Source organism: Stegodyphus dumicola, chromosome 1, assembly GCF_044657685.1.
Source record: "Stegodyphus dumicola isolate Sdum_Otavi_A_Nest chromosome 1, ASM4465768v1".
Classification (NCBI taxonomy): domain Eukaryota; kingdom Metazoa; phylum Arthropoda; class Arachnida; order Araneae; family Eresidae; genus Stegodyphus; species Stegodyphus dumicola.
Window position 1 is genome coordinate 92,489,934 of NC_140768.1, and position 135,620 is coordinate 92,625,553.

Genomic DNA, 135,620 nt, shown 5'->3' on the forward strand with positions numbered 1-135,620 from the left:
TGCATTATTTCAGACTTCCATATTTAGATATTTGGATAAAAAAGGCCAAGCATTTTTAGATGTCACATCTGTAAATAGTATAAAGCAAAACTCTTACAGGAAAAAAAAAAAAAAAAAAAAAGGGGAAAAGAAAAGGACATTTGAAGTACAGTTCTTATACTAGAAATTCGGTGCTTTAAACCTATAAGTTCTTTTGATAAAGTTAATGATAAGACATAGTGCTGCCATTTATTTTTAAATAGAATATATAAATATGTCATCTATTACTTGAATATAATATATATATATTAATATATAAATATCCTTGAATATGATGTATAATTATCTTCAGGAAAATATTCATAACATAATAATTTTTCTAACAAAAATAATCATCTGTTATCATACTTCAATACCATAAAATATATTTTGAGGTAAAATGACTTTCCTGTATAAAGTTTTATTTTTGAGCTTATGAGGACAGGATATGATAATAAAACAAATACTGCATAAGTCATTTGTAAGCGATTATTTTCTATATTCAGAAGTCACATATATTTATAAAAAATACCTTAGAATTATCTTTATTATAATTTTGTACATATCACCCTCCTTCTTTTCAATATTAAATATAAGAGAGTCAATTGTGTTTTTAATAAATCATCAAGTACACTATCAAAAGGTAAAAAATTTTCACGTCTTTATATTAAAATTTGAGTTCTTCTAAGAGTTTAAAACAAACTCACACACAAAAGTTTGCTGTAGAAACCAAAATTATGATAAAAAATTTCTAAACTTTTCTTTTAAGGAGCTGGGTGGTTTGTTTACATTCTTTTTCAGCAAGACATTTTTCGAGACCAGACTCAAAAATGTATGTATGCATGTATATCTGTGCACACACACACAAACGTATGTACACACATATACATATGCTACATGAACACCTACATCGGTACATACAAGCATATGCACATACATTTCTAATTCATCTCCTGAACACACTCTTTATGTATATAAATGCTTCTGTATGCAATTTTATAGAAATATTTAGCTACGCATGACAGAAAAATTACACAAGGTTTTAAGACGATTTTTCAATTTCCTTTCGTAAGAATGTGATTTTACTGTTTGCATGCGTGATTTATTTAAATCTGTTGATAAGAATTTCAAGAAATTTTGATTATTTGTGTAAACTCCGCATCAGTATAAAATGATCAAACATTAGCAATTTAAAACAAGAATAATATTCAGATATATTCAAAGTTCTTTATTTTATATAATGTTTTAGATATCTATCAAGAATGATAGTAATTAGTCATCAAACGAAATAAAAAATAACTTTTTCTTGATATTCTAGCACTACACGGAAAAGCAATTCACCGATAATCAACAGAAATGTAAACAAACATCTCTTTACGACTGGTCGGAATGCGCAGAAATCACGAAAGTGTCTCTGCGCAACTAGTCGTACGTTTAGCATTTTTACCATGTTTCAGCTAAACGTCCGACGTCGTACGGGTAGACACAGCCCCATTTTCTTCAATGAACATTTCGATTTCAGTTTACCGATACGCAAGTATTGATAGCATTACGATAAATTTGAAATATATTGATATACAAAAATTTTGATACGATGGCTTCTGAAACAGAAGTCGTATGGAAATGTGGAGCGTGTAATGAATGTTTCTATGACATTCATATATTAGCTAGTCATAAATGCATAGGAAATGGTAATACAGTAGCATTAAGTGAAAGCTGTATAAAGGAACTTGAAGTACAGTCATATGATGTCGCTGATCTGAACGCCTCAAGCGATCAAGTTCAGGTTAGAAATTTACATATTATATAAACAAAAGCACGTGTTTGTTGTCTTTTACAATAGACGTTACCAGATCAACTTATGCAGTATATTTGTAATATGAACGAGAAGTTTGTTCTCTATTTATGCATATAAAATTAAGCTGCATTCTTTCGAGAATGTGATATTTTGAAAATAATTTTGTAACAAGCAGTCACTGTCAATCCAAATACGTTTAAATCAAAAGATAAAAAGTATTCCCTCTCCTCCCCCCCCCCGTGAATAGAATTAATGTGTAAGGTGCTGCTTTAAGCACCTGTAACTGAGAATTATTGCTTAAGTATTTATTCAAGGAAAGAAATACGAGATTATACCCTGCGCAGAGTATCTGATTAATTAACATAATTTTATTATCTGCTTTTTTTAAAGTATCGCTGAGTTTATTTGATTATTTGAAGGTGATAAAATAAATAAGTGTGAATATGTAATTTAAAATTATTGATTATAACCTGTTGTATAATATGCTGAAAATAATGCAGTATAAACTGTACAAGATTTTATTATTAAATTTTTATGAAATTGAATTTTTTTTGCTGTGAACTATAGTTATGAAGCTTACTAGTTGCTTGTGTGTAGTAGAATATTTAATTTTAAACACTTTTCTTGTCTACCTGGTTAGAAACAAACTGATATATGACGACTTGAAAATCAATCCTATAGTGGACCACATTGCTAAGCTTAAGAAGTGTTTCTTCAAAACTGGACTTAGCTGTGATATGGTTTCAGAAGTTCTTAGTTACCAAATCATTCCAGAACATAATTTGGTCAGACCACTTGCGCTACTCGCATGCTTAGAAATTATAACTTCATAACCTAACTTTGACTGCCAGTCTGTACTTGTTATTATCCATTTTTATTTTTGTCTCTCATAGCTTTTCATTACATTGGCACACATACAGTATAGGAGACAATGGCTTCCCCACTTTTACCTCACTTGACCATTCCTGGAATTCATTACTAGCTCATCAAAGTTATGTACCCTCAGTAGCTTAACCTTCTAAAACCTGCCTTAAATTCTGATAGTATAACCTTTAGGATGGCAGGATCCAAAACACTTTTGCCCCCTCCTTTACTGTCCCCTAATGAGCAAAGTCATTAGAGTGGTCATTTGACCCCTCCATAGAAGTCATTTGTCCCCTCCACAATAAATTTACATGTTTGTCGGACGCTGGACAATACAATAGTCTAGAATAGGTTACTATATTTGCGACTTTTTCGAGGTTATTTTGATTTAATTTAAGCTAAACTGTATTTATGTATTAAGAACAAAATGTATACAATGTTTATATAACATTTACTATTTCTTATCAATCTCGGTAATTATTTGTGAATTTTGAGTCTTTGTTTCTACTAGAAATTAGTAAACGAGAACAGAACTTGACAAAATGTAACAAATATGAACTAGGTTTATAGGCCTGCAGGTCAGAATGCACTATTTGATAATCTATTTTCATTAATAAAATAATAGTAATGAATAATTTAATGAAATAATAATAATAAATTCATAATAATCATTACTATTAGATGGTTATTATATTAGATAATAGAATATGATTCATTGCTATAGATTTTGAGAGAAACTTATAGCAATAATAAAGCTTTAAATCTTTTTTTTTCCCATAGTTTTTAGCAATAATAAAGCTTTAAATCTTTTTTTTCCCCATAGTTTTATTATTGTAATATAAAAAAGAAATCAGAGATATATTAGTTGTGTTTCATTATTTAACTTTTAACAAATATTACTTTGGACTGCCGGGCAAAGGAGGTATATCTGTAGAGAGAATTTTCTTTATAAAATTGGATTTTGTTTACGTTAGCAGAGAAAAAAATTTTCCGAATACCTATATATTCAATCCATTTTATACCTGCAGTGTGAAGTGAAATCTGATAAGATATTAACTTAAATCTTTGCATTTTCGTGGTTTCCGTAGAGAGACAGAACTTTTAGGCTTATTTTTAATATTTACTGAAGTGAATTTTGATGTATATTTTAATACTTTTAACTGATCCTCCGAAAGATTCTGGATCAGTTAAAAGTATTAAAATATAATTTCGGGTTTGGAGGATCAGTTAAAAGTATTAAAATATAATTTCAACTTTTCAAAGACATCTAAACCTTCAATTCCTCAAGTCATTGCCCCTATAGAGAAAGCCTTTAAATTCTCCAAAATTTCGGAAACGCAGAAGGATACAATCCGCCACCTAATTACTCATAACATTAATTTTAACAACAAATCTTTGGGTTCAAATCTTAGCAAAAAGGAAAATGAGATCTTACGTGAAATTCATTCTGATACTAATATCATTATCTCTAAAGCTGATGAGGGCGAACAGATCGTTGTCATGGACAAACACACATATATTACTGGAGTCTCTAAACTGATAAATGAAGGCCCATACTGCTCGATCCCTAAAGATCCTTCAACTTTGGACCTCACAAAAGTTAAAAGTGCTATCAAATCTTCTCATATTCTGCCAACGCAGTTGAAGAAATCACTTATTCCACCTATTACTAATTGCACTAGGCTTTATGCTCTTCCAAAAGTCCACAAAACCGGTATTCCTTTTCGACCAATTGTTTCCAACATAGGTACTGCTTTATATCCTTTGGCCAAATATTTAGTTTCCAGATTTTCTCCTTTACTTGCTAACAATATTGACACTGTAAAAAATTCTGTTGAAGTCATTGATAAACTTGTTATTAAAATATTTCTCCACTCCGTTCCATTATAGTTTCATTTGATAACAAATCACTGTTTACTAATGTTCCGGTCGAAGGAGCACTAAATTGTTTTGAAACTAGGCTTCGGGAATTTCACTTCACACATACTGAAATTAATGAGTTGGTTTCGCTTACTAAACTCTCTCTGAGTCAAACCTACTTTGTTTTCCAAAATGCATATTTTCGTCAAGTTGAAGGATTGGCTATGGGTAATCCTCTCAGTCCGGTACTTGCTGACATTTATATGCACTATTTTGAGATGAAATTATTTGATAAACTATCTTTTCGTCTTTGGATTCGGTATGTAGATGACACTTTCATGCTTTTTGACGGTTATAAAGAGGATTTATCCGAGATTCTATCTATTATGAATTCAACTGATCCAGCCATCCAATTCACTCTTGAAATTGAATCCAACAATTCCCTCCCCTTCCTTGATATTCTTATAATCCGCAATGAAACTGATTTTAGCACTACTGTGTACCGTAAACCCTTTGCAGTTTGTTTACCACCCCATGCCAAGTCATGCCACTCTGTTAAGCAAAAAATTTCTTCTTTTTACTATTATGTATTCCGCACTCTTAAAGTTTGTTCCTCTGAATCTTTGCTTACCAATGAACTTAATTATTTGAGAGCAGTTGCGATTGACCGTGGATTTTCTCCCGTCATTATTGATAAAGCCGTTAAAAAATTTTCAGATTCCCATCAAAAAAGACATTCCACTGTTAGAAATAATATTAATGACCTTGTCGTGCTTCCATTTTATCCTTCTGTTAACTATAAAATTGCATGGATTCTCCAGAAATTCAATTTTTAAGTTGGTTTCTCCCCTATTAATAAAATTCACCCTTCGATTCTAAAAGATTGCGTTTCTGTCTTGAATTGTTGGGGAATTTATAGTATATCGTGTCAGTGTGGTTTAAGATATATTGGCCAAACAAAAAGAGTGTTGAAGTTTCGTATCAAGGAACATGAATCCTATGTCAGAAAAGGCGAAATTAACAAGTCTTCAATAGCGTATCATAGTTGGACATTTAACCATAATTTTGACTTTGGGTCTGCAAAAATTATCCAAAAGGCTTCTTCCATAGGTGAATTGGATTTTCTTGAGGCTTTTCATATTCACAAAGATTTAGCATGTTTAGTTAATGATTTGAACTCCAATCCAGTCCTTCCTAATGCCTTTAAAATTCTGCTATCTTAATTCAGGTACTATTTTTGCTGATAGATGGCGTTACCTCCTCGCGTTTGGTACTACCAGAGGGTATAAAATTCTGTTCAGTGGTTGCTTTCCATTATTCGAAGTTCAGATTTTGAGCGTGAAGGTGCAGTTGCCCCTCGCTCCCTATTTTTAACTTCGTTAATTTTCTTGTCCTTTGTGTTATATGTTTGATCAGATAGCCTGGCTCAGTAAAAGTAGGGGGCCAGTGTAACTGTGATTAAAAATCTGGTTATAACCACGTGCAGTGCTGATAAGGACCACGTGTTTCTGAGACTCCTTCCCCTTTATTTTTCTTCTTTCTAGGTATTTCTTTCTTCTGATGAGGAGGGACCTTTAGCTGCCCTTGAAATCGATTGAGTGTTTCAATATACTTACGCTAAATACAAGGTTGTTTTTACGATTTTGATTAAGGAGTAAGTTATTTCAAAGCCTGTTGCAAAATAGATTTTCTGTAATTATTGTATTATTCTCTTTTAACAGGACATTGGCAGCTTGAATATCATAGATGGACAAGAAATAACTGAACTTCCATATGCCAGTGCATCTTATCATAAACCAACCATCATTTCCATTAAAAAGAATTCTGAATTTAAAAAGCATCAGAAAGGCAAGCGAAGTATAGTGTGGACGTATTTTACTGCTCTTGATGAAAAGAAAGCCATGTGTTGTGTATGTAATTTCATTTGTATTTTATGCATTTTAGTGAGATTATTTAATTATTTTAAAACCTCATATGATTATATATTTAAAAATATGATTATTGAATTATTCTGTAGTTGCTAATTCTGCAACTAATGAATTATAAAACCTTGAGTAACAATAATTTTGTCTTCAGGCACATTACTTTCCTTCTCTTATACAAACTGTCTTACTTTTCCTATTCTTGTATCTTCTCAACCTCCAAAGGTTACAGTTTAAAATTAATAATATTATATACATAGAAAATACATTTGCTTTTCTCAAATTATGATGATGAAACATTTAAAAGTAGACTAAGTAGAATGTATTATTCCAAGAACAAAGTGTCTATTTCCTATGAAGAAAAGTTATGCTTGTATGCTAAATAAAAATTGTATTTCAAAGTTTTGTAATATGTTATAATAATTGTTGAAATTTAAATATATAGTTGTTTAGATTGTCACTGAAATGTCTGACAATTTAATTAGCATTATGGAAAGAAAATACAAAGCCAATTAAAAAAAAATCCTTTCACAAACTTTAATTCCATAGGCAGATATACAGATACAAGTACAATGCGGCACATGTGAACATTACTTTTCAACATAATATTTTGTTTGCCAAAACATTTGTTCCTATAGTATATGAAAATATTGATGCCTGCATACAATATATCGGGTTTTAATGAAAGTTTCTCGCCACTGCAAATATCATCTGCTAAAACAGTTCGCAATAAGGCGTGCTTAATCATACTTTGTCCAACAAATTTATCATTTGAAAAAAAAAAAAAAAAAAAAAAAAAAGTGACTTGCTGTGAAATTTGTAAAAAAATATTATGATTTATTACAAGGCATCTGAAATGGCACTATCACTCTACTAGATTAGAACCATCATTTACTTACCGCTCTGTTGCAAAAAGTCAGCTACAGAAGGCCACTAAATCATGTGTACAGCTTTAGGTACTAATGTTGTATCATATGGCACTGTGAAGGTTTGGTACTGAAATTTCAAAAACAAGGACTATCACATTCAAGAAGCAGAGTGCTGTAGCTGGCCTACTGATGTTGATGAGGCTTGCCTGCAAGAACTTAGAAGAAGATCAGTGTACAACCACTTGAGAGCATGCTAAGGAGTTAGACATGTCACGCTATGCATTGCATAAAGTTGATGTGCAAGTTCAATTGCAGGGTGCCACATGAGCTGACTGAAGGAGATAAGGTAGATGTGTTTCGGCTTGCACTAATCTGCTTGAATATCAATGCAAGGACAAAATTTTGGATAGGATTGTTACTTGTTATGAATAAAGGATTTATTTCAACTACATAGGCCATAAAGGGGGTTGGTCTGTGCTCAGTGTGCCCATCGGCAGATTGCAATTATTGCAAGTACAATTTTTGACTAACAAGAAGATCATGCCTTGTATCTGGTGGGATTGCTGTTGTATTATCCACAAGAGTATATGGAAAAAGGTAAACTTCTCAACAGTAAGGTGTACAATGAGATGCTAGTCCATGTTGACACTGCTACCATGAAAAAACGTTGAACTGAGTTCCAGCACAAAATGATAGTGTTTCATCAAGATAATGCAAGACCACATGTGTCTGCATTCAGTGGATGGAGTCTATATGTACTCAAATGGGATCTTTTGCCACATTTATCATAAAGCCTCGACATTGCTCCTATGGACTTCTACCCTTTTTCACACCTGCAGCTACATCATGCTGTGTGCTATCTTCCATTCTGCACAGTCTGTCCAAAATGAGGTTTAAGGTTGATCTGTTTTTAGACTCTCAGCCATCAAGTTTTTGGGCTGAAGACGTTGAAAAACTACCAAACATTGGCAGAAAATAATAAATTTGAGTGGTTATTACTACCCATACTTTAAGGTACTGCTTTCATTTTTTTCCCTAACTTATTAAGAACGTTTTCTGGCAGAAAACTTTCATTACAACCAGATAAATAAGTGTTGAATTGCTGAAGCCACATCATTAATACTTAATGAACAGTTATTAATCAGCTGCTATCCAAGTGCTTATTCAAGGGTCCAAAGAGAAAAATTGCTGGGTATGCTGGATCCAGGTCATAGGGAAAATAGCCCAGAACCTCCCAGTGAAAGTGCTAGAACAAGTTACATGTTATAGTGGCTGTGTGTGGTCAGGAATTATCATGCAGCTATGATAAAAACTTAAGTACATCTCTGGTTATTTTCTGCAAATTGCTTCACACAGTGTTTTTCCAACTTTCCTCATTTTTATAAATTAGAATTTTCAGCGAACCACCTTGAACATGGCCCATTTGTAAGCAAAGTTTTTAGCATATGCTTTTACCAGTTAATTTTCATTTTAAAAATACATTTAGTTAAAATTTCTTTGGTTTATATTGGTATCAAGCAATTAAATTACCTGAACAAAGTTTATGTTTGTTTTTAATAATTCAAGGCTATTCAAGTTTGTATAATCTTAATCTTATTAACTAAAAATAAATAAATGGTGGTAAGCCTGCCAGTTCTTGCACAGCTGTTCCGTATTTGGATGTATGCTAATAAGAAGCACCACAATCATAATACAGTACAAAGTCCCAAATTCTGGACTCGTCAGAATTTTCGTGATTCCAGATTTGGGATGTTTCCGGATATTAGATCATCCGTTTAAATTTAGTAAGATGGCATATAGAAATTATAAAATTAAAAATATGGAATTGTGATTTATGAAATAATGAAGCATTTATAATCAAAATGATAAATGCTTCAAAATTATAAAAAAAGATGTCAAAATTTCCAAAAAAAAGCTTAATATTTATTTCCTTACTTTATTAAACATTTCTTTCAGTGTAAGTTGTTTAAGTTGCTTCGTTTTCGTAACCGATGAGAGTTGAGACTACTGAGACCTTTTAAGAATCTTATGTACTCTGGCAGTCTCATGGTAGAACAGAATATCTGTGCAGAAGGATCTCCATGAGTTGTATTTAGTTTTCCTGATTTCACTTCTAAATTTCCTTTGTAGAATTTTAAAGTTAAACCAGTTAACTTCAGATTTATTTCTGACTGCTTTCCTGTGAGCTCTCTGAACCTCTAGGCAGAGGCTTTCAAGCTCCTTGGTCCACCAGACTCTCTTGCTAGATGAGTAGTTCCTTTGTTTGAGAGGGCATGATGCATGATAAGATTCAATAATGATATTTGTCAGGTTGTTTGCTTGAGTATCAAGCTCCTAAACTGAACAATTATTGTCTAAAACCTGAAGGTTAATTATATTAGAAACCAAGGAGTCCTTATAAAGGTCCCAATTTGTGTTTTTAATATTTCTGAAATATTCAGCTGGAATTTCATCTCTAATACAAAATTGTATGAGGCGATGGTCTGAAAGTGAGGGATTATCTCTTACATGCCAATTCTCAATAAGGTTATAAATATCAGAAGAAGTTAATGTGAGATCAATGACCTCTTCTCTTCTTTGTTGAGAAAGGTGGGGCGATTTCCCCTTGTTTACCCAAGTTAGGTTGGTATTCATTGTAAGTTCCATGAGTTTTTCTCCTCTAGGATTGGTATCAGAACTGCCCCATGATAGGTGGTGAGCGTTAACATCACCACCAATAACCATAGGAATATTGTTTATTTTACAGAAGCTCACAAGATCTATAAATTCTTGCAGAATTTGTGGTCATAAGCCATGTAAACCGAGCAAAAACACATGTTTCCTCTCAGTGAACTGTTTATGTCCTTGGTTAAAATAGCAGTCAAGTCCTCTGATGTAAATTGAGATAATTTCATAGCCTTTATATTTTTAGAAATGTAAATGCTAGTTCTAGGTCTTTTATTAGGTCCTTCTGACGAAAAGAAGTGTGCATTCATGGGCCTACCAAGAATTTTACCCTTGTAGACCCAAGGTTCTTAATTAAGGCAACAAAAAGTGCCTTGCTTACCTAATTGAGCAGCTAAGTTGTATGAAGCTGCTCTGCTATGTTGCAGGTTTAGCTGACTAACCTTAACCATTAAAACAGGTTAAATGACAGATAAGAACTTACCCTGAAGGATTTTAGGAGAGACTTAGTTAAAAGCTGCCTCCTTAACCCACGACTTCATGGAGAGTCATGACAGGGAAACCTATTCAGAGGTCTTCCCCAGAGCCACCAAAGAAGGCTCTGGTTCCAACTCCTTTTCGGTCTCCCCTTCTTCCATCAACTGTTTCCTCGGAAGATCCTTGGGTGGAGGACTTAATTTCTCCTGTTGTCTTGGTTCCTTCAGCTGTACAGAGCCACGGGCACCACAAAAAAGTTTGAAATTCTGGGCCTTCAGGTAATCCATGAGCTTAGGTTCCACTCCCAGCACCAGAGTGTTACCTCCGTTTCCAGGGATGACTGCCTTGATGGTGATCTTCTTAACATACAGGCATCAAGGAGCTTGATCTTATCTTTTGGTGACCTGCTACCAGGAAACCAAGCGAAAAACCTCTTCATGGGGGTCTGTCCCCGGGAGCCATGGTGTGATAACCGGGATGGTTTTTTTCAGGGCCAGGTAGATGATTGATTAAAGTCTAGGACAGCCACAGTCTCCTGGTCCTCACATGCAACGTTGAGGCCATTCGACTGCAGGACTGTCTTGTGCACCCTACAGATAGTGATGAAGCCGTCAATAATTCGGTCATCAATCATAGAAGTGATGAAGTCCGAATCCACCGACATTATGTCTCTGGATTCATCCTTGCAGATGACCTGCAGAGTAATTGCCTTCCTCACAGCTTGACTATAAAGCCGTCGTTTCCAGGGTGTCACCAGCAATGCATTCTCTCTTAGAGAATCTTTTTGCGCATCTGGCACAGCACTTCTGACAGAGGAGTCAGTATTCATCCGCACTGGGTTAAAGTCGTCCATGTCCAAAAGCACATTGACCCCTTCACCAGCGGTTCTGTTTTCTGTAGTCCTAAAGAGAAGAGCGTCCGCACCCAAGGGCGCATTCACTCCCTCAGAAGGAGCTACAGTGGGGGTTTCAGAGGATGCATTTTTATCTGATTCTGTATTGATAACATCCATTTTGGTATTTGATTGAGAAAAGGGAAAGAAAAATTCCTTCCAATTTTCTAAGAGCCAGTTTGGATGGGGTAGCCCCGGATTCAGCAGCCAGCAGTGACCTTGGAATAGCCCCCCACTCTGCCATGTAGGACTCAAACCAGGCACCACCTGGAACTACAAGGTAGGCGAGATTATACACCAGCTGATAGAGCAGCTAGGACGTGCTGGTTAGGCTGCCCGAGCTCCTGTACTACCTGGCGGCCTGAGACGCAAAACTCAGTTTTTCTCCTATATCCTCTACATGGCTCCAATAATCCTGCTATTTAGTTCACTTTTGAACTTGAGACCCTCAATTCTCTTCCGTTTCTCGACATTCTGGTCACACGTAACACATCCAACTTCAGTACTTCATCAGTTTACCTTCCACCACAAATCATGTCATCCGACTAAACAAAAGTTAGCTTCATTTTATTCCTATGTTTTCCGTGCTCTTCACGTTTGCTCCTCCAAACTAGCACTTGATGAAGAACTAAATTATTTAAAAGCAATAGCTATTGACAGGGGCTTTTCACCCAACATTATTAATTAAGCAGTTAAAAATTTCTCATCTCAACACACCGAAAGGAACACTCTTTTTTTAAGAGATTATAAAAATTCTGTTTTCATTCCCTTCTTTCCATCAATTAGCTATAAAGTTGCACGTATTTTGCAGAAATTTAACTTTTGGGTCGTTTATTCTCCCATCAATAAAATTCTGAGTTCCATACTCAAGGACCCCAGTCCAGATATGAATTCTTGGGGTATTTACAGGATTCCTTGCCAGTGTGGCTTAATTTACATTGGCCAAACTAAGAGAGCCTTAAAATTTTTTGTTAAGGAACATGAGGCATATATTAGGAAAAAGGAAACACAGAAGTCTTCTGTTGGCCAACATTGTTGGTCCGAAAATCACACTTTCAATTTTTCTGCTGCTAAAATTATTCAAAAAACATCTTCCATTGGTGAACTGGATTTTCTAGAGGCGTTTCACATTCAAAAAAATCTTTCTGTTCTAGTTAATGACCCTAATTCTGATCCATTTTTGCCTTCAGCCTTTAAAGAAATTATGTTTTAGTTCTGCTTTCATCAACAGATGGTGCCAGTAGCTTGTCTCGTGTCCAGGCTTTCTTACCTTATTTAATCATTATATCTTATCTCGTTCATGTGCGCTTTTGCAGCTGAGAATGATGGTTCGGTAAAATCATCAAAACTAGTCCTGTGAAAATTTGAAAATATAATGCTGATTTTTGTTGTTTGACTTTTAACTTAATATTTGTTCGGCGTGTTATTAAATCTTAATTAAAGATAAGTTGTTCCACTAAATTTTATCTTTCTTCTATCACACTCTGAGACAGTTAAGCCTGGATTGTATTAGTTTAGTTATTCATTATACTTATGTCTGTTTCTTGCACGTGCTTAAGGCTTATCTCCGAGTCCTGAATAAATAAATTCCTACATATACTTGAGGCTTATTCAGGGCAGGCGCTAGATGTTTTGCTGCCTGATGCAGTCTCTGTGGGTCCGAAATTCTGCTACGAAGCGCCTCCCTTTGTCTTTTCTGAATGCTGCTGTCCGGTGAGGCCATACGAGCCCTGGCACTGGTTCTGGGTTTATGTGAATAACAAATCATTTATTCTTAATTCAAATAGCCCTAAATGTAATCTTTTGGCCTATGAGTGTCATTAAGGAAATCTATTTTTAGCATATGGAAAGAAAATTTTGTTAAATTTTTCATTATCAACATTTTTTAGTGCATTTAACTTAAATCTCTAATCATTGCCAAGCATAATGTCAGGTATCGCTATATGAATCATTACTCAAGTTGTCATGTGTTGCTAAACATGCAGTGATGAAAGCAAAATATAATAAATAATAATTTGCCACGTTGGTATCAGGGATATAAAATATTAGTAGACATAAATCAATAATGTATCTATGTAGAATGTTTAGGTTTGAGATGTGTACCAAGCAGATACGGATTGGAGTCATATTTTTTATCATACAAATTTATACTAAAATTATTGTTTCTTCAATAATGAGGTATTTTATTTAGTGCTGAAGTGAAATTACAAATCAGGATTCTCCATGTGTTTTATTGTATACAGAGGAGGGAATGTAATGTGCAGGCGTAAAGTGTACCAAAAAAAAAAATTCAAAAACGTTCTTGGTGGCTTTGAGGTCCTGATTTTTAGATCATTCTGGATATTGGACGTCCGAATCTCGGACTTTGTACTTTTAGGGCTAAGACTTGAGTGAAATGCTTATAGATAGTACCATAATGAGACATAAATTTCATGAAATATGTCTTAAAAAAGTGAAAGATGATTGCCATGAGCAATTTCCAGACTCTTAAATTTTCAACAAGAATATGGTATATATCATTTATTTGGTTTTTATTATTACTGTTATTATTATAAATCTAAGAGGACCATGTGAGCAGGCTTGAAGCACCACTGTAGTCTGTGGAATACAGATTAAGGAAATCTGACGTAGTAACTGACTCATATTAGTGATTCCTTCCAGTATGTCTCAGTAACTAGCAACATTCAATGTTGCTTGTGAGAAAATCAGCTAGCAGCATGCTCTGGTGATTCTGAAAGGTTAAAGTTATAATTCTCTTCTTGTTCTGAATTCCTTGGAAGGAACTATGGAATTTTCTATGACATGCATGCTGGCTTCATCTGTGGTATCACGGGGAGCATCTAATGTAATAATACAATACAGCAATAGAATGCCTTCTTCACTAAACCACCACAAATGCAGAATCCTCATCCATGAGATGTTTCTGCATGCCACATGAACATGTCTTGTTGTAGCTCAGTTGTTGAATGGATAATGTGCGCATTGCCCACCGAGATGATGAATTCTTTAGCCATGTTGCTAAGTTCAGTATGACAATCATCTTGAATAAGAGTTTCAAGAAATCACTCATTGTCATTCATAGTGGACGTAGTCCCACTAAATCATTACTCGTCTTGTGCAACTGTCATGCATTTTTTAAACTCATTGCACCAAAACCAAATTTATTTGCATAACATGACATTAGAATCATATGCTTCAACAAATTGATGACAATTTTATTGTTGATATTTGCTTTAAATGCAAAACCCTTACCATACTTCACAATGCAATATTCAGCCACATTTCTAGCTCACCCATCTTTCAACTGATATTTTGCAGCACAGATACAATATCTGTGTCGACAGCATTCACATTTTGTGCTTGTTTGCTACTTTCCAAACAAATAAATAAGTAAAAATAAAATAACAAGACAATTATTACATCTGTGAAAACTATTTGTTACTTATCATGTGGTCCTTTCAAATTCACTTTTACTGTATATAGTATTATTCGAGTGTGTAGGCCACTCTTATTTTTAAGGCGAGTAATGCTACTGCAGAAGTAATACTTATTGTATATAACTTGTGCAATTCATTATATGTGAACTATACTTCTGCAGTGTGGATCTGTATTAATTGTGCAGTTGCGGGCATTTTTAAGTCTGGCTAAGTAGTAGTTTCATGTTAAGTTTTGAAGTTATTAATTCTTTTTGTCTTTTTTTTTTTTTTTTTTTTTCTTTCTTTAATGTAAGAATTTTTTGGCTGCAGAGTATATTTTTACATTACTAGATGTCAAATACAAAGAGTTTTTTTTTAATATAAATCTCTTATCAATTTTAATGCCTTTTTTTTTTTTTTTTTTTTTTGTTTACAGATATGCCAAAAAGTTATATCTTATTGTGGTACCCCAACTAATTTAGTATACCATTTGTCTCGTTATCATCCCATTGAAGGAGATGTTGTTAAGAGCAAACAGGCAAACAATATCAAGTATCAGTACCTTTCAAACAAACTGCCCAAGCCATGTATATCAGAGAAAAAAAGAGTCAGAAATCACACTATAAATATAATACCTCAAGTTTCAATTGAAAAAACAGCAAGTTTGACTGTAATACCTAAAAAGCCTAATATTACAGATAAAATTATAGAAATGATGCTTGTTGACATGTTGCCTGTAACTGTATTAGAAGGTTCTGGCTTCAAAAGACTAATTAACTCCCTTGATCCTTCTTATAAAATGCCTTCTGTTAAAGAATTTTTTATTGACCATATTCCCAAAAAGTATTATGTAGAATATAAAAAAGTGCAAAATTTATTAAAAGAAGCTGAGAAAGTTCATACCTCTATTGAACTTTGGACGGGATATAATGAACAGAATTTTTTGACTGTGTCAGCTCATTTTGTTACTAGTGACTTTCAGTATAAACACTATGCTCTAAACACTTTTTATGTGAATGATATAAATCCAGAACATTTAATGACACACATAGTTACCAGCATTTCTCAATGGGATTTATCTATGGATGTGATGTGTATAGTGACTGATGGCAGTGAAACCATGTGTAAAACATCTGAACTTACTGGTTGGAGAGGTATTAATTGTTTTGCTCATATTCTTGATGACATTATCAAGACATCTTTGTCATCATCTCCTGAGCTCTTAGGTCTCATGGAAAAGTGTCGTACTGTAGTAAACTTTCTGCGTAGCAATGAGTCTGCAAAACAGCAGTTACTAGAAGCTCAAATGCATGATAAAAATGTTAAAATGCAACATGCACAAAGTCAAGTTATGGATATTAATGCAGCTGTAGATGTAAAATATCCCTTAAAAGTAAAGAAAGACAATTCTAATGAGTGGATAAGCTCATTCTACATGCTTCAAAGAATAGCTACTTTAAAAAATGTGCTCACCAAAATTTTGGCAAACTTCTCCTCATCTATAGAGATTTTAACAAAGAATGACTGGACTGCTATTGAGGAAACAATTAGCCTCTTAAAAGCTTTTGAAGTTGTTATTTTGGAACTCTGTAATGAACCTTATCAGTTTGCCTCAAAAGTAATACCAGTTACTTTAGGTTTGAACTCCTTGATAAATAATTGTAACACTTTAACACTTCCTACCATAGAAAGAGTAAGGAAAGACATATTAACTGCTTTGCGTAAACGTCTTGGTCAAGTTGAACACAACTTAATGTTAGCTATGGCTACAATATTGGATCCACGTTTCAAAAACATCGCGTTTCAGTCAGAAGTTGCTGTTGAAACAGCCATTCAAGAACTTACTCGAGAAGCTAGTAAACATGCATCTAACAATTCAATGATGGATATATCTGAAAAAGGAAGCAAGGAAGTGTCTTCTTGCACTGATAGTTTGTGGGAAGGATTTGAGAGAAAGGCTATACCTAAAAAAGCACCATCAAGAACTGATGATGTTATTAGCAATGAAATCAAACATTACCTTGAGGAACCACTTCTAGACAGGAAAAAGAATCCATTCTTATGGTGGAAGACTCAGGGACAAGCACAGTTCCCTATTCTTGCTGAAATAGCTAAGCAAATACTTTCTATTCCAGCAACTTCCATCCCACCAGAAAGAGTATTTTTAAAAAAAGGGAGGATATTTTCAGAAAAAAGATGTTTAATCAAGCCAAAATATGTTGACCAGTTTGTGTTCTTGAATATGAACATTGACTAAAGCTTAATTTTCTTTAATTCAGTATTTATTGGAAATTAATCTTTATTTTAATCAAAGCAGTGCATTTGCATTGTTTGCCTTTTTTGAGGAAATTTGCCTATGAAATATCTTCATATTTAACAGAAATGTATTTATTGAAATGATCATTGTAAAATATCTTGAAAAATCATGTTAATACAATTATATGTAAAATAAAATGATAAGAATGTTCCTGTAATAATTCTGGTTATGATAATTGCAGTTTTGTGTTTTTTAGCTATTTAATAACGATACAGTATGTTGCAAATATTGCATTTATCAGTGAAACAATATAAATGCCATGTACAGTCCTTGTTCTTATATATTCATCACTTTTAGTATGTACTGTTTTCTGAGTAATTTTCATTATTATCATTATTATTTACATGAAACAGTAAGCAATTTGATTACTACTAAGATACTGATACTAAATTTTATATCCATTATCTTACCATTATCTGTTATCTTATGCAGCATAAGTTCTTTCTTTACCTTTAAAATAAAAATTGTAAATTGCCTAAGAAACAGATATTTCAAAAAAAAATATGCATATTCCATATTATTTTTGTTATTTTTAATATACCTGATTAATCATTTTTCAGAACTATCTGTGCCATTATTATAGTTAATAAAAGACATTCTTAGTACCATATAATTGCATTTTGGCACCCATGGTTATACCTTATAGTGCTATTAATTTTATACTTCAAGCACCATATTTTTACAGCAACATGGCAAGCTAATTATCTCACATAATGAGAAAACAATCTAATTAACTAAAGAGCCATTGCTACATTATTTGAAAGTTTTTTTAGATGGGCATGGTCTAGAACGAAATATGGGCTATAAATTAGTCCCAGTACTTAATTTTAATGAGCTTATTTATTATCTGCAAATGAAAATTCAATTGAACAGGTTTAATAATAATTACAAACTTCAATGATATGACTATTTTGTTCATTACTATTTGGGATCTAAAATGTCAAAAGCCAAAATACCAGTCTTTTTGTTTCCATGGGTCATTAAGACCTTCTAATCTTATTTTGTGTTGTGAACATTTCTGCCATTTTTTAATAAGTACAGGAGAAGTACAGTTTTTTTTATCATCATTCATGCATATGGTCACAGGTAAATATTACTGCAAGAAATATCAAATTATTTCCATGTCTGCAGTTACTTCATCTACAAATAGTCCAGTACTTAATTTTATTATTTTTTAGGCACGAGTATTACTATAAAATTATTTTTTAGGCACGAGTATTACTTTAAATGAATTCAGATTAACTCTTTTATTTTTAAATTCAATAAATAAACTGAAGTAAATTGATAATTTTAGTAAAATGCTGGGAGTTTTGTAAAAGTTATTCATAACTGAAGCAATATCTTTACTCAAAAAACATGCTACTGCTTGCAACCATTTTCTGTTAAATGCCCGAAACATGAAGACTCTAGAATAACCAGCCTCTCTGCTGATTCTTTTCATGAAGTGTGAAAGCCCATGAATTAGTATATTTAAATTTATTCTGCAAAAGATAATGGTGTGAACATCATTTCATCAAATGCAAGGATTCCTCAATAATATTTTTATTAATTAAATTTAACCGAAGAATGGGTGTAGTTTGAGGCAAATGCTTCCTTCCATTTGGCCATTTTGTTGGGAGTCCTTTCTGGGACATCCTGTATTTGTATAATTAATATGTTACACCAGGTTATTTATATATTAGTAGGTATAAAGTTATACAAGTCAGGCTTCCGAAAATAATGCATATTAAAATATTCTAGAATCTATATTGTCATTTTTTGCAGCAAGAAATATAGAAGTTTCTGAGCTTGCTGCATTTAACCTGGCTGCTCAGCACTTATTATCTAAATTTGTATATTTACTTATTTTTTGGTCTTTGTTTTCATACACTTATATTCATTAAGATTACATTTACATTGACATGACATTATTAAAGAAAATAAGAAATAAAAATACATTAAATTATAAGCCAATGCATACCAAGTGACAAAACTTATAACTCTTATGATTCTTTGATGACCAGAGAATGCTGGTCATGCCACTCAGAGGGTTAATTACAAAGAAGTAAAAAAGGATAGAACCAACCTGTCAAAAATTCTCCAAATACCTAAAACGAATACAGGATAATGCCATGAGATAATTATAATTAATTGCATCATCACATTTGTATTCAGTCTCAGCATATACAGCAGTCTACAGATGTGGCTTATCTTGTCTAACTTACTGAAAGTGGATGCCGATTTCAAAATTTTCAGGGTTCAGTAGTTCTTTCCAGGATAGTGTATGAGATCAGAAAATCAAAATTCCATGAAATTTATAATGAATCTCAATTAACTTCAAGGATAGATCTGGATGTGGCAAAACTGACTCTGATCCTAAAAACATTGCTTATACTGTCCAAGTATTTATGATTTCATCCATTCCATTTTCATATAAGGATGTAATATGTGTTGCACTAGTCATAAACATAACAAGAAATTTATTCCAAAGTATGCTGTTAACAGAAACTGAAGAAATGGGACAAATTGGTTTTAAAATAATGTGTATGATACCAGATGGCAGTGCAATTAATTAATTATAAAAGGAAAGAGTAGATTATCAGAAAATTTAAGATTTTTTTTAGCAGTATAACATATTAAAATGCTCTAAATATTGTCCACAAAAATGTTCCTCTAAAGACGAAAGAACAGAATAATCTGATTGTATACTGTTATTTCTTGCATTTAGGTGATTTGTTCATGTTTTTAGATTAATTTCTTTGCAAACGAAAAAAGCAAAATAACAATAATAATAATAAAGTGCTAAAGTTAACAGGAAAGAAATGTGATACAGAATAGATATTCTGGGGTCCTTTTCTCAATATTCTTTCAGAGACAGGTAGTACTTCCTTTGCTTTCAGGAGGCTAGTGCCTCTTAAAACTCTCAAGATCTGTGTTATTGTTGTAAGAATAGGAGGTAACTTATTTATTTTAAAAACAATTACTTGCAATTTTTTTACAACTGACTACATAACATAGCTGCTTTAAGTATTTGTCTTGCCACAGGCATTTTAATAATTTAGTCAAAAGAAGAATAAACTGCATAAAGAAAGTCAGTCAAATTTCAAGTATATGTTAATCATTTTTAAAATATTGTTGCGTGCGTACGGGTTCGTTACGAAATGAATGCACAAGTCCGATGAAAAATGAACAAAAATTTATTATTATCACAACAAATATGCTTAAATTTCCTAAAATATTCGTGCAATATTACAATATCTCACAGTAGTTATCTTTTAACTACTCAAACGTTCAAGAGAACTTAATTCCAAACAGCTAAAGAAAGCTAATCCGCGAATTCGCTAAAGTCAACAGGAGCAGTTTTCTAAACAACAACAAACTAAGTAACTACTACAAACTGAAATCGAAATCGAGTCAATGGCTAGGCGGCAATTAGTAGCCAACCGCTGCTTTAACCGTCTCTGTTGGTAAATTGCCCTAAGGCGTAGGTACTTAAGTTTTTATTAAGGCGATTTACGCCGCGCCAACTAGGCGAAACTTGTCAAATTTTGTGAAATGTAGGTGGAGTGGACGGAGATGATTGGCAGGAGCCTGTCACGTGGGTGGTGACCCACCCAAGTTCAGACTCCGAGCAAAGCAGCTTAAGCGTGCAATGAGAAATATTGGATATATTAATAATTATCAAGTTTTGAAACAGGTTATCCAGATTGGAATAATTAAACTAATATCGCGATCTAAATGAAGACAAATAGCACAACTAAGTGCAACAGATTAGCTAAACAAAATATTCAAATTCATCCTTGCTGTAAAACACAGATTGGACAGTGGTAGTCCCGTGGGGGTCACCCTCCCGTGAACTGTCCACAGCCAATGCATCTTGAAATAGTAGATATCACAATTCAGTGAAGTCTTGGTCTGAGAAATTAAACACTAAAGTTCTTGTACAACACTGAGGCACATGAGTTACTGAAACTATACACTGTGTACATATAGGGACGGCGGTATTTGAGCGAAGTAGCAAATGGTGAAAAACATTTTACACTAGCAATGAATAATCAGAGCTTTGAAGATCCAGGTACACGGATCATGTCCATAAGTCCACAATATTACAAAGTCTCTGATATAACAATAAGAAGATTACGAAAATGACAAATATAAGATCAGTGCTTTGAAGATCCAGGTACACGGATCATGTCCATAAGTCCACAATATTACAAAGTCTCTGATATAACAATAAGAAGATTACGAAAATGACAAATATTAGATCAGTGCTTTGAAGATCCAGGTACACGGATCATGTCCATAAGTCTATAATGTTTCAAAGACACTGGTAAAATGACACAATGAAGATAAAATAAAGATAATAGTACTATGTACAATATATACACATTTCACCATTTGCTGTTATGGAAGATGCCTCTTGGGCGCTTTGCTGCAATTTCTATAGTAGGATCAATTTATCAGATCACGGATATGTTCGTATTGAGAAAGTTCTATTTTAGCATAGAAATTGTGGCTCGTGGTGAGAATTTGATCAGCTATGGGTCTTATTTTTAGTTCTTTATGTATCTGCAGGTTACGTACGAACCATGGGGAGTCAACAATTTGTCTGAGTATTTTGTTCTGAAAGACCTGTAGTTTATGTCTATAAGTCTTGTACACAGTGGCCCAGATAGGCACTGCATATAGTAGGGTGGGTCTTATTAAGCTGGTATAGATCTTCTTCTTGAGACTGATATTTAATTTAGCATTTCTTCTTATTAAAGGGTAAAGAGACATTTTAGCAGCGGTGGCTTTGCGCAAGGCATACTCCGTGTGTTCTTTGAATAACAGCTGTGAGTCGAAGACCACTCCTACATACTTGGTACTTGAAACAATTGCTAGAGCTTGATAATTAATTTTTATATTTACATTCACAGGAGTGAACTTCCGATGACGTCTGAAAAGGAGAATTTGGCTCTTTGACGGATTTACTTTTAATTTCCATGAATCATAATAATGTGCTATGATATTTACTGCGCTTTCAAGTTTATCTACAGCGAGCTGAGGTTTTAGTGACTTGGTTAAAATTGCTGTGTCGTTTTTTGGTTTAAACTGCTGTGTGTATTTCACTACTTTTTCATTCAAAGGAACCGGCATATCGTTTGTGTAGATATTAAACAGAAGCGGTCCCAGAACGCTTCCTTGAGCCACTCCGCTTTTAATTCTTTTTCTTGAAGAGAGCGAGTCATTAATTTTTACCTGAAAGGTCCTGTTTTTAAGATAGCTTTTCATGAGCTTTAATAAAACTGATGGGCAGATGAACAAGGTGCAGCTTGTAGAGAAGACCCTGATGCCACACCTTGTCAAATGCTTTTTCTAGATCTAGAAAGCAGCTGGCGATTGTGTTCTTTTTTGCGAAGGAGTCGGCAATAAATTCTGTAACGTTCAGTAGTTGGTGCACGGTACTATGACCGGCTCTAAAACCAAACTGCTCTTTACATATAATTTTCTTATCCTCTAGATGTTGAGTTAATCTCTTTTGGAGCACACGCTCAAATACCTTTCCCAAACTGGGGAGAAGGCTGATCGGATGGTAGGAGTTTAAGTCCTTTGGGTTTTTCCCCGGCTTGACAAACGTAATTATCTGCGCGTGCTTCCACTGTTGCGGAAAGTAATTGAGCCTCATACAAGCATTGACTATGTTTGTAATGAGGACTATGTGGGTTCTTGGGAGAGCTTTGAGAACCGTATTGGTGATGCTATCGTAGCCGGGAGCTTTCCTGGACTTTAAGTTGCTAATTATATTACTTATTTCTGTTGGAGAAGTTGGGTTGAAGTGATTATTACAATTTCTGTCAGCTAGGTGGTTAATGAAATTATCGACTTCTTGATCTGTCTCATCATTATTAGAGGCATGATTGATGAAAGTCTTTTCTAGATGCTGCGCAAGGGCTTCAGCCATGTCATGTTCAGAATAAGCAATTCCACTACTGGTGTGGAGAGGACCAATATTTCTGTTATTATTATTCCTTAAGGAATTTCCAATACGCCAGACTGTATTTGGAGAGAAATCCATGGAGTCTAAGAAATCGTCCCAACAATTTGATCTGTACTCTAGGGGGAGGGTCTTGATGTTCCTAATTTTTCTGTTCAGATTTCTTTTAACAGTGGGATCGCCTGTTCGCCAGATTTTTGCTGTGCTGTTTTTGTCTTTTATTTTCTCAATGATGTGGTCGGGGAGCTTGTCTTTCTTATAATCTTTGAATTTGGTGGAATCATCAAGGGCTTTCTTAATTTTACTATTGATCTTAGTGATATTGTACTCAATGTCTACAATATCAGCAAGAGCCGGGTGTGCAGGTAATTGTTCCAGAGAATTATTGAATTTCTGCCAGTTTATAATTTTCTTTAAAGGCAAGGTCTTCTCAAAGCCATGGTAACTAAATTTAACAGGGAGATGGCCAGAGGTTAATTGATTAATCACCTGTAGGATAGGATTTGCTGGATATTTTTTGTAATAACAATGTCGAGAACATCCGAGCTGCCTGTTTGATGATACCTGGTAGGTTCCGTTGGTCCAAAAATTCTAAGGTCATTCGTAAGAGCATAGCTATAGAGTTTGTTGCTTTTTGTGTTATTTCTTTGAGAATTCCAGCTATGATGTTTAGAATTCAGGTCCCCTGCTATTATAACAGGGTGAGTGATATTGTTAAAAATTTGCAAGTCATTGTTGGTGAGAATGTTTCTGGGGAGATTATAAGCCGAGATGATGACAATCGGCTCATTTGTGCGCGAATGCACAACGATCGCAGTGGTTTCAATGCTGCTGCTATTGAGAATATTAAACTCGTTGGCGTGCAGATGCCTTTTAATTAATATCATAGTACCGCCGCCCCTGTTATGGTCTCTGTCCGTCCTGAATTCGTTGTAACCATTAATCTTGAACTTATCATTAGGTCTGAGCCAAGTTTCATTCACTAGAAACACATCAATATTATGGTGATTAAGGAAGTTTGCAACTTCAACGTTCTTGTGGCGAATACCGTTGGCGTTAAAAAATGCGAGGTTTAAACTGCTGGGGGCAGTGAGGTGAGTTCTTGAATTACCGTTAATGTGGTTAAAATTCATAATTGATGCTTGATAAAAGTTCAAAGGCTTCCCAGCCGACTTGGATTTTTTCCAATATTGATTTAGATTTTAAGAACCGCTCGAAGAGATTTTTTCCTTGCAGGAATAATTTCTTCAGCCAAATTATGAAATCGGAAACGAAGCCTAAGTTCTCACTTTCGACAGCTGCGTCCTGATTGGTGGATGAAGCATTCTGCTCATTAACATTTTCACTGCTATTTTGAGTTATGTTTCTTCTTGGCAGAGGTGGGAAATTTTCTAAGTTGATATCAGGGGGACTATTTTTTGAAGTTTTTCTCGCTTCTTTTTGGAATTCTTTTTCTGCAATTTTTCTTTTCAAGTTATCCGGATGCATTTCGCAACCACGGTACGAACTAATGTGGGGGGCCTCCGCAGAGGCAACATTTGCCGGGTAAGTTTCTGTCTTTTGTGCATGTAGTAGTAATATGGTTTTGCCCGCATTTTAAACACCTGGGCTTGTGCTTACAGTGAGCACGACTGTGCCCATACCTCTGACAGTGGTGACACTGTTTGTGTCCTGGAGTGGGTCTGAAGGGAGTAATTTTAACAGCCAAATCTAGAATATGCGTTATGTTGTATATTTTCTTGCCTTCTATGCTGCGTTTGACTTCAACCATGACAGTGGGTAGTTTGACAATTTCATTACCTATTTTCTTGGTAACTTGTCTTACTGTTTTAACCGGGATGTTATTATCTATTAGTTCTTCCATAATGTCCTCGGGTTTGGTGTGAACAGATAATTTTTTGATTACAACTCTTATCGGTTTATCCTGAGGGAGAGGAAAGTTATGGAAAGGAATTTCCTTTTCATCTAGGTATCTCGTGACTTCACGATACTCAATGTCCGATTTAACTTTAATGTGGATATCACCACCTTTCTGTACACATTCCATGGATATGGTAAATTGCTTAATATTATCTCTGAGGGCTTTCCAGTCAGTGACATCTGAAATGATAATCGGCGGAATTCTGTTAGCCTTTTTGTTGGGCGTAATGAAATCACCTTCATTATTAGTACTGTCTTCTTGTGAGTTTAGCGAACTAACATTTGTAGTGTCCATTTTATCATCTATTTTTAGTGAAGCGTATTTATTTTTGGTTGACATCATTGAAGCGTTGCTGCTTTCACTAAGTGTGCGTTTGTGGTATTTTTTGGGTGTAATCCATTTTTCATTATAATTATTTATTTTGCTTATTCCCTAAATAACATTTGAAACTGGTTTGGGTTGCTTTGTAGTTTGATTAGATGTCGAATCATTGCTAGTATTAACTAACGGGATGCTACCGCAGATATTTTGCACTGAATCTCCTACAGTTTGTTTAATCGCTACACATTTCTCAAGCTCTGCATAGGTTTTTTGGAGCCACTGCTCCATTTTTGGGGTGATTTTCCGTAAGCCATTTCTAAGCGTGTTAAACGCTAAGTTAAATTCAGACATAATCTGCCTACAATCCTCAATCCTGCCATGTTTAAGAATATTCTCAACAATATCGCGCTTATTAAGGATTGATAAATCATTTATCTCATCCATATTTACCAAGTCAAGCTATCCTATCGATGTACAAGACAATGCCCATAATGAAAGCGTAGAAATAAAAAATATACTCACGAACTTGTCCAGATGAGCTACTCCAAGTACACCTCTCGAAAGAGACCAACGAAAAACACGGTAAAAGCGCAGAACAAGCTGCATTAATAAAGTTCAGTAGGAGGAGCTGTGTGACGTACATAAATGGGTGGGACTAAGCTTATGACGTCACAAAGTAGTCTCGCATTTACACTACGTGTAGTTTCTATTTCCTCTTAAAAAAACAATAATAAATTGTTTATTATTGTAAATTAATATCAAATTCTTTACTTTTAATTTACATTTATAACATTTAAGCTTAGCCGTTACTGATAATAAGTATAATAAATTGTCTATATTTAAAATTACCATGATACAGTGAGCGAATTCTACCAATTATAAAAACGATAAACAACGTCGCAGTCTCTAATACTTGTAGAGCTTCAATATTTTAAAAGACTTTTATTAAATTATTATTATTATTATTATTATTATTATTAATTTTTTTATTTATACAAATAAAATATTTTTTTAAAATTTAAATTCATATTGTGGAAAATTTCAATTTTATCATTTTTACAAATTACCTTCTTCACGATACTCAATGTCCGATTTAACTTTAATGTGGATATCACCACCTTTCTGTACACATTCCATGGATATGGTAAATTGCTTAATATTATCTCTGAGGGCTTTCCAGTCAGTGACATCTGAAATGATAATCGGCGGAATTCTGTTAGCCTTTTTGTTGGGCGTAATGAAATCACCTTCATTATTAGTACTGTCTTCTTGTGAGTTTAGCGAACTAACATTTGTAGTGTCCATTTTATCATCTATTTTTAGTGAAGCGTATTTATTTTTGGTTGACATCATTGAAGCGTTGCTGCTTTCACTAAGTGTGCGTTTGTGGTATTTTTTGGGTGTAATCCATTTTTCATTATAATTATTTACGTATTATACGTAACGACATAATTCCTTACATACCAAAAATTAGATAATTTTCATTATTTCTAAAAATTTTAATTTTAAACTTTACATTAATAAAAAAAGAAGAATATTTTTTATTGCATATGAACATCATTACACAGCTATCATATCAGTTTCTAAAATTCCTAAATCATGCCATATTCTGTGTAAAAAAATCTAATTTCTCAGAATGAAAGAAAATAATATAATAAAATAAATACTACAAACTTGGAACACTAAGCAATGCTTCACATACGCACACACACACATATTATCAATGAACTCATATTATCAAGTCCAATTACGAAACCAAACACTACGTATTAAAATATGAGATAAACGCCACTTCAAGAGTTAAAGTTAACAATTTTGCTACTGTTGAGTAGATCGTCGGGCTATCGATATATGTCGTAAGTCGGAAAGCGTTATAAATATATCAAAGCCAAAAAATTAAAAACACAATTTAAATGAAAAATGACGCCTTAAATATAATTCACAATTAAAACAACAATACAAATTTAAAATACACTAACGATATGTTAAACATTGCACATAAATAAAGTTACATTACTGCTCGGCATCACACACAACCTCGTTTTCTCTTCTACAGAACGATCAGTATTCGCTCGAAAAACATCAAAGAATTTTACAAACTCGGTGTCCATGTGCTCATCCATCTATTTTCACCTAAAGAAAAATTAGAGAATTGCTCAAACTCGGCATTGCGCACCACATTGACTTTGACCATGTGGACATCGATCGATTTTCACTTAAAAAAACATCCCAGAGTTGCACAAACTCGGCATCGCGCACAACCTCGGCATTGCGCACCACATTGGCTTTGCCCATGTGCACATCGATCTATTTTCACTTAAAAAAACATCCCAGATTTGCACAAACTCGGCATTGCGCACCACATTGGCTTTGCCCATGTACACATCGATCTATTTTCACTTGAAAAATCCCAGAATTGCACAAACTCGGCATCGCGCACAACCTCAGCATTGCGCACCACATTGGCTTTGCCCATGTACACATCGATCGATTTTCACTTAAAAAATCGCAGAATTGCACAAACTCGGCATTGCGCGCCACAGTGGCTTTGCCCATGTGCACATCGATCTATTTTCACTTAAAAAACATCCCAGAATTGCACAAACTCGGCATAGCGCACAACCTCGGCATTGCGCACCACATTGGCTTTGCCCATGTGCACATCGACCTATTTTCACTGAAAAAAAACATCCCAGAATTACACAAACTCGTCATTGCGCACCACACTGGCTTTGCCCATGTGCACATCGATCTATTTTCACTTAAAAAACATCCCAGAATTGCACAAACTCGACATCCCGCACAGCATTGGCTTTGCCAACGTGCACATCGACCTATAGTCACTTAAAAACATCCCAGAATTGCACAAACTCGGCATCGCGCACAACCTCAGCATTGCGCACCACATTGGCTTTGCCCATGTGCACATCGACCTATTTTCACTTAAAAAAACATCCCAGAATTGCACAAACTGGGCATAGCGCACCACATTACCTTTGCGCATGTGCACATCAATCTATTTTCACTTAAAAAATCACAGAATTGCTCGAACTCGGCATCGCGCATATCCTCGGCATTGCGCACCACATTGGCTTTGCCCATCTACACATCGATCTATTTTCACTTAAAAAATCCCAGAATTTCACAAACTCGTTATTGCGCACCACACTGGCTTTGCCCATGTGCACATCGATCTATTTTCACTTCAAAAAACATCCCAGAATTGCACAAACTCGGCATTGCGCACCACATTGGCTTTGCCCATGTACACATTTATCTATTTTCACTTAAAAAAATCCCAGAATTGCACAAACTCGGCATCGCGCACAACCTCGGCATTGCGCACAACATTGGCTTGCCCATGTGCACATCGATCTATTTTCACTTCAAAAAACATCCCAGAATTGCACAAAGTCGGCATTGCGGGCCACACTGGCTTTGCCCATGTGCACATCGATCTATTTTCACTTAAAAAAATCCCAGAATTGCACAAACTCGGCATCGCGCACAGCATTGGCTTTGCCCATGTGCACATCGATTTAGTTTCACTTCAAAAAACATCCTAGAATTGCACGAACTCGGCGTCGCGCGCAACCTCGTCATTGCGCACCACATTGGTGTTTTCACTTAAAAAAATCCCAGAATTGCAGAAACTCGGCATTGCGCGCCACACTGGCTTTGCCCATGTGCACATCGATCTATTTTCACTTAAAAAACATCACAGAATTGCGCGAACTCGTCATTACGCACCCCACTGGCTTTGCCCATGTGCACATCGATCAATTTTCACTTAAAAAAAATCTCAGAGTAGCACAAACTCGGCATTGCGCACCACTCAAAATCGTCTATACGTCTCAAAACCGTCTCTCTACTAGTTTCATATTTGTTCCACAAATTGGGCACTTATACGATATTGCAATCAAACTTTTCTCCATATACCACTTAATAACGCTCTTTTTGCCTCTTCGCTCCAACTGATTAAAAAAATCCAGATTCAGATACTCATCCATTCTGCAGTAAGCACCGATTTTGACACACTCATCAATAATCAAAACATTCTTTAAGCAAAAGAATTCTTTTCTGTATTTTCAGAAGTTGCGGTTATAATTTTTAACTCATGCATTCAATATTTTCAATCGTTTGGTAATGATCGTTTTCAATTGTTTGGTATCTTAATAATACATTTGTCCGAGATAATTCGTTGCGTTAAATGCTAACGCTACCACACACCACACAAATGTAGATTTATAATTAAAAAAATCTCACGCAGAACATTATAAACCTACCATTTCAACTCAGTTAAAACTTCATTTATGCTTTCTTTAAGTACGAAGCTATAGCATACTTATAACTTGTTTTTAAAGAGAGGCGTAACCAATATTACGTCATAAAAAGGCGTGTCCAAGCATAAGAGAAGTAAACACAGCATCGACTGATGTAGCCTATTCTGCGATTTAGCCAAAAACACTTACTATTTATAAATAAATTTCCTTCACTTCCTAAATTTTAGAATCACACTCGTAGAGTAAAATAATAATACGAACTCGACTACGAACTGAGAGGTTTTCCTACTTTTATAAGATTTTAAATCGCGCGTGAGAATTTTCTAGTACTTTCTTGAAATCAAAAAGATATATTTATTAAATGTTTAATGCACGCGCTCTTGTATTTTCAATTTTCCGGCTTAGCTTTCTTTTAATATTCGTCACGCGCTGCACTGCGCGGGAAATAAAACCTTTTAATTTATAATTGAACTAACATTAGCTTTTTAAATACCAAATTCGTAACACTGCCCCCCCTTCCCGATGACTGCACGTCCCGGCCAGTATAATCCTTGGACAGGAAGCCAAACTTACAAGTAAGGCATGAATACAATAATAAGCATTACATTACAATAATAAACAACATGAACAATAAATAAAACAAATCAAATGCTATCAAATACAAAATACAAATCAAATGCAAAATACAAATCAAATACTAAATACACATTTAGAAACAAAAAGGACCATGGTCTTGCACTATTTACAATTATTTACATTACGTACTATGGCCATAGTAATGAACTAACCTGTCGTAAAGAACGACTTTAGGTTCAGAGTTCGAAGACACGGATCCGAACCACGACGTCATTCAGTCTGTTCAGCACTGTATATGGACCATCCGAAGGTGACTGTAATTTAGGACCGAGTCCTTTTCGTCGAATCGGGTTCCACAACCACACCTTGTCTGCTTTGTTGGATCTATGTCTAGTAGCTCTCGTGTTGTATCTGGACTTCACTTTTCCGTCGCCAGGTTGACTCGCTTTCGTACGGAACGGTGCATCACTTCAAAACGGGCCTGGACATCTTGGATATATTCCTCAGGCGATGAAGGCGCATCCGTATGGCGATCAAACAGGCGGTCACAAGGCAGACGAAGGTCACTACCGAAGAGCATTTGTGATGGAGAACAGTTGGTAGTCTTGCGTTTCTTTTCGACCCTAGTATGATTTGGCAGCTTCCCGAGCTGGGTCTTTCGGACAAGGCGTCGGCATTTCCAGGTGAGAATCCCTTCTGAGGATGGATAGTCATGTCTTCAGATCCTGAAAGCAGTTTATTGTTTTTGAAGTCTAATGAAAATTTGTATTTCCTTAAAAAGTCCAGTCCGAGTATGGATGGATCTGTAATATCCGCCACATATGCCGTGTGATGGTAGGCGGCACTTCTAAACGTGATGTTCACGTTTAACTTCCCAGCTATGTCGATCTTGTCACCACACGCAGTCTGAAGGGTAACAGAGGATGGCGTCCAAATAAGTTTATCTTTAAACTGTTGAGCTAAATCTCTCCGAATGATGGTAACATTAGCTCCTGTGTCAATGATCATATGGCAAGGAACTCCATCGATATGCCCATTGATGGACAGTCCGTTACTGTTGCCACTCACTGTAGAAATCTTGAGCGCTTTAAAACAAGGTTTCTCTGGCAACCTCCGTTCCTCGATATGGTCATTCATTTGTTTTCTCCGTCGTCGCTGGGAAATGGTCTCAATTTCCGTGCTTCGGGGTATTCTGCAGTTCCTTCGCGCGTGGCCTTCTGCTCCGCAGTTCCAGCACTTTGGTTTCTTGTCAGTCCTTTTCCTTCCCGTGGCATTTAATTGTCTGTTTAAATCGTATGCCTTATTTTCCGTGCTCTGGGGTGTTCTGCAGTTCCTTCGTAGGTGGCCTTCAACACCGCAATTCCAGCACTTTAGGGTCGGTTTCTTATCCCCACTATTCCGTCTTAAAGCATTCACTGGTCTTGTCAACTCATCCGTTTTATTATCCGTGCTCCTGGGGTGTTCTGCAATGCCGTCGTAGGTGACCTTCAGAACCACATCTCCAACACCTTACAGCCACTTTGTTCTCACTGCTACTCCTTATCAAAGCATCGACTTGTCTGGATAAATCATCTAAACGAGCCATCAATTGGTCTCCTGGCTCGTGGACTCGCACAGTTCTGACTGGGTAGCGACTCTACGAGTTGCTTGCTGAGCTGCCTCCAATTTCACGGCGTACAACAGAGCGCTTTTTACATCTTTAACATCCGCCATTCGCAGTGCTTTCTGTATTTCAGGGTCCCGGATGCCATCGATGAAATATTGCAGCGACAGAATTTCTCTTGTTTCTGTCGAACACTCCAAAAAGGCGTGATGTGACAGCCTTTCAACATCCGTGGCGAGCTCCTGAAGTGTTTCGGTGGGCTTCTGTTGACGTGATTTTAGTTGAAGCCTGCTGTAGTCTTTTAAACATTTCTCGCCAAAGCGCAGCTCCAATGCGCCGGATAGAGCTTCGAAGCCAAGTCTCTGGTTTTCTGGAAGCGTCTGCAAGATATCCGCTGCGTCTGCTCTCAGAGAAGCCGCGAGATGACAGGCCTTAGTTTGGGAATCCCATCCATTCGCATCCGCAACGATAGAAAATTGTGTCTTATACTCTTGCCAGGAAGTCTTCCCATCATATAGATAACTTCTGAGAGGGACGAGCAGGCATGGGTAAAAATTTAAAACCTTCACTATTGTTTTGTGCCGTCACCACGAATTTCTTTAAAATATCCACTTCTTTGGTTACTGCAGAAACCCTATCATCAATTTGTTGTTCGATTTGGTGTTGGACGGCACAAACTCTTCCTTCAATTCGTTCCTCCGCAGCAGAAACTCTCCCTTCCATATGTTCTTTTACAGAAGAAACTCTTTCTTCTATTTCTTCTTTCACCGAAGAAACTCTTTCTCCAATTTCATCTTTTACAGAAGAGAGTTTTTCTTCAATTTGTCCAACTTTATTTTCAACTGTGTCAATTCTGCCTTCCATAGCTTCAAATTTATTTTCTATTATGCAGGTAATTTCTCTTTTCATCTCTTCTTGGCCTGTTTTAATCTTTTGTTATCCTGCTTCAATCTTTTGTTGTCCTGCTTCAATCTTTTGTTATCCTGCTTCAATCTTTTGTTATCCTGCTTCAATCTTTTCCTGACTAGTTTCATTTCCTCTTTAACGGATTTAATCTCTTCTTTAAATGCAGCAAAAGCACAGATGAGCTGCCTCAATTGTTCTTCCATCGCTCTAGTTATTGGCATTCAAATCCCACTCCTGACACCAAAAATTGTTGCCTGCGTACGGTTTCGTTACGAAATGAATGCACAAGTCCGATGAAAAATGACAAAAATTTATTATTATCACAACAAATATGCTTAAATTTCCTAAAATATTCGTGCAATATTAAAATATCTCACAGTAGTTATCTTTTAACTACTCAAACGTCCAAGAGAACTTAATTCCAAACAGCTAAAGAAAGCTAATCCGCGAATTCCCTACAGTCAACAGGAGCAGTTTTCTAAATAACAACCAAGTAACTACTACAAACTGTGAGGTTTTCCTCCTTTTATAAAATTTTAAAATCGCGCGCGAGAATTTTCTAGTACTTTCTCGAAATAAAAAAGAGATATTTATTAAATGTTTAATGCACGCGCTCTTGTATTTTCAATTTTTCGGCTTAGCTTTCTTTTAATATTCGTCACGCGCTGCACTGCGCGGGAAATAAAACCATTTAATTTATAATTGAACTAACATTAGCTTTTTAAATACCAAATTCGTAACAATATGCACACAATAGTTAAAAATTATGTTTTAAAAAATGAAGTTTTAATGTAATTTTTTAAAATATTTTTCTGGTTACAAAATGTATAAAGTACTTTTTTTCTAAATGATACTATAATAATATATAATTTTCAATAGTTGGTATAAGGATAATTAATATAAAATAAGCTACATTCATTAAAATATAACATGCTGACTGAAAATGATTCAAAACTTTGTACACAACTAAGATTTTTTTTGCAAATAAGAAGTTACTTATCGGCAACTGTTTCAGCTAAAGTTCTTTATGTTGAACTATATCATACATATAAATTATTTAACATAATTTCAAAGGCTAACATTAAATATTAGGCATATAACCATGAAAAAGCACATTTTAAGAAAATTAAGTTTTAATGTAAATATATTTAAAATACAATTTTCTAGTATATTTATTTTCTAAATGATATATTAGTACCAATATACAAATCCTAATAATTTGCATAAGCATTATTAGAATAAAATATGCTATATTCATCATAATACAATACTATTACAGAAAATGATAAGTGCAAGTTATGTCTAAAGCATATTTGCATAAATAAATACTTGTGTATAACCATTTCGGTTAAATAATTCCATGTATTTAAGTACATCAAATGTATTAAATTATTTGACATAGTTTGCAAAATAATTTTTTCTGATTTACTTGAAAGTTTAAGCTAAGTTGCTAAAATTGTATTTATAAATTAAAAAGCCATAAACACCCCCATCATTTTTTATGGTATTCTGAGCTTCTGATATTCTTTGGTGCTTTTTTTTTTCACAGTTTTTTGTTTTTCATTAAAAATTTCTTTTTTGTATGTGGTATTCTCATATTATCAATTTGTAAAAACCCTTCAATGGAAAACTTTATTTTAAGCAGTTGTAACCCATTCATTAACACAAGGCTATCAGGAAAGAATTATCCTATTACAAAATTTAATTTTTCCATAATTACAAATAGAAAATTATAATTAATATGTCACTGTGAGAGGGAAAAATTTTAAATTTTTAGTTTGTAACTGTATCTTTTCATAATAAGGTTTGGCATAGTAAGATTTGAACACACAGCTTAGGGAAGGGAAATCCAGATAAAATACAAATTATAAAATGAGTTAACATATGCAAAAGTTGTTTACAAAAAATCAGCATTGATAGTAACTGAAGCCCAAATGACAAATACTTTGGCAGTTCATCAATGATCTCAGCCTTTTAATTGAGTGAAATGGCCTTGACTGTTTATATTTGATCATGGAGAGGGGAAATTGCAGCTACAACAATGAGGGTGGTTGCAAAAGCAAGAGAAAATATAGCTTTAAAAATGAACAAAACTTTGAAAAATTGATTTTTTTTTTACAATTTAAAAAGTATGAGATCCCATCATGGGGATAAACTGCTTATAATAAGATGATTTCTGGGCCGTCAATAATTAGACCTTGCCTGTGTTATAAAGCATAAAATATTTGAATTATTGTATTAAGAGGATTAAAGAAGTTTATGGTGTTCGGGCTGCAGTTTTCAATTTATTCACATCATAACCATTGATATGACACTTTCCAGTTGGTATGACATAATGTAATTTTTTAAGAAGAGAAAATTGCTTTTTACTTCCTTGTACAAAGTAAAAAGGAAGTACTGTAATCGCGAAAAGTTTCAGGCAGCACATTTCAATGAAAATATCCATTTTGACCGCTATCGAATGCAATTTAACGATGTTTTTGCGTGATATTTGTACGTAAGGACAGAATAAAATACTCTTTTCCTTCAAAAAAATTATAAAACTGCTTTAAAATTAATTCTGAAGAGAATTTTTCGTGGCGTCTGTACGAACGTATGTACGTACGTATCTCGCATAACTCAAAAACGAGTAGCCTCAGAACGTTGAAATTTTGTATATAGGACTGCTATAACATGTAGATGTGCACCTCGTATTTTGGTTGCAATCGGCCGCACCTAACGTATATAAATATATTTATATATATATCCACTCTGTTACCCGGCTCAGTAATCTCAATTTCTTTACTCTTATATGTTTGTAAATTGTACATTTTTTGCTTTAAAAATGATTGCATTATGTTGTTTTTATCTTCCGATTAAGGTTTTTATAACTTTAATAAATCTGTGTGCAATATTTTTGGAATTATCAACAATTTTAAAGTTGTCTAAGTGCCGCTAAGCCTTTTTTTAATGGCGGCCATTGATGTTTACATTTGAAACAGAAGACTAGTGGATTTGTTTCCAATCTAGAGAAACTTTGCTTCGTAAAAACAAAGATAACGCCTTTATCATAAAAAAATTTATATAAGACAATATATCTGAAGTATTATTAATGGCTTTTTATTTGTCATATTGTGGCATACTATTGGTTTGTAGAAATCTCCTTAAATAACTAGACCAGATGAATAGGGAAACGTGAAAATTTATTGAAATATAAATTACACATACTCCAAGATAACAGCTGATAATAGCTTATAGAGTATGTAGAAATTTAGAAATTCTCCTTGATATGTAATGAATGCTGCAAGTCACCAAAGCCTCACTCAACAAAGTCTTAAAAAGTAATTATTGAGAGAAAGCACAACAGTGTAAAACAGATAAGAACATTTAAATTTAACCTCTTACTTAATATTTGCAAGCTATATAAAATACTAAAAACTTGCCGGTTTTTTAATTTGGATAAAACTTGGAAATAGCAGTATATTTTATAGCAGCTTGGACACAGATTATATACAGGGTGCATCAGAAAAATGTATACACACTTTGGACTCTCGTAGAAAATTTATTTTCAAATCTACAAGGTTAAATTTCTCGGAATAGTAAGATTATACTCCAGTTTGAAAAATAAGTGTCATTTCTGGTCAACAGGGGCGTAGCTAGAGGGGGGCGAGGAGGGGCATCTGTTCCCGGGCGCAGAATCCAAGGGGCGCCAAACTGATGTTACAACATTTTAGAATTAAATGTTTTCCATCCTTGGCAAGCAGTTGGGGACGTGAAATCTTCAGTAGTCCCTGGGCGCTGAAAACCCTAGCTACGACTCTGCTGGTCAAACCGAATGTTCTGAATGGTGTTTAAAGTAAATGTTCAAACGGTAATCATCAGCATCAATACATTTTGGAGTACAAGTCAGGACTGATTCTATAACTTTGCATCAAAATGTTCAATGGGATTTCTGTGCACAACTTTTCTGTTTCTGGACCGTGCCGCGAGAGTCACGGCACCAATGCTGTGTTACTACTTCCTCTTAGGGAGGAAACTAATGCAGAAACAGACAGGTGAAACCGTAACTAACTAAATATCAACTGAGAACTAAACTCTTAAGAGTTAGCTAATTTCCATACTTTTAGTGATCGTATAAATGGAAATAAAGTGCAAATTGCGTTGGGAATTAAGCATCCGGGACCGTGCCGTGAGAGGATCGTATAAACAAGATGTAAAATCAATATACATATAAGAAAACACATGAAAGATATAAAGAAAACATAAGTAATAGGTTTCCAGATTAAACCACAAATTTATTCAAATTCCTCAACAATTAAAATTAAATCTTATCCTAATCAGCGACTCAATTTTTTTATTTTAGTTACAGGTTTTCTTATTTTAGTCACAGTTCAATTTTCTTGTTTTAGACACAAGTAAATTCTTCAATTTATCATTTTTTTTTTTTTTTTTTTTTTTACATTTAAATCAATGATTTGCAAATCTACTATATGACTCATTTAATTTAACTTGAACTACTGCAGTAATTTCTAAGATGTTAAAAGAAACACATTATCTGAAATTCAACATCTATTCTAAGGATGATTACACAAACAAATTATATTTTTACATTTACTCTACCTTATTAAGTCTTTCCAGTTTGTCTCGGTAAATTAAGAAGGGGAAAAAGAGAGGCGATTTTAGTCCTTTAGAATTAATTTAAAGATTCAATGTTGGTTTTAAAATTCCAAGAAAGTTTCTGGAACTTTACTTAAAGTTCATAGAAAATACATGAAACACAGAAAAGGACTTATCTTAGGTAGACATCTTGAAGTGGAGAACTCGTATCCTAATTCCAGGCTTTCGACGAACGGCACTGCCCCTCGGTTACAAATCGAAGTTTCAGAGGACATCGTCCTATCCTGGCACTATTGGCGAAACACACGGCCGGGTAACTGGTTTTTCTAACGACGAAGAATTTTCACTCTGGAAGGCAAAAGAACTGCTGCCCCGCACGGCTGCCTGCATGGACTCACAGCTTCAACAGGAAATCGTAGACTATGAAGCGAGGTATTTTTTTTTATACAAGACCGAAAGACATCGTCCTTCGTGTTTCCGACGAGGGTATAGAGCAAGTCGGCGGCCGGATAGCATAACTGCCGTTCTCTGCCGGAAGCACAGTCTCACAACGAAATTACATCTCCTCCTTTCTATCGCTCAACCCAAGAGCAAGTTCGAAGTCCAAGTCTTAGCCAAACGTCAGTTCCAAAAGTAACGTCCAAAAGTCTTTTAAATCTTTCAGCAAAAACTCGTCCACTCTTCAATTTCGCCCTTTTTCCAAAACGCGGCCGGATAGCATCACTGCCGTTCCCTGTCGTAGGCACAACTGAAGGAATAACTACCCTCCTTTATTCAACACCACAAACTTAACTTCCACACCTCACCTTCGAAAAGTCGGGCCAAAAGTGATTCAAACTCGAATTTTCTTAGTCTCCTTCACAAACACGGGTTCCCACAATGGCTTCATTTATCGCCCCCTTAATTTGGACAAAATTTGCGTTTCAACCCCTGAATGAAGAAATAAGGGTGATCGCGCATGCGCGCCCCTCTTCACTTAGCCAACAACCGGACCTCCGATCGCCAAAACCTGAATGACTTACATCGAAGGTTAAGTGGCAACCTCTGACCCTTCTGTCACGTACTTCCTGTCCTAAGGTCAATTGCACAAAGAAATTTCTTTCTAAAGGACAAAACGCGCAAATCATGACTTAGCAAAATTGCCTCCTTTCCCTGCTTCTTTTCACAATGAATCAAAGCTTGGACAAAAATTGCAAATAAAAGGAAAATAAATAATATTCTTTGAAACTAAATAATATTCCCAGAAGCATCTGTTTTTCCCCAAAATTAAAGCATTAAAATAAATAATTCAGAATCAAATAAAATTAAGATTTTCTTAAATCAGAAATTAATTCACCTAGTTTTTTATAACGCGATCAGACAATTATCTACACAACACAACACTTGAATCTCATCCCCAAATGTGTCAAGGTTATGTGGTTTATGACACATAAGGTAGGTGTTCGGGTCCGATTTTGTGAATGGGTTGAGGAGACGGTTACACGTGAACTAGGATTTATGGGTAACATTGTTTCGTCAGATGAGGTGCAGTTTAAACTTAATGGATTGTCGATAGGCATAATTGTGTGTACTGGATTGAAGATAATCCTCACATTACTGTTAAAAAGGCTGTGAATTTGGCTGGTGCAAAATTGTCGTGTGGTTCGTCTCCTAGGGTAATCATTGGACCTTTCCATTTTGAAGGTTATGTCATTGGAGCAAAGTACCTAACAATGCTTGCTAATTCCATTTACCTGATATTCTGTAATGTACGGTAATGCCATGTTTTATTACTAACAAATGCTACCTTTTCGCACTATCACAGGGATGTGCAAGAATACGTCGGTCAAACTGTACCAGGCCAGTGGCCAGTGGATTCGATTGGCCAGGTGACTAATCGAATTTCTTGCCATCTTTCCAGACCTTACACCGCTCGATTATTTTATGTGGCATAGTCAAAGATGAAGTGTACCATTGTAGACCACGTAACCTTGACACACTTTGGGATGAGATTCAAGCGGTGTGCGCAGAAATCCCATTGGACACTTTGGTGCAAAGTACGGAATCAGTCGTGGCTCATACTTAGAAATGTATCGATGCTTAAGACCACCATTTTGAATATTTATTTCAGTATACTTATTTGTCATATTGGACGGTAGCCCTAGTTTTCTTAGAAATTTAACATTGTCGGTTGGAAATTAAATTTTTTATGACAGTTCAAACTGTATACATTTTTCTGAAGCACCGTGTATATGGAAACAGCCATTATATTTACTTAAACATAAGTTTGCAGGAATTAAAAAATCAATACCTGATCAAGTATATAAATTTTTATCTGTTTATACTTAATGAAAAATGACATGCTAAATACACGAACAAATATTAAAATTATTCCTGAAATATTTCAAAATGAACTTTCCCTGCCACCTCCCAAATAAGAAGGAAAACAAACCAAAACATTGCATTCAGTGTTCTACACAAAATTTCATTACCACCATTTCATTTTTTTTTTTTTTTTCTTCAAGATGCAGATGTTTGTGAAGAGTTAGGTATTTTGGCGATCAATATATTACATGCTATTTTATCTACCATATAATAAAGCTTTCTTTTCAAAATATTCTTGAGAACTACAGATAAACTATCTATTTAAATGTTTCACTTACTCATGCTGTTGAACAACACACTTTTATAAGAATGAAACCAAATAAATAAATTCATGTATCAGTAACCTGGAGGTCAAAGCAATACAGTGTTGAGGTCAGTTTACTGCATCATTCCACCAGGCTTTTGGCTTATTTTTATTGAGACAGTTATAAAACATTTTTCAAAGAAGTATTTAATTATATTTTAGAACTAAAAACACTGAATAAGAAACAAAAACTAACCAAGAAATAAACTGTGATACGAACGAAAATTGCAATAAACAGAGTAACAACATTTAAAAAAAAAAAATCTGATGTGTACACCACATGACTTCCTTGTATGGAATATTAAATTATACGCATTTTTTCTTGCATTTCATTTAAACTTATTGGATTGAATTAAATCTACTTCGACGACAGCGCATAAACCACAATAGAATAAATGCATTCTTTAAAATTCACTCTAGTATTTGTTTACCATAGCGACACTCTGGCGCTAGATTCACTTAACAGATAACGCATAACACACAAAGTTACAAATAAAAATAAAATTATTATATAACAGTTAACTTATATAATAATAATATAACGGAAACTAAATCCAAAAATTATATAACAGTTAACTTATATACTTCGTTCATATTATAACTCATAATACCCAAAATTTATATAATTTAAAAAATAGAATTATCTAATCGTTGCCACATGTTCTATTCAAATACTATAATAAAGCTAGAATGATGTATAAAAGAAATTAAGCAAACAAAACAAAAAAAGAAATAGTTTTTCACAAACGATTGAGTATTTCTCATTTAATTAATTCAGTTCACACTTCGCGAGAAGGCAAATATACATAAAAACTCAAAATATCTATATTAAAAATTACGAAGTAAATCTTAAACCCTTATTTCCTCGAAAAAATTCCAGAAAGAATTAAGCATGATTTAATTGGCAATAATAAATGAATGCGTTATCTTTGTTGTTGAGAAGCTAAGTTTTTCTAGATTGGCATCAAATCCACTAGTCTCCTGCTTCAAATGTAAACATCAATGGCCGCCATAAAAAAAGGCTTAGCGGCACTTACACAACTTTAAAATTGTTGATAATTCTAAAAATATTGCATACAGATTTACTAAAGGCATAAAAACCTTAACCGGAAGATAAAAACAACATAACACAATCATTTTTACAGCAAAAAATGTACAATTTACATACATATAAGAGTAAAGAAACAGATCACTGAGCCGGGTAACAGAGTGGATATATATATATAAATATATTTATATACATATGGTGCGGCCGATTGCAACCAAAATACGAGTTGCACATCTACATGTTATAGCAGTCCTATATACAAAATTTCAACATTCTGAGGCTACTCGTTTTTGAGTTTTGCGAGATACGCACGTACGTACCTACGTTCGTACAGACGCTACGAAAAATTCTCTTCAGAATTAATTTTAAAGCAGTTTTATAATTTTTTTTTTTTTGAAGGAAAAGAGTATTTTATTCTGTTTTTACGGACAGATATCACGCAAAAACATCGTTAAATTGCATTCGATAGCGGTCAAAATGGATATTTTCGTTGAAATATGCTGCCTGAAACTTTTCGCGATTACAATACTTCCTTTTTACTTCGTACAAAGAAGTAAAAAAGCCGAAGAAGGCCAGTTTGAGGAGTCCACAAAGCTATCAATGAAAATTATAATAAATATAAGAACAATGTTAAAAGTAATAAATTGAAAAATGTGAACCTGAATTATAAGAATATAATTTTTATCAGATTTATTATTTTAACAAATATTCAGTATTACTTTAGAACTAAAAATATTGAAGAAGTACTTGAAATTGTGATACAAATACAAATTGCAGTAAAGACAGTAAAAATATTTTTAAAAAAGAAGCCAAAGAATGTCAATTTGAGAATCCACAAAATTATCAATGAAAATTGTAATAACAATACTTAAAGTAATAAACTAAAAAACGTGAATTTTGAAATCTGCTACATTATCTGAATGTAATTTTAAAATAAGCATTCAGTATTACTTTAGAGCTAAAAATGTTGAAGGAGAAAAAAAAAAAAAAAAAAAAAAAAAAAACCTTTTAAGAAATAAACTGTAAAAGTAAAATAAAATGAATGAAAACTGTAATAAATATAATATTAAAAAAATAAGTTGTAGAATATGAATTTGCAAATCTGACATTATATGAAATAATATAATTTGATAAAAGTACTGATTATTATTTTTAAATTGCAAAAAGAAATAAACACACACATAATTATAATAAAACAAACACAGAATCAAACATACATACACAATACGTAATCAGATTACAGAACCATAGATAAGATAGAAATGTAATATTTGTATTAATTAGCTTAACTTATGTATTAAAAACAGATTCATTTGACATACTAAACCTTGTAATTATTACTAAAAAAAGTGATAAACATAGAATAAATTTACCTAAAAATCTTTGACTATAATGCTTACTCATATGTGCATTATCCTCTTTGAAACACTGAAATCACTTTTTGCTATTCAACAATAACACTGGATTCACAATAACTGGGATTTAGATCCATAAAGAAGAAAACAGAATACAGTCAAAAGTCTTTAATCCGGACTCGTCGGGACTTCGGCGATTTCGGATTATCGATTTTTCCGGATTATAGATCATCAGTTTAAATCTGGTAAGATGGCATGCAGAAATTATAAAATTAAAAATATGAAACCGTAATTTATAAAATAATAAGCTATTATGATCTAAAGGGTATCAAAATTTACAAAAAAAGAAGCTTAATATTTATTTGTTTGCTTTACTAAACATTTCTTTCAACGCGCGCATGCGTAAAGCATACATTACGCATAGCCGAAATTAGAAAATTGCAACCAGAAAACTATTTGATTTGTATTCGTGATATTTATAATGACGAGGAATTTGATTTAAATCATATCAAAGACAGAGTACATCGAGATGAAATACTACATTTAGTAAGGATTCTAAGCCGAATAAAATAAAAACATCTGCCCTGAAGATAACGATAGTGCTGACAGATCAACTTCCAGTTCATTGCGCGCCGCGACGTTCCCCCCCTCCGCCGCGCAGAGCAGCGTGAAATTGATAAACAGATTTCGGAACGGTTAGATAAAGAAAGGATATGCCTTTATCCATTTTTTGTAGCAATTCCACATTTTGTTTGATGGACATCGAAACATACTTTCGTTTTCTAGATCCTTTGGGAGCTCCAGCATCGGAAATTCTATTTGACATAATCGAAAGTTCAAGCTTACTTTTATAAAATTGCTCTTACAGTCTGCAAAAAATAATCAGCCAGATCCAATTCGAAGATTAAAGAACAACACAATCATCAACATTAACTGAAATAGATAATTAGATAATTTTAGCTTATACCGTCCGTTATACATTAAACGCGCACGCGAAAGCGTATTGCGCGCACGCATAAACGCGGCGCATGCGCAGAAATATTTTAGCTTTGAGGTTCGGATTATAGATCATTCCGGATTATGGGTGCCCGAATTAACGACTTCTGACTGTAATACTATTTAAAATCTATGTGGTCCTAATAATCTTAAGGACAGGAACTCAGGATTTCATAAACATATTTTGAAATCTAAAAGGTTTCTTTGGATATCTCATTTCATTCACTGGTTGTAAAAATATATTTATTTTGTACAGCAAAAGCACTTTTATATAAATCATTATCAAAATGACGTTGCAGGCATTTCAGGTAATAAAGTGTGATTTTTGAAAGAAGGAGCACAATTTCGTATGAGCAAGATTTATCATATTTTTCTGTTCCTGAGTAGTCTCATTGTACTAATTTCTTGTGATATTTTGCTATGTGATTAGCCTGGTAGTAATACCTCCCAGAGGCCACATGTTAGTAGGCGTTTATACTTTGGCAAATTTATTGTCATTCTTGAGAGATAGGCCACAAAAGAGCTTCAAACAGCTAAAAATTTGATATTTTCCCATTTTCGGGGTCATCATGATAATGATACCAAGATTATTGACAAGTGTTTCTGAAATGAAGTAAAAATGCCTCTTTCTTGGGTGAATAGTGTAATAATTTCCTCAGCCCTCAGTAAATAAAAAATTATAAACTTTAATTTTTTTAAGAAAATATATTAAAATAAAGTCTACTCACAGCTCCTATCTTTCTCAGTTGTATTTTTGGAAAATTTGAGCTGTTTCTTCCCTTACCCAATTTACATCCCTTATAATTTCTAGAAATTTGTTGAATTCATGAATATTTTGCTCCTTGCAATATTCGATGAAAATATAAGACTAAATGAAACTCAAAAATCTGTTTGCCAATTATATATGTTGGCAAGGAACATTTTACATGCCTCCATATGCTGTCTATTTTGTTTGTATAACATCCTGTATTTGATCAACAAAATTCAAACTATGATTTACTTTTAAGCACTCAAAACCTTCCCTACTTAAGCAATCATAGCTTTTCCATCTGAATAAAATTTGGTTTCCATCTTAATCCACTTCTTAATAACACCCAATAATGTGCTCTCACTTCTATCATGAACCAACAACAACTTGCTAGATTCGCTTAGCCCCAGTTTTATTCCCTCAGCATTTCATATGTTGAGAAAAACATTTCATCTATCCTCAACTTACTATTAGAAAACCATGACCCAAGATGAATTGACTTTCGAGTTCCACATCCTTGTCATAATTTTCCTACAAATCTACAAGAAGCCATCTGACTTTGGCACTTTAAATTTAATTTCAGAATTATATTTCTCACATACAAATTTCCCTTTTACTAAACCTGCATCCTTTAAAAAAAAATATAAGAACTGCTGCTCTTGACAAAAAGAAATAAGCTGTCTATTTGCTATCCCATATTCTCCTAAAATAATTTTTCCATTTGCAAACTAAAACTTTAAATTCCCCTCTAACACTCTGTGAAACTTCTCAACAACACTTAAAATTGGCGTCATCGTAAACAGACAATACACAAAATTCGAAATAAAATTAAATGAAAGAAATCAATACTACCAATTTACACCAAAAATGAAAAAAAAAAAAAAAAAAAAAAAAAAAAAAAAAACAGCTCCTTCAATTTAAAACACGTGGAAATGTGACAGGGTTGTCAAAATGCAACATTCTAAAATTTGTGCCAAGCCAAAAAGTCAACAACAATGTCCTATACTCAAGCTGTACCAACCACGAAGAAATACATAATAGTGGCATCCACTTATTGAACATCATACAATAACCCCAATTTACTACCAAAAATTTTGTACTTGCATATTATCCCATTGACTGCTGAAATTCTAAAAAACACAGTTATCTATAATTGCCATGAAATCACACTACTTGGCCTGGCCAGTCGACGAGTAATACGTGAAGTACAGCATGTCCAAATCAAATATACCTATTCTGAACAGTCGCTAAAAAACAAAGTTTTAGCTCTATGAGAGCGATATTGGCCACACATGGGAGTTGAATTCATAGAATTTGGCAAAAATTTTTTTTTTCTCGTGTCTGACACACCTGCGCTTTTGCTGAGCTGACAAACAGAAAAATGGCATCACTGTACGAGAAGGCACAAATTTTTCTCTGGTATGTAGAATACAAATTCATAGTAAAAGTGCAATGAATACTTCAAACAGTTTATAAAAGAAATCCACCCCAGGCTAAGAGCATAAAAAAGTGGCACAAAATATTTCTCGAAACTGGAAGTGTACGGAAATGATCCGCATTCACATTCTGATTCACATGTGGAAGATGTTCGTCAAGCTTTCATTCGGAGCACTCGCCAATCAATCAGACAGACAGCTTCTGAATTATCAACTATTCATGATGTGCTGCATCGAAAACTGAGGATGCATGCAGATTATGCAGAAACTGCAACCAAATGATAGGCCACAGTGTGCAGAATTGGATGTGGAAATGCTATCTCACATAAAAAATGAACACAATTTTCTAAACCCCATCTTTTTTTCAGAGGAAGCTACATTTCATGTTAGCAACAACGTTAATAAGCACAAGTACAGAACTTGGGGCTCGAAAATCCCTATTCACTATACGAATTAGAATGGAGCAGCCTAAATTGCCTGGCCACTAAGATCTTCCGCTGTATCTCCTCTGGATTTCTTCTTTTGAGGCTACGTGAAAAACAAGTCTACTCAGTGAACATCCGTGATATTGAAGACCTTCGTGCCTCCATAACCATGGCTACTGCTATTGTGACTCTAGAAATACTACACCGAACATGGCTGGAACTGGACTACCAGCTGGACATACTCAGGTCTACTAAAATAGCTCACGTGGAATTGTACTGATTGTTTAATAAAAATGTTGTGAGTATTGGTATCTAATTTTACGTTTTTTTTATGCTTTTAAACTCTCTGTTAAGTAGAGAGACCTCTCCAAATTATATACATTTGATTCAGACACCCTGTACAAGAAAATAAACATAACACCATAGTCAAATAATTTATTAACGTAAATTCTTCAACAAAATAGAAAACTTGCATTTGGAAATACTGTCCGAGTATGTTTAGTAAGAAAATGATACTAAAGAGAAATACCTTTTCTAAAGTTACCGCTTTAAGAAATTTTAATGATAACACAAGTAAAAAGGCATTAAAAATTTAATTTTCAAATGTAACTGGTAACTTTTTAAATGGGGAGAAGTGCAGAATCACTCACTGCTTGGCACGTTTATAAGAATTGCATATACTCGGTATCCATGTACACATCGACCTATTTTCACTTAAAAAGTTAGAGAAAATTGACGAAATCCAATTCTTACTGTTGTAAAAAGCGCCAAACAAATAAGTGGGTGATTCTGCACTTTAGCCTTTAAATGTTAAAACCTGTCAGTTGCATAAACATTTTTTTTTTTTTTTTTTTTTTTTTACTTTGCTCCAGACGTCAGCAAACGAAACATTCCCAATCTTGTATTCTTTGCACAGCGTACAGCAAAAAAAAAAAAAAAAAAAAAAAAAAAAAAAAGAGAGAAGGTGAACGTTATTCTCCGCAAAAATGTAAAGTATAATACGTCTTTCTGCCCTTTGTGGAAATAGTAGTGCATTTTACACATTTTATTATTTATTATTTAGTTTTTGCGAAGAGAACTTGAGGAGCAATACACGCTGCGTTATTCACTCCGTTATTTATTTTTATAACCATCAAAAGAAGCGCTGACTTACTTTCGCTAATAACTTTAGCTTATGTAAGAAACCACGGGTAAACTATATACCTAAAGACAACATGTCATCTGTATGGAAAGCGCAAAAAATGAAAAATATTTCGTAAAAGTTGTCATACCTCGAAATTTCAAACTTTTCCTCGCTTCTCTCTGTAATTTCTATTATTTGTTTTAAAATGGGAAAATAAAAGTTCGCTGTAACTGCTGTTTTGCGCGATAAGATAAAGCAGACGAAATCTTATTAAATGCAAAAATATGAGTAATTTAGGTATCCTAGATGTAGAAGATGTAGTAAATTTTGCAGTAGATAAATATAATGAACGTTTTAATTCTTTTCCAACGGTATGTGGTTGTGGTCCTGGCAGAGTAAATCTGATAGGAGAACATACTGATTATAACGATGGTTTTGTACTTCCAATGGTAATTCCTTAATTTCATTATTTATATATGAAATCCTCGAATTTAAAACATATCAATAAGGATGTAATATTTGTTTAATACTTCTACAATGTCATTTATCGTACCAATAGAATTTGATGACATTTTGATATTTTTGAAATTATTCTTTGTTCTCTACCGGCTTAGAAATTTCTTTTATTAATAAACTTTTGTGTGCCCTCATAATTTAAAATGTGTAAATAATCAGAACAAAATTCACATTAGGAGGGGGGACACTCAGTGAGAAGAGCTTTATTAGAGCTCGACTATCCAGAAAACTCGGAAAGTGCTGAATAATTGAGCATGTAAAATATACAATTCATGTTAAAAAAGCTCAGATAAATGGAAGAAAAAATTTCCCATCTAGAAATATGAAAACGGTATCTTATTTGTTATCAAACTAAAAAATAAAAGCTTATATTTATACAAATTTTAGGGAAAAAATTTGCCAGTCTATTTTTTAGTCCTTAAACATATAAAGGTAAAATGTCTTATTCGATTATAAAGTACCCATTGACCATGAAAAATTGGCAGAGATGTTGCCAGTCATTTCAGTAGAAGATCAATAGAAAGAAATTACAGATATAGTATATAAAAAATCTAAATTATTTGTCATAATTTGTACTGTAGCATTGCCACTGTTTATCCCTTTTGAAATAAAATCACGCATTATTCCCATCAGTACACACTTTTCTTGATAGCAGTATTTCATAACTTTGAAAATATTCTCTACATACTATTCCATAGATCCCAACTTTTTTTTTTTTTAATTCAAGAGAAAACATATAAATAGCAGTGAAAAGGACAAGAACAGTTCATTGAGAATTATTTGGGCTTGCATAAAACGGAGGTGAAGATCGTATGATTGTGTTGTGATATGCTTATCCATTATTGGTGCTAAATTGCACTGTTTGGCCACAGTTTCCTATGCATACTATATAATGGTGTGAGAAGTCTCTTGTTTGCTCACTTTCTGGATGAGGGGATTTGCAAAATTATAAAATATCCCAGTTACTTGAGCTTTCCAGCTAGTTTAATATCAAATAATTAGGGTTTTACTGTATGAAGCATTTTCTCTATCACAGTCTGTTGCCAGAAAATCATCAGTCCAATCAAAATTTTTATATCAGTCTAATAGTCTCTGATAAGTTAATTCCATTTTTTTTTTTTTGTTTTTTTTCAAAAAAAATTAGTAAGAGATTTCTAAAAAATATCCCTAAGTGACAACAGTTGATTGGCAGTGAGCTAGAAATTTTTATAATAACAACCTGAGAAACCATAAGGCAGCACTTGCTCGCTGATCAAAAGTTGCCTATTTAAAAGGAATTTTAGTAGTGTTACTGTTTGTTGTTTATTTTAAATAAATTGTCTTGAATGAAATAATAAAGTGCTTAACTCCTTTCTTCCCGCTCTCTTTAAAATTACAGATTGAGGTTTTGCCCTCTATTTTTCATGTCCATGATATTTCTGGACTAGAGAAAATGCACCAAACAGGTTAAAAAGTTCTCTTCTTATATCTGGAAAAATTTTTATTTCTTATTATAGATACCAGATGGCAGTATCCTTGATTTCAAGCTAAAGAAAAAAAAAAAAAATTCCCAAAATTAAAAATGAATATATTATATTGATCATACACTTATTTTTAAACAATTTTCTTTAATAAAAATATAGGCATTTTTTTTTACCATTTTGTTGAAAATTATGTGATCATTAAAGGGTTAAAAAACTTAAGTATTTCTTTATGTATATATTATACAAACTTTGCACTGTAAACATTGAATGAATTGTCTGTAAGCATCAGTAACTGTCAGTTTCTTGCCAAGGTTGAATCATATCCATTTCTCACCAGAACTTCTATAACACAGAAGTACCTTCAACTGGTTTTCTTGCTGCTTAACCCTCCAAGGGTTATGAAAGTGAAATTTTGTATTGAAGGATGGTTTTCCCATTCCACATGAAAATTTGTGCTAGATCCTTATCTATTCAAGTTGGAGGTATATTGCATGGAGTGGAGTCAAGATACAATATAAGAGGGACATTTGAGAATTATATTCAAGAAAATAACTCTTATTCATGATATTTTGGGAAACTTTGAAATTTCTTGGGTTAAACTGATAATGCTGAGAGTGCTATGAAATATGCTGAAAGAAATTTGTGCCAAGTGGTGTGGCTTTAATAGAAAAGAACCAAAAGTGTTTATAGTTTTATGGATATTGAGTATAGTATATTAGTTATTATATTTCCATTGTTTAAATATATTTTTGTATGAGTATCGAGTACATATGTCACTGATTAATTATATTTTAAGGCTCTTCCAATGGCTACTGTTGTTGTTGGACGACAAAGCTCAAGCAGAATGTGTCGCATAATTACAACTTGTCCTTATGTTGATGATCCCATTGAAGTTGAGTTTGAAATCCCTGATGATGAAAGTGGAAAATTGCTAACTCCTGGGAAACCCATGTGGACCAATTATGTCAAAGGAGTCGTAGCAAATTTTAAAGGTATGTATTTCTAAGCATTAGAAGAACAAGTATTTAAGGGGGGGGAATAATTCTTATAAAATTTCTCACCAGGCATTTTTTAGAGTGAAAATAGAATACTGTAAATATGCATTGATATATTTTTAACTATATAAAATAAAATATCATTTTTTTAAATTTATCATATACAGTGCAAAGTCCAAAATCCAGACATCCAGTATCTGGAATAATCTAAAATCCAGATCTACAGATCACCAGCACCTTTTTTTGCCATCCTTTTGAGTCATCATTTATTATTTCTTGCTTTCATCACAGCTTGACTATCAACACACTGTAGCTTAAAAAATGATTCTCATGGCAATGTCTAAACAGTTTATTTATTATTATTTTTTTTATTTATTTAATACCAAAGAATATGGTAACACTTAGTAAGGTTGACACTTAAAATTTTTTTTTTTTTTAAATTTAATACCAAAGAATTACACTTTATGATGATTACAGACTTCAGCTAACTCAGTGTGTTGATGAGGAGAAATTTTACAGAAATTTCTTTCCATATGCAAAAAATAAATTTTGTAAATCAAACTCAGGGAAGAATTACATTTAGCGCTGTTTGAATTAAGTATGACTGATTATTATTCAGCTAAGCTCAGAACTGGTGCCAGAGCTGGTGTGGCTGCTCTGGGCAGCAAAAATTAGGGAAGCAAAACTTTTAGAATTTAATGATGCACCAAGCAACAAAATTAAGAGATTTTAGCATCTTTAGGAAAGGCTCTGGCATGCAAAATTTTTAGAGCTTAGTGTGATGCTTGGCTGCAGAATTTTGGACCCTTAAGAGACTGCAACAGGCTGTAAAATGTCTAGCACTGATCCTAGAAATCTTAAGTATATGTGGGAATAAATTTATTCAGGCCTTAGATAAGTCTTAAGCATATGTGGGCAACATAGCATAAGTATACTAAGTTATTAAACTAATACAGTTCAAGCTTAAAATCGTCCGCAGGCGATAAAAGCAAGAAAATATTTAGCAGAACAACATGTCTTCAGTCTTATGATACATCACCAATAGTGTGTGACAGATGCTGGTTAAGCTTTAGAATGATAGCAGTTGGAAGATCTAGACTGGTGATGGCACTTTTTTTTTTCTTTCCAGATTTCCAGACCCCTAATGGTAAAATCTAATGAAAAACTTATCTATCATACAAACTTAAGCCAAACAAATAGGTTTTCAGTAGAACATATTAAGAATAAGGCTAAGTTTGAAATAAAATACATAACAATCCTTGAGGTGTTAAATGTAAATAAATTGCTTTTTGTTACTTTTATAAACTTATTTTGATATCTTATTTTAGGTAAAATTGTGGGCTTTAATGCAGTGATATCAACAAATGTGCCAGTTGGTGGAGGACTTTCTAGTTCTGCAGCACTTGAAGTTGCAACATATACATTTTTGGAAGCACTTAACAACGAACCTTCATCTGTTGGGTAATGCAATTTCTAGTAGTTTCAAACAGGAAAATAAAAAGAGATTACAACATTTTTAAACTGAATTGTATATGCTTTTATAATCTTATCATCAATTGTATATTTATAGTCTTGTTGAAAAGGCCTTGGCATGTCAGAAAGCAGAACATGAATATTCAGGCACCCCATGTGGCATTATGGATCAGTTTATATCATTTATGGGTAAAAAAGATCATGCTTTGCTCTTAGACTGCAGGTATATGAAATTTTAATTTCTTTTAGAAATGTTTGTAAAACAATGTATATTTATGTGAAATACATATTGCACCTACTAAGTTTTAGGACTACTCTTTTAGCAATTTCCAAAAAAATCTATGAATTAATAAATTAATAGTATTTATTTACTGTGAAATATGGAGTTACTTCTTACTGACAATGTGCCATCACATAATTCATGTTTGTCAAGCAGTTATTAACCGCTTCCCTTACAAATTTTTTTGAAAAAAATTGCAAAAAATCATCACATTTTTTTATTTTATTATTAAATACAACAAAATGAAACAAATCAAAATATATAGGTTTTAAGTTGAATTTTTAATTTTTTGAATGTGTAAAAGCATTTATTTTTAATATTAGTTTACCATCCCGAGTTATCTCGGGCAAACGAAAAAAAGTTAAATATTAGTCTTTGTATGATAGTTTTTGAAACAAGAGACAACACAGAGTGATACCTGATGTTCTGCACTGGTATCTTGTCTCTTTTCTTACTGGCTTACCGCTGGAATCTCTTTCACGAGAGCACAGAGTGCATTGTCTCGTTGGATTTGATTTTTTCCCCCACCTCTTCATAATCACTATCTAAAAAATCATCGCTTTCGCTATCTTCCATCATCACCATTATTGTATTTTTTTCCAACGCATGCATCCTTCTTTATACATTACTAATCCACAAGCCAACGTATACTATACAATAGGGAAACATGCGACCAGTCCCTCCAAAAGAACCGCGCAACCAACAAAATTTGGCAAACTGCCAATCAAAGCTGAATATTTCCTTTCATTTTCTCCAGACCGAGTAAAACCATAATAAAAGAAATCGTACTAACAAATTCTGCTTCGCCCGAGTTTTCTTGGGATAATAATTAACTGCTATATATACGAACCAGAGATAACTTGGGATAATCAGGCAAGCGGTTAACAAAAATAATGTCAAAATTCTCAGCTGTCCTCCTTATTAACTACATTACTCCTTACTAACTACATTAATGCAGCCTTTCTGTTCCCTTAAATAAAGTCTCGCTTTAGAAATCATTCTAGTAGCACTTAAGTGATTCAGAAAGCCTAGTAAACAGTATTTCAGAAGATGAGTTCTACGAAGGAATCAAGCAGCTGTATGAATGTAACAATATAGTATAGACTTACAAGAATTGTTTGCATATTGAATGATAAGAAGTATTTTCCAAATTCTGATTTTATTACAGTATATGAAATTGTGTATTTTACAAAACTTATTTTATTGCAGATCCTTGGAATATGAGCTTCTGAGTTTAAATAATCCAGCAGTTGCTGTCTTGATAACAAATACTAATGTTAAGCACAAATTAACAGAGAGTCAGTATTCGAAGCGAAAGGCACAGTGTGAAACTGCAGCTCAACTTTTAGGTAAATCAAGCCTTAGAGATGTCACATTGATTGAACTGCAAAGTAAGATATTAATTTTTTCAATTTTTTCTAAAAAATTATTTTAGTTCTAAATCTGCTTAAGATATTTTCCTAAGCACAGTTGGAAGGGAGATCATGCAGATGATTTCCCCATTCTCAAGTTCAGAATTACTATATTTTATGCTATAGAAGTCTATCTAATCATACAAAATTGAATGCTTAAATTTTTTTTCCCCCTATGTTATAGCACTATTATATGGATCTCATTCTATGACTGAATTATCAGAAGCTTCACTTTCACTATCAGCATTCTAATTTTTTTTTTTTTTTTTTTCAGTTCAAAGAACTGAAATATGTTATTTTTAAAATTACATTAAAATTGTCTTGGCTTTAGTGCTTTCAAAAATTGAAAACGAGTTTATCAATTAGGAAAGATCATTGCTACACAAGCTATAGCTTAAGGCCCCACAAAAATTTACATATAGTATAACAATCTTATAAAGGGCCTCATATCTCAAATAGCTTAGAGCTTTATCAAGTCTAAATTCAGCTCTGGGAGAGATCATAATCGAAATCATCAAAAACAAGAATTTGGTCATCCTTCTTGATTTCTTTAATTTAGTATCCAAGATGATTAACACATTGGCATTGGGCTAACATATAATAAAATTTTATTCTCCTGTCCTATTCATATTTGCCTGTAGATAATTTGATGTTTACCTGTAAGTAAACATGGAATTTCCATGGCATGATGCTTACTGCTTGGCTACCAATGTATGAAAATCTCTGTACCCATTGCATTAAAATATTATATCATTTGTGTATGCTATTATTTATTTAGTACACATATGACCTATTTTTGTATTTGCATGAACATTTTGTGTCGCATAAATAATTATTTTCATATTTGCAAGTTAACTTTAAAAAATTGATTAAATAATTTAATGAAATCTTTTTGGAAAAACAGAACATAAAGAAGTCCTAGGAAATGAACTTTATTGTCGAGCCCTGCATGTTGTTACAGAAATTCAACGTACAGTTGAAGCTGCAGAATCACTCCGAAAGGAAAATTACCATCACTTTGGATATCTCATGAAACTGAGTCATGAATCTCTGAGGTATTACATTTTATATTAATATTCTGATTAAAAATTTAATAAAAATGGAAATTTTATACAATGGAACCTTGCTTAACAAGCATAATTGGTTCTCGAATCTTACTTGTAATGCAAACATTCATTAAGCAAAATAATTTTTTCCATAGGAAACAGTGTAAATTAGGATGTGTTCCATTCAGGAAAATACGTAAACAAATTTATAATAATGTAATTCATTATTTATAATATATCCTTTTTTACAGAAAGTGGTCTAAAGACATTTGTTTTTGCCCATGCTTACCAAATTTGGCAAAAACGACACAGCATTATCGTTAAATAAATTTGTTAAGCACGTAACTACTCGCTTATTAGGGTGGCGCTTCTCAACTTACAATACAAATAATTTCTCTTGCTTTCAGCATCTTCTTTATTTTACTCGAAGGTTGTTGCTTTGCTGAGGCTGCTTCTAAGCCTCGCCACAACTTCATTCCTCTTCTCTAAAGTTTCACTCAGTGAAAACCTTCCCATGCTCTATTGATCACCTTGAGGCAAGCAACAATGAGAAAGTGGTCTTTTGAAAACTCTCTGAGAGTAAGATTGGTTTCTTAAATTACCTCAAAACAACATTCAAGGAACACTTTTGTGTAGAGCTTTTTAAATTTTGAAGTGGTGTGCTGGTTCATGGGTTGCAGCTAAGGAGTAGTGTTAGGAGGCAAAAATTGGATCTTGCTGAATTTAAATTCCTCAGGCAGGTAGATATCTTCTATGACTGAAGGATGTGCAGGAATGTTGTCCATAACAAACAAGACATGGCATAGAAAATTCATCTCATGTGGATATTTTTTTACAGATGGATCAAACACTTTATTAATCTGATCTGTAAAAATACATCACACGGGCCTTGTTGGATCTCCACAGGACATTTTAACGATATCATGCGCTTGTGGATTTTATACTTCTTGAATACTATACTTATGGATTGTCCAAATGGTAAACAAGCAGTGGTTTAGTTTTTCAAACTCATACTTGTGTTTGCAACAGCATAAAATAAGTCTTTTCATTGGCTTGTCATCTGGCAATGCCTTCTCCTCTGCTGTAACGTAAGTTCGCTTCAGCATCTTTTTCCAGAAGAGACCTGTTTCATCACAACTAAACATCTGTTGCAGTAAATAACCCCTCAGAATTCTCAAGCTTCTTGAACACACTGACAAAATTCTTAGTTGCCTTTATGTCGGAAATTGCTGCTTCTCCATGCTTCACAACACTGTGGATGTCGGTTCTTCTCTTAAACTTTCTGAATCACCTGCAGCTTGCATTGAATATTTCTTCTTTGTCTGTTGTTGATTTTGATGTCTTCTTAATCAGTTCAGCAAAAATTAGTTTTGCCTTCTACAAATGTTTTCATTAATAATGTTCTTGTTGATCCATATGAGAAACAGTCTTTCAACATTATTGAGAATGCAAAGCCATTGCATAAAAATTCTCCTGATGCCCTTTGAAGCATGAATCTCAATCTTATCCATGTTTCTGAGAAAAACGAAAATTTCTGATGTACACCGATTATATGCGAATGCTAGATCAACCATGTTCAATCTTATCAGTGGTTCGGTGTTTGACTTCTACAATGATTTTTTTTCTCTTGCCCATCGTCTAGTAGCATTTTCTTTGGGAAGCATGCTTAAACTTTGCACTAAAAACAGTATGCAATAATGTGTCTGAATCCAACTTGGTATGATGCTAATTGAATAAGCATTAAACACAAGTTGATAACAGCGATGCAGGCAAGATCCTGCATATGACATCACGATGTCTCCATGTCACTTCTTTTGTGAAATATTGCTCATTAACCAATTCACCATTTGCCCCGAGAGACATACATTCACAGGAAATGCATCGTCATCCGTTAGTAATGGCCGACTTGCGTCAGGGTGAAATTTGGGCTAGACCATAAGGCCCCAAGACACATACGTCGCAGCGTCTTTTTCCAGACCCCCAGAATGAGTCGAAAATGAAAAAAGTTACTTAGTCGTACTTATCTTCTCAGCGATATTGCATTAGGATCACAGCGGGGCTGTATCAGGAAAAGAAAGGATGGGGAATCACTTTCTCGAGTGGATACACCCTCAACACATCTCGTGAATTCCACAATAAATTCCTCCCTTTCATTAATGAACAAAGAGGTTTCAAGGTTTTAAATTTTTTTTCAATTCCTAATGATTCCCTGAGGATATAATCTGTTTATTATTTTCTGATCTATGAATTGCATTGAAATGTGAAATACTTGCATTTTATTTTATCACCTTACTTACACACATGGAAATATTATTAGCTTTAAGTTTCATTATCACTATGTTGTGCCAATTATGAATGACATTAGTGAAATGAAATTTTCAAAATTAATCTTTCAAAACTTTAATTATTAATTAATATTTTACATTTCAATTTATACTTTTATATTTTTTAAAAATCTGATTAATTGAGAAAACTACAGCTAAAGTCATATAGAAATATGTAAATAAGAATAAAGTTCTGGTATTTTACAATGTATAATTTGTTATGCATAGTTCCCGTTATTTATTTAATACTTACAGACTTATGCTAACACTTAAAATTTAGTATTAAAAATTTAATGGATTTAAATTCTAATTACAAAATGGAAATACACGATTATATGTATTATTATATTTAAAATATATGAGTTATAATGCGAGTGCTTCATATTTTTAACCTACATATACCAAAACCTTGAAATAAACTTAGTATTTAGGTTCAACTAATCTAATTTTAAGGACACTGGAAAGTTTTTGTGAGGATAGTCTTGGAAGATACAATTCTTGAAACCATTTACTTTTATGAGGCTAAGAAAAAAGGAAATATTAACGGAATTGTAAAGATAGATGCAACAGTTACATATTTAAAAATTAGAAATGGTAAAAAATTTGCTGCTAAATTTTATTATGATTAATGTTGAATTTTCAGCCTAATTTAAAAAAAGAACTGGTACTTTGCATAATTCAAACTTTCTTTGCTGTAGGAAAAGTACAATAACCTAAAAAATCTCTTAAGTTGAATAATTGCAATTTTAAATCAGAACCTTAAATATCTAAGCTAAATGAAGATTTTTTTCATATAAAAATTAATTTAAAATTAAATATATAAAAATATATGGGAAATAATTCGATGATTAGTTTTGTTAGATTGCATCAAGAAAATAATAAAACAAAATTAAGGGTATTTCAAATAGGCAATACTAGCTAATGAAATCATTTTTATTCCAATGAACAAAGCTTTCTACTTGTCATTTGAAAATTTCATTTACATTGTAAGAAATTGCAATAGATTTGGGGTTCGTACAAGAAGTGAAGTCTAAAAGAAAAATATCTGAAGTGATACACCAGTCTTTGTGCTTACGGTCTTCATTAGGGAGTCCTTATTCAATATGCTTGAGTGTGACAAGTACGCTGTCAAGTTGATTTGAATAGATCTTCTAAAGAGAGCTTCACAGCTGGTGAAAAAGGGGAAAGAAATAGTCTGAGGCCAGTTTTGGACACAAAAAATTTATCTTTGCAGGAGAAAAATGTTCCGAATTTTTTGCGTTTCCCAGGACGGCGAACTGGTTAAAGGAGTAATTTTTTTTAACATCTTGTTTTTGCTTGCTGTGCAGATCACTTATTATGGGGGGTGTTCATTAAGCAAGGTTTGACTGTATTTTTGGTTTTACTTCTGCATCTTCCATTTTAATATTTGCCCACAAGTTATATTTCAATACTTTTATTACACTGCATTAAATCTGCCCATGTGTTTTTTTATTTTCTTATGGTTCAGTAACACTGCATCACCAAATGTTCATTGCATATTATTTTATTGTTATTGCTTAGTTTGTACTTTGTGTCCCTGAAAATATGGTTTATTCTGATTCTGAGCATGTTTTATCTATTTTATGGACGAAACGAGATGGAGTGTCAAGTGGCCAAAATTGAACAAAATGAATTAAGAGTTAAATCGAGAATTTAATGCAGCAGGAGTGGCAGAAACAATTTATATTGTATCATTGCTGAACTAATGGCGATACTGAAAATATGGCAAGGAAATGATTGTCTCAGTTTTGGGAAAAGTGGACTTAATTGACTATTCACATTTAAGAAGTCTGTCAGATTTTTGTCAAAGATTATGTAAATCTTCATAAGAATTCTCATCAAACAAAGCAGGAGTTGGTATAACTTATATAATATGATCACTCAGCCATTTGCATTTTACAGGTAAGATGTCCAGAATAAAATACTACAGAGCCAACTGTCATAGTCTTGGGCCCAGGTCTGAATCCTAGAAAAGGGTATGAATGTTTGTAAGTGAATAATGTCTTTGTGGCATGGGTGTGCTTAAAATCCTCCTGAGAGGTTGGTTGAAGAGTAAGAGATGTGGGAAACCCATGACAGAATTTCCTTCAAAATTGGGCAAATTCATATGACCACATGTATGGAGCCCAAGGTCAATGGCATACACATCTCTTAGCTCTTGACCATGATCTAATGTTACTACCAGTTAAAAGACACAAGTAATAACAATAACTTACTCACTATGAACTTATGCATCTACCCATTAATTTTTTGGTATCTTAAGCCAGTGACTATTACTTGTATTAGTGGATCCCAATCAATTTTTTAATTCAAATTTTTATGACATTCAGAGACAATTATGAAGTTTCATGCCCAGAACTCGACAAAGTTATGGAAGCAGCTTTAGAAATTGATGGTGTTTTTGGATCAAGAATGACAGGAGGAGGATTTGGTGGATGCACAGTAACATTGCTAACAACTGATGCCATCGATAAAACAATGCAAAATATTAAGGTAATTATATATTTCTTTCAATACTTTTAAAGATGCAAAATATTAAATTAATTGCATCTTTTAATGTTTTAACATAGAAATTCAATTGCAATTTACTTTTTGTGGCCAAAGTCTGAATACTTCAAATTTTGTTTTATAGATTTTAATGTTAACACATACTTTAAAACTTTTTTGACAGGAGAAATATGAAAAGACCCCTACATTCTATGTCTGCAGACCAGGTGATGGAGCTCGTACAATTAAACTGCCATGATTATAAAAGAATTTCCTATTCATTTTACAAATAATCTAATGATAATTTATTATATTTTCTTATGCAATTTTTTTTTATACTGTGTCCCATGAACCTCAAAAACTTTCATAAAGGAAAAAATAATTAATTTGTACAGCTTTAGATGAAATATTTGTTGTAAAAATTTTAGATATGGCAAAAACAAAACAAACAAAAAAAAAAAAAAAAAAAAAAAAAAAAAGTTACTGGGCAAAAATTTGCTCAAAATATAGAATTTTGCCAAACACATAATTCTGATCATAATGTGTATAGATTTTAATACATTGAAATGTATTGAACATGTTAACTGCCATGCGAGTTTAAGAAAATCTCCATCAGGCCATGAGTGTTGTTATACCGTATGGCAATTGTTTCTAATTATAGCAAATGATAAGTACTTTCAGAAAGAAATATTTCAGGACATGACATTCATTTTATTCTTCAAGAATGAAGTATATAAGAAAGTGTGCAAGATTAAAAAATTGTTTTCTTTTTCAATTTTTTTTTTTTTTTTTTGTAGTAAGGAATGGTTAAAATTGTTTCCTTAATTTTTTGGATTGTTGAAAAGAAAAATGAAAGTTATTTCTTCGTGAATCATATATAACAGTGAAGAAGTCTGTTACAAGGCTTAGAAAAATTCATGTAATAATGATAAGGAAAGCTGGGAGTTTTCAGAAAAAAAATATAAATAGAATTACATCATCAGATTCTGATAAATGCAGACATACTGAATGTGATGTAGCATTGAACATATTTTACTAAATTCGTTGCTGAGGAAGAAAGAAAAGTTATACCCAAGAAAGTGAAATTCAGTTTAGAATGAATTTACTTATCGCCAACAATATTTTTTTTTTCTTTCTTTCATCATTCAACAAAGATTTTTCAAATACCTACAAACTTACCTTATACTGAAATAAGTCTTCCCTGAATATGAATGATGCAGTTCGATTACAGTTTTTGCCGTCAGCCAAATATAGGTGACACAGTAGTCAATATTCTAAAGAAAATCAGCTAATAATGCTTAAATAATAATATCCCAGTAATTTAAGTACAAAATACTAAACATGTATTAATAATCTCAATATGTGTAAAAAAAATAAAATAAAAACTTCATTAAAAAAAAGGGGATTTTACTTTCTTGAAAAGTTATTTTTTGTAGTACATGCTATTTCACTTTATCTTGATCAGATTCCAAGTCAGGACTTGGACTTTTATCATGGCCAAGGAAATGGCCTGTCATTAGCCAAGACCTTGAAACCCTTATAGGTGACAATAAAGTTCTTAATATAATTCTGTTTTAACTTTAGTTGTGAATAAACACTGAGTGAGACAGAATCCTAGATCTCCAATTATCAGCCTCTCAAGCAATATGGTACTTTGATTGCACTTCTTACATCTATCTGTGCCTTCTTAAAGGATTCAAACTCGAGCTCATTGATATAGAAGCTGGTAATTGTTAGGAATTAAACTAATCAGGGTGGCCCTGCAGTACATATGTTTGTCATATATTATTTGATAAGAAGAAAAATATATATACAGAAATCACATTCAATATGTTATCTGAACATGATGTCCTTATTGATGGATTAGTTAAGTAATAAGTAATTCAAAATGATTCTGTGTTGTATTCTTGAACTTCCATGATATACAAATATGAAATTTTGTTATATTTTTTATTTTTGAGATGTCAGAGATATATTACTGCCTCTTCTCTTACTAGCCATATTTGGCAATGAATGACATGACATATTTTTGTATTATAAGAACACCTTTCTTGCTAAGTAAAACTTTCTAAAAAAAAAAAAAAAAAAAATGTATATCATCATTAGCCAGGAATTTATTATATAATATTCTCATATCCTCTTAGACAGCTTCAGTTGACTTTATATTTTGTTATAAAAATATGAAACTTAAAATTCACTATAGATAATTTAATAAGTTTATATGGAAAGTGTTGGCAAATCTGTTTTCTGCATGGAAGTAATTCTATTAAATTGCAATATTTAATTCCTCTTCTGTTTATTAATAAGGATAATTTGAAGGTGATAATTTGTTATAAGATTGTTTGTTATTGTAAATATATGTCATTAATTACTAGTCTGATGAATATTTTATATACATGCAAAGCATAATTGTCATACCAAATTATCTATGTATGCTCAGAAAACTGTTGTCTTATAAGCTATCCATAAATGAAAAAAAGCAAATACCTGAACTATTTTCAAAACTTATTCAATGTGCTACAAATATGTATCATATGATGAAAAATATAAATAGAAAATTAGATATTTTGTACATTTTTGTAAAGCAAAACTTTTTTCTAGTCACGTATTTTTAAATCCAAGTGTTATCTAATTGTGAAAAGTATTTTGTAACATTTTTCAAAGAAAAAGACATTTTTGTTTAAAATATAAATACTTGAAAATATTGTATTAAACTCTTAGTTATTCAAGCTGCACAGTAGCCATGACATAGCATTGATATATGGAGGATTAGCATCTTGTATTTATGTATGTCAAGCAATATTGCATAGAAAAAAAATTGTCATCTTTCATGTTCAAGCCAATATTTCTCCTCTCAATTGCCAACTTAATTCTCGGCCTTTTAACTGTAATTTCATGAACTGAAACTTCAAATGACTGAAAGATAATTAAATTATCTTTAGTCTTTTTAATTAGCAATTAAATACGAGGGTTAGGGCAAAAGTCATGGCAACTATTTTTTTCTTGTAGATACGTGAACGGATCACAAAACTTATATGTGTAGTGTGGAAGTTCTGCAGGCATAGTGTGTATGCAGAACAGATGGCTTTGTGATAGCTGGCTCTGAAATCAGTTAGTTGGTGAGTGCCGTGCGAGATGGAGGTATTCGTATTGAGCAGCACGCTTACATCAAAATAGCCATTTTCAGCGGGAGAAATGCGATGGAATGTCACAGTGAATTAGTAGAAGCAATTGGGAATAATGCCCTACCATATTGCACAGTAGCACGGTGGGTAGGAAAGTTTCGGCAAGGTCATGTGTCAACCAGTGGTGAGCAACATTCAGGACGACCGGTGAATGTGCAGACCGACTTGGCACAGGCCGTCATCGAGCACCTCATGGATGAAGACAGACGATGGGCATTACTGGAGTTAGAGAGGGCGAGTGGCATCGAGAAACGCACTGTCCACAGGATATGGCGTAATGAGCTAGCATCAGAATCTTTCCCCAGTCAAATTGATGGTGATCACCGCGTATGCCGTCGGGTGTCATTGTTTGCCACTTTGTTCCTCATGGCAGAACAGTGACCGCACAGTACTACAGGGATTTCCCGGTGCGACAGGAACGACGTGGCATTCGGGATAAACATCCGGATCTTGTGGACAGTGCAATAATTCTGCACGACAATGCAAGACCACATAAAGCAGTGTGTGTACGGCAGCTACTCCAACGTTGGAGATGGGAAGAATTGAAGCACCCACCGTGCTCTCCTGACCTTTCGCCCTGTGACTTTGATCTTATTCCCAAGGTTAAGGAACCAATATGTGGTAGGCAGTTTGCAATACGAGAGGACATTGCTAATGATGTGCGCCAACAGATGATCCGATTCACACGTGGTGCGGCAAACTCTGAGGCTGATGGTATTCAGCGCCTCCCACATCCTTGGCAGTGTGTAGTGACACTAGCAGGGAACTACATTGAGAGTTTTTAGGTCCAGGTTTGTCATGTCAACTTTATGTGTATTGTGTTATTCTTTTGCACGGTGAAGGCTATATTGCCCTGTATACTACCGTAATAAATTCGTGTGTTACAATATTTCAGTACTATTCATTGTCCACACATGTAGTTAAGACCTTGTCCTTTCGTCTGTATATGTCACATTTTTCAACCGGACTGGTATCTTCAAGGAAAAAAACAGTTGCCATGACTTTTGCCCCAATCTACGTATTATAGTAATTCTGGGCACTTTTCCATTAAAGCCACACTATATATTTTCAACACTATGTTGGCACATTTTGAGCTTGATGTCTCTCTTTTTATTTTTGTACAGTTTTTTTCACTTCTTAATAAATTTCTCTTGGTTTCATCTCTGAAACCCTCTTAAAAAAGCATAAAAAACAGAAAGCATAAAAAAAAAAACAAAATCTGAAATGTTTCAGATTTTAAATTACGTCCAAAGGGGCGTTTTTTAACATTTTGTGTGTTACCTTTCTTTATTAAATATCATGTTCCTCGCATGCATAAGATCCAGTGCAACAGCAATATTGCAAAATAGTTTTAAAACGAGCATATCTTTAGAATTTCCGATACAGAGACTCACGCGCTGGAGATAAAAATGTTTTTTCTGCACAACGTTGCCATTGCTCGCTTTGAAATACTTGAGTTTGTTAATCAAAAATTCGTCAAAGTTTTAAAAAATAGGAAATCGATCATAAAACAAATTTCAAATTTGGTCTTCCACATGCTCATATTCGTTGGAGGATTACGTTATTCAAAATTCGATGACTCTATGTACCGTTATTTTATGACAATGTGAGAAATATACATACATTTACGCAGATTTTCATTATTTAATTTCTTCAAATATAATGCAGGACTCTAACATTTTGTGGCAAGTGAACCGACGTTTATGAGTCCGACGCAAAATGCCAAAACGAAAGCAATAGTCCTTCGGGACTGAAATCCCTTTGGACTAATAAAAAATGGCATTCAGCATAGCAGAAAACATTTCTCTTTTGAAATGCCACTTAAGTTCAAATTAAAAAAAAGCTGCTAAATGTTAGCAAGCAATCCCTCTTTTGTATTTATTGAGCCATTTTACACTACCCCCAGAAGTATTTAACAAACCAAGTATGACATTGAGAATCTGAATCAGCAAAAACATATAAATACTTCAAAATACTCGAAATCTCAAGTGGCATTTGTTGCTGAAAAGAAAAACTGATTAAATGAAAAAATATGGTTGTGTAAATGATGGTGATAAAGACAATCATGATTAGGAAAAAAGCGAAACTAAACTGGCAATGCTTAGTGCAGCAGAAATACATCAACAGGAAAAAAAAAAAAAAAAAAAAAAAAAAAAGATGCCACATGCTATGGCTTTGCTGGAAAAGAACTAAATTCTCTTTCTTTCCAAGAACAGGACTCCTTTCAGAGTAAAGTTTTTGCTTGGAGACAAGAAAATTTAATGACCAAAGAATATTTTGTGAAGAAAATAAGATTATAACCTAAATTGCAATGATTCTTTTACTGAGTATTACAAATAGTAAAAATATGTCCAAATCATACTCCTCAAATGTTAGTGGTTATTTGACCTTAAGCATTAAATGTCTGCTCTTGCTTATGTTATTATTTACAATAAGTTAAGTCTAAAATTTCAAAGACCAAAGTACTTATGTATATAGTGTTTTGATTTTTATATCTAGAAGGTTTTCTTAATTTTATGAAAAATAATGTGATATATTAGTCAAAGAAAACCTCTTAATAAGTCATATTTTTATACATTTAACCAAATTCAACTTAAAAAAAATTGTTGAATATACTAGTATATTATTATTAATATTTCCCGGAAAATAACATCACTTGTATGAATGACCAGTGTATTTTTGATTTATTCTGATTCTTTATTCAGTTATTTGTGATATTACGGCTTGCAGTTTTGCTTACTAAAAATAATAATAATGCTACTTATCTAATTCCATAATAACGCTTGCATTATATTGGAACTAGGGTGCATTAATTAGTTCAGTATTTTATGCATTTTTACGTATTGTAATTTTCAAACTCTTTAATTCTCTTTTATTAATCAAGATATCCTTAAATACACTTAAAAAACACTAGGTCAAATATACAATTCTGACTATGTGATCAAATATTTTAGACTTCATTGTTTTTTATTAGTACTTAAAATTATATATTTTTTAAATATGTTTTGCTTGTATCTGAGTGGAAAAAGTCAAATAAAAAGTTTTTATTTCCTTATAACTGGAATGGTTTATTTTATAGTAAACACTTAAGACATATGTAAGGAAGGAAATGTAAACAGAATTAAAGAAATTATAAAAAGATCTACACAGTAGATCAAATTCCACAAAAACATCAAAAATACATTTACTGAATGCTTAAAATTATATATCTGAGTGGAAATTATATATCTGAGTGGAAAAAGTCAAATAAAAAGTTCCTATTTCCTTATAACTGGAATGGTTTATTTTATAGTAAACACTTAAGACATATGTAAGGAAGGAAATGTAAATAGAATTAAAGAAATTATAAAAAGATCTACACAGTAGATCAAATTCCACAAAAACATCAAAAATACATTTACTGAATGCTTAAAATTTCAATTTCAAATTGTAAATCTGCATTGGGATGAATTCCCCAAGCAGGAAAACCTTGGCTTCCATAGCCCTTGTCTGATCGAATTGATATTCTCGCAATTTCACCTTGCTGCATAGTGAGACATGCTTCATCCCATCCTATAAAAAATGGCAATATGTTAGAAAAAGTTTTGTTTTCAAATTTGGAGAGTAATACATTCCAAAACTTTCAGTTGGCTTGATAATCCAAATTTCCTCCAATCAGATTGATATTTGTTAATAAACTATCATTTCATCATTACTTTTCTGTAATTTTCTAACCATTTTATCTATTACCCAATGCCAGTTTAACCCTCTGAGCGGCTAGGGTTTTTGCTAAGAAAGCACAAATTTCCCAAAACTACTATGAGAACAAATTCTTTTTTATTTTAATGCAAAAACTCTTCTGGTATTTCATACCTGGATTTGTTTCCTTTTGATATATTGCCTTAACATCTTTGACATATTTTAATATGCACATATATACTTCTTACAGATATCACAAAATACGGCATTGCCACTTAGAGGGTTAAGGATTTAAAGGATTCATAGCACAAGCATGGGGCTCATATTATTATTTCAAGTATCAGTCATCCTTATTTATACACACAGTTTTATGTGAATAAAAAAAAATCAGATTTTTAAAAAATAATTACAGCAAACACTCCAGCGTACTTGGCACTTAAGTAATAGCAAATTATCAATTTAAGTTAATGTTTTCTTTATATTTTTATAAATTTTTGAAACATTCTAAATACAGTAAAAGAAATAAACCATATATAAATGGAAAATTGTTAACAAAAGGTAGGCTAAAAATAGCAAAAGCATCACTGCTAAACACTGCACAGTGACAATATTTTAAAGTAATACCAAACTGACTTAAATTCCCTTTATAATGCATGGTTCAGGTTACTGAATTATTCATAATTCAATTTTGATATAAAATATATTAGCCTTAATTGGATATTCTAAATGTTATGTTCTTTTTTTTTTTTTTTTTTTTTTTTTTTTTTAAGTTTTCTTACACTTTTAAACTGAGAAAATTCTGAGTATTAAAGGAAAGCTTTTGAAAACATAATTAATAATTTATGTACATAATATTTGTGCAGATAAACTTAGTAATGACCATATACTGAAGTAAACAAAATTAAATACAAATGTTAACTAATTAAACATTCCTTTAATCATCACATAAACAATCTACAAATATCTACATAGCTTAAGACAACTTGGATCAAACGGAATTTAATAAAGCAAAGATAAATGAAATGTTGGGGGGAAAAATCAGATGAAATAAAATTTAGTAAAATTTATTCTGAAAATAATTAAGAGGTAAGGAAATGGAATTTGCTTAATTTAATTAATTCAATACACTTCATTTGCTGAGGAACATCTTCCTTGATAAAGGCTAAAAATTACAAACTGAGAGATTTGGTGACCCACCAGAAGATGTGATGGAAACTCCCGAAAGTTGGCAGCTATGCAGAATGATTGCCTAGCCTTTTCCACACATTATCAAAGGAAATGCTAGTAGAACCTATCCTTATGGCAGGAATACATGAGGAGTGCCAGATTACTGGATGTACAAAATGAGTGGATGCTAAAATTATTGTACTCTTTCCTAACTCAAATTTAGAAATCCCAAATACTTTCTGATTATCAGCACTCCAAGGAAAGATGCCACATCGTTGGTGAAAAATGTTCATTTGGCTACAGCTCATAGGTATTGTTTTGTTCATAAATAATAATAAAATGAAGCATTTTATAAGAAACAGATTTTACAAGGAAAACAAAATCTATATGACTATTATGAAAGCAAAATCTGTATTTACATTTTTACAACCAGTGGATACTGAACAGTGAAATGTCTAGATATACTGTCATCTCTCATTCGTATAAGACACTTTTTTCAACAAAAATAAATAAAAAATCAGGGATGCAGCATACCGTATTTACGCGAATCTAATGCGCATCGTTTTTGGCCAAATTTAGTACTCAAAATTGGGGTGTGCATTAGATTCGAGTGCAAAGTTCGCCGATGACGTCAACCGAATTTAAATCGCAACAATGGATTACTGTATTTCTCGACTACATTTACCGTTGACACATTATTGCATACTGCAGAGTACGTAGTCACAAAATGGAGGGCAAGCAGAGAAGAATGTCATATGACGCTACTTTCAAACGTAAAGTAATTCTTTATCCTGAAAGAAATGGCAATAGAAAGGCTGGGAGAGAGTTCAACGTAGCTGAGAGCAATGTTCGCTTGTGGCGGCAACACAAATTGGCACTGTTTGCAACTAAAACTAGTAGAAAGAAATTCACCGGCCCTCGCAAAGGAAGACACCCTAAAATCGAAGAAAAAGTTTTGGAATTTGTACGTGAAAGGAGGAAGAATGGACAACCTGTGACTAGCGACACTATAAGAAATAAAGCAAAAGAGGAGGCTGAAGTTCTTGGAATACCGAAACGACAGTTTAAAGCTAGCCGTCGATGGGTGGATTGGTTTATGAAGCGGATGGGCTTATTTCTAAGACGCCGTACAACAATATGCCAAAAGCTTCCTGCAGATTTTGAGGGAAAACTACTAACATTTTAGCGGTATGTCATCACACTTCAGAAGGAAAAGAATTTTTCAATGGGGCAAATTGGCAACGCTGACGAGACGCCAATTTGGTTTGATATGCCTCGTAACTACACCATTACGGAGAAGGGGACTAAAAAAGTTATCATCAAAATAGTGAATAAAGATGTTTACTATTAATCACTGATTGTAGAAACTGTTAGCTAGATAGAAATGTTACCATTTATTTCATGTTCATACTTTATGATATGTACCGTATATACGGTAGTGGTAATTAACAATGATTGTTTCACATAACAATAGCCCACTAATAGGTTAATTCTATGTTCTGTTACTTTATGTATAAATCCATTGTTGTATAAAATATGGTATCTAAATTTAAATAAAATTATCATACCATTGATTGATAGTTTATATACAAATCCATTGTTGTATAAAATAAGATTCAATAAATTCCTCATACCATTGATGCGCATTACATTCGCCGACAAACAATTTTTTTATTATTTAAAGGTTTAAAATGGGGATGCGCATTAGATTCGATGGTGCATTAGATTCGCATAAATACGGTATATAAGTGAAGGATTAAAAATAGATACATGCAAACATGGGGCAATACAGTAGTGCATGCGACTGAGTATAAAATCCATTGTTGTTCTATGAGCATTACACAGGTGTGTATTTGGTGTATTTAATTATGGCAAAGCACACGAGGGGTATCTGCCTAAGGGGAGTGATGCCTTTGTGGAGGACTTTCTAAGGTAAAATTGGCTCGTATACACATTACACATGGGGAAAACCATGAAAACGCCCATGCAGCCAGCCCTTTAGCGGGATCCGAACCTCGGACCGAACTACCAGAGTTCAGCGGCTTTACCGCTTGGCCGCCGGTCGGCTGAGCCTTACACAGGATTGTAAGTTTAGTTGTGGTTGCTGGTTGTTCGAAGGAAAATGTCCAGCAAACGATTTAACTACAATGCATATTTTAAAAAGTAACTGAACACAGGAACATGTTCTTTTTTACCAATAATAAAAATTCTATCTGTTTGAGGTAAGTACTGTTTTTATACTTCCAAATGAAAAAAATATTATATATGGTACACAAGGTATTCACACCTAATACTTATATTTACTATTATTATTATTAGAGGTTAAAACTCAGGCTATGATGTATACACACATTCTTGAATCTAGTAATGCATGTAAATTCACTTGTACTCAAACATGCATAACTTGGTAACTTCAGTTATCCACATTGTTGCGAAATGCCCAACTGCGGTAAGATAGCTTACCCACTAAGTGGCTTTAGGATTGCTCAGAAAGTGGGCAGGAAAAGCAACATTACCAAATTTGGTGACAAAATTGGCAATATGCCATAGACGGAGCGAGAAAGTTCTAGAATGCATTCTTACCGGTTTTCTTGAGAATATCCTCGAAGCTAGGTTAAAAGCTATACAGTCAAAAGTCTTTAATCCGGACCTCAAAGCTACAAACTTTCTGCGCAAGCGTTAACGCATGCGCATAATACCTTTACGCATGCGCATTTAACGTATAATGGACTGTATAGGCTAAAATTATCTATTTCAGTTAATGTTGCAGATTCCGTTGTTCCTTAATCCTCGAATTGGATCCGGCTTATTATTATTGTTAGAGCAATTTTATAAAAAGTAAGCTTGAACTTTCGATTGTGTCAAAAAGAGTTTTTAATTCTGGAGCTGCCAAAGGATCTACAAAACGAAATCATGTTTCGATGTGCATTAAACAAAAAGTGGAATTGCTTCAAAAAATGGATAAAGGCATGAAGAAAGTGACAGAGAGGTGATTTGTTTCTCTAATCATTCTGAAATCTGTTTATATAAACTATCAATCAATGGTATCAATTTCACGCTGCTCTGCCGAGAGGGGGGGGAGGCGTCGCGGCGCTAAATGAACTCAAGTTGCTCTGTCAGCATATCCTTATCTTCAGGGCATATGTTTTTATTTTATTTGGCTTATAATTCCTCACTAAATGCAGTATTTCATCTCGATGTACTTCGTCTTTTTAATCAAATTCATCGTCATTATAAATATCACGAATACACATAAAATAGTTTTTTGGTTGCACTTTTTTAATTTTGACTATGCGTAATGTTTGCTTTACGCATGCGAGCGTTTAAAAAAATGTTTAATAAAGTAAACAAATAAATATTAAGTTTTTTTTTTTTTTTTTTGTAAATCTTGGTACCCTTTAGATCATAATTGCTCTTTATTTCATAAATTACGGTTTCATATTTTTAATTTTATAATTTCTGCATGCCATCTTACCAGATTTCAATTGATGATCTATAATCCAGAAAAACCGATAATCCGGAATAACCAAAGTCCCGACGAGTCTGGATTAAAGTCTTTTGACTGTATATACCCTGCATGTACACAGACTATGGTGAGTTCAGTAGCAGTGTCTTGAATTCAGAGATTAGCTTGAGGATGATCAAGTGAGTTGAGAGCTTTCTTTATTTCTTTGCCATGAAGCTGTCTTTAGCATTATAACCTAAAGGCTGTGTTGCCGATTGCTTCAGTGTGTTTGTCATAGATTTTCGACGACTGTAATGCGTTTTCGGAACTGTCCTGTACAATACTGATGAATAAATTGTGTTTTGATTCTTCATCTAGTGTTGTCATCAATCACTCCAAATTCATAAACCAGGAGAATGCAATAATATTATTCAATCAATTATACTTATTGTTCAATTGGTGACTAGAATGTACTGTAATATGTATACTTGAAAAAATGCCATAAATGTAGTTCTATAAAGTGCTGAAACCAGTGGTGTGGATAATTAGGAAGCAACAAAATATTAACTACTCTCAAACAGAAAACAATATGCATTTTAAGCACGAGAGTAATTGTAGCCAGCAAACAGTGCAAGATTTACGTATAAGCTACATAAGCTATAAGGGCTCCCCCCAAAAATTTTAAATATAGTATAACAGACTTATAAAGAGCTCCATATTTCAAATAGCTTAGGGCCTCATGAAGTCTAAAGGCAGCCCTGCCAGCACAACAGCAAAAAAATACAAGAGAAACATATTTCATGGCAATTCTTTCTTGCTTTATAATACTGTTATGTTTTTCTTACCCTACTCCTGACACCAGTTGTTACGCCATTTTCTTCCTTTATGTTTGTACGGGGTTCGTAGATTTGGAGTGAATAACGACGACACTTGATGAAGTATTGAAACACACTTTATTTGCCACTATTGTCAGGACAGCTCTAAAACACGTTTTACAGTCGTCGCTGAACTACTATAAACACGCTGACACGATCAGCAACACAGCCTTCAGGTTATCAGGCTATCACGGTGGAGACAGCTTTACCGCAAAGCACCAGAGTACAGCTTTCGACTCTCCTTGGTCGCTCTCGGAACTCCATGTACTCTCGAGCCTCTTCACGCTACAACTCGCGATGCACTCGACGACACACAGAGCACGGCTCCCAACTCTTTGGTTAAGTCGTTCCCGGAGCTCAACACGCTCTCTCAACGATGCACTAACCATGATACACTAAGAGACACCTTCGGTGCACTCGACGACTCACTCAGCAGTTGTTGCCCGGCTGTCAACTGGATCGACTCCACAGGAATTGACTCGCTAGACGAGACACCAACTCGATACTAACTATCAGCTGGCCAGACGAAGCGCACACTAACTCGCCCTCTCGACGAGGCACACACTCTGAGACACACTTTAACTGACTGCGGACTAGCAGGGTTTATATAGCTTTCGGCTTGTGTTCGAGAACATTCTGGGCTAAACCGGTAAGAATTTGTTCCAGAATGTTCTCAATGGTATATCGCCAATTTTGTCGCCAAATGGGCAATTTCTCCCCGAACTCTGCCTTCCCTTGTCATTTTATGACAACTCTAAAACTGCTTTGCGGGGAAGCCATCTTACCGCTCCTGTACACTTCATAACAATACTGATATACAGAATTATTTAGGATATTCTCATCTACCTTTAAGTCCAAAAATCATACACTAGCAAAATTAACAGGATGTAGACAGCACATTTTACTTTTTAACTCCTACAAGCCATCACAACATACAGCTTTTTCATATTTTTTATTCAATTTCTGAACTTTTTTTTTTTAAATGCTGCAACTTTCAAGTATAATTATTTTCCTATTAAAGCCATACCATGCATTTTCAGCACCATATTGGTGCATTAAATAATACAAGTTCTTGAAATCCATCAGGTGGGAATGATGATTATATGAAAAACACAGTCATACAAGCAATGGTTCTAAAGATAAGTATTGCTAAACCAAGCTGGTAATGCTTCGGGTTGAAAAAATATGCTAAAACAAACAAAAAGTGCCAAATGGAATGCCTTTAATAGAAAATAGCTTAAATATAATATGAAAATACAATGGTTCAGTATCTGATAACTGTTCCCTAGCTTTCACCAGTAATGAAGGGCCTATATTATATATCACTTGCACTAATAGAGTAAATCACTATTGCATTCCTGCTTCTGTTTCCCAAGAAGCAAATTTTAATATATATACAGTCAAAAGTCGTTAATCCGGACTCATCGGGACTTCGGAGATTCCGGATTATAGATCATCAGTTTAAATCTCGCAAGATGGCATGCAGAAATTCTAAAATTAAAAATATGAAACCGTAATTTATGAAATAAAGAACAATTATGATCTAAAGGGTATCGAAATTTAAAAAAAAAAAAGAGCTTAATATTTATTTGTTTATTTTATTAAACATTTCTTTCGATGTAAGTTGCTTCGTTTTATGTGATAATACTTTCTCTTTAATTCTATAAACAGACATGATTTCTTGTTCAGTTACAAAGTTCCGCTGTTCAAGTCCCGTTAATTGCTGTGCTGAGAATACCGACTAACTTGTCAATCAAAATTTTTTCGTTTTCACTAACCTCTCTGTCACATTCTTCATGCCTTTATCCATTTTTTGCAGCAATTCCACTTTTTGTTTGATGAACATCGAAACATACTTTTGTTTTGTACGATCCTTTGGGAGCTCCAGAATCGGAAATTCTATTTGACATAATCCAAAGTTCAAGCTTACTTTTATAAAATTGCTCTTACAGTCTGCAAAAAATAATCAGCCGGATCCAATTCGAAGATTAAGGAACAACGCAATCATCAACATTAACTGAAATATATAATTAGATAATTTTAGCTTATACCGTCCGTTATACATTAAATGCGCACGCGAAAGCGTATTCTGCGCTTGCGCACACTCATACGCGCAGGCGTAAAAGGCCTTACGTGCACACGTAAACGGCTATGCGCATGCGTCAGTGCGGCGCATGCGCGGAAAGTTTTTAGCTTTGAGGTCTGGATTATAGATCATTCCGAATTATGGGTGTCCGAATTAACGACTTTTGACTGTATATAAACTTTTAAGGGAACTTTCATATTATCCCCATGACCATGAAACTGTCACCAAGCAATATGGTTTAGTGCATCAATAACATACTTGCAAACCTACGACTCTAAAAAATCGGGAGATTTTTCTCAAAGACAAAAAGATTTTTAAATGACAAAAATTGCTTTTTTAATAATGAATTAACTTTAAATAGCTATTAATTAATATCGGAAAGTTCAGTAACTAATTATTCTTAAGTGCAAACAGTACATTCTGCATTCATAACTTTTTGATCCTTTGTTTCCAGAGGAAAATTAATTTTTCATTTTTTCAAGAGAACTTGTGTTCTTGTGTACGAACATGTGTGAGAACATCGGAACTTCCATCATGCGAACTCGAAAAATCACATTGATAAATGGTGCACATCGCAAATGTATTGCATTTCCTTGAGGATATAATAGAAGGAAAGTCATCTGAATGTGATTTTTGAAAAGTACTTGAAGATTTTACCTTTTTCGTATAACTATTGTAATTTCTTAAGCTATTTCTTGAAAGCACATGCACTCACACCGTTCAATGACAAGAACGATATAACGGCCTCGATCTTGCTTTGTGCTCATCGGCTAATATATGCTAGATAACATGCAGTGGCATTCAATGCTCATTGGAGAACTAGAACACGACATTTTTTAACACTTGCTATCACTCACAAAGCAAAAGTGCAACATAATTTCTCATAATTTGATGAAACTACTTGGGTTTTCTATGTAATCTAGAGTAAAACCAGGTGCTTTCAGACATCCAAATGCAAATGGATCAAAAATTAATGTGCTAATAATGAAGTATTAACCAAACAACAAAAATCATGACAAATTTTAAGAATAAGAGAAAGTCAGGAGAAATATGTTGCAAATCAGGTTGGCAGGACAACAGCAGAACTTGGGAGTCTTCCACCTAGTATATTGGGAGAGCTGGCAACTCTGTGACAAGCACGACATTACAACACACTCATAAAATCTGTGCTTTCACTTGATGTAACACAGATTGATTCTCAATAACCTTTTGTTTCAATGAACAAAGATATAAATTGTTATTGCTGTATTTTGTTCTTGACTCTTGAAAAAAGAGTTTGAGGGCTGTAAAATCACACATGTAACTACACTCCAATTCAGCTGCAGCTGGTAAAGAAAATTAACACGTGTCGAATGGAAGAAAGAACGGCTGGATATGGTCAACAAACAGAAATAGGTTGGAACATTTACTAGCGGGAAATTTGTATTCATTATGTTCTAGAGCTTCTGATAAAATTGCAGGGCCTAACAAAATAGTAGAAATCGACGAAAGCCTTTTTAAAAGGTGCAAAAAAGAAGCCGTCAATACTTCTGCAGCAGTGGCTATTTGATGGGCTGTAAAAGGAAACTGATAAATGTTTTAATGTAAAAGCTGCAGATAGACGTGTAGCTCAAAAATCTGCAAGAATAACTGGTGCAACTTTTGCCAACTTAAATGATTTGTTTGTAGGCAACTTCCATGGTTAATGGGATAATAAATACGTATCCTTTTAAAGTTATATAGTTATAGATAAATGCTATAAAAAGCAAACATTTTTTTTTTCTTTTTAAAGCTATCATAATATTTTTGGTTATGTAAGACTTAAAATACATTCAAAAGGCTAGTATCAGTGATGGATTTTAAATAAAAATTGTCAAAGAAAAATTTTATTCATTTAAATATAATTATTTTTAGTATATCATCTTATACAGTCAAAAGTCTTTAATCCGGACCTCAAAGTACAAACTTTCTGCACATGCATCAACGCATACGCATAATACATTTACGCATGCGTGTTTAACCTTTTGAGGCCGGGGCTTTGGGACCAAAGGACGGGGAATCTTGAACCGAATGCTTTCCCCCTTTAAGAATTCACCTCCTATGCAACAAAGATTCTTGTGTGTAGTTTAATGGATTCTCAGAGGGGTGCATCTATGTCGCAAAAGGAAGACCTTTGAAAGAGATAAGTTGTTAAAACCCCAGGGACGTCAAATTTGACGTTTCACCCCACTTTTCAGCCTGGAAAATGGAGGGAAAAGACATGGCCACTAAAGTGGACAACCCCGTCTTTTCAAAGAGAGGACTCTATGGCCACTATAATGGCCATCCCGTCTTCAAAAGGTTAATGTATAACGGACGGTATAAGCTAAGCTAAAATTATCTAATTATCTATTTCAGTTAATGTTGCAGATTGCGTTGTTCCTTAATCTTTGAATTGGATCCGGCTGATTATTTTTTGCAGATTGTTAGAGCAATTTTATAAAAGTAAGCTTGAACTTTTATTATGTCAAAAAGAATTTCCGATTCTGGAGCTACCAGAGGATCTACAAAGTGAAAGCATGTTTCGATGTCCATCAAATAAAAAGTGGAATTGCTGCAAAAAATGGATAAAGGGGGGAGGGAAACCAACACAGCGTGCAATGAACTGGAAGTTGATTTGTCAGCACTATCCTTATCTTCAGGGCAGATGTTTTTATTTTATTCGGCTTATAATTCCTTACTAAATGTAATATTTCATCTTGATGTTCTCCGTCTTTGATATGGTTTAAATCAAATTCCTCATCATTATAAATATCACGAATACACATCAAATAGTTTTCTGGTTGCAATTTTTTAATTTCGACTATGTGTAATGTTTGCTTTACGCATGCGCGCGTTAAAAGAAATGTTTAATAAAGTAAACAAATAAATATTAAGCTTTTTTTTTTTGTAAATCTTGGTACACTTTAGATCATAATTGCTTTTTATTTCATAAATTATGGTTTCATATTTTTAATTTTATAATTTCTGCATGCCATCTTACCAAATTTAAACTGATGATCTATAATCCAGAATAATAGTCCAGAAAAACCGATAATCCGGAATCGCCAAAGTCCCGACGAGTGTGGATTAAAGACTTTTGACTGTACTGTTCTTTGAAATTCAGTTACTGTCACAACGAAATTTTGTTTTTAGATATTTGTCAAAAACTATGCAAATTAAAAATTTTTAGTATACTTTTAGTTATACCAACTTAAATTTTATACTTTTTAATTCAAGAAACAGGGGGAAAATAATAAAGAAAAAAACTACCTTTCTGTCAGGAAATTATTCCTTCTGATCAATGTAGCAAAGAAGATGTGACTTTTTTTCAAGGTCTTCTGTTATACTCGATGAAGTAAGATTACATTTGATTCATTTAAATTATGGTTTGATTTAGAAGTCAAAAATGTATTAACTAAAAATATCAAATTACTAATGAAAACTACTAAAGTTCGTTAAATTTAATTGTAGATGACAAAGAAATTTCATTTGGAAGATTATTTTTAAATTTATCCAGTGATACAAAGATCGAAATATTCATTTATTAGTTTGATCCTTAAGCAAGGATATATGCAACATACATATTATCCCATTGAGTGTGAAAGTTAGCATTCAAGCATGAAATTTGGTGGAAACCACCTAAGTTGTACCAGTCATTCCTGTACTTCTCTCTACAACTTATACAATAAAATATATATAAGTCTCTGGATAATCCATCGAATAGCCACTACAGCAGAACTAATTGGCATGCTTTGTTTTTGCAACAGTAAAAAAACTTTCGTCAATTTCTATACTTTGGCTGTCTAGAAGGTCTGTTTAAAAAATAATGAGTACACATTCCCTGCTGGTTATTATTACAATCTAATAGTGTTTGGTCAGCCATTCTTTGCCCTCCCCTCAATTCAACAGATGTTAGTTCTCTCAACCAACTATAAATGAACTGGACTGCAGTCACAAACGTGATTCTATGTGGCTCATCAAAATCAATTGAAAGTGCAGATATTATGGGTATGTTGTGGCATCATGCTTATCCATAACTGGAGCTAAATCATGGTACTTGATGACAGTTTCACAGTCAATGAGCTAATACACAAATACCAAAGTTCAAAATTAACTTTTAAAAAATTTATGACAGGTCAAAAAAATTAATTATATATAGGCATAACTACTTTGTACTTTTTTACTCAAAAAAAGATTACTTATAATTTTTTATTACATGTATACATATTATAACATACATATTTCATGTTTTAATTCGTACTTATCTCAAAAATCAATCAATAGCCTTGAGTTTTAGCTTCTTTTATTAGAAAAAAAAAAAAAAAGGCTATTGCTTTGATAGATTCCTTTTTTTTTTTTTTTTCTGTTAAGAGATCTAGTGGCAAAATACTATGTTGCTGAAGAAATTTTGTAGCTTCTTCCATTGCAAGCAAATATAACTAGAGAATAGTTTTAGACCTAGTTCAAGACAAAAAGTATTACAATTCTTATCTAAAAAACTACTCTAATATAACAAAATAAATACATATGAAAATAGGAATGTTGCTGGTTAAAACTAAAACACTGTTCCGTGTTTGTTTGCCAAAAGTTTGGCATATTCTGGAAATTTTGTGACTTTTTCTAAGGGGATTGCATTGACACATATGTACCAAAATAATTCCTAAGGAATATTGTATTGTCATCATAGTAGAAGATGTTTGAATGAAAAATTTTTTAAAAATTAATGAGCTTGGTAGTAAGAGGCCAAAAACTAATTTCAAGATTTAATTGTAATAATATAACATATAATAAGCTAAATAAAACCATGTCATAAAATTGGTATGGAAAATACTTGAAAAACTATTTTGCAATCATGCTAAAAACTAAAAAAGGCCCTGGCTCATTTTCCATAAGATGCCAAATTTATATAGTTACAATTTTTTTCCTCTCAATTACACAGTAGGAATAATTAAAGAGGTGAAAGCAATAAGCTCATGAAAATTTTTCAATTTATAATCAAGATTTTGTTTTTTAAAATTGAATTCTATTGCAACTTCACACTTTTACTTCTAAAACTACATTAATTAAAATTTTTTGCATCAAAATTTATTCAATTGCTGAAGAAATGTTAACAAATCCAGACAGTTTTAATAAAATCAATAATTAATCAAAATTTTTAAAAAAGTTTGACTGATACCTTTAATGACTTTTCCTAATCCAACTTGAAATGTAAATGGAGATTGGCCAGGGTCTTTAGTGCTGAAAGGAAACATTCAAAAGTTATAAGTATATATAAAATGAATACAGTTACAAAAACCAGTCACTAATAGCAATTCAAGTATCAACATAATTAGTTATGTGCCAATACAACAGTGTATGTGGTAAAAATTTACTCTATGGTACTCTTTGGAAAATTGTTTCTTTTTTGACTCTAAGATCAGTGCCAGGAAAGATTGATGGCAACTTCAAGATGGCCGCTACATAAAACCAAAATAAGAAGTCAAAGACTTACACAAACTTGGTGTCCATGTACACATTCACCTATTTTCACTTAAACAAAATAAAGAAGCTACAAAGTTAAAACTATCATGATAACCAGAACAAATTTGCTGCTTTCTTAACACACAGCGACGATTAAATAACCAAAAATATATATTTCCTATCATAAAAATATTAAACACGAAATCTTTAACAAAAATTAATACACAGAGATGAATAAAAGAATGAAACGTCAATTTTTTAACATACCTTTTTTTCACGTGCGTACATTTAGGCTTTCCACCAGCATCTCCTCCATCCTCCAGGTAAGCAATTCAATTAAATTTTTCATTGTTTTGGCTCATCCGCTCTTAATCAACATTCATCCTCTTACCCACCTCAGACTTGCTCAAATGATGGTACCCAAAGCAAAATAATAGCCAGTTCAAAATCCAAGACCATACTATGCAAGTGCAAGAAAACATATCAACTGAAAACCAAACCTGGGTCTATACAAAAGAGTTACTATTACAAAAAATAGTCAAAATCTAAATTTATCACGTTTCGCAGAAATAACCCATTTTTAATGACAAAATTTTTTTTTCCAACATTAGGGTTACCAAAAAAAAAAAAACCATTTCACGCAGTGGGCTTCCAGATTTCATGAACAACGAATACCGCTTGGCGATTTTTGCAGACAAAAACCAAACAATGTACTTTAAACATTAGCCATGCATGTTAATCATCGTAAAAAAAAAAAAAAAAAAAAGCACAATGTTCAATTAAAAAATTATTTAATTCCAAATGATCAGCTAATTTTGAGTTTTCATCCGCAATGAAATGTTGGCGCTGTTCCAGTTTTACTCACCAAGTTCACCAACGATTGATTGACACCGAGAATGATCGGTGTACGGTTATCAGATGTTAAAACACATGGAAGTAAGCCACGTAAACGTGGTATTTAGTGCATATAATTAAAATAATTAAAGAATCAGTAATATAAATTCAAGTTAGCAGAGAAAACAATACTTTAATCATATTAATTAAAGAATATGTAAGATAAATTCAAGTTAGCAGAGAAAATATATTAAGCATATGCAAGTGAAAATTCAACATTAACCACTTAAACGTGATATACAAAAGCAAATTTGTACTGAATTCAAGTTAGCAAAGAAAACAATATATAAAACCTAACGGAAGTAAAATAATCATGTAATAATGATCCTTTTTCTTAGCAAAGTTATCTATTTAATGGAAAAAAATAGTAAAATTCAGATCTGTCTTTGAATATCTTTCAGTACTATAAAATTCCAAAATATACCTGTTTTTTAACAGTGCAGTTTCTAAAGAAAATGTGAAAGTATAAAATCAAAAAGCTAATTTTATGATTAATATCTTCATTGCATGATTTCAAAGTACTTTCAAAATTACGATTGAAAATCCATTATCATCACATAAATGAAATCAGTATATATTCTCATTTAAAAAAAAAAAAACTTAATTGCAACTACCTGATTACATAAAAGTTTTTTCATAATAAATAATATTCTGCTCAGACTTATTTTTTTAAATTTTATGTATATGTTCACGTATTGCATAAAACCAACACATTCACTCTAAATTTGGCATATTAATTTTTATTAAGACTTGCTTTCTTACATGTAACTCATAACAAGAACCAAGGAGCATATTATTTGTTGTTCAGTGCTTTGCAACTGATAATGCAGTTCATCAGAAGCTAAACAGTAAAGTGACTGAAGCCTGGTAGTTTGGTTAGCCAAGCTAATGGGCAAGTTGTATGATTGTTTTCGTGGTATTCCCAATACGTAACATGGATTTAAACCAGTTCCCTTCAGAAAGACCTCCTTGAAGGCATCTTTCCTCTTAGGCAGATATCTCTCCCATGCTTTTCCATAATTTAAACAAACCCAACTGATGTATGTTGCTAAAAATTTTATTTAAAGTCCACATTTAATAGCATTACAAAAATTACAAATATGGTCCAAGTTAGATCATTTTAAATGCAGATATTTATATTAATTACACTAATTGCATATATTTATTATATGAATATTTTAAATGCCTATTTTATCATTAATTATTATAATATATTTATGGACAACATATCTTTTTTGATTGAACCGTTCAATTGATCTTTGATTTTAATTTCACTTTTAAATTTTCACAGCATAATTTTATCAAAGTTTTCTGAAATTTAGTCACAATTTCACTCAATCAAATCTGACAGTGTAGTTCACAAATGCAACATAAAAACTATGTCAAATATCAGTCACTAAGGATGTATGAATTAGGTTTTTCATGCCGTCTGTTTTGTTTATTTCATGCTTATGACTGCATAAGAAGACTTACGTGAAACCAATGTTGTGACACAAGTAGTGACACTGAGATGTTATTTCACATGTAACTGAGTACAGCACTAATTAGCACTGTAATTGTTAAAGAAAGTATCCTAGCTTTTAAAAAGCTTCGTTGCATATAATGTGAAATTAATAACTTTATGATTTTAAGAATAAGAAGTGTTTGTGTGTTTATTTAATTCAATATGCAAAGCATGTCAGGGCTAGCTGAAAGAGGCATGCTTTTGTGAATATTTTCTAGGGTAAATAGGCTCATATTTGCATCACTTAACGAAAACACGAAAATGTCAGAAAATTTACAAAACACATGCGAAAAAAAAAAAAATAACCTGCACAGCTAGCTCGTTTATCAGGATTTGAGCTGAGATTGAACTACCAGTATTCAGCCATCTTAACTACTCATAGGACAAATCTAAAGAAAATACTTATAATATTATGTAATTAAAAAAGTTATCTATGTGTTGTATTGCAACATTACTTTCTCAAGTACTGAGGTAGGCAATACATAATCTATTACTTTTTTAAGTGTTTTGTCATGTATTAATCATTACACATACTTTCCGTAATTCATATAGAATAGTAATATTTTTATTACAAGTGTCTTTTTTCATTTTTGAGTGTTTTGCTTGTTGATATTCTCAAAATTGTATCTGATAATTAATATAATAGGTGTAAATACAATAGACATATATGATAGATCAGGGGTGGCCAAACTTTATGTCAGTGAGAGCCACAACTGAATATTTACATATTCTAAAAGGGGTGGAAATAGGTTTCAGGCAGCAAGAAATGTCCGACTCGAAACAATCATTCAATGACAGTCTTAGTTCAATAAGAGCCATGCCCCTGTAACAAATTAATGAATGCATGACTTTTAATACAACCATTTTACATAAACAGTGTTTCATTTATTTATTTTTTCAATTTACTTGCAAACAGCTTAAAGCATCGTATGTTGAAACAACTGAGAGTCTTTTTTTCATAATATATTTGACAGTACCAATAATCTTCAAGAGTACTGAAATTTTCTTCAAGTAGCATTATAAAAGAACTAGAAAATTGTACATTTTATTATTTTTGAAGAGTCATTTGCACTTGGATTCTTTACACAAGTAGTGGTTTGCTAATTTTGATGACTTTGGGGATCCATAAAACTATTCTGTCACTTTAGAATCAATAATATTTATTTCAATTTAATAGTCTAATTGTGTGTCACACCAGAGATCTTCTCACAGGTTATTGTCGGAAAAAGCATTAACAATATATTATATGGTTAAAGTTTTAAGCCATAAATATTGTTTTTCTCATTATTTCAGATGACAATAACCAATAATAAAAATAAAAATGGTTAATCTTTGGATTATGGTAACTTGGCATTTTTTATCGAAAATTTGGCGACCAACCCTGCTACAGCAACCTGCTAGTTTTTGTTTGGACGCCATTTTGTTTTCACGAAGTAAAGGCATTTTTTTTTTTTTTTAAACTCAAAATTTTTTTCCAACAATCTGCTAACTGAATTGTGATTATGCTAGAACTTTTATGGAACAAAAGTGCTTAATCATGAAAAAGATTAGGTGCGAAATTGAGAGAAAGTGCAGAATCGCAAACTGCTTGCCACGTTTTTAAGAATTGCACATACACGGTATCCATGTACACGTCGACCTATTTTCACTTAAAAAAAATCCTAGAATTGCACAAAAATGGCATTGCACACACTCTTGACTTTATCCATTTACACTGCTAAATTCCTAGCTAGTAACCTTCATCGCCTTACCAAAATGTCGCCTAACTACCTGTTACCATATTCCAAAGATTTGCCATAAAAACATTACTAAATTAATTATTTAAAATGGATATTTTGGTGGCCCACGAAATAAAAATATTTTAGGGTTTGGAAACCTCATGGTTCTGCGTGCTTAACGCTACGTTAACAGCCGTTTAACCAATAATTGACCACCTCCCACGAACCAGCATTTGTCACCGAAAACCTCCTTAATAATAATTTCTATTTATTGTTAAAAGTTCATAAAAATAGCATGAAAATACGAAAAAATAATAATAAATAAGTGAAGAATAATTTAAATCGGCAATTGCGAACAATGACGGTCATAATTCAACAAAATGAACGTAAGAGGAATGATTGCAACTTTCGAACAAGCAAATAGGTTGAATCCGCTGGGTTACCAACTTTGAACTATTATTGCCAAAATTGGCGATGTTTACATTACCGGGTTCTTTGCGGAAGTGCTTCCCTAATTTCAGAGCACACTATAACTGAGGAAGGGATTCTTTTATAGAGCACTTTCTGAAGGAAACTAGCTAAAGTTCACATTACGTAGTACTTATGTATTATCGCAATTACCTTATTACAAATTGCCAAAGTTTCAAAATGCACTAAACTCTGGAAAAAACATACATAACAATTCTTTGGGCAGTACTTAAGTATTAACATAATCACTTTCATGCAATTTGGTGAATTTTACAGATGAAAAGGTAAAAGTCAGTTATTAGATACAAGTTGGTGGTTTTCACGTCTTTTTCTAGAAAAATTTTAGATACAAGTTGGTGGTTTTCCCGTCTTTTTCTAGAACAATTACTAAACTATTGATGTTTATGTAAATGTATTAAGTTGGTAAACATTAACACATGAAAAGAAAACATACTTCAGCAATATAAAATAAAAATTTGAATTATTAAATAAAATTTAAGGGATACATTAAAAAAATATTTCGAAGCACTTCCGCAAAGGATTCGGTAAATGTAAACATTGCCAAAAATGGCGATAAAATTCAAAGCTGGTAACCCGGCGAATTGGTTTGTCGGAGGTAGCAACCTGGTTCGCTCTTAGAGAATATTTCTTGTCTGTTCGGGGCTCCGTTTTGCCGCTGGCTAGCGGTGCGTCACTACTGGGTGAGGTGGTGAAAATTGGCGATGAATATAACACGGCTTTTTAGAATAGTATGGCTGTGTTCTTACATAATTTTTAAAAGTCTTTAAACATGCAGAACCACAGGACTCCTAAAATATTATGATTAATGTGGGCCGCAATAATATACGTTTTAAATAATTTTTAATTTTATTTTTACCTAAAATAATAAGAATTAAATCAGTTTTCACGCTTAAAAATTTGATATTTTTAATGCATTTTTAAAAATTACTTTTCAGAGGATGCTAGGTGTTTATATACAACAGATGATTAGAATAAAAAAAAATATTGGTTATCTGATATGACAAAATACTTTTATATATTCCCAGGGTCATCAAATTTAGTAAACCATTGCTTTGAGTAATTAATCAAAGTTTGAATGAATCTTGAAAGATAACAAGATGCATAATGTTTATTCTAGTTTTATTTACAATGCTACTTTAAAGGATTTGAATATTATTCAAGATACTTGGCATTATAAAATTTATTATGAAAAAGACAATTGTTTCAAAATAAAATATTTTAAGCTATCACCAAGTAAATTCAAAAAACAACTTTTGCTTGTGTAAAATGAATGTTTTAAATGTATTATTTAGTAATGAATCCATTAATCTGTGAAATGTACAGTAGCACTAATTATTAAACATAATTTTGAGAATATCGACGAGCAAAGCACTTAATGAAAAAGACCCTTTTTACTAAAAATATTAGTATTCTGTATGAATGACAGAGAATATATGTAATGAATACCATGGCCAAATACCTATATGAAGAAAAAGAAACAAACAAACAGAAAAAGTAGTATTCTCTGCCTCGAAACTTGCAAAAGTAATCCTGCTATGCAACACATAGTTAATTTCCGATTACATGATATTGCAAGCATTTTCCTCAGATTTTTCCTACAACTGATTTGAATACTGGTAGTTTGATCTGGTTTCATATCATAGTTTAAGCCTGGTTGCATGGTTGATTTTTCTAGTTTTACTCATATGTAATGCAAATACAAGGCAGTTTCCCTTAGAAAGTTGTTCAAGACGGCATCTTTCTTCAGGTCCATAGCCGATATTCTTTGTCATATTCGAATAACCTAAACTTTCCTTCAAATAGTATAAAGATGTTTACTGTGGTTGATTTTAGATCCTTCTATACTTTGAACATGGGAACAATATGCAAGGATACCTGAATTTGTGTCGAATAAGAATAGTGAACAACATTCAACTCTCTTGGGGTTTCAAAAGGATATAATGCTACTTTCTTATATGGCTGAAAAGAACAAATGTGTTAACCTTTTGTCAACTATACATAATGATGACCATGTTGATGAAAGTATAGGAGATTTGAAGAAGTAATTACGTTTTATAACATGACAAAAGGAGCAGTTGATATAGTCGACGAAATGTGTGGCACTTATTCTGTGGCCAGAATATCAAACTGATGGGCATATTATTTTCGCTATTAAATATTGCCGGCATAAAATCAAGGATCTTGCTTTTATTCACTAAACTCCACCAGAGAAGTTTAGGAATAGGAGGCACTTCTGATTTGGCCTTTGCACTTTTAGATCCTCATTTGAAATCATAACAGAAACAGTAGGAATACAATGAAGATTCTCAAACACAGAAAAGAAAATTATGTTACCGGAGATGTTACATGTGCTCAAGAAAAAAGACAAAAAATCAAAAATTGTATGTGTGAAGTGTAAAAAAAAAAAATATGTTAAGAACACTGTGAAATAGAAGCTTCATGTATAAACTACAAAATATCTAATTCTTCTTGAGCCTAATTGAGTGGAAAATTAATTATACAACTTGTTGTCCATGTAATAATTCTGGAAAATTTGGATGATAATTGCATTCAAAAATAAAAAAACAAAAATTTCTCATAGAAATCAATGATTCCTAGTCATCTGAAGAAAATGTAAGTACTTTTACTTGTTATTAATTTTCAAATTGACATTATTTTTAAGTTATTTTATATAATAAATGTTGCAATTAATACAGAATGCATTATTTTACTGAATTGTAATATGTTTAATTGCGACGCACGTTCTCGTGTTAAATAATAATACATCGTGCGTTCTCCCGGGTTAACTATACACCGCTAAATGTCATTATCAACCTATTTATTTTACTTCTATATGCTAAATATCTTATAACTTGACTTGTACACCACTAAAATCATGGCTTCCATATGATAAAAAGCGGTGATTAATTTGATAAATATCTTGCAACTTAAATATACCAAAGAATGTCTAACAATACATATTCTTTGACTATACACCGATAAAATCATGGCCGATTAGCCGTTGGTGAGCTTGGCGAATAAATACGCATCGGTGCCAATGGATCCTTTGCGGAAGAAAACCCAAATATTTCTTCAAATTTTTCTGTGCTATTCTTTACTAGATGTACATAGCAATTTTTTACACTTAAAAAAAAAAAAAAAAAAAAAAAAAAAAAAATCCCACAATTGCAAAGACTCAGCTTTGCGCAATTGTCAGCAATGGGAGCTATCAAGGAAATGTATTGGTAAAAATATATTTACGGGTACCACTTGGCTGTACATGGATACCGAATTTGTGCAATTCTTCAATTGGAAGCACTTCCGCAGAGAACCCGGTAAATGTAAGGTGATAATAGTTCAAACCTGGTAACCTATCGGATTCATCGTATTCGCTCGTTTGAAGGTTGCAGCCATTCCCCGGTTAATCTTTGGATCATGGTAACTTGGCGATTTTTTGGCAACCAACCCTGCTACAGCAACCTGCTAGATTTTTTTTTTGGACGCCATTTTGTTTTCACAAAGTAAAGACATTTTTTTTTTTTTTAAACTCAGCGTTTTTTCCAACAATCTGCTAGCCGAATTACACTTATGCTAGAACTTTTATGGAACAAAAATGCTTAATCATGATGAAGATTAGGTGCGAAATTGGGAGAAAGTGCAGAATCGCAAACTGCTTGCCGCGTTTGTAAGAATTGCACATACACGGTATCATCCATGTACACGTCGACCTATTTTCACTTAAAAAAAATCCCAGAATTGCACAAAAATGGCATTGCGCTCTTGACTTTATCCATGTACACTACTAAAGTCCTAGCTAGTAACTTTTATTGCCTTACCAAAATGTCGCCAAACTACCTGTTACCATATTCCAAAGATTAGCCCAGGACACTTAAGAATGGTTATTAAGTAAATCTTCATTTACACACCAGTCAAATAATGCTCTTTTCCCCTTTCTTTCCAAATCGTACAGAAACTTCAAATTAATCTTATTACATTCAGCCATTTTACCATCTAAACCAGGAAACAAGCAATCCACTTCCTAACCAACATGCATGACAAGCCCTTACAAATTCACCACAATCATGCAACCGATTACGTCATAATAGGATCTCCATAACATTCAACTACTGAGGCTACCATAAATGAGACAGCAACTTGGTGATAAATGAAACAACAACTTCATGATAATACAAGGGGTACCCTTCCTCTACTCTAACCAATTTCTTCATTATTTCCTTTTGAAAATTTTCAGCAAAATTCTGTATTCCTACAGAAATTTTTCCATAGTTTCTTCCATTGCTGGCAAATTCTACAAGTCCATATTTTAACTCAGTTCAAGATAAAAGTATCACAATCTGTTTATAAAAACTATTAGAACTTTGAATACAACTGAAAAAGTAGCATAAAAAAATGGTGGCATTGTTTTGTTGAAGAATTGTTATGAGCATGGTTGCCAAAGTTTGGCACATTAGGAAAATTTGCAGTTTTCTACTAAAGCAGTTGCATTAATACACAAGTACCTTTTGGCAACCAATGTGTGACAGTTCTTCAGTTTTAACAGCTATTATTGCCATGTTTGTATACATTCTTTTCATTATATACAAATTCAATGTTTTTACAAATAAACAGCGATGTCCCTCCCCCCCCATCATAAATTCAAATAAAATTCACACATCTGCCAAACTATGCCAAGGTGGTTGTGCTAACATTACAAATTACAAATCGGAAAACCAGTAAAACAGCCATGCAACCAACACATTCATTGAAATTTGAACCATACTTGAACTACTAATATTCAGAAGTCTTACTCATTCGGCCACTTTTAGGCTTGAAAATAAGTAAATAATGGCCAAACATAGTAAATATAGAATAAGAAAGTTCAATAAAATATATTTTATCGAACTTTCTTAGATGTATAAAGAATGGTCAGTCACATCAATTAATTTACAAATGCTAACTGTAACTCATTCAGAATATTTTCTGGAGAGTTCTTATTTTTAGCTTGGAAAAAAAAATGCTAGTAATATAAAGTAAGTAGTCCGAAAGGAGTAGTATAAAGTAAGTAGTCCGAAAGGAGTAGTATAAAGTAAGTAGTCCGAAAGGAGTAGTATAAAGTAATGCAAAATATCCCCCCCCTCTTGCTAAACGTCATAGTTTAGACAAAGCCAAAGGCTTTGCTATATTGCGGTGGAATGCTATTATGAAACCATGAGATACCGATAATTTAGAAGAATCTACAGAAACACCTTGCACGAAAGAATAAGAATTTGTTACCTCCAAAACTTTTTGACAGGATTAGCTAAACATCCTGTACAATGAACTGTAATTGTACTACCACGCTGAGGTATATTTCCAGAACCAAAACGAAGTACCTCCTTGAATACTCCATCACTAACCTGTACAACATTTGACATCATTCAAAAAAATATTATTTTCCAATATAGAAGAGTCCTTTTATTAATGAAAGGAAGTGAAAACGCACAAAGCCGGTAAGCGTCAAACGCAACAGAGCATGCGTTTAAAATACGGACAAAGGAGACAGATGTCTTGTAGCAGATAAGTCTTTCTGCCTATAGGCTGCCTACAAGATTTCTGCTGCCAAAATATCAAGCAAAGCCCCTGGGTTTGGCCCCCAAGGTCAGCTACACCCCTGAGTATGAGATAAAAAGACTGCAAAAAAATAATTGTTTCAGAACCTTTTAATTATGATATTTTATTAAAATTTTCTTAATTTACATTTAACGTGTAATTTCTTCTTGTAGAAATATGAACTTCTTCGCTTACTTTATGCCATTGGCAGTAAGAAACAGTCAATCACGTGATTACTTTGTTTGTTTACTTGTCTAAAATACCACGGAGTAGTGAGTTATACGAAATGTCATCTAATGCTGGGAATTATTATTTCGTTATCGTAGGTTATTATGATAATCCAATTTTTGAAATGGAATTCTTCCCATCATCTAGGTCTGATGTTAAGGTGTGACTTTCGTAAAATATTCTGTGTTGATCTTAACTTACCTGCTTTATTTGTTTATTTATCATCTTGCTTGTGTTTTAATAAGTTTTATCATTTGTTTTCTAGAATTTCGTTACATGCCAGTTACTAAGTGGAAACATAAATTTTAAATTCAATTAAAAATAAAGCTGTATTTAAACTGGCTTGTAAAATGTACTATTAATAACAAAGGGCATGCTTGATTTTTGGCATTAAATTTTCGCTCTAGAAATAAATTTTGTGCTGTACAGAAAGTTATAAAAAACAGCTTTTTTAGAATTTTTGACGTAGAATTACTTACATAGAATTCACCAAAAATAGGAAAATAAACCAGAGTTTAAAAATGAACGAGTAATAATAATTATAAAAATTTTGACAAAACATACACTTGTTACAGAGAAACAAATTTCCATGTTCCTAAGTAATAAAATCGGCATCTTTCGCAGAGTAAAATTACATTATTATTTTTGGTATTAAATTATTTGCTGGAATTGTAGAAACATGACGTTTAAAACTTATATTACCATTAATTATGGAGCAGTATGACTTGGAAAAAAGTGCCAATTTCTTATTTAGTTTTCCTTGTGTCCTTACGCTTTATAGGGGTGGGTTTCGGAATTATTATTGCTGCAGTTGCAAATGTCATGTTTACTTTAATGCAGATTTTCCATTGTCAGTGTATTTTTTTATATAGACTGTTCTGTACCGGGCAGGCCATGTCCAAAGTGGTTTTTAATAGTCAAAAAGGCTTTAGATTACTTTGAGACTTTTATCAGATAGTTCTAATGAAACAATTATCGATATCTGCCATTTGCCTCTAGTCGAAAGTGAATGTATAACTGATGAAAAAAGCTGTAAATGAGAATGCCTTCCAATGCATTACATCTGCAGATGTGTTTAGACAAACAAACATTTTCACATATCTGATGAAGATTCCATTGGAAACACAGATGATTCTGATACTCCTTTAACTGTGAGAGCAAAAAAAGTGAAAACAGTTGCCTCCTCAAAAAAGAACACATCAATTATTGCTAGAGCAAAACTACATCTTTCCAAAAAAATATTAGAACTGCAACTACTGAAAATATTAGTTAGATTTTCCCTGAGATGGTTGCTTTCTGTTTCCTATTCAAATTTTTTACAAATTTTTATTGATAGTTAATTTTATCTATCTGGTGAAAATAAGAGAACTATATGTCTTACAGAAAGGTGAAGGGCTGGATGTTGACAAAAGGATATAGGTGAGTTATTGTTGATTATGAATATTTAATCGATATCATAATTTACAAGATGAAGATTTTGCTGGAACATGCAAGAAGATCTCGTGATTCCATTTGCAACTCTAGTTACACCCAAGGTCCTTAAAATCAAGATGTTTTCACATGGGGCAACTGAGACATAGAGTGCATGTGTCAAGTCTGAACATCTGATGTCACAGGGACGCCAGATTCCCAGGTGAAAAATCTCAAGATAAAATGTACCTCTAGCAATTCACTTGTTTTCAGAGACAATTTCAGCTGCATTAGAAAGATGCAAGGCCTGGGTCCAATCCTAAATTATGTTGCAATTTAGTAAATTTTATTAAAAGAAGTAAATTTTTTTGTTTTTTTTTTTTTTTGTTTTTTTTTTGTTTTTTTTGTTTTTTTTTTTGTTGTTGCATTGTAAATAGTTATATTCTGGAAGTGTTTGGATTTCTTTTTAAAAGTGCATAAGAAAAGCATATATCAACTGAGGATGCAGCAATAGATATTGTTTGCAAAACTGAAAAACGTGAGATGCATTAGAAAAAGTCATTGCAGGTATTCTAATTTCTAGCACATCTTAAACATTTCATGGGAAAAAATGTATTTGAGTTTATTAGTGGCTGAATTTAATAGTTTATTAGTGGTTATTTGTGTATTCAGTGATATCAGTTTTAAGCTTTTCAAGCAAAATAATAACTAACGACTAATGCATTAATTAATCTAAAAATAATAATAAATTAATACTAAAATTAAACTATTTATGCATTTTTAAATTCATTTTAAAATCTTTCATAAAAATATTCTTATAATTACTTTCTTGACGAAATTTATCTCTTTCAAACAATATTTTTTCTGTGTTTCTTTCATATTGATCAGTAACAGTTTTTCAATTGTTTTCTCAATTTAATAAAATTGTTGATTGCTTTTTTTCAATTAGCATCTTTCAGTTTAAAAATTTTTCCTAATATTTATGTTTCTTTTCTAAATTCAATCGATGATAGGATGTCATCACATAATTCTGTATCAGTTTTGCTGTCAGTTTCTGCAGTTATTCTAATACATTTTTAGTCAGTTTCTGTACATGTCTCAATATTGTTGTGAATTGACACATAGTTTAAAAATGAATCTTCTTAACTTTCCTCACTGTTGGATGAAACATTAACTATAGTTTGCGATTTCTGAAAGGTTTCTTCTACATCAGGATTTCTTAAACTTTTTTCAGTCACAACCCCTTTTCATCACTGAGATTTTTTTGCGACCCCCAGGACCCTTAATATTTACAAAAATTTTATGGGGTCCCATAAGTCTGGCCCAAATCCAACACATGCGTGAGTGAAACTGTCAATTTTTTTCACTTGTACTGTAATATACGAGTACTATTGCAGTTTTAGGTCATTAACTTTAATTTCTTATTTTAAGACATAGAACAATGTGAAAATTTTAAATAAGTAACAGACGAAATGACAGCAGCGTCACGTGCAAAGCAATGATAATGAACGTTTATATTCTAAGAAGAATGCGTCGAAACGTTTTCATTTTTTTCTTTGTCTGTATTGTCTTATCTTTATTTATTTTCAGATACATTGTGTAAAAATATTTGGTAATTATAGAATTAAAGAAATATCAAAACTGCTAAAATTTTTGGTGACACCCTGCTGCAGGTCCGGGGTTGTAACCCACAGTTTAAGAAACCCTGCTCTACATAAAAGGTACATTTTCAAAAATAGCTTTTAACTGATTTTATGAGATTAACTCCCCTGTATTGACTATAATATGCATGGCCTCTAGCAGAGATATCGATTTACGTCTCTCCTTCAAAGTGCAATCATTTTCCCAAAATTCAATTCTGTTCGTTATTTACCAAACATCTTACTGAAATGGCATATGAAAGTTTTTATAATACCCTAAAATTAAAGGTTGAGCTGTATTTGCAGGAAGAGACACTAATGTTTTTCAAAAAGAGATTAGAGATGTGTGTGCTGCACAGTTATCTAATTATTAAAGTAATTTTTTTTTTTTTTTTTTTTTTTTTCAGTTTGCTGTTACATTTTGTAAAAAATTCAGTAAAATATTATTTGTCATCCATGAGTTATTGACGCCTTGCAAACATCTAGATTTTCTGCTTTTATCAGTAACTAGTGCTGTCTTCCTAATTGTTGGGTCCATATTGCCCATTAATAACAACTTATTCTTTCAGTTTCATAAATCAAATGCTATTTCACTTTTAAATATTAATGTGTAGCTAAAAGTATATGTATGGGTGTCCCTTGGCCATTTTTAGCGGTACATGGACACCGAGTTCGTGCAATTTTTTCACTCGTTATTTTGGCTTTGTGTAGTGGAGATTTTTTGGCGCAAAAATCACCGCTATACTGATCTAAAATATCAAGTCAAAGAATTGCACAAACTCAGTATCCATGTACACATCCACCTATTTTCACTTAAAAAAATATCAGAGAATTGCACAAATTAGGCACTGCGCACTCCCTTGACTTTGTCCATGTACACATTGATCTATATTCACTTAAAAAGTCAAAGGAACAGCCAACAAAAAATATATAATCTCAATAAACTATATTTAAAATATAAAAAAAAAAAAGGAAAGGCGATGGTGGCCCACCTATTATGTGCCTCCATAATAAAGAGATCACCACATCCGGCATTGTATAGATTAATGGACTGGGTTACATTTGTAATTGTTCACAATTTGCCATTAGGAAAAATAAATAAATAAATAAAATAATGAAATAACATAAAAAAGGAATTCATCTTAGACCTACACGAAGGAAATATCAACTTACCTTATTTATGAATTTCCATGTCTTCAGTCAAACAAAATTCCTTAACAGCATCCAAAAATTTCTTAAAATTATCTGAACTAGAATCTGTGTACTGAAGTTGCCACATAAATTCACAAAGAGTCAAAAATATCCTCCGACGTTTGATTATACGCATTCCCTTCCTACAAACAGGTACACTTATAATGGCTACTAAGTAAACCTTCATTTACATACCATTCAATTAATGTTATTTTACCCTTAAGTTTCAAATCGTACATCAACTTCAAATTAATCGTACCACATACAGCCATTTTACCATCTAAGCATCAATACAAGCAACAAACATCCTAACCAACACACACTACAAGCACTTACAAATCTTTTCCCATCATTCAAATTGATTGCAATCACACAACCAATTACATCATAACAGAGTTTCCATAACATTAATACTCGTGGAACTATCTTTAACAAACCTGTTGGATTTTTGCATTTGCTGACGATTTTGACATAGTCGCACGCACTCCCGAGTCACTTAGAGAGGCTTTTACATCTCTAGAGGCTGCAGCCAGCAAAATGCATCTAGCAATCAACCAAAATAAAACTAAATACATGCCATGTGGTAATAACAGCAGTTTAAATGTAATTTAATGTAGTGTTAATGTTAATGTTATTTAAATGTAGTTTTTGAGTTGCAATTACCAAGAACATTAAAATCTTTCAACAGTTCAGCCTTTTCATTCAGACTTTAAGCATCGCACAGCTGTTCAAGGTGAGATATAAACAGGTCACCAAAATTATACCATAACATGAGTGGAGATGTTTTGTTGTCAAAAAAAGTTTTTAACACCAAAAAATTACCACAAAAAGTGTGATGCAATGAGTAGTTATTTTTTCTACAGTACAATTGTAAAGAATAATTCCTCCACCATCACCACGGTGGCCATATTCACTTAATTAATTTCATCACAATTGGCATAAAAAATTAGGTTGTGACTTCAGTATGTAATAATTGTGTGTGTCTTTTATTAATCCAAGTATATAGTAAAATCTTCTGTTTGATGTATTTTAAAGATCAAATGAATTGGCAGCAACTGTTCAAGATTTTTCATTTGCTTCTTGCAGTTCCACATTAGCTGACATTTCCAGTTGTCTGACTGCTATTTAGTCTTTATGTAATTAAATCTTTACTACATTAATTAATAAACTTCTAATTGTACTCTCTCTTTTTTAGAAGGAAGATCATCGGCATTTAAGTCAGTTCATTGCTCATGCTGCTTTAGATCTGATTGATGAGCATATGTGGGTAACCAGTAATATGTATTTGAAAGTAGTGGATAAGTTCAATGAATGGTATGTCTCAGCTTTTGTCACAGCAAGCAGTATCCTTTATTCAAAATGCTTTTGCTATCACTTATCGATATTGATTTTATTTTCTATGCTGTATATTCTTCCATATTTATAATTGAACTATTCAATAAAATAAATATGGTTAAGCTGTGAAATGTTTTCTTCTTGTTCTTTTTTCAAAATTGATGTTGAGTGAACTGATATTATTTTCATGACCAATGTCAGTCTCGAGAGTTTAGTGGCATATTTGAATACTTAAATATAACTACATTTAATCTTTCTATTGCATTCTGTGCTGGATTTACTTAATAACATTGTTGTTTTTATAAAATGTGATGGGAAAAATGGAGTAATGTTTTAGAATTCAGGACAGACACCTAATTTAAGGCAAATATATTTATTTTTGATTATTTATCTTGTTAACCTATTTTTTATTTGAAATAAAAGAAATACTGTCTTCCATATAGTGAAATTTTAGCAAAGCAAACTTCTAGAATATTTAGTTAATCTTCGGATTATGGTAACTTGGCGATTTTTTGGCGAAACTTTGGCGATCAACCCTGCTACAGCAACCTGCAATTTTTTTTTTTGGACGCCATTTTGTTTTCACGAAGTAAAGGTATGTTTTTTTTTTTAGTCCAAAGGGATTTCAGTCCCGAAGGACTATTGCTTTCGTTTTGGCATTTTGCGTCGGACTCATAAACGTCGGTTCACTTTTCAAACTGTTGCCACAAAATGTTAGAGTCCTGCATTATATTTGAAGAAATTAAATAATGAAAAATCTGCATAAATGATTGTCTATTTCTCGCATTGTGATAAAACAATGGTACATAGAGCCATCGAATTTTGAATGACGAAATCCTACTGCGAATATGGGCATCTGAAATCCCAAATTTGGAATTTGTTTTATTATAGATTTTATATTTTGTAAAACTTTAACGAATTTTTGATTTACAAACTCAATGCTTTAAAAGCGAGAAATTGCAACGTTATATATAAAAAAAAATACTTTTATCTCCAGCTCGCGAGACTGTGTATATCGGAAATTCTAAAGATATGCTTAATTTAACATTATTTTGCGATATTGCTCTTGAACTGAATTTTATGGTTTAAGTGGAAAGAACATGATATTTAATAAATAAAGGTAACACTCAAAACGTTAAAAAAACGCCCCTTTGGACGTAATTTAAAATCTGAAAAATTTCAGATTTTTTTTTTTTTTTTTAACTCAACATTTTTTCCCAACAATCTGCTAGCCGAATTACGCTTATGCTAGAACTTTTATGGAACAAAAGTGCTTAATCATGATGAAGATTAGGTGCGAAATTGGGAGAAAGTGCAGAAACGCACATTGCTTGCCGCGTTTTTAAGAATTACACATACACAATATCATCCATGTACACGTTGACCTATTTTCACTTAAAAAAACGTCCCAGAATTGCACAAAAATGGCATTGCACACACTCTTGACTTTATCCATGTACACTGCTAAAGTCCTAACTAGTAACCTTTATCGCCTTACCAAAATGTCGCCAAACTACTTGTTACCATATTCCAAAGATTAGTTGAATATTTTGATGTAGTAAAGGTATCATAGTTATTGTAATTGAAATCATACATTCTGAATGTTTAATTAAAAAAAAATTAGCATTAAAAATATTTCTCATCTGTTTTGAATTGTTTGACATTAATTGACAAAAATGCTTGTTATTCTTATAGAATTGTTTTTCATTTCAAAACTTATGTTTGCAGAAAATATTTTGATTTTTAATATAATTTCAAAATTTAAATACCTATTATTATTAATGAAAATTTAACATTTAATTGGATGTGATAACTGAGCTAATCAACCATTAAAAGCATTCTGAAATATAGAAATATTTTGTTATTAGAAGGAGTCTTTTCCATTAATATGACAGCAACTAAAATGTGTACAAACATGCCAATGGTAGAAACCAACTATATACTATGACTTGCACCAGATATATTATAATTTATTATGTTTTAATCTAGACCCATTTTTCATACAAGATTTTGCCAAAAGAATCGATATGGATTTTATTGTTTGGCAATGGCCAAATGAAAAGGCGTGTGTTCTTAAATTCTTTTGAGAAAAAGAGTTATTCATAGTGGAAAACTTTGTTCAGTTAATCACAAGAAAGAAGTTGTGTTTTAACTTTTATGTAGCGCTGAAATAGTGCTGTAGCCTATAATCATCCCAAGAGAAGAAAGGGCTGCAAATCTCAAACTAGTTTGAAGGAATTATTCACTTCATGAAATTGTAATATTTTCATGAATTGTCATGTACAGATATGTTTTCAAGCAGTAATCATCTTTAGGATTTTCATTATTACAGCAGACTAAATTTTGCATCAGCATTTATGTTCAGTGATGATGCTGCTCTGTTAACATACCTTAATGACTCTTTTGTAATAATCAATGAGAAAACATTCAAAACTTTTTGTATATGTATGAAAATCTTCAGTTAATTTAGAAAATGTTTGATGATGATTATATTGTGTACAGAAATCTTCAGTTAATTTGGATAATGTTTGTTGATTGTATTTAAGTATAAAATTTTCTTATTCTTAATGTATTTTAGAAATGCGTTTTGTAATGCTTCATGATCAAAAAAATGAAGATGGAATCAAAAATTTTTTTCATGAAGTGTATGAAATTTACATTAAGGTAAGTAAACATTTTTGATACTTAGACTTTCCTTTTTTGAGTTGCCTAGTCAAAAGATATTATACAGTACAAAGTCCGTAATCCGGACTCATCGGGACTTCGGCGATTCCGGATTAGGTTGTTTTCTGGATTATAGATCATCAATTTAAATCTGGTAAGATGGCATGCAGAAATAATACAATTAAAAATATGAAACCGTAATTTATGAAATAAAGAGCAATTATGATCTAAAGGGTATCAAAATTAAAAAAAAAAAAAAAAAAAAAGCTTAATATTTATTTGTGTACTTTAGTAAACATTTCTATCAATGTAAGTTTGTTTTAAATAACGTTCTCTGTTATTTTATGCACTATCGGAAGCACACATGGATAAACGCTTTACTGGCTTTATGCACATGCGTAGCTGATGCGCGCATCAAATACGCATGCGTAAGTTTGTGGCTTTGAGGTCCGAATTATAGATCATTCCGGATAATGGACATCCAGATTAGAGACTTTGTACTGTATAGCATTGTTAATTAATCCATATAAAATACCATATTAAATGAAACAATAATGATGTCATTCTAACCCAGTTTCAAACCACTTCAGTTTGCAACTTTGGGACTTGGGGATAGTCTCAAACTTACAGCAAGTACAGTTGAATAAATCCATTCTTTTAGGTGCTTTTATGCACTGTTCAGAAAAGGTATGTCTTTCCACATTACATCATCAGGAGACAAACTAGGCTTAAATTCAGAAGGTATCTGAGAATTACATTCCTCCCCTCCCATTTTCTTATTTTCAATTAATATGTTTCTGTAGCTTGCATCTATAAAGGGATGACCCATTGCACTGGTCGCGAGACTCTTCCATCTTGTGTTTTGAGCCTAACGTTGCGAACTTTCATCTTAACTAGGAATCAGTTCAATAATATTTGCTGTAGGCCAAAACAACATGTTTTTATCATTGCCAATGACGGTTTTTCTTGGCATTGGTGAATAAGCTCACTAAGATATTCTTTTCTAAAAAGTTTTTTTAAATTGTTAAATTGTTTTCTTCAGTATCTTAATTTTTTATTAAATTCTTGGAAATCCAATACCTTAACATCCCTAACACTGGAACAGTGGTTTTTGATAAGAAACATGGTGGGTGTAAAAGGAATCAATTCTTGTGGATCTTCTGATATGTATGTTAATGGTCTACAGTAAATAATTTATTTGCTGTCCCAGTGCTAAAATTCACAGCATTGATTTCTTCCTCACTCATTACAGATTTACCTAAATTATGTTTTTGAAGTTCTTTTTCACAAGCTTCCCCACCAGGCTACAATGGATGGATAAATTTCTAAATTATTTTATGTGTGAAGCTCTTGCTAGATATTTTCTCCCAGTCTAATTTAGAAAGATAATTAAATAACCTTCTGAAATTGGATCCTTTATCACAGTAAATTGTGCTTGGCCTTCCTCATCAAGTAATAAACTGTGCAAATGGTAACAAAAGAGCATCCAAAGATAAAGAATTTACCAGTTCCAGATGAATGTTCAAAACACCATACAAGTAAATGATGCTATCCACACTTTTTCCTCAGTTTTCAAAAGCAATGGCCTGCCTAAATCTATACCTATAACTTCAAAAGTTACACAATCTGTAACTTAGTTTGATTGCAAAAGTGTAGGTTCATTTGAAAAATATTTAACAAACTGACATGTTATGCAATTTTATAAAATATTCTTAATTTTTTTCCCTAGCTTATCCAAAACCTTTCTCGTAATAAGATTTGCATTATTTGAATTCCAGCATGACAGTTATTCATATGTACAAATTTGATCAATAAACTAGTAAATTCACATTTGCCTGCCAACAATATTAGATAAAAATAGGAATTTGCATCATCTAGATGCAGTGAAATTTTAATTCTTATTCTTAAAGTATTCTTCTTATCTTTAAATGTAACAAAATTCAAAGATTTTTAGATCAGGTAAATAATAGCTTTGAGCTAAACAAATCAAACACTTTTCGGGTTGAGTAAAAAAAAAAAAAGTTCAGACTTTTTTTATATTTGACACAAGTTTGTTGACAATTATGTACAAATCTTAAAACCCAAACAAGTACTGTAATTAATTCACTGATATGTTGTTTAAATACAAAAAGGGTGCATCTTTCACCAAATCAGTTTAAACAATTTTAATTTTTTTTTTTCTTTCTTCGTCTACTTCTTTAGGCTGACTATCAGTTTTGCTGACATGCCAACATTTAGGGTTTTCTTTTGACCACGAAAGTCCCTCGCACCGCTTGGAAACAGTCATGGTTCAAGCAGAAGAGCCACATGATAGTAAATCAGCAATATTCATACTCTGCAGAGCATGCATCCATGCTAGGGTTTGACAAGTGACAAATTTCTTTACAATTGATTATGAAAATTGATCAATTTTCCAGCTGTTTTATCCACTAAATGGCTGTCTTAAAATCAGACCAAAGTGTTAGTTTAAAATTTGTTAGACCAAGCGCTTTGGTACTAGAATTCATGTCTAGCACCTAAGTCTAAAAAAGTCTAGTCTGCTAAAAGCCATAAACTCCAAACAGGGCATAGACAAGAATTAAAGAAAAACTACTCTAGACATTTCTCAAACAAGAACTACCTCCATGCTTATAAAATAAAGAGGGTGCACTTTTTAACTTTTTAAACTGTTTATTTCTAATCATAGAATATTATATATTACAGGTAACTGCAATACCAGCAAAAGACTATTATTACATGTATTGAAAAGTGTTGCCATTCACAAGCTACTAAACACTAAATGTTAAATATTGCCATTTACAAATTCCTAAATATTAAATGTTACATCTTCCTTTTTTTTGGAGGGGGGTCAAACTTTTTTCTTTAAAGAGTCCAAAATCAATCCGAATACATGGCAGGCTTTTTAATCACTCTCTCAATTCTAGTTCTTTGCTCACCATCCCTTGTTTCTGAGTTAGCAGAGAGTGGTAGTTGATTCTAACCTGTGCTCTTGAGAATATTTGTGATCATATTTTTACATCTGTTTTCTGTGCATTAACTCTTTGTTCTGTTCCTCTGGTAATATCTTCAGCAGCTGAACTGTTTTCTTTAGTGTCTGTAATTTTCTATTCTAAATACTATTCCTACTAATCTCAGTATGTTGTTATGTACAGTCAAAAGTCTTTAATCCGAACGTCCATAATCCGGACCAAAAACCTACAAACCTTCTGTGCATGTGTAAATGCATTATGCGTTTACGCATGTGCTTAATACCTTTACGCATGCGCATAATACGTTTACGCATGCGCGTTTAATGATTAATGGACGGTATAAGCTAAGCTAAAATTATATAATTATCTATTTCAGTTAATGTTGCAGGTTGCATTGTTCCTTAATCTTCTAATGGAATCCGGCTTATTATTTTTTGCAGACTGTTAGAGCAATTTTATAAAAGTAAGCTTTAACTTTCGAATATGTCAAAAAGAATTTCCAATTCTGGAGCTGCCAAAGGATCTACAAAGCAAAAGCATGTTTCAATGTCCATCAAACAAAAAGTGGAATTGCTGCAAAAAATGGATAAAGGTATATCTTCTGTTTCTCTAACCATTCCGAAATCTGTTTATCAATTTCAAGCTGCTCTGAGGAGGGACGTCACAGCGCGCAATGAACTGGAAGTTGATCTGTCAGCACTATCCTAATCTTCAGAGCAGATGTTTTTATTTTATTCGGCTTATAATTCCTTACTAAATGTAGTATTTCATCTCGATCTGCTCTGTCTTTGATATGATTTAAATCGAATTCCTCATCATTATAAATATCACGAATACACAACAGTTTTCTGGTTGCAATTTTCTAATTTTGACTATGCGTAGTGTATGCTTTATGCATGCGTGTGTTGAAAGAAATGTTTAATAAAGTAAACAAATAAATATTAAGCTTTTTTTTTGTAAATTTTGATACCATTTAGATCATAATTGCTCTTTATTTCAGAAATAACGGTTTTGTATTTTTAATTTTATAATTTCTGCATGCCATCTTACCAGATTTAAATTGATGATCTATAATCCAGAAAAACCGATAATCCGAAATCGCCGAACTCTGACGAGTCCGGATTAAAGACTTTTGACTGTAGTATGTATATAGATCTGGGCATCTTATATGCTTCTTCTACAGCTGTTGGTTTCCAGTCATTATCTTGATACACTATAGCACAAACTTCTTAATGATGGTAATGTTTTTGTATGGTATGCTTAGTTTTTTCTTAGTTGATTTTTTTCTTTTACGTTTTTGACATTTTGAAGTTTCAGTAATTCTGATTTAGGAAGAATTCTTCTTGTTCTTCTACTCATAAGTCATTGAGTTGGGGATCGTTACTTCTCATTAGTTGCAGTGTTCCTATGAGCTAACAACGCTAGTTGAGGATCAGCATGATCTGGTCGAGGTTTCTTTACCATTCGTACTGAATGCTGTGCTAATGCATTCAGTTGTGGATGGTAGGGACTGCTCTTTAAATGTTTAAATTGATATTTCTGGGCAAATTACGCAAATTCTTTTCTTGCAAACTGAGATCCATAATCAGCTATCACTATCAGTGGTATGCTATATCTTGCAAAATGAGATTTCGTATAACCAGTCACTGTCTGACTTGAGTATCAAGTAATTTGGAGATTTAAAAAAAATTGGAATATTAATATACAATTAATAAGTATTGTTAATCTCAAATAAATCTGTTCCAATTTTATGCCAAGGTAAATTAGGAACTTTTATGTGGTATCACATGTTCCTTTATAGTTCTGATATAGGTTCTAATATAGGTTAATAATTCTGATATTCTGATATAGGACATTTTGAAATTTTATCTTCTATGTGCTTGTTCATAAGTGGCCAAAAAGAAATATCTCTAGCTGTTTTCTTACATTTTTTTTTATCCCAAAGTGACCATCAAGAATTAAATTTAACATCTCTTTTTGCATAGATAAAGGGATAATTACCCTTTGAAAAATAAGTCATTTTTCCTTTGTCAACTCATCTCTATAGTCCCAAAATAGACTTAAGGTTCCAGCTGATGTTTCCTTTCTGGGCAACTTTCAGAATATATTTCTTTAAATACTGTAATATATCATCACATTCACTTTCTTCCTTCTCTTCATCAATTTTGTCATCAGATGCCGTAATCAGGATACAAATTTCTGTATCTTCAACATTATCTTCTTCTGTTATATTCAAATATGCTCTGCTTAAAGTGTCTGCTTTTAGTAAGTCTTTCCGCTTTTTGTAATGTATATCTAGATCATTCGGTACTTTTCCGTTTCGCCGGCGCAAATCTCGCCAAGCAGACTTTATTGGCGACAACATACAGTATACACATAAAAAATATTTAAAAAAAAATGTTAGTTCTAAGAATTCTTTTTTTGAAGGCATAAACATTTTAATATGGCTTAAAATTTTATAAAAAGCCAATAAATTTGTAAAAAGACATTAATTTAAGAATTTACTATGGTTCAACATCCTGATTCGCCGGTTCATATCACGTGACCCCAAGCGATCTCATCTCACGTAAACTAACTACTCTACAAAAATCTAATGCTCTCAGTAATTATCTACATTAATTTCAAGTTAAATCTTAATTTGGAACACAAGTTTAAATGCAAGAAATATTTCAATTCGTACGAATAGCTTACTCAGAAATTATGCAAAACTGTAGTACTTTACTTCGCTAATGCATTCTCATTAGAATCGATGAATTTAACCCTTGACTTTACCTTTTCTATATTTTCCGCTTCGAGTAAGCGCTGTGATTGCATCCTAATTGACTTAATTACCGAAAATGGCCTTAGATGTAAAACTGAACTATCTGATAAAAATTCCATGTAATTATATGCCAGTACTGAAAGAAACAATCAATCTGATAAGAAAAAGCTGCGCCTTGTTTTGAAAATGAGGCGTAAAAGGTTACCAGCGAGAATATTCCGTTTGGCATCGGTTGTACCATTATTGGCGACTTTATCGCTTGCGCCGGCAAAACGGAAAAGTACCGATCATTCTTTATAATCGCTGAGGTGCCTTAAAAAGAGGTTTCTTAATTATGCTTTCTAATGGTCAGTAGTCAATTAAAACTATAATATGTTTGCCATATATATATTGATGAAATGTAGATCATCCAAATGTAATAGATAAAAGTTCTTTCCTATCAGGACATAATTTTTCTGACTCTTCATTAGAGTTCTGGAAGCATAAGCAAAATTCATTGATTTTTCTTGTAGAAAAACAGCACCTAATCCTTCAAAACTTGCATGTACTGAAATAGTTATATCCTTATTAACATTATAGAACTTTAATATGGGTACTTTTACAACCAGCTCTTTAAGTGTTTTGGAAGCTTTTTGATGTTTTTCAGTCCTGTGCCAGAGAACATTTTTCTCAAGTAACTCTGTTAATGATGCACTAATAGTATTTATGCGTAAATTTGGGTAAATAATTAATTATTCCTAAAAATCTTTGTAGAAAAGGCACATCTGGCATTGTATCAATTGATCCATTTTAGAAAAATCAGGTTTTAAAGCGTTTTCAATAACTCATGCTCTATATAATTCATAGTATTAGCTTTTATTTTATGCCTAGCCTTATTGAACTTTAGATTATATTTTCTTGTGCTATCTGGAAGAATTTTAAGTCATAAATCATGTTCCTTTTCATTACATCTCCCTTAAGTCAACTGAATTTTATTTGTAAAATTTTTTAAGCTTTTATTTAACTCACTTATGGTGTTTTTTATGGTGTTTTTTGATGGGGTCATAAGTTTGTCATCTATTTTAAACTACTTTGTGATAAGCTATCAAACTCAAATTTTGTACACCCACTGTTTGTGAATAATAATGATTTTTTTTTTTTTCAAAATTGATTTAAGTCTTTTTTAATTTAATGTTTAAATGATTTTTTGTGCATACCATTGTTAGAAGAACAAACTAAACATAACAGAGTTTACTAATTGCACCCTAGGACAGAGTGGGAAAAATTCTTTCAAATGAAACTGTATGAAATTTTTAATTTATATTCTGATTTTTTGGCGAATTTTTGAAAACTGCTCGATTTTTTTTTTTTTTTACCATTTGATGTAGAACTGTTGGAAGTAAAAGAGTGATTTTATGTTGTTGGAAAACAGTTTTTCAACTGAATAATTTTATTGAAAACGTGTCATTGAAACTAAAAAAGTTTAAAATAAAATAAGTTTAAAACAAGTTTTAATAAAGTAAGCATTAAAAAAATAAAAAATTAAAATTAAAATGTTACATGAACTAAAAGATGAAAAATAATTTATGTTATAGTTTCATGGAAACCAAGCATTAAATATTTCTCTTTACAAAATTGTTCTACAATAATAAAGGCATGGGTGCCTCAGTAATGAAATTTGTTAATCGAATTGCATTGTCAAAAGTATGTATGTCATAATTTTAAAAAAATTATCAAGGGTGCCCTAAACTTTTATTTTTTGTAATATAAATTGCAGAGTAATTATTTAATCTCTTATTCCTATGAAACTATAGGATAAATTATTTTTCTTCTTTAAGCTTATTAATTATTTTATGAATTAAAAATAAAAGCTTTTTTTTTTAAATTATTTAACCTTATTTCATTTTTGAATGCTGTGTTTTTGCAATATTTTGCCTTATCAATTTAAATTGTTCACTTTGTATTATCTTATTCTTTTTCATCTCATATCCATTTATTCATTTCTGAAAATTAAATATTTTTTTTAGTAATGTATTAGCAATTTGTTGACTGTGAAAATTTTGATATGACATAATATCTGAATTATATTCTATGCATGAAAAAATAGGGATAGATTCAACTGTTAATTTATTTCTTTTGTGCTACCTGTTGAATATGTATAAATAAGGCCGAAAAGTTACTGCTCATTTTCATCTTGAAGAGAGATAAGCAAGAATTGATTAAGTTTGCAAATTTCTTTACTTCAATTTTCTTCTGGTTTAATTATATACACTGTCTGACAGGTGAGTGCAGGGCCAGACACTCAGATTGCTTTTTATGACAAATCAGGTATCATCCAGTACCCTCAACTCCCCCGTTGTCCCATAAGGGCCGCATTGGAACCACACCTTCCCATTGCCCCATAAAGGCTGCATTGGAAGTTTATTGACAGTAACACTATGCATACATGGTCATACAGGGGCTGCCACAAAACACAGATTTACATAGATTTAGGTGCTTAAAACAAGCACCTAGTTGTATTTAAATCTGTCTGGCAAAGAAAATAGCACAATTTAAAGAAGCAAATGCTCGAGCAAACACAGAACTCATAGCGAAATGATGAGCCGATATTGAATCTATCAGCTCGATACTGGTTGCTGGTTTAATTCCTGTTGGAGGGGGCGGGAAGCGGTTGCCTGAAACAAGGCTCATTAATTTGGTGTGATTCCCGTGTCTGTCGATGAATTTTAATGTTTCATGCTGTAAACGGCCTGATTATGTTTCAGCTTTGGCAGTTTCTGTAACAATGGTGACGGCAATTTTCTCTTGGCCCAAAGCCCAAGGCGTTTGACTTCCGGAGTACCTTTGCAAATTAATGCAATTACCTCCACAACTTCGTTAAGAAAACTGAAATAATTAAGAAAAGGCAATGGCTGAAGAAAAATGAACAAAACCGTTATGTGTTTAACGAAAGTTTAACGAAAGAGAAGTGGATAAGGAGTCCACACTAGGGACGAAAAATTCTTTCAGCTTTCAACTTGTTTTGCAAGATTAAAAGAGAGAGAAGTGATAATTAAGGCGAATTCCTGAACGTGCAGCGTTAATGGAATCGGAAAGGTTGGAAGACAATCAGCCGGGAAACATATTGTTCCAAGGCCTGGGAAAGGTAAGTTAGGTAATGCGGAAAGTCGCAGAGATTGTTAATGATTTTTTCTTGATGAGCCATGGAAAAGATGAGAGATTTTTGTACTTTGTCATTTTTATAAAATCTGTCATATTTTAGTCTGTTTTGCTCCATCATTTAATTGTCAATGCGTCAGTTCTTTGTACATTTGTATAAGAGATGCCACCATAGAATAATGTGCGAAAGAAATGCTGTTTATATCATGTTCATTCTAAATCAAAACTTTAGTAATCAAAAAGTGAAAAATAAGAGAATATTTAATTTCATTCATTGGTCTCATTCTTTTAACAAAACAAATTTTTGTGTGTTTTCTCATACCAATTGAATGAACTCTTTATATGTTGTCTGTGGGTCTTTTAAGATCCAGCCAAGATTTAAAAACTGGTTTTCCATTTCTTTTGAATTTTGTAAAGTATTTTGAATATACATGAAATACCCTGATATAAAGTAGTCTACCAGTGTTTTTTGAATTTCGCTTCATTTATTATAAAGTTTCACTATAATAAAATAAAAAGTAAAATACTATACATTTTTTCAAATATCTAAACGCAGGCAGGTGGAAATTTAAAATCTTAAATTTAAAGTATGCTAATCCTTTTTTACAAACTCTAAGCCAGCTTTCAAATGCAGTATGAAAAGTTCATCAATAATTTGCTTTGAAAAAATACGAAACTGCCTATAATGAAGGTTTTTTTATTATACAGTACAAAGTCTCTAATCCGGACGTCCATCATCTGGAATGATCTATAATCCGGACCTCAAAGCCACAAACTTACGCATGCAAAAGCAAAGTTATAGAAAACATTTAGCAGAAATAGCAATAGAAGCTCCCTAGGATTATGTACTGTGCAGACATAGATGACAAAAAGTTTTAAGCTTAACCAATCTATTAACAATATACACTCATTAACAAAAAAATTAGCGCACCAAGAAATAATTGCGGGATCGTAACGAAACTTGTAATGAAGGTACATGTCGGGGAGATATGCAAATGATTAGAAATGCAGCGTGATTGCGCATTACGTATAGCCGGTAGAAGGCGTTGAACGTCGTACTCTATGGAGTATAAAACAGGTAACCAAAGCTTGTTTGAGTGTGCTGAATCATTTACAAAGGAAGAGCTGAGGTAGACATGCCATTACGCTGTGTTCGAAGACAATATGAGCAGTTGTCGCAGTTTGAGAGGGGGAGAATCGTTGGGATGATGGAAACTGGGTGGTCAGCTAGGCGAGTAGCTCGTCAATTAAGCCGCTCTGATTGTGTTGTGAGGAGGTGACCAGTGAACACAAGAGATGTGGTGTACACAAAGACCAAGCTCAGGACGTCCTCGACAGACCAGTCGTCGAGAAGACCGCCACATCGTAAGAAATGCACGCGTACAGCCAACTGCTTCATCGGCCGCCATCCAGGCACAGGTAGCACCTTCACTAGGGGCTCCTGTGTCTTCTCGAACCATACGAAGGCGCCTGGCTGAAGGACAGTTGGTATCGCGGCGCCCATTACGTGTGCTGCCCTTGATGCTCACCCATCGACGCCTCCATTTGGAGTGGTGTCGAGCAAGAGGAAACTGGACTGCAGCAGAATGGAACCAGGTCGTCTTTAGCGACGAATCCAGATTCAGTATCGGCAGTGATGACAATCGTGTTTATGTGTGGAGAGCCCGTGCTGAACGCCTCAATCCTACCTTTGCTGTACAGCGACACATCGCTACAATACACGGTACACCTACAATACATGGTCCGTGGCACCATGACAGCCCAGCGGTATATCCTGCAACCACATGTATTCTCATGCAACGGCTCCCAGGAGCCATTTTTCAACAAGACAATGCTCGGCCTCATACGGCAAGGGTGTCACAAGACTATCTCTGCACTGTTACTACCCTTCCTTGGCCTGCCCTATCCCCAGATTTGTCTCCAATCGAGCATATCTGGGATCATTTGGGACGACGAGTTGGGCATCCCACAAGTTTGAACGAACTAGAGGCAAGGTTACAGCAAATATGGAACGAAATGTCTCAAGACATCATACAGAACTTGTATGACTCAATGCCCGATCGTATCGCATCGTGCATTCGCGCTAGAGGGGGTCCAACGGAGTATTAACTCCTCTGTTCTTTTGCCTTTTTCTCTGAAATAAATTATCCTTTTTCTTTAATTTTCTTACCATTTACTTATATCAAAGTAGTCATTACGTGTGTAAAATTTCGTTTCATTTTGACGACTCCTTCTTGGTGCGCTAATTTTTTTGTCCATGAGTGTATATAGAAATAAAAATACAATAAATAAATTTGATCAATACCAGAAATTTAAAGGGTATAACATAATCATTGTAAAAAAAATCACAGTTAACTATTCATTAACCCCAAAGGTTTTTCCTTTAAAGAATATTACACTATTAATGATACAGTAAATATATTACCTGTTCTATGAATACTGGCATTCAATTACTCGCGAAAAACACAGAACAAAACTACGCGATTAATTTGAATTTCACTTGACTAAAATGGTCTATGCTTTTGGCCAAGAAGGCACCTGAAAAATTAAATTAAACCTTAAATGCACTTGAATTGGTAAATGCCGCTCACTGCAGGTGCTCACGGGAAATCACAGCTTGGTAAAACATCGCCGCTAGACCTGAAAAACACTTGTGTTAAGGATGCCGCCTTCAGAGGTTGCTGACTGGAAACCACAACCTGAGATTTGACTCCGCTTAACCATGAAACAGGATGCCGCCCACGGCAGTTGCTCACCAAAAACCACAACTTGAGATTTGACGTCGCTTAACCTTGGAAACAGGATGCCGCCTACGGCAGTTGATCACCGGAAACCACAACTTGAGATTTAACACCACTGAACCATGGAACAGGATGCCGCCCACTGCATTTGATCACTCGGAAACACAAATTGAGATTTGACTTCGCTTAACCTTGGAGAAGCCAACATGGCCCGGAACCACGGTACTTATCGCTGGACGACACGCATCGAAATAACGTCTTCCAATGAGCGCTGGAACAGTACACCAGGAGCAATGGAAACAGGAACAAGAAGAAGCATAGGCATCCTTCGTGATGGTCACAGCCACGTAGAGCTTTTGCCATTCGATCTAAAAAGCCATTAGCATTTCGCTATTGTAAAAAAAATTCTAAAGGTAAACTAATTTGTTTGCCGACACCCGGAGGCGTGAAATACGATCAATACCGAGATCTGGCCATCTGGCGCGTGGGAAAGGGACTAGGTCACAAAAACGGAGTAGTGAGTCCAAGAGTTCTAAAAAGTCCTGCGTAAATGCAGTAGATCAAGTCAAGAAAATCCATCAAGGTAGTGAACTCTTCGTTCAGGGTACTAACTAATCATCGGACTCTGCAAATTCCATTAGTCTTAAGGCAGCCTGGAAACCTGCTGCTAACTTCGGTGCGGTGTTGTTGGCTGCTCTGCTTTTTTCAATACTTCCTATGATTGCACTTAGGAACTTCTTGATTTTCTTATCCTGCAGCCATGAAACTGCTTCTGAAAGTTCGTCTGGAGGGGGCTGGATACTTCCTTTGACTTTCTCACTGTAGCAGATTCTCGTAGCTCTCTTTTTCGGCACAGTATTCTTTCGATAAGTTGCGGGAAATCTCCTGACGTCGGGGCTGGCTCCTTTGGTCTGGTTACGATCTTTTTCTTCTCGAAACGTTTTCTATACGTCTCACATCCTCGATATGAGCTCACATGAGCCTGATTGCAAAAAATGCAAGTGGGCTTTTCCTCATCTTTTAAGGCGCATAGCTTACACCTGTGGGCCTGCCCACATACACAGCATCTTTCGGGGTTGGAGAATAGGTGCTGAGAGTGGCCATACTCTTGCCACCGGTAACATTGCAATGGTTGTTTCCTCGTCGCGAATTTTTCTATCCTTATATTCAGTCCAAACATGTTATTCACATGATGAATAGCAAATCCCTCTGCTGTCTTTTCCATTTCAACATAGTAAATAGGCAAGTTCTCAAATTCATTTTTCCGGCTTCTCCGGAATTGCTTTACTTTGGTGACTGGGAATTTCTTCTTTGAAGGTCTTGCATGATTGCCTCTTCCTTGACTGAGTTGGGTAAATTCTTTATCACAACTCTCAGCGGTTTATCACTTTGCAGCTGGAATGAATGGTGCGTTACTACTTCGTTCTCTTAATATTTTTGCCTTCTTTCTATACTTCTCCACAGTCTTAACATTTACATAGATAGACTTTACTTTCGTTTCTGCTTCGAAATTCGTGCACTTCCATCCAATCAGTTGTCTTCTGCTGTAACACGAGAGGTGGGGGCGTTTCTTTGGCTCCTCCTTCCTCTGGTTTTCCTTCAACATTGAGAATTTCAAATCTGTTTTCATTCGCTATCTCCATCGGCTCTGCCGCCTGGTTCAATGTGGCTGTTTTCCTTGGGGTAACCCATCTACTACCTTCAGTAGTAGTCTCAAAATTTTCCATCTCAATTGACAAACCTTTTGATTCCACAATAACTTCTCCTCCATCGACTTTAATCGCATCAAACATTTCTTCAATTCCGTGAGTTTTTAGAATTTCCAATAATCTTTGCTTTTCCTGTTCCTTTAGTGCTTTACCTTCCTCGTGCTGTGGAGTTTCAGCCATTTTCTGTGACGTTCCTGGTTTCGAGTCCATCGCCGTTTTTACCTTTTTCGATTTGCTTTTCTTTTTTCTTGGAGACATCAGAAAGACTTCCTTTCTTAGCGGAAATGTCTTTTTCGAATGGAAAGAGCTTATAGAGTCTCTTTCACTAAATTCGTTGTCATCTGAATCGCGTGGTGTCCTAAATAAGGACATTGTTTACCCGGGGGTAACTGAAATTACCAGTAAAATTACTGTCCGCCTACGTGACTGGGACAGTACACAACACGATAAGAATGAGCTGCTGCACAACCTACACACTCCACACAATTCAGCAAGAAGAAGCCAGAGCAATAAGAGATATTTATACATGAAGTAGACATGACGTTATCTCACGGCAGCCAATCAGCTGTCGGCACGACTCAGCTTTCCAGATGACGTAACTTCGAGTTTCGTTTTTGCATCTTAATTAGGCTGGAACAGTCCGTTCTTAATAAAAACAGTGGCAGCGAAAAAGAAGTAGAAGTAATTGTTATATCCCTTTAAAATAAAAGCTAAACCTTATGTAAAAATTAGAATTGTTTCAAGGAGGAGAGATCATGCAGAAAAAGGGTTACAGTAGGTCATATTTTAACATTTACGCATGCGCTTTTGATGCGCGCGTCCGCTGCGCATGCGCGTAAAGCCAGTAAAGCGTTTACCCATGCGCGCTTCCGATAATGAAAAAAGTAACAGAATCATTGAAAACGAAAAAATTTGGATTGACAAGTTAGTCGGTATTCTCGACTCAGCAATTACAGGACTTGAACAGTGGAACTTTGTAATTAAACAAGAAACTATGTCTGTTTATAGAATTAAGGAGAAAGTATTAGCACAAAAAACGAAGCAACTTAAACAACTTACATTGATAGAAATGTTTACTAAAGTAAACAAATAAATATTAAGTTTTTTTTTTTTTGTGTAAATTTTGATACCCTTTAGATCATAATCGCTCTTTATTTCATAAATTACGGTTTCATATTTTTAATTGTATTATTTCTGCATGCCATCTTACCAGATTTAAATTGATGGTCTATATAATCCGGAAAAACCCCTAATCCGGAATCTCCGAAGTCCCGACGAGTCCGGATTACGGACTTTGTACTGTATAATATTTATTGGTAAATAAGTTTCGTATAATAATTCGCAATAATCACAGTTAGTAGTATCTATTCTATATTGTACAGTGATTTGGTTTTCTGAATGTTTTTATCGAAATTATTGTGCATTGTTCTTTTAAATAAGAAGTGTACTAAAATTTTCTATGACTGTTTTTATTTCAGCATTCCATGAACCCTTTCTATGAGCATAACACTGCCATAAAATCAGCAGTTTTTGAGAAAAAAGTTCAGTTTTATGGACGGAAATATCTGATAAGCTAATGATTATGTTGACCATTTGGAAATTATTTGTTATTTATAAGATATATTATTTGTAAATTTCTGATGCATTAAATAATTATGTAAATAAAAGTTTTTAAATTCATAAATGAATGAAAAATGTATTAATAGCGAAAACATAGCATTTAAAATTGCTTTTTATCATGAGTCCCGTGGACCTAATTGGTGACTTGAGCATTAAGATATAAAAGATCTTCCTCTTCTACAGAGGCTGTTCGACATTTTTTTAGACGATTTTGGTAAGCGGTAATAAAAAATCGTTTGCTGCAAAAGAAGTAATTGCAATTGTACTATGTTTTTAAAAGTCAAAATTATCGTCTGTAGCTTGAAAGTTTTGTTTTTATTCAAAATGGCGAATTTAACAAAGCAGTGGTTCGAAGGCTACATTTACGCTCTTTCCGAAGAGAAATATGCATACTCCGTTATCCAAAAACGATGTGAGAGTCATGGTTTTGTGATATCTAAAGCGTCGAAAGGTAATATCATCAGCAAGAAATAAAAAAAAAAAAAAAAAAAAAAAAAAAAAAACGTCAAATTGGAGCTTCAAGTGGGACAAAAATTCCAAAGAAGTATCCAAGGAAAAAACGGACATCTTCGACTATTGCAAAGGTACGTTGTTTAATGTTAAAAGAAAATCCCCCTAGTCAAAGGACATTTGAAAAATCATTAAAATGCTCGTTGTCCACTGTAAACAAAATGATAAACGTTGATTTAAATCTTAAGAAAGCGAAAAAACGCAATGCGCATCGTCTTCTTCCAAAGCATATCGCTCAACGCAGGACACGCTGCAGAATTCTGTATGAGAAACACTTATCCAAAGAAAAATGGAAAACAGTTGTCACAATAGATGAAGCATGGGTGTATTTAAATGACTGTAACAAAAAAAAAAAAAAAAAAAAAAAAAAAAAAAAAAAAAAAAAAAAAAAAGAGCCATTCATTATCATAAAAGGGGAGAAAAAATTTAAGTACATGGTTCAAAGAATCGAAAGAAAGTTTTTCTAAGGGATTCATGATTGTTGTTGGTTTTTCTTATAATGGCAAGTTAAAAATAAAGAGAGTGCAAAAAAATGTCAAGATTAACTCCAAATACTATCAGGAACATATTTTATCGCCAATTTTTCTGAATGAAATAACATCGCTTTACCCACAGTGCCATCAATCTGTGAGACTCCATCAGGACAAAGCTAGCAGTCACACATCAAAATCCACTGTAAATTTCCTATCCACAGTGCCATCAATCTGTGAGACTCCATCAGGACAAAGCTAGCAGTCACACATCAAAATCCACTGTAAACTTCCTAAAAGAAATGGAACAAAAAACTGGTATCAAAGACCATACCCTTCACTGATATCCCTATTAAATCTCCCGATGTGTCACCTATGGATTTTTGTGCTTTCGGATTTTTAAAAACTGCATTATCCAAACGTTGTCCCAAAACCCTAACAGGACTCTGGAAAGCTGTTCGGGAGGAATGGGATAGAATACCTCTTCTGCCACTTCAAAAGGCATTATTATCCTGGAAATTGCGGTGTCGAAAGATAGTTCATAATAAGGGATGTCAAATAGAACATTTAAAACACAAGAATTTTATGTAATTTAGTTTTGTGAATACAATATGCATCGTCTAAAAAATGTGTGAACAGCCTCTGTACTGTATCATCATCGTCATCAATATATTTTGTAAGTCTGATATCTGCTGAATCCATATTCCTAATGTAGTAATTTTTCTAATGTAATTATAATCTTATATTTATAACCGTGTAATTAAATTATTCTTGCAAAAAAAAAAAAAAAAAAAAAAAAAAAGGGAGACGGAGACAGTTTTTTTTAACGGTATTTCACTCAAAGCTATACCTAGAATTCTTTCTGAATCAATTTCACACACAGATACATTAAAACTACATAACACCAGTTTATTTAGAAACTTGTGGTAGATTACAACTAAAATTAAAACTGAGAACACCAAATCGACAAACGATTACCTATCAATGATGAGTTGCAAAAATTAGAGTGATTTGCTCTGTTACGAATTAAAATTTATTAAATCCTTCAAACTCTGCACCTGATTGTTTTTCTTCTAAAGCTGCTATCACACATCCGTTTGTTTTAGAGAACAGCTGTTTGGAACAATTTTTTCTGTTTTAGAGAACAGCTGTTTGGAACAATTTTTTCTGCTTTGTCACAAAAGGCAATCACCACAGATCGTTTTGGGGTTAGCATGTAAAGGGGAAACTGGTTCTCCATTACAAACAAGCTGATAGCTGATTGGTTGAAAACGAACAACTCGCAATTTTTTTCGAAAGAAAAGGAAAAAAAATCGCACGTCTTTCTTTCAATAGTAAACCAGGTAGAAAAATTGTATGAAACAAATGCATGTGTGATATAAGCCTAAGTAAGTACCTAAAGTAACCAACTCGCACAGCACACGAGAATAATACGGCTTCCGACAATACAATAGATATTAAGCAGCACACTGAGGCTGTTATGCACTCTAATTAGCATCAGTTACTAACTGTTTAGCTGTTTAGCTGTTTTGATAACTGTTTAGCTTTTAAACTCGTATAATATTAATTTGTATAGCCTCCTGCTCTAAGCAGCTATTTACTCCTAATTTGCCACGGGCCTTCGTGGTGAACGTATGTTGGGCTGGCAATCAGGGAATCCGGCAAGGACATAGTACATTTTTTATGTTTCATGTGCCAGAATAAACCTAATGACACCACTAAAGACACCACTAAAATATCGTGGTTGATAATTCGTCATCACCAGGATATGGTTATTGGGTCTCCCCCTCTTCAGTTATTTTTCAAGTGAGGGGGAATGGAAAGCTATATTTCCTCTTATTGCCACGTGCCTTCGTGGTGTACGTGGAATACGTTCGGCTAGCAAGCGGGAGGTCCGAAGTTTGAATACGAGGACTTGTCATATTTTTCTTTTTTCCTATTCCGAAATAAACCTAATCACTCTACAGATTTAAATAATTATGGGCATGAGAAAGAGCTGATCTTTGAATTTGCAAGGGTTTAAAAGCGCGAACATCCCACATAACATCTTAGTTCTACGTAATTTTTTTAACAGCTTGGAAGAATGTACTTTTAATAGCTTCGTGTTGTAGGAAGTTACTAAGATGGTGTTTTAAAATGAACTGTGGGTTAACTGAATTTCGTGAGCTATGTTAGGAGTAATTTTAAAGTAATTAAAAGGAAAAGTATTCTAGCAGAGAAAAACTACCAGGAAATTAAAATTGCATTTATTATTATTACGTGGCATTCGTACTGCAAGTTTGCATAACCAATTTATGCAATGTATTATATGTCTGTTACTACCTACATCAGTGTTGTCTCTGCTTTGGATGGTGCAATGGTTAACAGGCTGAATGCTACTTTTTAAAGTCGAAAGTGTGGGTTCAATTTTTGCGTAAGGTTTGGCTGTAGTAGAGTCGCGTTTCTTTCTAATCTTCGCGGATATATTATCGGTCTTCCTCTGTAGTGCATCCTGAGCAGTGTTCTCGATGATGAAACGGCTTAATCTCGAGATGTTCATCTACTCCAGACACATAATTAACGAACAAGAACACATCAGTTCGTTGTCGTTATTTTTTTTTTTTTAAGTCCTTTTCCCTGTTAATCGCGCCTTGTCTCAAAACTATTATGAAACAATATAGATTTTTAATAAAGACATTTTGAGTTTTTATGTATTTTGCCTTGTCGCAAAGTGAGAACTGAATTAATTGAATGAAAAATACTGAATCGTCCGTGAAAAACTGTTTCTTTTTTGTTTTGTTTGCTTAATTTCTTTTATACATCGTTTTAGATTTATTATAGTATTTGAATAGAACATTTGGCAACGATTAGATAATTCTTCAAATGATATAAATTTTGTTCATTCTGAGTTATAATATGAACGAAATATAACGCTGTTAAGTGAACCGAGCGCCAGAGTGTTGCTATGGTAAACAAATGTAGTGACTTTTAAAGAGTGCATTTATTCTATTGTGGTTTATGCGCTATTGACGAAGTAGATTTAATTCAATCCAATAAGTATACAGTTTCTCACAAAAGTGATGGGACACTTGTGCTTTACAAAAAGAAACTGTAATAAAATAAATTTTAAAAAAATGTAAAAATTTTTTGTGGGTGAGTTTCATACTTAAATTTAGTAACAATTATTACATAACATACATTTTCTCAAAATATTAAAACATTAATTTAATAAAAATACAATTGTTTAGAACGGAGCCAAAAATGGCTCACATAAGTGATGCGACACCATTAGATACTAACGTACTACAATAAAAATATTTTTTTTTTTTGGTTTTTATTTTTACTTAAAAGTAATTGGCAATAATTTATAAAATCGTCTTCAGTATTTCTCTCCAGTTTGCTTTGGAATTTTTGTGTTTTTTAGCTCTGTGCAGCCATGAATGCTAAATGAAAAGAAACTTTGCCTGAAATTCGAAAATTAGTTATTAATTTGCATATTGAGATGGAAAATCTATTAGAGAAACTGCTGAAACAGTTAACTTGAGTCATTCAACAGTTTTCAGTATCATTAAACGATATAAAAAGAATCATATGATTTAGGATAAAAGAAGACCTGGCCGACCATCAAAGCTATCCAATGGAATAAAGCGAATTATGTTCGAAAAATTAAAAAAAAATCCAAAAATGAGTGTTTCTAAAGTTGCTGCTGATTTACAAGCATTATATGGAGTAGTTGTTAATCCTGAGACTATTAGAAGAGTAATTCGATCTGCTGGATATCACGGTAGAGCAGCCAGGAAAAAATTTTTCGTAAGTGAAAAGAATAGAAAACTCAGAGTGGCTTTCGCAAAATCCAACATAAATAAGAATTCTGATTACTGGAATGAAATTATATTTGCTGATGAGAGTAAATTTAATATACTTGGTTCTGACGGTAGAATCTTGATGTGGAGAAAATCCAGGGAAGAATTTCGCAAACAGAACTTGGTGCCAACAGTAAAACATGGTGGAGGAGGAGTTATGGTATGGGGGTATATGTCGTCCGCTGGAGCTGGTAATCTTGTTTTTATTGACAGTATAATGGATCAGTACAAGTATATTGACATTTTAAATCAAAATTTGAAATCTTCAGCACGAAAATTGAACCTTCATAACGATTTTAAATTCTACCAGGACAATGACCCCCAGCACACTGCTTTGAATGTTAGACTCTGGCTGCTGTATAACCGTCCTGAAATAATAAAAATACCACCACAATCTCCAGACTTAAATCCCATAGAGAATATTTGGCAAGAATTCGCGAACACACCATTTCTTCAAAACAACAATTAAAAATCGGTGCTTCAAGAAGAATGAGGTAAAATCACTCCAGAAATCACAAAAAAATTAGTCGAATCCATCCCAAGAAGATTAAATCATGTTTTAAAAGTGAAAGGAAATCCAACAAAATATTAAAACCTTTTAAAAAGTAAAATTTTTGGATAAATATTTGATGGAAAAGTGTCCCATCACTTATGTGAGCCATTTTTTGCTCCGTTCTAAACAATTGTATTTTTATTAAATTAATGTTTTAATATTTTGAGAAAATGTATGTTATGTAATAATGGTTACTAAATTTAAGTATGAAACACACCCACAAAAAATTTTTACATGTTTTTTTAATTTATTTTACTATAGTTTCCTTTTGTAAAGCACAAGTGTCCCATCACTTTTGTGAGACAATGTAAATGAAATGCAAGAAAAAATGCGTATAATAATTCAGTACAAGAAAGTCATGTAGTGTACACATCAGATTTATTCTCCTTAATTGGCACAGACTTTCAGTTAAAATATTAAATTTATTATTTAATATCTCGGTTTTTTGGCCATACCTATTCTTTTATTAATTTTAAGGGCTATTTTAATTTCAAAAGATGCTTGACCGCCCTCTAGCGCGAAGAACTACGACTTTTTATTAAAAAATTGCTATCTTTTTCAATTTCGACTCCTTTCGGCCAGATTAGCACTTTCTTAGAAGTTAGTCATTTTGTTTTTCAGCTGCACATGTCTTCACGACACAGTTTTGAACAAGACGCCATCTTGTTAAAAATAGCTTAAATCATTTACCTTCTGACACCCCAACCAAAAAGACAAGTTTTTCCTCCTTTGGCCATTGCTTACGGCTATTGCCTTTTTTCGTCAGTTTCCCCCTTCTACGAAGCTTCACCGTAATGGAGAAATTTAACTATTTTGCTTATCTGGTAACACTCCTCTAGAAAGCTACATTTTACGGCAATCCTGTGCAGCTATTTTTATCATTTTATATTTAGCAGATTACAGCTCTGGACGTAAGTATATTTCGTCTTTATTATGTTTTATTCTTTGGTCTTTGCAAGACTCATTTCGATACGATTTTATTATGTTTCTTTTGGTTCTTCTCCTTAAAATGTTTATAATTTTCAGATTAGAGGGTTATCCCTTAAAATTATTTAATTTTTAGACTAATAGCTTTTTAAGCTATTTATTTTAATTGTACATTTGTCTAACTAAGCTTTCGCGTATACCCCCCCTTTTTTTTTTTTTTTTGTTGATGTTTAATGGTAAGTTTAACATTACATTTACAGTTTAAATTACAGCTCTTCAATAGCCTTTTACCTATTTTATTTTAATTCCACCTTTGCATAACTGAGCTTTCTTGTAAATCTTTTTCTTGTTAAATAGTAAGTTTTACATTTTCAATTTAAATTACGGCGCGTCGGGAAAAGAGCGATATAATTGAGACTTACCTAACTTTTTTAGATCATTAAGTTGGAATTTTCTATAAGTGAAATTGCGTTTATAGTCTCAATTATTACCGTTTGACGAAAGTGTTATAGGTATTAATTTGATTCGAGTTTTGAGCTGCTTTTTCCTTGATAAATCCGGCTCAAACCTCGAGTTGAGCTATTTACCATTTGTTGCATATTTTTTAAATATGTTTAATTTTTACAAGAGTTCTTTTAAAATTATTTGTGCGTTAAAATTTATTAATTTTTTCTCTCCCCTTTTTGATTTTGAAGTCATCTCGAATTGTAATTTTAACATTTAGTTTTTACGAAATTGCTTTTACTATATTATTGTTTTCTAGATTTTGAATGATTTTACATTTTTGCTAAGGAACTATAGAGTCAAATGTATTTTTAGCATAAGCTTTTAAACGTTCCTCTTACTTCTAAATTATAAGATATATAATTATATAGAGTTAATTAAAGAAAAGAGAACAAACGATAAAAGACCTATGTGGTCAAAAACTTTGCGCATTGAGCTGCAAAATTTAGAAAAAAGTTAAAAGAAAATTCCTAGTTCGTACGTTAAAAAGTTGCTTAGATACTGTGGTTCCGTGAAAATATTAACATAAGTAAAATAAAGTACAATGAATGTATAATTTATATATAAATAGATTATATATATTATATATAAGAAGACTGACGAATAGCCGTTACCTGGATGTGTTCTAGGTATTTAAGTAATCGAATGTTGACTTCAGGAATTTAGTGTTCCAATAAAACGGAGCTTACCCACCCATCCCATTGAAATATCGATGTTCACCACTACCGAGATGATGAAATTCTACATATCTGAAATGAACATAATGAAAACAACTTCATGGTTGAAACGGGGAGACGGTCTTATCACGGCTCTCGGTTTTACCAAGTCAATTTGATTTTTCTTCTACGATCAGTTGTTAGCACATAAAAGGTTGCTCACCGGTCTTAAGTGACCAAAGAGTAGTAAAAAGGCCTTAGTGCGATTTTACTGATTCTTTGCATCTATTTTTCCCTGATGACTGAACTGGTTTAAGGACTTGATCAACATGTCACTGGTCAAACTAATTTTCGCTCGATATGCGGAATTAACTTCCAAAGAGAAGGATTTACCTTTGACTGAGGATGAAAGAATTGATCTGGATTTTCTATTAAATCTTCTCCCTAACCTATCGGATAAAGTACGAGCAAGTCTGAACTCTGCACGTGGCTTTCAACTAGGATTAGCGCAAGTCGGTTCTAACCGGTTAGCGCATAATGAAATTGATTCCCATCATGCTGATGTCTCCCAACACGATATGCATTGGACTGCTGTTACCAAAAGTACGAAACGTACTCTGAGCGATACTGAATCGAACCCTCCTGAGGTGCAAAACAAATTTGATGTTCTTGCGAACATAGCTGATGATGACTCCGCACTTACTGTCGAACAGTACACGCACAGTACCAGACATGAAGGTGATGTTAGCTTGAAACGAAATCCCAAACCGAAGGCTCCCAAAAGTTTAAAAATATCGCCTAGTCAGGACATAGGTAGTAAAATTACACAAACACTGAGTTCTGAGTTTGCGGTCAGCAGCCACAATAATGTGGCGCCATCTCGTGAAGGAACTGAGAAACAGGCTGCAGGGAGTAGGTCTGGAACCGAAAACGCAGCGCGACCACTCAGTTATCCAGATGAGGTCACGTGCCCGACTGGGCGAACTGACGCTCATATTCCCCAGGCTGGCGCAACTCAAATGAACACTATGGAGGAGAGACTTAGTGAAAATGTCACTAATGGTGAGGATAACAATAGTATGGACACAGACGCTAGTACGTCTAAACAAAATACAAGCTCAGATGAAAACATAGAAGCGGAATTTGTGAAAAAGTCACGGATACCACCCATAACTGTTAAAGTAGATTACCCTACTTGGAAAAACATAGCTAGGGCACTTAAACAGAGAAACATTGAGTTTAACTCTAATAAGAATAATAAAGGGATTAAAATTTTCATCAGAAACCCTGAACATTACAGGCAGACTGTTACTTATTTAAAAGACACGAAAGTGGAACATCACTCTTTCACGCTTTCTGAGGATAAAGACATAAAAGTTGTGATAAGAGGTCTTTTAAGAGATACAGATACGGTAGAAATACAAGAGGAGAGGAGTTAGAGGATTTAGGATACAAAGTTGAATCAGTTAAGCAACTTACGCGCAGAAGAAAAGGGGAGGTTATTAAACTCCCGCTGTTTTTAGTTACTCTGCCTAAGAAACCCAAATCCAAAGATATACACAACGAAACTCATTTATGTGACCTAGGAATTAAAGTCGAAAATTATAAAGGTAGATCGGGCACGCTACAATGCTATAGGTGCCAAGGATTTCATCATACGCAAACTGGCTGTAACTATGCACCCAAGTGCGTGAGATGCGGAGAGGGACATTTGTCCTTTGAATGCCCTAATAAAAACTCTGACTTGCCACCATGTTGTGCGAACTGTAAACAATCTCACACCTCGAACTTTAGGGGTTGTGAGATGTTCCCTAAAAAGAAACAGGATAAGCCAAAAGTCTATACTAGTAGGGTTATAGAAAATAAATCATTTGCACAAGCCCTGTCTACTGGTTTGTATGCAGACACGATCAAGGAAGCAAAAACTGTTTTTGCACACCTGGCCGAGCTTGTATCGGTCATTAAGAGCTCCGGCTTTCTTTTGACACAGCAAATAGGACAAAATGCACCTACTCATAAGGACAAAACTACCATAAATAAAGATCTTAATGGATAGGTACACCACACAAGGAGATCCCATAAAATTAGCATTCTGGAATGCTCCTGCCATTCAGAACAAGTTGACGGAATTTTTAAACTTCCTTAACAATCACAATATTGGTATTGCCCTTGTAGAGACTTTTGCCACGCCATGCGTGCGTATAAATTTGCCTAATTACCGCACATATAGGTGCGATCGTTTAAGTCACCGTGGTGGTGGGGCCGCAATTTATGTGCGAAACTCGCTACAGTCCTGTTTGATTAGCCAAGATAGAAACGACGGACATGAGATGGTCGCAGTCTCAGTGTACTTACCGCAATATGGTAATTTGAATTTCATTTCATGTTATAATCCGCCCAGGAAACTACTGACGGAAAGTGTTCTTTCCAAACTTCTCTCTGACAATAATAAGTATATCCTAACGGGTGATCTCAACGCAAAGCACTCCGAGTGGGGGTGCCGTAAAACTAACCAAAATGGTAAGGTCCTCTATGAATTTATAAATAATCACCCAGTTGCCCTGCATGTTACTGAGGAGTATACGTACAGACCACAGAACCCAAGAAATGCAGACCTTCTTGATATTCTTCTGACAAATACTTCAATCCCTATTTATACTGAAGTAAAGCACGAATTGAGCTCTGACCATATACCGGTCATTGCTTACCTAGGCACTACTAAAGAGGCAGAAAATGAAATGATCCGCACGACTGACTGGAATAAGTTCCAGAAGTTTCTCAGTCAGAATCCGCCCATCTTTGATATTCTGAACTCGCGGAAAGATATAGATGATGCAGTTGATACCCTCACTGATTCAATCAATAATGCTATTGAAAATGCATCTAGACACGTGAGAAGAAATAATAACGCTGGCATTCTGCCACAGGAAATTAGAGAGATGATTAAGGACCGGAATAGGATGAGGAAAGCGTGGCACCTTAAATGGAGCCCTCACGTTAAAAGAGATATGAACAAATTAAATAAATTAATTAAAAAGAAAATAGATGAGCATAAGAGAGATGTATGGGAGGAAAAAATTCAGAACCTTAGTCCGAATGATGACACCCTCTGGACGTTCATGCGTAACTTGAAAAGGCAGCGTACATGCAATAAGCCGATTTAAACTGAAAACTCTGTTGCTCTCAATAATAAAGACAAATCGACGGTCCTTGCGGACCATTTAGAAGAGCAGTTCAGACCTAACATGACGCCCATGGACATTAATTTTGTCAATGAGGCATGCTACTTTGTTAGGGATTGGCTTAATGCCCACACTGCTAAGAGGTACATGGCCACTGCTAACCCCAGTGAGATCAAAGAAATCACAAAGAAGTTTAAAATCAAAAAGGCCCCTGGCATAGACGGTATTAATAATCACGCACTTAGAAATCTGCCCTGCAATGTTGTGACAAAATTCACGAGTATTATCAATGCGTGTCTTAGTCAATGCTATTCTCCCACAAAATGGAAAATCGCAAAAGTTATTTTATTGCCTAAGCCCGGCAAGGATAACACTAAGCCAGATGGGTACAGGCCCATTAGCTTGCTTCCGGGACTAGGAAAGGTCTTTAAGAGATTAATCTACAGCAGATTGAAACACTATATTGAATTACTGCCTCCGGAACAATTTGGTTTCCGGAGAAAGCTTTCAACAACGAAGCAGCTGGTTCGGCTCGTCGAGTTTTGTGGGGATGCGCTTCACAAGAAACAAAATGTCGCCTTACTCATGCTAGACGTGGCGAAGGCATTCGACCGCGTCTGGCATGAGGGGCTTATTTATAAACTTATAAATCTCCCTATGGATAGAGAGCTGATTCAGCTAATTATGTCTTTCATCACTAATAGGAAATTCACTGTGGCTATTGGAAAGGACATCTCCAGTTTACGCACCATGAATGCAGGCGTCCCACAGGGGTTCATTTTAGGGCCCGTCCTGTATTTATTTTATGTTCATGACTTCCCTAGGGCTCACATTGGCAGAAATTACTTTCTCGGGTGCTATGCGGACGATACGGCATTAGCCTTAAAGTCCGCAAACGCACACCATGCAATCAAGAAATTACAGGAGCTTCTACCAGTGGTAGAAAAGTGGTGTACGATTTGGAGAATTGCTATTAATGCCAGCAAGGCGCAATTATTATTGATAAGGAGGAAAAATACACAGTTGACTATTAATAGCAAGCTCTTCTTATTCTCTGAAGAGATTCCTAGAGTTAGTAAGGTGAAATATTTAGAAGTAATGCTAAATGAAAGATTAAAATGGGGAGATCATATAACAGAGGTCAGAAGAAAAATTTTCACTGTTGTAAATAGTCTCATCCCTATATTAGGTAATTATTCTAGCTTAGACCTCAGGAAGAAGAGGCTAGTTTATATCACGGCAATTAGGCCATTGATGACTTATGCGTCGCCGGCCTGGTGCACGGCTACCAAGGAGGATATAAAAAGACTTCAAATCATGCAAAACAAAGTCTTAAGGCTTATCACCCATGCTCACTTTTTTGTGAGCAATGCTACTCTGCACTGTGACTTAAAACTGGACACTCTAGAAGAGCATCTGAATAAGATCAACAGGAAATTCTTCACGAAAGTTCTGAACTGTGACCATATGAGAAATTTTGATATCTTTACCTACGAAATATTGAATGAGGACGCCAAACTGCGCCCACTTGCGGCCCACCTTATCAGGGACCCGAACTTTCCCACCTAGTGCCCACCTGTAAATAATGTACCCAATGTGTTTATTAGCATTCTTAATTTTGTATCTTACTCATTTATTGTACTTCACATTCTACACTCATTTTATGACTCCCACTTAGTCACGCCTTTACCGGGCCGGTTACTTGCTAGTGAGCTCTTGCGTTGCTGGTCTTCCTATTCTTTATCCGTCTTTCTCCTCCTTACTGCGGACATTATGTGAAGATAGTTCTATGTTATTGTGCCCATCCGGCATAAATTTGATTGAGCCAGATAAACTACTGATCTCAGTGGTATTCTGGCTATAAGTTATCAGTCAGTCAGTCAAAACAACTTTGCTTTTTTTTTTTTTTTTTTTATAGTGTCTGCCCCCAGGTCTGGATCTAACGCTATATGGTTTCTTCCTTTGGGAATTAATTAAAGACCATTTTTGCGCACTTCCATTGGCAACAATACTGATTGAGGAAAATGAATGAATTTCTGAACCGAATGAAACCGAATCATGTTGTCATTAATAAAGAAATCTCATGATCTTTCAGAATATAGTGATGAAAAATACAAATAAATGCTCGAAGAGAAAAGTAATGAGCTGCAGTAAGTTATATAAAAATCTTTCCTGTAAACTCTACAACACAGAGTGCAAAAGAAAATGGCTAATGAAAAAGTGCCTTTAGGAGATCACAGAAAGCATCTACTTAGTGCTTCGAGAATTCCTTGAATATTCGTATTTTCAAATATGTGGTGTAAAATAGTAATTATTACCCCTTGAAGAAAGGTCTTTTGATGAGTCTCACAGAGAGGCACTATTTTGTATCGAAATTATTTACCTTCAGTGTCATACTGAAAATGTTAACAGTAAAATGTAACAGTTTTCGGTTTCGTTGAAGAGAATGATAAATTATTATAGCAACTATCCATTATTATAGAATTTTTTTTATAAAAATAATTTCTTTTCTAAGTGAATAAACTTAGGTCGAATATTAATGACAAAATTATATAAATTTCTTTTGTTTTAAAGCTATCGTCGTACACTTTTGTCCATTAGAATAGTTAAATCATGAAAGCGGCATGCAACAAACATTAAGTTTGCATGTAATTATTTTCAAATACTGGGATATGCAAATAATTAACATTCGAGTGCATATGTACAAAGCAGGTATGGATAACGTAGGAAAATTTTATGTTTGATTTTAATTTCTGTGATGGCATTAGGTATAACCTTTATTGTAAGCTTCTTACACTTCAAGTTAAAGGCCTAATGCAAATTTTGTAATTCATATTACGAGATTTTGCCAATAATATGTTATGCTATAAATCAAGGATACCTAACCCATGACTAGCGCAACATTTTGATGTGGCTTGCGTTGCATGTCTTATCCCTTCAGTCTCTTGAAGTCAAGTGCTAACAGAGAGAAGGAAAAGTCGAATTCTAGTTACACCGCACATCCAAATGTTTAGCCAACATGCTGTTTTACAGTAGACATTGTGAGGCAACATTGCTCTCGTTATTCCAAGTGTTATTATTGATGTGTACGGTGGGTTGCTTCAGATTGAACTGAATTCTGTATTTTCATTCGCTGATCCGAGTACCTTTACCGTTAAACGTTTAGATATTTTACAATGCTACCGTCTGTTGCTTGCCATAGCTTGCATGAAATACACGCTACCTCAAATAGAATGAATTTTCAAAGTTATATGTGAAGTAGCTGATTTAGTTGTTTCATACAGGTATAAAAATATTCCTAACTTCTATGCATGTTAATTACTAGATTAAATAGATATTACTGAATTTATAATTACCCTAATCATGTCATCATATGAACCGAAAAATAGCGAATAAAAACATACCAACAATGATACTTCTAACCATCAACGGGAAGAGAAATATTTTTTAATTAATTTTGGAACAAATATCATTGTTTAATTAGTAGTTCAACAGTTTCTGTTCGGGGGACACATAGATTGAGTTTTTACAACAGATAAAAATATGATAGTGAATATCCTTCTAACAGCAATCTAAGGAAATATAAAGTGAAAAAATTGAAAAGCACACTTATTGCCCAACATCAATGTTCAAGGTCGCAAATAAAATGAAGGTTGCTGCAATTACATCATTTAAGATTGCACACGTATTTGCAATTCCCAAAAAAATCCTTTGAAGATGGTAACATACTTAAAGAAGCAATGCTTGCTGCATCAGTTGTTTTATTTCAAGAGGCTAAAACAAGAATGAAATTAGGTCAGCTATCCAAAATGTCCAATCATTCAGAAATTCCGCCAGTCTTAGAACAGAAGCTCTAAAAATGTCAGTGGACAAGTTGTAAGAATTATGTTAATTTTATTAACAGTTAAATTTTAAGTTAAAGTTCCTTTCCTGTCAAATTCTTAACTTCAAATCACTACTTCCGGCCAGAACGTAGTTTTGGAATCACTCTAAATACTTAATGAGGAGGAGCGGTATTTAAACGCGAAGTCTACTTGTTGAGTTAGAATCAGAGTTTCTGATTTGCGCGCATCTGCCTTTTGGCTACTCTCTCTCAAAGCTGTTATTACGCTCGTCCGTACTCAGGCCCTTGATAAGCTTCGTAGTCAAATAGAGTTAAGGGGCCAACTCGATTAGAATCTTGATAACTTCGGCTATATCTCTGTAGTTAATCTTAGTTTTAGTTTATTTCTTAGTCTCTTAAGTTCAAGCCCAATTATATTGAACTTAAGAGACTAAGAAATAAACTAAAACTAAGATTTAGAACTAGATTAGAAACTAGGCTTTTATTGTACACTCCAAGACGGAGTTTTGTTAAATCTTTTTGGAATAATAAAGGATTAGTTACCCTTCCATCTTGTTGTTTCTTGTGACACGAACTTAAGCTATTATTCGCTAACTAGTTCTTAAGGTTACTCTTTTTCTACAGTAACTGAGAAATACACTAGTGAGAATCTTACATTTGGCGCCCGAAAAGTTTTCAACGGACCATGTCGTTAGAATCCGGGAAGTTTACTTTGACCCGTCCGACCTTTCAGGTCCCTCAGACGTCCACGAATGCTATGGAAGGGTTTGGATTTATTTTGGAAGCGAAACGGACCACCATGAAGCCAACAGTAACATTTGACGGCAAGGGCTTAGTTCTGACATTTTTGGAGCAATTGGACCTGCATTTTACCTTGCATCCTGTGAACCAGCTGCAGAAAGTGACAATCGCCACTACAGCCTTAAACGGTCAAGCCCTCAGCTGGTATAAGAGCATTAGAAAGTTCTTATTGGGGGATCCAGGATCAGAATCGTATAACTGGGAAAATTTCAAGTCGGCATTAGTGAAAGCATTTCCAGTAGTTAAGGATCGTGCGAAGCTAGAATCAGAATTGTACAGTAAATACCAAGGCAGTTTCGAGGATTTGACGGAGTTCATTTTAAGAAAAGTTCATATTTTCAATCTATTATACGGGAAAAAGCCCGATAATGAACTTATTGAAGTAATTCTGCCGCGTCTTCTACCGTCAGCTCAAGATTTCCTCGAAGTCCGTAATCCGCAAACGTTAGAAGTTCTATTACAGCTCGCAGTGAAATTCCAAAGCAGGAGGAACTCTGAAAAAGCGCGTCAGTTTGGCCAACACTCAAAGTTTACTCCTCAGAAGAAACCGCAAGTTCAGCAGAATGCATATCGGCAGATTGGAAAAGGTGGAAATTCTAATAATAACCAGAATTTAAACGCAAACCGGTGATCGAGAAGGGGCAACGGTCACCGAGTGGGAAGGAAGACCCCTCAGAAATTCATTTAAATACAGTGGCGGTACAAAATCTAGCTATGCCAGAGATACATATTCTGATAAATAATGTGCTAACCACTGCACTTCTAGACACATGGGCTCAATGTTCATTCCTCTCAGAAGATTTTTACAGGAAGCATTTTCGTCGTTACAGACTGTTTAAAGCCAGGGAACAAAAAGTAATTGCCACGCAAGGCAAACTGTGCGTATGTTTGGGAAAAACCGCACTGTATGTTCAAATTAAAAATGAGGTGTCAGAAGTTAATTTTCTAGTCGTGAAAAATTTACTCACTTCCGTCATATTAGGGGTCGATTTTGTACGCGCATCCGGCGCAAATCTTAATTTCCAGAATTCTACGTTTCAGGTGCACGTGGATTCAGTGGAAGAAAATTTCCATGCCGGAAATGAGTTTACACCACCTGAAGCTTGAAGAAAAAGAGAAGATTGAAAATTTGGTAAGAAAATTTAATTCTCATTTTAGTGATAAAGCTGGCTTCTGCAAAGTAGTTAGCCATTCTATTGATACAGGCAACGCCCCTCCAGTCCGGTCGAAGCCCTATAGATATGATAAGGTAAAGGAGCAAATTATCGAAAAACAAATTGAAAAGATGCTAGAAAACAAAATTGTTGTGCGAAGCGCTAGTCCTTACCGCAAGTCCGGTGGTCCTTTGTAGAAAGAAGAACAGGCTACCGCCTGAGCATCCGAACGCGTATAGGTTTGCAGTTGATTATCGTAAATTTAACAGTATAACAAAATATCCCGCGTATCCCCTACCAATAATTGACGAAATAATTAGGAAAATTCACTTGACTAAGTTTATGACAACCCTAGACCTAACGTCGGGTTATTTTCAAATCGCCGTAAAGCCGGAAGATGTTGAAAAGACCGCATTTATTACAAAATCAGGCGTCTATGCCTTTTTAAGAATGCCATTTGGTTTAAGCGGAGCGCCGGCTACTTCTCAAAAAGCAGTGGACATTGTCTTGAGGCCAGTTTTAGATAAAAGTACAATTATTTACATTGATGACATAAGGGTTACCAGTGAAACATTAGAGGAACATTTGGAAGAAGTTTTTGCCTTACTTAACGAGGCCGGTTTCAAAATAAAATCAAGAAAGTGCAATTTCGCGGCAAAGGAATTGAGATTCTTTGGGTTCAAAATTTCTAATAAGGGCATAGAGACTGATAACTCAAAAATAAAAGCAATTAAAAGTTATCCTCCCCCAAATACGGCTAAAAAATTGTCTTCATTTTTGGGCTTATGTTCGTATTATAGAATGTTTACAAAAAAGTGTGCTAAAAAGAAAGAAAAGTAGATTTTCTTGGACAGCCGAGGCGAACACCGCTTTTGAACAACTAAAGAATGCTCTAATTAATGCCCAGTCCTTAAATTCCCAGAAGGTGAAAAAGGTCTAGAGATTGCAGCAGATGCATCCGATTATGCAGTTGGAGCGGTGCTTTCCCAGAATGGACAACCTATAGCCTTCTTTTAGAAAACTTTGAATTCTACCCAGAGGAAATATTCCGCCACAGAATGAGAAACGCTCGCTGTCTTATTAGCGGTTCAGACGTTTCGTGTCTACTTCGGAAGTTCACCGATAACAGTCTACTCAGATCATGCGGCAGTGGGTCGCTTGTATTCAGGAAAAAAAAAATATCGCCTCACCTATTACGGTGGACTTTAAAGTTACAGGAATTGAATTTAATTATAAAACACACGCCCGGAAAAGAAAATATAGTTGCCGATGCCCTTTCACGAATAAAAATTGATGAAGAGGGAAACACAATTAAATGTGCTATGCTCACCTGAAGAGTTATTGAGTCTCGTGATACAATAGTTGAAGAATTGAGAATGGACCCGGAATTTAAAGATATTTACACATACCTGGAAGACCCTGAAAAGTTTGAGCATATGGATTTAACGGCTATGCGCAATAGGGCGCAGCATTACGAAATAATCGACAAACTGTTATTTTATACAAAGGTAACAAATGATAATCAGAAATACCGACCAGTGATCCCAGCGAGTCTACGTTTAAGTATCCTAGAGGAATTACACGATCTACCGTCCGCCGGACATTTCGGAATTCGAAAAGCACTACAGAGGGTACGCGAAGCGGTTTATTTTCCGCAGTTACAAAGAATTGTTAGGGCGTATGTCAAGTCGTGCCATATGTGTCAGTTAATAAACGATGTTAATTACAACCCGGCCGGGTATTTAAAAAACAAAGACTACTTTTCCAAATCAAATAGTTGGCATAGATTTGCTTGGACCCTACCCTAGGACAAAAATAAATAAAAATATATATTTATTAACAATTGTTGACCATTTTTCAAAATGGGTAGAAATAGTCCCTCTTAAACGAGCTTCAGCTAAAACAGTCGCAGATTCGTTTTTAAATAAATATATTTTAAAATACGAGGCCCCACTAAAAGTATTATCAGATAACGGAAAACAGTTTGTTAGCAGTATATTTAAAAATTTGTGCACAGGACTTGGCATACGCCATCTAAAAATGGTACCATATAGAACGCGTAAATTAGAATAATGTAAAAATTATCAGGGAATATGTGAAAAATTTTCATGACAGCTGTGTCAATGAGTTAGATTTTGCCTTGAGAACAGCAAAGCATGATACTACGCAGAAGATCCCCGCGGAGTTATTTTTTGGAAGAAAAATCATAACGCCTTTGGATAAGCTGTTCTTTGTACAGCAGAGACAAGAAAAATTCAAGCTAAAAGACATTCAGAGAATTATAGATGAAGCAATTTATAATTCGGATGTAGCAAGGGAAAAACAAAATTTATACTACGATAGAAATAGAAGGCAGTTGGAGTATAAAGTAGGACAGAAAGTCTTAAAATTAAAAGATTCTTTATGATCTGCACCCGAAAACAGAGTTGCGAAGTTTGAGCCCAGGTTTGAAGGACCTTACATGGTCGAAAGAATAAGGGAAGCCACGTTTTATTTAAAGGCCGAAAATGGCCAACAATTGGTTGCAAATATCGATCAGTTAAAACCTTATTACAGCCGCACAGACTTTAAAATATTGCAGAATTTATTACAGGATCCTCAAAGGGAGGATAGAAGCCCGCCAGTTCAAAAGCACAGCTGGGGTCCCCCAACACAAAAAAAAAAAAAAAAAAAGGAAGCAGATCGAGCAATCTTCGACCAGGCGGATCCAAGCCGGTAATGTTGCAGGCGCACGAAAACGGAGGAGGATAGCACCGACGGATCAACGAGCGAGAACCGAGGAGTCTGCGAAAACACCAGTACCACCGGCGAGGTTCTAGTCAAGGTCCGGCGAGGTTCCTGCTGACAAGGTTCCAGTCAAGGAGAAATTTCAACGACGGGTGGAAGCTATGAGACGTAAACCACAGTTTCCAGCGGCAACAACTACAAGGGAGGCCCAAGGAGGTCCAGGATGGAGAACGAAAAGCGAGAAAAGACCTGCGGAGACAGCCTTGCCTGACCAAGAAGTTAGAAGGTCCAAGAGAAGATTCAAAGACCCTGAAGGACGAATAGCCCCACCGGAGCTAAAAAGGAGATGGACATTCCAAAACCCGCAGCCCTCCTGCAAGAGTCCCAGATGCCTAGACAAGGGGCAGAAGAGGAAAAGGAAATGACTGGAACGGCACAGAGCGTCAAACGGCGAGAAGAAGGCTGGAGATGATAAGGTATCTGACGTTTGAACAGTTCTGCCACATCAAAATGCAGGAATACAGAAAAGATAAGTGAAAATTTCCTTGATTATTGTACTTTAAAAACACATTTCAATTTATATCATCTTGTTTTAAGTTGCTAAAGATGTTTAGAAAAGTTAAATCGCAGATAGCGAGAACTTGATTGTAAATATTCGTAATCATAGATTTTTATGTTAGCAATTTGGCAAGTAGCTACTAGCGTTAAATACTTTTGTTAAGAACTGGCAAGTTGCGAGAAATAAAATGTGAATAAGTTTAGTCGGAAGATTCTTTGAATACTGAAATCTGTTAATGTAAAGTTAAGATTTCGTGTAAAGATGGTAAATTGTAATTAAGCAACTACGACTGTTGATGTAAAGTGAATTCAAAAGTGATGTGTAAATATTTAAATGTTCATGTTAAAGTAGAAATGTTTAATCTCTGTGTTGAAATATCGTAAAGTTAAACTTGTACAAAAGATAAATTTTGGCCTCCGTGTATTTGAATTGTGAAAGAATTGAATGTTTAGAATATATGTGCTTTTAATAAAAGGCTCTCCAGTTAACACTTTTAAAAGTAAATGTAAGCTTTCGCTTACTACATTAGGAAAGTGTTTGCCTGTAGGGAGTCTCGTAAGGTCTAGAGTGTCTATTTTAACCAAGTTAGATGTTGTGTAACGGTAGTTTTGTTAGCAGTAACGCAACATAATTACCCTAAGTACATTTCAGTACATTTGCTGGAGAACATGGGGGAAATAGAACTTTAGTATGAATGAAAGTGTATGAGGGCCAAATGAGGAAATAAAAGCTTTAATTGTAGGAGTTATGAAAAATCTTTGTAAAATTCCTTACTAATGTTGCTTCCTTCCAGATATGGAAGGATCAAGACTTGACTTAAAAGTAGTACCTAAATAAAGTTCCCATTCAAAGAAGATAATGTGTGTCCAAAACATAGGAATTTTTTCTAAAATTTTATAAATTTTTTTCTAGCTTTAGTCTAGCTTTAGAATTGTTGTAAAGTTGGCCCTAAAAACAGAATTTTAAAATGAATTTAGTTAATTCAGAAGTTCGAAGTGTGTAGTTAACGTAAGACGTTTTTCAGACTTTAAATTCTTAAACAAGGTCGTTTTGAGACCTTATTTTTCGAGTATTTAAAGTCTGGTCGGAAGATATGTAAGGATTAGGTTAATTTTATTAAGTTAAATTTTAAGTTAAAGTTCCTTTCCTGTCAAATTCTTAACTTACAACTTTCGGTCAGAACGTAGTTTTGGAATCACTTTGAATACTTAATGAGGAGGAGCGGTATTTAAACCGCGAAGTGTACTTGCTGAGTTAGAGAAAATAGAAATTTTTATGTACCTTTCGGTAAAGACACTTCCGACAAAAGAAGAATTAGAGCCAGCGTTGCCTAGGAGTCCATTTTAGGACCACTGTATTCTGTATCTTTTCTATGTATCCGATTTTCCTAACATAAACAACAGAGTTAATAATTTTCTCGGATGTTATGCTGATGATACGGCTATTGCCGTTGTGGTGTAGTGGCCGAAACCGTTATGCAAACCCTGGGTTGTGACATCAGGTTGAAAAAAGAAACAGCATAAAAATATTATTGAACACAAAAAATATGGCTACATATAATTCTACAAGAGAGAAACTATCCTTTTCTTTAAAAATCAAATTCTATACATCAATCGTGCGAGAGCCATACGTGGCTCTCGAGCCTGCGTTTTTAACATTGCCAGCAATTATATTATTTTAATAACAACTATTTTTTTACAACTTAATATTGTTTTAATAACAATTAAATAATTATATTTAGTCCCGTGATTTCATCACGTATATTGCACTCTGAATTTGCAATTTGAAATCATTCGCCGTAGATTTATGCGACCTTATCACAACTCCTCCTCTCATAAAGGAATTTTTCTTGACTATGGAAGGAAAAATTCTAAATACTTTTCACTGCTTTCAAAGCACAAGTGGTAACCATTTAAGTGATAATAGAGAAGCCAGTTACATTACCCTGCACTTATTTCTAGATAAATGCAAAAATACAACAAAAGATTTAAATTTTGAATCTACACAAAGTACCTTTTCAGTTTACAAAATGCTAATACTTAAACATTTGATTCTAACCATTTTGAAAATGAAACACACTATGCAAACAAATTTAAATCTACAAAAGTATAATTCCAAAACACTACAAAAATCATTTTTCAAACAACAGTTTATAGAACAAAAAGGATTGGCTCCGCCATATACTTCATATGCTAAAGTTCCTGCTGTCCGTAGATCTGATCTCGAATAATCAATCACTGAGATAGGACACTCTTCAACATTTACAACTATATTTGGATGAGGTCCCAATTTCTTTTTCCTGACTTTATGATTTGTCAGTTCATCCAAAGAAAACTCGCCAATGGCTGGTAATGTCTCCTTATACATTGCACGCCATATAGCATATGCATTTCATTCAGCATTATGATTGAACATCATTTTTACAGCAAGGTTATTTGGAAGCAATTTCTCAGGAGAAAACGTCTTGATGGAAGTGGGTTTTTCGAATATCGAATTCTGCAGATCTTGTGTTCCTTCAGTATGCGATATAATAAATTTTGTTTGGTGTTGAACATTATCATGATTTTCTGTTGCTTGTGCTTCCGAGAATTCTGCTGGCGAAACATCCGCAAGGATAGCCCTTTCTTCTAAACTCATGTCTGCAATTTTAATTGCCTCCTCCGTATTACTGGTTAACTTCCTTTCTTCAGAATGCTCATTATTGACGGCCCTTTCACTTTCTATCTCTTTCTTTTCTTCCGATGTGGAATCTAAGTCTTTTTCACTCGCTATCTCTAAACCCTTGCGCGCATGCGCCTGCCTACGAGTCTCCACAGCATTCAAAAGAACCGGTCGTTCCCTGATTTCCTCAATCAACTGTGCAGTTTTATTCCCTAACAAATAGTACTGTTTATCTAACTCTACCGGAGTAACCGCTGCCTTTGTGGTGACCACACCAAAATCACCTTCAATGGTGACTTTCGCCAAAGGTAAACATTTACATTCTGTGTCCAAAGGCTGTTTCATCCATACAGTTTCCCCTAATAAGTCACTAGTATTAATCCAAGTACTATTACACAGATCTATATCAGCTCCAGTATCTCTCAGATATTCTCTCTCTATCCCATTAATTATTGCTTTCTTGAAATAAGTCTCAAAACATTTTCCTAAACTCTCCGTTCCTAGATTATTCACCAGATTAGCCTTATTCTTTTCCAGCGATGGACAGTTAGGTCGGATATGTCCGTCCTTTCCACATTGGTAACACCATATTTTCGCTGTTTCTCGAAACTTGCTGCATTGAAAACTTGCTTTTTTTTAGGAGCACCACTTTTCTATGCTCCTCTGATTTAATTCTTTGA

At 33.7% G+C, this 135,620-nt stretch overlaps 4 protein-coding genes across 4 annotated transcripts; 3 read left to right on the forward strand and 1 right to left on the reverse strand.

Annotated features, from left to right (window-relative positions):
• Positions 1 to 1,488: 1,488 nt before the first annotated feature.
• On the forward strand, positions 1,489 to 17,257 carry LOC118196322 (E3 SUMO-protein ligase ZBED1-like). Its single transcript, XM_035367756.2, has 3 exons — positions 1,489 to 1,804; positions 6,262 to 6,450; positions 15,217 to 17,257. Exons 1-3 carry the CDS (start codon positions 1,613 to 1,615, stop codon positions 17,035 to 17,037), a joined length of 2,202 nt encoding a protein of 733 aa, XP_035223647.1. The 5' UTR covers positions 1,489 to 1,612; the 3' UTR covers positions 17,038 to 17,257.
• A 29,817-nt stretch (positions 17,258 to 47,074) lies between these two features.
• On the forward strand, positions 47,075 to 61,165 carry LOC118196323 (galactokinase-like). Its single transcript, XM_035367757.2, has 8 exons — positions 47,075 to 47,507; positions 49,834 to 50,029; positions 51,361 to 51,493; positions 51,603 to 51,728; positions 52,995 to 53,176; positions 54,102 to 54,252; positions 58,919 to 59,081; positions 59,260 to 61,165. Exons 1-8 carry the CDS (start codon positions 47,343 to 47,345, stop codon positions 59,332 to 59,334), a joined length of 1,191 nt encoding a protein of 396 aa, XP_035223648.1. The 5' UTR covers positions 47,075 to 47,342; the 3' UTR covers positions 59,335 to 61,165.
• Positions 61,166 to 65,518: 4,353 nt separating this feature from the next.
• On the reverse strand, positions 65,519 to 89,096 carry LOC118196326 (uncharacterized). The gene is made up of 3 exons (XM_035367759.2): positions 88,830 to 89,096; positions 78,688 to 78,749; positions 65,519 to 65,812 (listed from the first exon to the last, which is right to left on the reverse strand). Exons 1-3 carry the CDS (start codon positions 88,970 to 88,972, stop codon positions 65,658 to 65,660), a joined length of 360 nt encoding a protein of 119 aa, XP_035223650.1. The 5' UTR covers positions 88,973 to 89,096; the 3' UTR covers positions 65,519 to 65,657.
• Positions 89,097 to 89,362: 266 nt separating this feature from the next.
• Positions 89,363 to 112,614, forward strand: Trs20 (trafficking protein particle complex subunit 2). Its single transcript, XM_035367758.2, has 4 exons — positions 89,363 to 89,532; positions 94,809 to 94,956; positions 97,527 to 97,612; positions 112,409 to 112,614. The coding sequence occupies exons 1-4, from the start codon at positions 89,431 to 89,433 to the stop codon at positions 112,505 to 112,507; spliced, it is 435 nt and encodes a 144-aa protein (XP_035223649.1). The 5' UTR covers positions 89,363 to 89,430; the 3' UTR covers positions 112,508 to 112,614.
• The last annotated feature ends 23,006 nt before the right edge of the window (positions 112,615 to 135,620 follow it).

Excerpts from the sequence above, each read along its gene's own strand:
- LOC118196323 (XM_035367757.2), top strand. The coding sequence starts at position 47,343 with ATGAGTAATTTAGGTATCCTAGATGTAGAAGATGTAGTAAATTTTGCA. Across the intron at positions 51,729-52,994 it reads GCTTTGCTCTTAGACTGCAG|ATCCTTGGAATATGAGCTTC; the intron begins GTATATGAAATT and ends ATTTTATTGCAG. Across the intron at positions 59,082-59,259 it reads AAACAATGCAAAATATTAAG|GAGAAATATGAAAAGACCCC; the intron begins GTAATTATATAT and ends CTTTTTTGACAG.
- Trs20 (XM_035367758.2), top strand. The coding sequence starts at position 89,431 with ATGTCATCTAATGCTGGGAATTATTATTTCGTTATCGTAGGTTATTAT. Across the intron at positions 89,533-94,808 it reads CATCTAGGTCTGATGTTAAG|AAGGAAGATCATCGGCATTT; the intron begins GTGTGACTTTCG and ends TCTCTTTTTTAG. Across the intron at positions 94,957-97,526 it reads AGCTTTTGTCACAGCAAGCA|AAATGCGTTTTGTAATGCTT; the intron begins GTATCCTTTATT and ends AATGTATTTTAG.
- LOC118196326 (XM_035367759.2), bottom strand. The coding sequence starts at position 88,972 with ATGATGTCAAATGTTGTACAGGTTAGTGATGGAGTATTCAAGGAGGTA. Across the intron at positions 78,750-88,829 it reads CCTGTCAAAAAGTTTTGGAG|CACTAAAGACCCTGGCCAAT; the intron begins GTAACAAATTCT and ends GTTTCCTTTCAG. Across the intron at positions 65,813-78,687 it reads ATTAGGAAAAGTCATTAAAG|GATGGGATGAAGCATGTCTC; the intron begins GTATCAGTCAAA and ends CATTTTTTATAG.
- LOC118196322 (XM_035367756.2), top strand. The coding sequence starts at position 1,613 with ATGGCTTCTGAAACAGAAGTCGTATGGAAATGTGGAGCGTGTAATGAA. Across the intron at positions 1,805-6,261 it reads CCTCAAGCGATCAAGTTCAG|GACATTGGCAGCTTGAATAT; the intron begins GTTAGAAATTTA and ends CTCTTTTAACAG. Across the intron at positions 6,451-15,216 it reads AAAAGAAAGCCATGTGTTGT|ATATGCCAAAAAGTTATATC; the intron begins GTATGTAATTTC and ends TTTTGTTTACAG.